The sequence below is a fragment of the Erythranthe guttata genome, chromosome 10 (assembly GCF_056151865.1).
Source record: "Erythranthe guttata isolate IM_541 chromosome 10, IM_541, whole genome shotgun sequence".
Taxonomy (NCBI): domain Eukaryota; kingdom Viridiplantae; phylum Streptophyta; class Magnoliopsida; order Lamiales; family Phrymaceae; genus Erythranthe; species Erythranthe guttata.
The window spans coordinates 8179866-8324044 of record NC_142542.1 but is presented as its reverse complement, the minus strand read 5'-3'; the positions used below and the strand labels follow the sequence as shown (position 1 = coordinate 8324044).

General features: G+C 35.1%; 11 protein-coding genes and 1 pseudogene across 11 annotated transcripts; 7 read left to right on the top strand and 5 right to left on the bottom strand.

The window, feature by feature from the left end:
* Positions 1-12329: 12329 nt before the first annotated feature.
* LOC148767432 (secreted RxLR effector protein 161 pseudogene) lies at positions 12330-13055 on the top strand (annotated as a pseudogene).
* A 9005-nt stretch (positions 13056-22060) lies between these two features.
* On the top strand, positions 22061-25247 carry LOC105969259 (ribulose bisphosphate carboxylase/oxygenase activase, chloroplastic-like). Its single transcript, XM_012994007.2, has 6 exons — positions 22061-22389; positions 23439-23549; positions 23676-23774; positions 23876-24173; positions 24268-24407; positions 24487-25247. Exons 1-6 carry the CDS (start codon positions 22240-22242, stop codon positions 25036-25038), a joined length of 1350 nt encoding a protein of 449 aa, XP_012849461.2. The 5' UTR covers positions 22061-22239; the 3' UTR covers positions 25039-25247.
* Positions 25248-30718: 5471 nt separating this feature from the next.
* On the top strand, positions 30719-31821 carry LOC105969277 (ethylene-responsive transcription factor ERF043). The gene has a single exon (XM_012994027.2). The coding sequence runs from the start codon at positions 30995-30997 to the stop codon at positions 31730-31732; it is 738 nt and encodes a 245-aa protein (XP_012849481.2). The 5' UTR covers positions 30719-30994; the 3' UTR covers positions 31733-31821.
* A 4529-nt stretch (positions 31822-36350) lies between these two features.
* LOC148767431 (uncharacterized) lies at positions 36351-38534 on the bottom strand. Its single transcript, XM_088823853.1, has one exon. It carries the CDS (start codon positions 38532-38534, stop codon positions 36351-36353), a length of 2184 nt encoding a protein of 727 aa, XP_088679979.1.
* A 5367-nt stretch (positions 38535-43901) lies between these two features.
* Positions 43902-44645, bottom strand: LOC105969258 (uncharacterized). The gene is made up of 2 exons (XM_088824618.1): positions 44279-44645; positions 43902-44026 (listed from the first exon to the last, which is right to left on the bottom strand). Exons 1-2 carry the CDS (start codon positions 44643-44645, stop codon positions 43902-43904), a joined length of 492 nt encoding a protein of 163 aa, XP_088680744.1.
* Positions 44646-47538: 2893 nt separating this feature from the next.
* LOC148767430 (uncharacterized) lies at positions 47539-51888 on the bottom strand. The gene is made up of 4 exons (XM_088824617.1): positions 51473-51888; positions 49664-49864; positions 49018-49310; positions 47539-48740 (listed from the first exon to the last, which is right to left on the bottom strand). The coding sequence occupies exons 1-4, from the start codon at positions 51886-51888 to the stop codon at positions 47539-47541; spliced, it is 2112 nt and encodes a 703-aa protein (XP_088680743.1).
* Positions 51889-52204: 316 nt separating this feature from the next.
* On the top strand, positions 52205-77146 carry LOC105969285 (Zinc finger, C3HC4 type (RING finger) family protein). Its single transcript, XM_012994031.2, has 14 exons — positions 52205-52719; positions 54652-55378; positions 56105-62088; positions 62978-64449; positions 64685-64948; positions 66594-66814; positions 67473-67744; positions 68695-71743; positions 71821-71953; positions 72844-73358; positions 73452-74336; positions 75093-75275; positions 76490-76711; positions 76837-77146. The coding sequence occupies exons 1-13, from the start codon at positions 52388-52390 to the stop codon at positions 76685-76687; spliced, it is 14235 nt and encodes a 4744-aa protein (XP_012849485.2). The 5' UTR covers positions 52205-52387; the 3' UTR covers positions 76688-76711; positions 76837-77146.
* Positions 77147-100365: 23219 nt separating this feature from the next.
* Positions 100366-106917, top strand: LOC105966272 (protein MAINTENANCE OF MERISTEMS-like). The gene is made up of 6 exons (XM_088824616.1): positions 100366-100406; positions 100947-102061; positions 102138-102715; positions 105451-105502; positions 106333-106452; positions 106753-106917. Coding segments are annotated over exons 1-6 (2031 nt in total). The 5' UTR covers positions 100366-100405.
* Positions 106918-107580: 663 nt separating this feature from the next.
* LOC148767429 (protein FAR1-RELATED SEQUENCE 5-like) lies at positions 107581-111059 on the bottom strand. The gene is made up of 3 exons (XM_088824615.1): positions 110760-111059; positions 108475-110394; positions 107581-108393 (listed from the first exon to the last, which is right to left on the bottom strand). The coding sequence occupies exons 1-3, from the start codon at positions 110811-110813 to the stop codon at positions 107581-107583; spliced, it is 2787 nt and encodes a 928-aa protein (XP_088680741.1). The 5' UTR covers positions 110814-111059.
* A 738-nt stretch (positions 111060-111797) lies between these two features.
* On the bottom strand, positions 111798-117217 carry LOC105969310 (Leucine-rich repeat (LRR) family protein). Its single transcript, XM_012994063.2, has 6 exons — positions 116740-117217; positions 113199-113429; positions 112655-112801; positions 112397-112539; positions 112185-112299; positions 111798-112074 (listed from the first exon to the last, which is right to left on the bottom strand). The coding sequence occupies exons 1-6, from the start codon at positions 117016-117018 to the stop codon at positions 111994-111996; spliced, it is 996 nt and encodes a 331-aa protein (XP_012849517.2). The 5' UTR covers positions 117019-117217; the 3' UTR covers positions 111798-111993.
* Positions 117218-129518: 12301 nt separating this feature from the next.
* Positions 129519-134606, top strand: LOC105969295 (NADP-dependent malic enzyme). Its single transcript, XM_012994039.2, has 18 exons — positions 129519-130540; positions 131059-131179; positions 131314-131388; positions 131481-131632; positions 131740-131845; positions 131980-132045; positions 132166-132261; positions 132356-132511; positions 132602-132700; positions 132834-132881; positions 132983-133036; positions 133138-133236; positions 133372-133461; positions 133538-133615; positions 133727-133801; positions 133902-133992; positions 134105-134233; positions 134333-134606. The coding sequence occupies exons 1-18, from the start codon at positions 130389-130391 to the stop codon at positions 134419-134421; spliced, it is 1776 nt and encodes a 591-aa protein (XP_012849493.2). The 5' UTR covers positions 129519-130388; the 3' UTR covers positions 134422-134606.
* A 5882-nt stretch (positions 134607-140488) lies between these two features.
* LOC105969275 (protein CfxQ homolog) lies at positions 140489-142683 on the top strand. Its single transcript, XM_012994023.2, has 7 exons — positions 140489-140605; positions 140694-140789; positions 140882-140980; positions 141055-141165; positions 141269-141635; positions 141717-141856; positions 141947-142683. Exons 1-7 carry the CDS (start codon positions 140558-140560, stop codon positions 142499-142501), a joined length of 1416 nt encoding a protein of 471 aa, XP_012849477.2. The 5' UTR covers positions 140489-140557; the 3' UTR covers positions 142502-142683.
* Positions 142684-144179: the final 1496 nt, after the last annotated feature.

Below are 144179 nucleotides of genomic sequence, written 5' to 3'. Positions count from 1 at the left end.
ATAATGCTGAATTGCATTTAGCATTTTAGGCCTGCATTTATCATTTTTATAGATTATTTTAATAAAAATACAAATTCTTATTTTATTATTATTTTTTTATATATATATCGTATTTTTAATTTTTTAATTTTTTTATTATTTTTAAATTTTAATTTTTTTTAAGTTTTTTAATTTTTTTAATTTTTTTAATTTTTTTAATTTTTTTAATTTTTTTAATTTTTTTAATTTTTTTAATTTTTTAATTTTTTAATTTTTTTTAATTTTTTAATTTTTTTTAATTTTTTTAATTTTTTTTGGATAAATTTACTGTACTTAATTGACTATATATTACTACAGTATATCACAGTCATGTATAGTTATATGTAATCATGTTCTGTCTTTTTACCCCAAAATTAATCTACACCAACAACAAAATTCACAATTTAATCTTGATATTATAAATCAACTAACCCAAAAAAATTGAAAAAAACACAATCACATGCATATAATCTTTAAAACATGAACACGCATTACTATACATTAAAAAACACATAACATACATATAAATATATGTTACTACACGTGACTATAGTTATATACAATTATCTATAGTTATATAAGTGGCATAAGTCCGGAGTACTGTAGCATGAATCCAACTTCACAAAGGCACTTCATCGAATTTTATTCTCTCCATGTCATAAAATTATAATAAAAGTAAAACCTGCGACAAAAAAATACGAGTTAAATAGCAAAATGGAACATGCGAGTTAGGTTACATGAAAAATACAAAAAAAAACATGATTTTTTTTGTTGATAAATTTACTGAACTAAAATCGACTACAAATGACTATAGTATACTACAAGTCCTATATATAGTCATGTATAGTTACAAGTAGTCATGACTGTACATGACTACATGTGACTGACTATATGTGACTGTATATGACTAAATATAACTGTATATTCACCTGACGCAAATCACCCATGTAAGTAACCATATTACAGACAAACAAAGCTCTCACACATTAGGTATTTCAAATCATCTTCAAAAAAATACAAAAAAAAAAATACATATATATGATTTATAATAAAAAATCAAATTACATGAAAAATACAAAAAAAATATGAATTTTTTTGTTGATAAATTTACTGAACTAAAATCGACTACAAATAACTATATTATACTACAAGTTCTATATATAGCCATGTATAGTTACATGTAGTCATGACTATACATGACTACATGTGACTGACTATACATGACTACATGTGACTGACTATACATGACTGTATATGACTAAATATAATTGTATATTCACCTGACTCAAATCACTCATGTAAGTAACCACTACTGGTTAAATTTCCATTACAGACAAACAAAACTCTCACACTTTAGGCATTTCGAATCATCTTCAAATAAATTATAATATGATTTATAATAAAAAATCAAAATAATCCAAAGAAAAATATTTTAATATTAATTGTTCACAGATCTTCAAAAACATAGTAGATCAGTGTTTTTTTTTATATATAAATGCAGTAAATATATACAAATCGAACACCACCAATTCCAGATCTGAAATTTTAGATCTGACTACACATCGTCGAATCACAATTTAAAATTTTTGAATTTAGTTGATTTTCATAAAAAAAAAACAATAAAATAAGGTGAAATAGTTAAGAGAATTCAGATCTTAAAAAATAAATTAAAAATGGATGGACATTCATAAATTAAAAAAATAACTTAAAAAAGTGAAGTGAATGGTTTAGTACCGAGTTCAAGGCGGTGGGAGGAGTAACGACGGCCGGCACAAGGCCGTGGCGGAGCAGCGACGCAAGGCGGCGGCGGAGCAGCGACGGCGGCAGCGCAAGGAGGTGAGGGGAGCGACGGCGACGGCGGCGCAAGGAGGTGGGGGAGCAGCGGCGACGGCGCAAGGAGGTGAGGGGAGCAACGGCGGCGGAGAGCTGTGGGTAGAGAGAAAGTTAGAGAGAAAGAGATGAAGAGAGAGAAAGAAAGAAAGAGTTAGAGAGAGAAAGAAAGAGAGAGAGTGGGGGAGTGGGGAGGGGACGGCTGATAGAAGTTGTTGGGGGGAAAGAAAAAAAAGCTAGGGTTTAGGGTTTTAAATTGTAATTAAAAGGGCAAAATGGGTATTTCGATTTGTCTAGGGTGGTCTATCAAATTAAGATTAGAATTTGGGTTTTTGACTAGGAAAGAAAAATCCATAGGACTTATCCATATATATTTTCAAAACTAGGGGGTTATCCCACATTTCCCCTTATTTTATTTATACATAAATTGGACTTACAACACACACAACGCACGCACACAAAGGAATTTGAACCCTATCATCTCACCAAACACCAATATGGAAGATGTCTTTGTATTACTTAGCTAATGTTTAGATGGTTCTCCTATCCAAACACCTTAAAATTAATTTTTAAAATAAAGTCTAACAGGTTATCAGTTACAAAACTAACTTATCTAACATAAGAGCTTAGAATCTATATAAAACAAGTTAAGTGAAATTGGAGCTTTTTAAAGTTGTTTAAGTCCTCGGTTGAACAGGTTGGTTAATGGTTTTCAACATAACCACATAATTTCTTTTTATATATACTAGTAATCGCTCCGTGCGATGCACACAATGATATATAATTGGTCTTTGTACACTTGCCTTGGAAGCAATATTTTTTAAGGCAAATGACAAATAACTCCATGACGATGGCACTTAATTAAAAAATGGATATCCAACTTGTTTGTCTTCAAAATAAATCGAGTTCATTCAAACTTATTTGCAAATAAGGAAAACATTTTTATATATACAAAAATTACTCCAAATTCCTTGAAACTCTAATTCGACTTCAATTTCATGATTTATACCCCAATTTAGTTCAATTTCACCAATTAACCAATTTTGACCCTTATCCCAATTTTTACCGCCACCGCCAGAGACCGTTGGACAGCCGTCGTTGACCGCCGGTCTCCAGCGTTGACTTTTTTTTTTTATTATTTTTTTTGAATTTATTTTTTATGAATTTTTTTTTTCCAGCAGGTCAACCTCCGGTCTCAGGCGTTGACTTTTTTTTTTTTTGAAACCTTGTTTTTTCATAAAAAAAATATTTTAATTAATATTACTGCCTTGACCTGCGATATTACTGTCTTGGCCTGCTATATATTACCTCAGTCAGAGAAGAAAAGCACTTACTATGACCTCAGACCGCGGTATGAGTTTCCAGTACAAATCTCATATTGCAGTCCGACAGAAGAAATTAGAAAAATTTGGAATCTCGGACCGCAGTTGAAAACAAGCTAGAAATCTCATACCGCGGTCAAAGAGATGAAAGAGGCGTAATTCGACCTAAACTTGGAAACATGGGGCATAAGTTTTAGTATAAATAGGAGGTTTTCAAGAGAAGAAAAGAGGAGTTTTTTTCAAGCACGAAAATTAGATCTAGCTTAGAGCAAGAAGAGCGAGATAATGGAGAAGACGAAGACATTGACAAATCTTCATCATAGTTCGTCTTTTATCTATCTTTTCTGAATTTATGTACTTTAATAATTGTAAGATGTTTTTCGTAGAGAACATGAGTAGCTAAACTTTTTAATCTAGGATTTTGTTGGAGCCCTATGTAGTGATTTGAACCCAGTTTTCTAATATTATGCAAGTTTAATTATCTAGTTATTTCTTCTATTTGGTTTTATGTAGTGCATGAATCTGGCCAATTTATGTTGCTATGCGTTATTGCTGAAATTGAATTAACAGATCATTTTAATAATTAGAACAGGGATAGAAGATCCTTCGAGTAGTTTTCACCGGATTAGTGTGTTAATTGAATGTGGTGTCGTAGACATACATATATCACCTTAGGTAACCGCTTGCGAGACTTGTTAGTTAATGCTTTGTTTATTATTGGTTTACATAGACATATAGTGAGTTGATTATGAATAATAGACTTATAATACACCGGACAGCGGGTTATAAGTAATTTATCGTCTTGGGTTAATAATCAGGAGTTTAATTTGCATAATAGAGGTTTAATTGGGTTAATAATTCTAGGTCTTTTTAATTGATATTTTCTAGTGTTTATTTGCTCTCGTATTTAGTTTAATAATTTAGATCGTAAAATCTTGACAAACTTGCGTAGGCTGAATAAAAATCATAGTTGTTAGAATACGGTACTTAGGATTTTACATAATTTAAGTATTCCCTGTGGGATTGACATCCGACTATTACGAGTCGACTTTTACTACTTCAGCAACCATGACACGTGCAAATTCCTCTTCTACCAAGTCTCCAACCAAGAAGAAACCACGCACCACGATGAATCCTTCCACTTCCAAATCTAAAGGGAAACGCGTCTCGGTGGTTGAGCTGAACGAGCATCTAATGACGAGATTTTCTTTATCGAAGATGCAGAGGAGAATTATGAAACTATACAACACAAGAAGAAACCTTGTCCGGAGCGAGGGATTGAATTGGAAGCTCCGTGTTTTGAGGGAATTCGAGAACAAATAAAAAGACGAGGATGGTTCGAATTGTGTACTCATCTGGGGCTAGCAAATATGTCTATGGTGAAGGAATACGAACAGGGTTTTAGGATCTCGTGAAAGTATCATATGGAGCGTAACAGTTTCGGGGACCATCACGGCCATCCACCGATTATACAAACTTCCAAGGAACCCCTTGTTAGTATCCGAAGCACAACCGTGGGATAAATTGCAAAAAAAAAGTCACATTCCCTCAAGTTGCCGAGTATTTATGTGACGGAAAACCTCTTTGGGAGGGGTACAACCATGACAAAGAATATTGCTTAGCCACGCGGAGTGTGACACTCAAAGCCAAAGCATGGCTCTACTTCATATGTGCTCGACTTATACCTACATCCACAATGAGCTGGATGAACTTCGAGCGATGTGCATTGGCCTACTACATTATGAAAGGCGAAAAATTGGATACACCGACGATCATTAGAAACCAACTTCACATTTCCATGCAAGACTACACGAAGGGTTTCTATTTCTCGCATGTGATAACAGAGTTATGCAAGAAAGCTGGGATTCCCGAGAAGCCAACCGATGCAACAGTCAAGATCAATGGACCAATCAATGACAGGTCCATGAAACAATATGTGAGTATTGGTGAGCGAGACGAGGAACTCGATGGGGAAGTAGAAGCAAATAATCCGTAGACTTCATCGGCATCCACAAGTAAAGAGCTTACACGTCGGGTCAAGAGTATCGAGCGAGGATTGGTGATGTGCCGAAACGACATAGCCGAGGTTAAACATGAAGTGGAAGGAATTAAAGGATTTATGGCGCTCACCGTCAAGATGATGAAGGCGATGAGTTGTGACTTTTCCGATTGCATTGAGCATATCCCCTTCCGAAACCCATGCTCGAACCAATTATAGAGTTGTCGGACAACGAGGAAGCTACCGTAGCGGGAGGAGAAGCACAACCCGTTCCCGACCATCACAAATGACAAACAAGTGTTTTCTATCCTTGAACTTCATGCAAATTACATTGAGGGCAATGTAAATTTTAAGTTTGGGGGTGGGAGTGTTAAAGTAGGTGACCAACAAGCCAACTTGTGGTTGTGGTCTTTCCATTTATTCTTCTAATAAATAATCCTTTTTCGTATTAATGATAAAACACCTTGGCATTCTATATCTTTGTCCCTTGTTCAAACATAGATATAGTCCTTACAGTTATTACAAGTACTTGTAATTGATCTTTTAGGATCGTGAGATATTTACTTAAGTACTATAACTGTTAAACCTGTTCCTAGTCGAAGGGTTACGCCACCAATGAGGATATCGGCCTTTCCCATTAAGAGACTAGCACTTAGTATATGTGTACTGCGTCTCATCAGTAAATGGTATTGTGATATTGGCATGCATAAGTGGGTGCTCGTAAGTTGACGAGTTCACTGAACTCCCTCACCCTAGAAATCTCTAAGTGATTCTCAATAATCGAGTAGAGATCTCTATGGTATAGTTGTACACCATTAGTCCTTCAGACCTAGACATCACCGTGACTTCACTAGAGGACCGGCTGTATCGTGACATGTCCCTGAGTTCCACCGAGGACGGCCCCAAGGGCCAGTGTTCGTGCAGTCCGAAATATAGTGAGAGGTTTGTGCATTGTAGTCGGTGATTCGATCACTATAATTGTCTTGGATGTCCTGTGTGTTCTCATAGTTTGTAATCTTTAAGTCTCTGGCCAGAGCTGACTAAGTGATGATTAGAGGCTTTGATTCTCTGAGTCATGCAAGTACCGATTACAACACTTAGAACGATCGCACATTTATTGAACTACAAAGGAGGTCTCGATGAACCAATGTCTCTAGTTCAATCGGGACATATGAATCAAAGGGATCGTACTGTACGTTAACTATATCAAAAGGTTCTTGCAGGCACTTCATTTGTATCTAGGGAATCATGACGCGTAGTTGCTAGACGCCAATCATGATTCGTTGGGTGATTAAGTTGAAACGAGCTTCATCTTAATTGTAACTCTAGGGACGAGTTTAAACCATAAAGAGTTGTGGACCCATGCCTAGCTTACACCTGAACCATCGAGGGTCACACTGCTCGTACACTCTAGTTCTTTCAATAAACGGTTAAAGATAAAAATGTTAAATCTTTGCGTAATTGGAAGTTAATATGATTGAGTCCAACATTCGTAATTTGGAATTATGAATGAGAATAAGAAAAAGGAAAATAACTAGGCGAACATCTTAGTGAACTTTCTAAATTGGGAAGCTTCCAAGTTTAGAAGATCCACTGAATCAGGGTTTCCACTTTTAGAAATTAGAAATCGAGAATTGGCATTCGTAATGACGAGGACGTTTCAATGATTCCGAAAATATAATCGTTATAATTTTCCGATCATTGAGTTGTGAGAAACGAGCGAAGAAAGACTAACGAACTTAAGCTGTTGGGCCCGGTCAAACTTAAGCCCGTTAGGTGTTTTATACAAGACACTATAAATACTAGATTTATAGGTCTTGCACAAAAATAACACACAATTGAAAACCCTAGCCGCTCGAATCTCAAGTCCACGGCAACTCTCCACCGCCGCCGTCGCCCGTCGCCGGAATCGGCCCCACGCGCCGATCGTATTCGGTAGCACTTTTCTTTTTTGTCCTTTTCTTACTTCTATTCTTACTTCTGTGTGTCTAGTGCCAAGTATTTAATAGAACTCAGTATACGAGGTGAAATCCGAGAGGAGGAAGACAAAGGATTCAAATCGCCGAGAAGCCGCCGCCGAATCACCGATGCACGCGCCCTCACGCGCCGCCCGAAGACAGCGCGTGAATATCACGCGCAGCCGCTGATCCACGCGTCCGCCGTCGCTGCTTTGCCGCTGCTCCTCCCGACTGCACGGATTGGTTTCCGTGGCAGTTTGCTTCAATCCGAGAGTTCGCCTCACGCTTCAAGAGGTAATCTTTCGGATCCGTTAGGTTTAAGGTTGTATGTTTTCATGAAATTAGATTAAATTGAACGTTGTATGTTTTCATGAAATTGATTTTGTATATTTTTACTTGATTGTTTTTCATGAAAATATTTGTATGAATAAATATTCTGATTCGTTGCGAGCATGCTATATGTTTTAATTATCGAATTAATATGCATGTTGTTTTTAAATTCGCTGGAAGCGTTAAGGTACGTAATTAATTGCTTACTTTCGGGTATGTGTTTATATGAATAAAATCGTTTTTCATATAAATTTTTTGTTTTCCGCTGCGTACACGTGCTTGATTCCCAACAGTGGTATTAGAGCTCGTTGCGCAATTAATTGCGTTTTAATATGCTATGATTAATTTTGATGCATGTTCGATTTATTAAAATTGTAATTGTTGTATTATTTAATTGGGTGTTTTTGAAGGTTTAAAATATTTTGGAAATATTGTTTAGAATTTTTTCCAGCTTTAAAATTGTTTTAAATTGGAAAATCGGATCTGAAATTTAATTAAAATTACCGTTTTTAATTTTGTTCGGATCGAACATGTTGGACCGGCCGGTTCGATGGTTCTGTTCGATCCAACAAACTGAATCGACGTGGATTCGAGTCGGTCAGACTGGTTCTCGGTCTGACTGACCTGACCCACTGAGTCGGCCAGCTAGACCGGTCTGAACCGGACCGTTTCGGTCAGAACCGGTCAGACCGGTCGGCCGAACCTGTTCACTGAAAAAAAAAATATATTTCAGATTTCTAAAATTTAACTTAAAACAAATTGATTTTAATTTTTGGAAAATTATTTTCAATTAAACCCAATTAGATAATCGATTCAACAATCATCTATTTTAGAAAATAGTTGTTAGATTAATTAATTAATTTAAATTGTTAAATTGATCTTAATTAATAGAACACACCTATAATATTGTTTATACTTCAACTTAATTATTAGTACCTCAACATTATTTGATTGATTTATGTTAGTTGAGGTCCTATAATTATTTTGAAAAACCTGATAATTAATAATATAGTTAGGCCGTATGTTCCTCCCAGGACAATATGCGTCTCCATATACATTTAGAGAACATAGATGTAGGAACCATTGACCAATCCAAACCTTCTGATGAGATAAATTTTTTTTCTAAAAATCCCTCATTCTTAATTTAATTAAGAATCATTTCAAGCTATAAAGAAAAACCAATCTGTTGAATTTTTCTTTCCTTCTGCCACGGGTTGAATTATGTGTAGCCCCTTGCAATAGTGCAGTAAGCCGTGTTAGCGGTAGTAAGGTAAGTTGTAATTGAATTGACATAACGATGAAGGTAGCCATAGAAAAGGTTATGCTAGATTAACGTGGTCGGCTAGATTAACTAGGGACTGCATTAGTTTGGTATAATTAAGTTCTATGAGCATCTTTGATTGGTAGGTTAGACTTGACACACGAAGATTTTGAATTCGCGAGATTAACTTAGGTCATTATCAAGTGTGAGGAAAATTACTTTAGGGTCATATAAATGATATGATTGATTGTGATCTACCTTTGGGCAAATATAATCGGGCTAGATTAACTACGAGTTATATTTGTCTATTGGACCTAAAGCCCATTATTGAAAAATCGGTTTTCTCGTTTGTCTACTAGAGGGAAGTGGAACTCGATAAAATTAGTGAGAGACCAATTAAATAACAAAAATCCAAATATTTAATTGTAAAATCATTTAATACGAATCTCTAATAATCCTCTTCTCTAACCTCTCAGATAATCATGTCTAAGAATCCCATAATGCCAATCCTCGACCAAAAACTCAATGGCCCTAATTACCTAGATTGGTTACGTGGTCTAAAACGTGTGCTCACCATTGAGGGGCGTCTCTATGTCCTTAACGATAGACTTCCTGCCACTATACCCGACACTGCGACTGATGCTGAAAAGGAAACTTATGAAGCATGGGAAAAGGACGACACTCATGCTAGGTGCTACATGATAGCCGCCATGGAGCCCGCGCTTGCGAGGAAATATGAGTCTCACAAACATGCTTTCGACATCAAGGCTCATCTCGATAGCATGTATAGCGAGGTATGCTGCTACCAAGGAGTTGACCACTGCGAGACAACGCGAAGGGGCTTTGGTCCACGAGCACTGTCTCAAGATGATCACTCTCCTTGAGAAGCTAGTGAACCTTGAGGTCACCCTCCCTGCCGAGCTCTCGTTGAATTTGATCATGTTGTCCCTTCCTAGTTCCTATGAATCGTTCATAGTGAACTTCAACATGAACAAACTTGATCCTCCCTTGGATGAGTTAATGAACATGTTAGTCAGTTTCGAGTCCACCATCAAGAAAGAGAAATATGTTCTCGTTGTTGCTACTTCTGGAAAGAAGAGTTCTTCCCAAAAGAAGAGAAATGAAAGAGTTCCCTTCCCAAACATCAAGTTCGAAGTGGGTGAAGGTAGTGGGGGCCCTAAAGCGAAAGTCAGCAAGCAGGCTGATGATGCTTGCCATCACTGTGGAAAGAAAGGGCATTGGCGCCGCAACTGCAAGGCTTACCTAAAGCAGAAACGTTGTGAAAAGGGTACGTATTTCATTGACGTAAATTTGTATGTCAATTCTTCTTCTTGGGTATTAGATATGGGCTGTGGCTCACACCTATGTAATGATTTGCAGCTAATGACAAGAAGTAGAAATCTTAGAGCGGGTGAGACCTACCTAAGGATGGAGAATGGAGCAAGAGTTGCTGCTGAAGCCATGGGGACTATTTACTTAAATGTTTTGGATTCAAGTTTTCCTATTGTTTTGAACGATTGTTTATTTGTTCCGTCTCTCATTATAAACCTTATTTATATTCATGTTTTGGATATTAAAGGTTTTCCTTTTGTTTTTGGAAATTCGATTTGCATTATACAAAAGAATGAAAATATGATTTGCAATGGACGACTATTAAACAACTTATATGAACTAAATCCAAGTGAAATGCGTATTAATGTTATATCAGCAAAACGTAAGGAGATAGATCAAAACCCCGCCCAACTTTGGCACGCTAGATTCGGTCATGTCTCTTTAAGAAGGATGAACGATTTTGTTAGTGAAGGATTGTTCACTTTGGACGACGTGAAATCACTACAAACTTGTGAATCCTGCCTTAAAAGGAAAATGACCAAATCACCCTACAAAGGGAAAATGGAGTGGGGTGAAGGTCTTTTGAATTTGATCCATACAGACGTATGTGATCCACTAAGTGTTAGTGCGAAGGGTGGTTAAACTACTTCGCTACATTTACCGACGATTACTCTAGGTATGAGTACGTGTACTTGATGAAGTACAAGTCTGTAACATTTGAAAAGTTCAAAGATTTAGACACGGAGTAGAGAAACAACTCGGATGAACCATTAAGAAACTACGATCCGATCATGGTGGAGAATACTTGAGCATCGAGTTCATTGACTATCGAAAAGAGAATGGAATACAATCTCAATGGACTCCACCTGGAATTCCTCAACTAAATGGAGTTTCCGAACGTCGGAATAGAACCTTGTTAGACATGGTTCGATCTATGATGGGGTTCACCAACTTACCGGCATACTTGTGGGGTCACGCACTTCGCACTGCCGCGTATTTGCTGAATAGAGTTAACACCAAAGCAGTTAAATCCAAACCTTACGAACTTTGGCATTCCCGGAATCCCAACATCAAACATATTAGGATATGGGGTTGTCCCGCTTATGTGAAGTGACTAGTGGGAGATAAATTGGATAGTAAATCCAACTTATGCTACTTTATGGGTTATCCCGAGGACTCAATGGGATACAAATTCTATTATGTCAAGGAAGCAACAACGTTTGTTTCGAGAAATGCCACCTTTCTAGAAAATGAGCAGCATGATGGAACTTAAAGTAGTTCAAGAACCGCAAAGTGAAGTTCAAGCACAAGAATAAGTAATTGAGCCAATACAACAATCCACTAATATACCTCATGAACCTTTAGTACGCAGATGAGAAAGAGTTCGGAAAATGCCTGATAGGTTATTCCTCCTCGAAAGTGATGAAGATCATGTTGAACTTGGACAAGATCCAAGAGCATACAATGAGGCCGTATTGGATGCGGACATGAGACATTGGCTAAATGCCATGAAATTCGAAATTCACTCCATGACTCCAACAAGGTATGGACCTTGGTAGACCAACCCAAGGGAATAGTTCCCATAGGCTACAAGTGGATCTATAAGAAGAAAATTGGAGTGGATGGAAAGGTATCGACCTGTAAAGCTAGATTGGTAGCAAACGGATATACTCAAAGGCAAGGTGTTGACTATGAGGAAACTTTTTCACCAGTTGCAATGCTGAAGTCCATTAGGATTTTGCTGGCCATAGCTCCGTTGTACGACTACGAGATATGGCAAATGGATGTGAAGACCGCTTTCCTTAATGGAGACATTGAGGAAGAGATTTACATGGCGCAGCCGGAAGGCTTCATATCTTCTGGAAGTGAGCAAAATGTTTGCAAACTCCAGCGATCCATTTATGGATTGAAACAAGCATCATGTAGTTGGAACATAAGGTTCGACTCAACTATCAAAGAGTTTGATTTTGAGAAGAACCCGTAGGAACCTTGTGTATACAAGAAGGTTAGTGGGAGGGAAGTGATATTTTTGTGCTTTATGTCGATGACATTCTACTCATTGGGAATGACATAGGAATGTTGCAACAGACAAAACCTCAATGAGGGATTTGGGAGAAGCATCTTACGTATTGGGAATACATATATATAGAGCTAGAGCAAGGAAGATGCTTGTCTTGTCCCAAACCCTGTACATAGACACCGTTATGAAACGGTTTAGCATGGAAGAATCCAAGAAGGGATTCTTGCCAATGTCCCACGGGGTACGTCTCTCCAAATCCATGTGTCCTCAGACACCTAGTGAAATTGAGGAGATGAAAAGGACGCCTTATGCTTCTGCCATAGGAAGCATAATGTATGGCAGGCTATGTACTAGACCCGAGATTGCGTATGCTATGAGTGTCACAAGAAGATATCAGTCTAACCCCGGTCCAGCTCACTGGAAGGCTGTGAAAGATATCCTCAAGTACTTACGAAGGACTAAGGATATATTTTTTGTCTATGGGGGTGCCGAGTTGAAATTAGAGGGCTTTACCGACTCTAATTTTCAATCGGATGTGGATGACTCAAAGTCGAACTCGGGATTTATATTCACGCTTAATGGTGGTGCCGTGTGTTGGAAGAGTTCCAAGCAAAGCACGACGGCCGATTCCACTACCGAAGCTGAGCATATTGCAGCATCCGAAACTGCAAAAGAAGGGACTTAGATAAGGAAAATCATCCAAGAGTTGGGTGTCATTCCTAATGCTAATGATCCAGTACCGTTGTACTGTGATAACACCGGAGCCGTGGCGCAAGCTAAGGAGCCGAGATCTCATCAGAAGTCCAAACATATTCTGAGGAAGTATCATGTGATCCGAGAGATCATTGATAGAGGTGGAGTCAAAGTAGAATGGGTCACCTCGGAAGAGAACGTTGCAGACCCATTCACGAAGCCTTTACCAAGGTCGGTCCATGAGAAACATCGAGAGTTGATGGGATTACGATTTATGGGTAGTTGGCTTTAGGTCAAGTGGGAGATTGTTAGAGTAGGTGAGCAACAAGCCAACTTGTGGCTGTGGTCTTTCCATTTATTCTTGTAATAAATAATCCTTTTTCGTATTAATGTTAAAACACATTGGCATTCTATATATTTGTCCTTGTTCAAACATAGATATAGTCCTTACCGTTATTACAGGTACATGTAATTGATCTTTTAGGATCGTGAGATATTCACTTAAGTATTATAACTGTTAAACGTGTTCCTAGTCGAAGGGTTACGCCACCAATGAGGATATCGGCCTTTCCCATTAACAGACTAGCACTTAGTATATGTGTACTGCGTCTCATCAGTAAATGGTATTGTGATATTGGCATGCATAAGTGGGTGCTCGTAAGTTGACGAGTTCACTGAACTCCCTCACCCTAGAAATCTCTAAGTGATTCTCAATAATCGAGTAGAGATCTCTATGGTATAGTTGTACACCATTAGTCCTTCAGACCTAGACATCACCGTGACTTCACTAGAGGACCGGCTGTATCGTGACATGTCCCTGAGTTCCACCGAGGACGGCCCCAAGGGCCAGTGTTCGTGCAGTCCGAAATATAGTGAGAGGTTTGTGCATTGTAGTTGGTGATTCGATCACTATAATAGTCTTGGATGTCCTGTGTGTTCTCATAGTTTGTAATCTTTAAGTCTCTGGCCAGAGCTGACTAAGTGATGATTAGAGGCTTTGATTCTCTGAGTCATGCAAGTACCGATTACAACACTTAGAACGATCGCACATTTATTGAACTACAAAGGAGGTCTCGATGAACCAATGTCTCTAGTTCAATCGGGACATATGAATCAAAGGGATCGTACTGTACGTTAACTATATCAAAAGGTTCTTGCAGGCACTTCATTTGTATCTAGGGAATCATGACGCGTAGTTGCTAGACGCCAATCATGATTCGTTGGGTGATTAAGTTGAAACGAGTTTCATCTTAATTGTAACTCTAGGGACGAGTTTAAACCATAAAGAGTTGTGGACCCACGCCTAGCTTACACCTGAACCATCGAGGGTCACACTGCTCGTGCACTCGAGTTCTTTCAATAAACGGTTAAAGATAAAAATGTTTAATCTTTGCGTAATTGGAAGTTAATATGATTGAGTCCAACATTCGTAATTTAGAATTATGAATGAGAATAAGAAAAAGGAAAATAACTAGGCGAACATCTTAGTGAACTTTCTAAATTGGGAAGCTTCCAAGTTTAGAAAGTCCACTGAATTAGGGTTTCCACTTTTAGAAATTAGAAATCGAGAATTGGCATTCGTAATGACGAGGACGTTTCAATGATTTTGAAAATATAATCGTTATAATTTTCCGATCATTGAGTTGTGAGAAACTAGCGAAGAAAGACTAACGAACTTAAGTTGTTGGGCCCGGTCCAACTTAAGCCCGTTAGGTCTTTTATACAAGACACTATAAATACTAGATTTATAGGTCTTGCACAAAAATAACACACAATTGAAAACCCTAGCCGCTCGAATCTCAAGTCCACGGCAACTCTCCACCGCCGCCGTCGCCCGTCGCCGGAATCGGCCCTACGCGCCGATCGTATTCGGTAGCGCTTTTCTTTTTTGTCCTTTTCTTATGTTTATTCTTACTTCTGTGTGTCTAGTGCCACATATTTAGTAGAACTCAGTATACGAGGTGAAATCCGAGAGGAGGAAGACAAAGGATTCAAATCGCCGAGAAGCCGCCGCCGAATCACCGATGCACGCGCCCTCACGCGCCGCTCGAAGACAGCGCGTGAATATCATGCGCAGCCGCTGATCAGCGCGTCATCCGTCGCTGCTTCGCCGCTGCTCCTCCCGACTGTACGGATTGGTTTCCGTGGCATTTTGCTTCAATCCGAGAGTTCGCCTCACGCTTCAAGAGGTAATCTTTCGGATCCGTTAGGTTTAAGGTTTAAATTTAATTAGATTAAATTGAACATTGTATGTTTTCATGAAATTGATTTTGTATGTTTTTACTTGATCGTTTTTCATGAAAATATTTGTATGAATATTACGATTCGTTGCGAGCATGCTATATGTTTTAATTATCGAATTAATATGCATGTTGTTTTTAAATTTCGCTGGAAGCGTTAAGGTATGTAATTAATCGCTTACTTTCGGGTATGTGTTTATATGAATAAAATCGTTTTTCATATAATTTTTTTGTTTTCCGCTGCGTACACGTGCTTGATTCCCAACAGGGAGATTACTTGCTTTTATGTGCTTTAATTGTTTTTGGTATGCATGCCTTAGGCTTTTTATATTTAGTTTAGTTGTTTTTTTTTTTGTTTTTTTATTTCTTTCGGAAAAAAAATTCATAAAAATGGTGAAGATGAATCTTTAATGAATCATGATGATAAAAGATGGATGATGTTTAATGATGAAATTGCTTGCTTTATCTTGATTATGATCGAATTTTGATGAGTTTTCGATTCAAAGTGTCTCAGGAATGAGTCACAGTTAGGAATCACGAATTATGCCTTACTTTGGTTGAAATTTTTGTGTTTTAAAATTTGAGTTAATTTATGCTATATCATATGATGTTCGGTTTTAGAACTTACCTTATGAATTCGCAAAGTGAAATATTGAATCGTTGAGTAAATTGGGAAGTGATTTCGGCCTTCTTTGAATCGTTTGAGCCTTTCAAGCCGACCTTTAATTTTTTTATTCTTGGAACCTTGATTGAGCCTTGGAGAACCGGTGTTCTTTATTTTAGCAATGGTTAAACGGATAGAATAGGTGGAGATTTCTTTAATATATCCCTTGGAGTATGGTAGGGGAGTGCAACTCTTGAGAAAATTTTCAAAATAAAAACTCGAACCATCACTTCAAAACTAAAAGTGGAAACTTCTGAACTCTTGAAAATCGAGTTAGGTAATAAGTCAATAGAGGTGAACAATAATTCCAAAAGTAAAAATTCGGTGAAAGCACCTTGAGTCAAGAAAGAGTGTTAAAAATTCCTTCAGTGCAACTATTAGTCACTAAATGTAGATCAAAAGGAGAAGAGTAACCACTTTTACACCCATATTTTCTACTTTGTACCAAAAGCCCAACATTTGAAAGCCAAAAATTCCCAGTGATCCCAATAACTCAATTATTTGACCTTAGCCGAGTAAATAAATTTGGCGAGTCTTTAGAGTCGAACACTATTATGTAAGCATAAATTTTCTCAATTTTTATAATACAAATATTGTATACTTGAAGCGATATCATGGTTTGTGGTTATTAGCAATGGTAAGTGAATAAATATCCTTGAATTGCGAGCTTGTAAATTTTTGAGAATTATAATTATAATTGCAAACTTTGAAGTTGACCGTTGATTTATGTGATGAGGCGCATTTGCTGATTATGTTGTTTTGAAAGTTACTAGTTTTTGCTTGAGGACAAGAAAAAGTCCAAGTTTGGGGGGGGGGGGGTGGAGTGTATGTTTTACACTCAATTTAAACTTTTTTACGAGGTATTTTTGAAGAATTCAATCGATATAATTGTGCTTAATGATTTGGTTATTGTATTTTAGGTACAAATTGAAGAATTGAGCTTTTGAGGAGGAATCCGGCAATTACAAGCAATAATTGGACTTAAAGTAGTTGCTACCACATGGGACCCCAGTCTCAAAATCATGAAGAAATCTCAGACCTCAGTCTAAGAAGAAAAGCACTTACAGTAACCTCAGACCGCGGTATGAGTTTCTAGTAAAAATCTCATAATGCATTCCGACTGAAAAAATTAGAGCAAATTTGGAATCTCGGGCCGCGGTCCAAAACCAAACTAGAAATATCATACCGCGGTCAGGGAGATGAAGGAGACGTAATTCGACCTAAACTTGAAAACTTGGGGTATAAGTTTTAGTATAAATATGAGGTTTCCAAAGGGTAGTTTTTTTTTTAAGCACGAAAATTAGATTTAGCTTAGAGAAAGAAGAGCGAGAGAACGGAGAAGACGAGGACGAACACTTGACAAATTTTCATCATAATTCTTCTTTTATCTATCTTTTCTGAATCTATGTATTTTAATATTTTTATGATGTTTTTCGTATAGAACATGAGTAGCTTAATTTGTTAATCTAGGATTTTGTTGGAGCCCTATGCGGTGATTTGAACCAATTTTTCTAATATTATTCAAGTTTAATTCTTTGATTATTTCTTCTATTCGGTCTTATGTGGTACATGAATCTGGCCAATTTGTATTGCTATGTGTTTTTGTTGAAATTGAATTGACATATCGTTTTAATAATTAGAACATGGATAGGTGAGCCTTCGAGTAGTTTTCACCGGATTAGTGTGTTAATTGCATGTGGTGTCGTAGACATACATATATCACCTTAGGTAGCCGTTTGCAAGACTTCTTAGTTAATGCTTTGTTCATAATTGGTTTGCATAGACATATAGTGAGTTGATTATGAATAATAAACTTATAATACACGCTAGACACGGCCACGGGCCGGGTTTCACCCGGACCAGGCCCTGATCCGACCCGAAGACCGCCCTTGCTCGGCCCCGCCCCATTGACCATTGACCCGGACCCGGACCCGACAAAGTATGGGTCGGTTTTGGGTCCTGATTTTTGGACCCGAGACCCGACGGGTCTACCTGGCGGGGGGAACCGAGGACCCGGACCCGACCCGAGTACCCGTCAGTTCCACCCGAATAAAAAAAATGTTTTTTTTTTTATTTTGAAAATGCAACGGCTATAAACCTGATCCGATCCGGACCCGGTCCGAAAATTCAAATTTTGCTTTTCAACGGCTAGAAACTTGGGTCCACCTGGACCCGACCCAGACCTGAACTTGACCCGGTCTAACTTATTTCAGATTTGGCTTTTTATTTTTTGTTTTTCTTTTTCAACGGTCACGATCATCTAACTCTTTCAGATGAAGGGCCAGGATTGTTCGACCATTTAACCCGACCCAGACCTGACCTAGACCCGACCGGTCGAATTAAATATATAATTTTTTTTCACATTTTTTACCTATAAATACCCCCCCCCCCTCCCAATTTTCTCACCAATTCACTCACAATTCTCTCTACTCTCTCAATTCTCAAATCTCAAGTGTTTTCTATTTTTAGTTAAATTTTGCAAGCATTCTCTACTCTCTTTCCGATTTTCAATTTTCGTTTCTGTTTTCGTTACTCTAAAGAAAAATGTCTTCAAGCGGTAAGTGGAAAGGGAAAAGGCACAATCCCTCCCGAATTGGAGTGGGATTGTTCCGATGATTGGCAACACCAATCAATTCCCGAACTCGAATCTCACACTATCGATTATCGAAATGTACTAGTTAGTAGTGATGATGAGCTGACCGAGGTACCGCCTCCTAGCCGACCGACCAGAGTGCTACCTAGGCCAAGGCGATCAAGGGCCTCTAGGCCATCTCCTACGCCATCTTCTACGCCATCTCAATCATCACTCGGTGGAGGATCCCAAATGAATGATACAGAAGTAAAATTCGAAATGTTTCGTGTCCATTTTACTAGAGCAGTTATGGGGGACGGGAGCATTCAAGCGTTTTGAAATTATTGGAAGGTATGTGCCTACTTTTTGCAAGCTTTTTAGTTTTTTATTATTTGTCTATTTAATTTAGCATGTGTATAAATAGTTTTTTAATTTAATATATAGGGTGCACCTAAATCATACGCGTGGAAAAAGGGTGATGGGCATGAGACCTTTCGTCAGCACTTGATTAGCAAACATCCGACGGAATTCGGTCACGACCAAACTCAAACACAACTTCGATTTAATTCTTCACAGGAAGGTATCGATTATCAACTTTTTAAATTTTTAAAAACTGTAGAAAGAGAAGAATTGGCTAGAGTTATTTCAGTAGCATCACTTTCATTTAGTTCTGCTAATAATGATTTTCTTATAGATCGTTTTAAAAAAATGCATGGGCCTATCTCGCTTTAAACTTGAATTAGTACAGGAATTTCTTATGCCATACAACAAATTTTCTATTTGTTCTGATATTTTGAGTGATCATTGGGGTCATAATGACTATATGGGTGTAACATGTCATTGGATTAATCGTGCATGGAAACTTAAAAAAAAATGGTTTTCCTGTTAAGAATACTGGTCATTCTGCATCTGAAATTGCACAATCACTTCGCTATGTGTTAGATTCATATTTATTAACTGAAAGAGTTTTTTCAATTTCATTCGATAACGCAAGTGCCAATACGGCTTCTATCCCTGATCTTGTAGTTGCATGTAAGCCAACATGTGGGGGAATTTTTTTGATATTGGGTGCATATGTCATATTTTGAATTTATGTGTGCAAGATGGTTTACGAATGTTAGCAACGCATATTACTAAAATTAGAGCATGTATTCAATACATATGGCGACACAAGTCGGTTACCAGACAATGCTGGGAGTTTTGTCAAACCAACCACATGCATCAAGTTAGATTTAACCGAGATACTCCAACTCGTTGGAACTCAACATATAAACTTTTAATAAAAACTTTTTGCATATAAAGAATTCATATGTCAATTTTTTCAAACATAATTTCCTCGGGCTGGAATTTATATTTTACCCTCTAAATGGGATACATGCTAGAAAATTTGTAATGTTTTAAGCATTTTTCTCCGAAAGTTCTGATTTATTATCTAGTACTTATTATCCTACTACTCATTTAGTTGTTTATCAGTTATGCAATATGGCCGGTGTTATTAACGACGCTATGCAAATTGAAATTTTAGTTTTGTGTCTGAATGGAATTAAGAAAAAATTCTGCAAATATTATATGAATATTCCTGAGCTATATTTGGTTGCTACAATTTTAGATCCTAGACTTAGGCTTGATCTATTACCTGATATGCTACAAATATATTAGGATAATTTGTCTAAGAATATACCATTGATTGATTGCCCTTCAGTTTCTAACGTACCTATTCTTGTTAGCACTTTGACTGCATTATTAAATGAACTTTATGATGAATATGCTACTATGTCTGGAACATCTAATGTTCCAAATAGCGATCATGCTTCAACATTGGATACATCTACTATGTTGGCGGCCCAACATTTATTGCATGAGCGATTTAAGCGTCCAAGGTCCTCATCCTCAAGTTACAATCAACGATTGGAACTTGAGAGTTATTTAACCGTTAGATTTGATTCCACAGAAAGTACATATTTTGACATACTGGCGTGGTGGAAGTCAAAGAGTTCATCGTTTCCAATTTTGGCACATATTGCGGTCGAATCCGCCTTTAGTGTAGCCGGCAGAGTATTGGATCAAACAAGAAGCAATCTCGGTGCCGACAATTTCGAAAATCAAATGCTTTTGGGAGATTGGACGAAAACCGACCACAGACACAAAGATGACCACATCTACAAAGACGACGCAGATGATGATAAATATGTTCCTACAGAAGGTGGGGATACAACTTCACCCGGCGGCAGCGACGACTAAAAAGGTAAGTGAAGGTAAGAGAACTACGTGGACTTTGATTTTGTACCGGATACTAGGCAACTTAGTTTTAAATTTAAAATTATAAATTTTGAATTTAAGACTAAGCTCAAGTCCTTTAAATTTAGCTTCTTCTTTTTTTCCTTTTTTTGATATATATGAAAATAATAAAATAAAATTCAAAACAAAATTCAAAAACTGGTTTTGGATCCAAACCCGCCCCGGACCCGGAAGGACCCGAGTGGACCCGGACCCGGACCCGGACTCGACCCGCCCCGTGGCCGTGTCTAATGCACGCGACAGAGGGTTATAAGTAATTTAGTGTCTCGGGTTAATAACCAGGAGTTTAATTTGCATAATAGAGGTTCAATTGGGTGAAGAATTATCGCATTGATGGAAGATTAAATCCTAGGTCTTTTAACACTAGTAGAAAATTTGCTTTTTACTACTAATTTTTTTGCTACGGTCAAAAGCCGTAACAAAAGGGACTTTTTACTACGAGACAATTTTGAAGTAGTAGTAAATATTAGGATTTACCGTAGCAAAAAAGTATTTGGTACGGCCATTTACCGTAGAAAAGTTTTTGTCACGCCCGTATATACTACGGAGCAAATTCGTAGCAAAAGCCTTTTACTACGAATTTGATACCTTTTTGTACGGTTAATGGTCGTAGTAAAAAGCCATTTTTCTACTAGTGTAAATTGATATTTTCCTGTGTTTATTTGCTCTCGTATTTAGTTTAATAATTTAGATCGTAAAATCTTGATAAACTTGCGTAGGCAGAACAAAAATCATAATTGTTAGAATTCGTTACTTAGAATTAGATAATTTAAGTATTCCATGTGGGAACATCCGACTATCACGAATCCACTCTTACTACTTGTTAGCGATACGTGCACTTGCGTGTTAGGTATTTAGTCCAACATGCCTGCATTATTGTCAAATATGTTTTGGGGATCTCCCTTATTAACCCTATCCAGAGAATTTTATAGCAAAGTAGCAATTCTCCCGTGGATGCACGGCTAGCATTGTAAAAAAATAAAAAATAAAAGTTAAATATACGATAATTAAATTGTATAAAAAAAATTACATTGTAGTAAAATATTTAGTTGTGAAATTTAAATTACCAAAGTAAGTCATTTGACGTCCATTCAGTTGCTGAAATATTAACCATAAAATAATTTGTTTACTTGAAAAAAGAAAAAAAATTATATGCAAGTGGTTAGGATTTTGCTAAACGATTTGCAATGAAAGTCATTAGAGAAAAAAATGCCGAAAAATAAGAGATGTAATTATTTTAAAATTTTTACAAATATATCATTAAGGGTGCATAGGCTACTTTTATACATAAGATTACCCCATTAATTAATGTCATAATTTAGTTATAGAAATATGAAGAATAAACTAAGGCATGAACACCCAAGTCCGAGAATCATGCATAGCATGCTTCTCGGCAGTTTCTCCAAAGCCAAAAAAATTGAAAGAAGAAATATTAAAAGTCAACGGTAACTGCCAGATTGGGCTTTGCACAAAGTCAAGGTCTTAACTCTTATAGCTGGCAATCAAGTGGACTTTTTCATTTCACTTACACAGCTGAGAGAACAACGCAATATATAATAGATCGATCAAGAATATATAACCACAACGATTTCTCCATATATACAAAAAAGTTCATATATCTTTGATCGGTTTTCTTCATATTTCTTTAACGAGAGCATATATATATACATACATATAATTAAGTTAATTAGATTGGGAAGAGATGAAGACTGATCGAGGCAAGAACTTAGGTCAGTTGTCTGAAAGAAATACATCCATCACCATTCATGAATGCGCAAAGTCCGGAGATCTCGTTGCCTTGCAGACATTACTTCAACACAATCCTTCTCTTCTTAATCAAACAAACCGTCCTGTAAGATTTTCTTTGTTTACTGATCACATGATATATATCTATATATATATACATATATTGTTGTTATTCTTGAGCGACTACAAATTTCATTGAGGCCCATAATCGGATCAAATGCATGCCATGTATTTTCAATATTACTATAAATCTTAATTTGTTTTCTGAACATAGAAGAATTATATATTAAAAAAAAAAGGTAGTGCGTACATTGAACCAGATGATCATCTTTCGATCTCTTCGAGCACGTGATACGGATTTCTATTGATTATTCTAGATATGACATTGTTACATTGATAATATATAGTTTTACGTGAAATTAAACATTTCCGAAAGTTGAGATTTTTGGATGTGATCATGCGTTCAGAATCGGCGGATGGTACGTAGTTGCAGTACGAACTTGATTATAAAATTTAATTTTGTTCAATGAGTTTGAGATTAATCTATCGTTTTAAACTTGATTATAAAATTTAGCATCATAAAAAGTATAATTACACAAAAATACTCCATTTGTTCTACAATATTTGTCTCTTTTGAGAGTTTCTTTTGTTCCATATTATTTGTCGCTTTACAATTTCAATGATGCATTAATTACATATTTTTTTTAATTATACATTTATTAACTCTCCAACACTATTTTTTCATTAATTAGTGAAAACCTATTTAGGAACGGAGGGAGTACAATTTTTATTCCCTCATTTACGACTAAGATATTTTTGGTCTCATGTTACAAAAAAATACCTTTGATATCCCTCAATTTACAAATTAAAGCCTACATAAGTTTCTGGGGAATTTTTGGTATATCGAATATTACTTCCTTAATCTTTTTTTTTTTTTTTCGATTGTAGAAAAATATTAGCCATTCGACTTCTCAGTACTCCCTAAACTAGTGTGATTCTAATGCCCTTGAGCCTTAATTCGTTTATAGCGAAAATATAATTATGTAAATGCCTTAGCTAGCTTGCAGTTACAATATGCTGTTTAGTGGTTCATCAAATAAATCCTTCGTTTTCACTAGCTAGGTTGCTATTATAGACTTGTGTTTTTGGGTGCAGATGTTACAAACACCATTACATATGGCTGCTAGTTTCAATAGAGTCGAGATAATAGAGTATTTGCTCGACTGGGAAGGACAAGGAATAGCGGAGATGGAAGCTAAGAATGTCGTACGTACCCCGAAAATATTTAATTGCAATTGTTTCAAAAGATAACCATATCATATATATTAATTTTTCATGCTATATATATATATATATATATGTTGCTTCATTTAATTTAATTGGCTATTGCAGAATGGTGAGACCCCGTTGCACGTAGCAGCTAAGAATGGATATAACGAGGCAGTCACGATGCTTCTTAATCGTGGTGCCTATTCTAAAGCTACAACAAATGTACTACTATCTTCTACTTGTGTATCCAATTTTTTTAAATTTAGCTATGTACAAGTAACTTATTTTTCTATCGAGTTTTTCATTTTTGCACCTTCTCGCAGAACCTCATGACTCCATTACAACTTGCTACTTGTTATGCACTGCGATCGAAAAACTACTTGACAGTGAAAACATTGTCAGAGAGCAATGCTAATTGCTTGGTGAAACGTGATGGAATAAATGGAAAGATGGATGAGTTTGAACGTGAACTATCCAAGATAGTCGGACTTCGTGAGCTTAAACGACAGCTCAAGACATGGGCAAAAGGAATGCTCATGGATGAGAAGCGTCGTGCCATGGGAGTAAATCTTGGACCAAGAAAAGCACCTCATATGGCATTCCTTGGAAATCCCGGGACAGGTATTTTCGATGAATTTTCCTTATATATCTTTCAGTGTTTTTATTTATAAGGATTGTTTTTTTCTAATTGGATCTTTGAGTATTTATTGTGCAGGTAAGACAACCGTAGCACGAATCCTAGGCAAACTACTTCAATCTGTTGGTGTACTTTCTTCTGATAGTGTAACCGAAGTGCAAAGATCGGATTTGGTAGGAGAATATATTGGACAAACCGGACCAAAGACTAGAAAGAAAGTATGAAAATTTTTAATGTTCCGTAATGTTCTTAAAGCTTCTTCGATGTTTTAATAATTTTGGATTGATGCTTTTGCAGATCGAAGAGGCAATGGGGGGGACTTTGTTCGTGGATGAAGCATACCGTTTAGCACCCGAGCGGAGCGCTGGTCATACCCAAGACTATGGTGTGGAGGCATTGGAAGAGATAATGTCTGTTTTGGAAGATGGAAATATTGTGGTCATTTTTGCTGGCTATACCGAGCCGATGAAGCGTGTTTTCTCTTCGAACGAGGGATTTTGCCGAAGAGTTTCTCACTTTTTCACATTTGATGATTTTACATGCAAAGATCTTGCGCAGATGCTGAAGATAAAGATGAGCAAGCAAGATGAGAAGAGTCGACTGTTCGGATTTAAGTTGCATCCCTCGTGTACTTCTGGTGCTATTCTTGAATTGATAGAGAAGAACTCTACTGAGAAGCTGCGGAACAAACTGAATGGAGGTTTGGTTGATCATATGCTGAACAATGCTAGAGAGAATCTTGATTCGAGGCTGAATTTGGATTCGACAGGTGATGAACTATTGACAATCACTCTAAGCGATTTGGAGGCTGGACTTAAAATGTTATCGCGACGAATGAATGTGGAGTGAAAGAGAGGATAAATGGAGATGAGAAGTTGGTTTAATATAATTTGTGTGTGAATGAAAATGTGTGTTGTGCAAAGATCATTGTACAAGTCCAACATCTATACTTCCTTTGAGATGAGTGTCTAGTTTCAATTTACTTATGTTTGTATTAAATTGAATTCATTTAATCAGTTATTAAGGAAATAAGTACCAACGGAACAGAAGATTTCTCACTCAGTGCAGTCATTTATTTGAGATTGAGATATTTATTAAACCAACTTTTGGGCAGATTTGTTAGGACATGAGTATTTGATTAGTAAAATATAGAAAGTTTGTTGGCAGTACGTTTTGCTTTAGAGTCCATTTAATTGAAAGGGGTTTTTGTGCATAAGTCTCCAATCAAATATTTTTATTATTCTATTATTCTAGGTTTAGGGACTATATTTCTTTCATCAATAAGTTCATCCATTTAATATTTATTATAAAAAAAGGAAATATTCATGTATATGCCAATATTACCACAATCCTTTATATCCAATTCTTAATTGTAATTTGTAACCCCAATTTAATCAATTTTGTCCACAAAAATCCAATTTTGACCACAACAATTTAATTTTGACTTTTTTTTTTCAAAAACTTTTTGTTTTGCAGCCGGATTCCGGCATTGACCGGCGTTGACTTTTTTTAGTATTTTTTTTTAGTTTTCTTTTTTTTTTTTCTTTTTTTTACGTCCGCCGCTAAACGTTGACCATAATTGTGCTGTCACTGACAGTAAATTAACGTAATTATATTGTCAATTGCAATTAGTTAATGTAATTGTACTGCAGTTGACAATACATTTATGTAATTGTTTTGCCGTTGACAGTAAATTAACGTAATTTTTTTTTTTTTTTGTTATTTTTTTTATTTTTTTTTTATTTGTTGACAAGTCAACGTAATTATATTACTGTCGTTGACAGTAAAATAACTGTAAACACAATAATATTACTGTCAACAACATCAATATTATTATTTTTTTGGATTTTTTGTTTTGTTTGAGTTATTCACGGAGTAACGTAATAATATTACTGTCTATTATTGTAATATTACTGTAAACACAATAATATTACTATGGTTGACGGTAATATTACTGTTGTTATAGTAATATTGATGTCAACCACATCAATGTTATTATTTTGTTTGGATTTGTTTGTTTGTTTGAGTTATTCACGGAGTAACGTAATAATATTACTGTCTATTATTGTAATATTATTGTGGTTGACGGTAATATTACTGTTGTTATAGTAATATTACTGTCACTCACAGTAATATTAATTCTTTTGGCTTTTTATTATGTTTACATTTGTTGAACAGTCAACATATTAATATTACTACTCTATTACACAATAATAATGAGTTTTGTTGTGTTAATATTACTATGCTAGAGATTAATATAGTAATATTACTGTGTTAAACTGTAATTTAGTTAACTTTACTGTGTTTAACAGTAATATAGTTAATATTATTGTCAATCACAGCAATATTGTTGTTTAAACGAAAAATAAAATGTTACATAAGAGAGAAAAAAAAATAAAAAAAAAGGTGAACGCTGGAGACTGGCGAAAAAATCCGAAAGAAAAAAAAAATCGAAAAGTCAACGCCGGAAACCGGCGGCAAAAAAAATTTTTTGAAAAAAAAAAATTTTGGTCAAAATTGAATAATTTGTGAAATTTGAGGTCCAATTGAGGTTAAATTAAATTAAAGATGAAATTGGAGCATATTAAAGTATGAGGGGCTATTTTAGTCTTTTACAAAAATGTGGACCATGTGTGGACTTATTTGTAAAGAAGTTTTTTGTCTGGATCTCTTTATGAATAAGTACCCATTGATGCGCTTATTTGTAATGACCCCTAATTGAAAAGTTTAATAGCATCCCAATTTACCGACACATTACACAAATCTGTTTTATGTTTTGTTAATATATACTCTCTCCGTCCCATATTTTATGTTGTTTTGGGTAGTTGTGCGTATATTACGTTAATCAATAAATATGAAATAAATTAAACAAAAACAAAATATTAAAATACCCTTGTCATTAATTGTTTTTTAATTAACTAATTAGGGATTATTTCACGAAACCCTCTCATCACAAAAGTCCAATTACAATGAGCGCAAATTTATTTCTTATTTTTAAGATAAATCCAAAACATTTTATTAATAAAAATTAATTAATTTATCACAATTATACCCTTACCTTATTATAACGTATGTTAGGGTTGAATATAAATATACCTAATATATGTTCCCTTAATATCACGTTCTCAATCTCACCCACAAATCTCACTTCACAAATCTCGCCCTTGAATATAACATCCATCACTTTTTTTTTCTCTCTAGATTTTATTTTCTTCTTTCTTCTTTTCTATTCACCGTTGCAGATCTCCTTCCGTTCACCTCTTCTTCTCTCCCACCGGCGATGCCCCAACCCCCATCCGGCACCGCCCCAGCCGCCGCCCAGCCCCGCCCGGCACCGCTCCAGCACTCGCCCGGCGCCGCCTCAGTCCCCGCCCGGCGCCGCCCCAACCTCCACCCCTATTTCCTCTCTCTTCACCGTCGCCGAACGATATCTATGGGTGGTACAAAAAGGTACATATTTTTTTTCTCGCTTCAATCATCTTTCAATGGTTTTAGGGTTTGTGGGGAAGGTTCCTATTTGATAACGATATTGTGAAAAAGACTATTAATTCTTATCAATTAATTTTTTTTCTTGATCAGATTGATACAGTGACCCTCGTCGACCCTGTTGGTGGTGGTGTACTGATCTTGCACTTTTTCCTGGATATAGTAGTGACTTACGTTTTAAATAGCGGATTTTTGAATAGTGAATTTATGTTTTTTTTAAGATGTGTTAGTAGTGGATTTCGATAAATTTGTTGTTGATTATGTTATTATTAAAGTGGATTACGTTAATTTTTCGTAATTGGTCTTGCACTTTTTTCTTGGACATAGTAGTGGTTTACGTTTCTAATAGTGGCTTGCGTTTCAAATAACGAGAAGAAGATGATTACACGGACTATGCTCTAGGGTTCATTGGAGAGAAGATGGTGTCTTATATAGTGGGTTTCGATGTTTATATAATTTTGTATCAATAGTGGTTTTCATATTTATATAATTGTTTTATGCAGAGTGGTTTTCATTTTATATAGATGTTTTCATAGAGTGGTTTTCAAAGTTATAGCGGATTTCGAAGTTTATAGTGGATTCCACACTTTGATAAATCTGCTCGATGTTTTTTTATATATTAAAATAATAAAAATTAATCGAATTAAAAAACAATTAATAAAAAAATAATTAAACAAAATATTTTTTATTTAAGAAAAGTGGGAAAAAAACATTTAAAAAAACCGAAATTAAGAAAAACAAAACTATTAAAAATGAAATTAAAAATAAAACTATTTTTTAAAAATTCAAAATGAAAAAAATGAAATATAAATAAGGAAAAAAAATTAAAAAGAAAAAACCAAAAATAAAAAAATTACAAAATAAAAGAAAACCATTAAAAAGAAAAGAAAAAATAGAATTTGAAATGGCGTAATATGGGAGATATTAAGGGGATTAGTATATTTAAAAAATTAATTAATTTTCCTTAATAATAAATGGGGGTATTTTGGATAATTCATGTCAATTGGGTTTATAACAAATATCAATTAATAAAAATGGATTTATTATTAAGTAGAAATTGAATTAGGGGTGTTTGTCATATAGCCCCAACTAATTAAGATTTAAGAGTGACAATTAATGTTTTATTGAATCTCTAAAATGATAAATAATTTAGGGAAAAAAAATAATCCAAAAAGACATCGAATATGGGACATATGAAGTATATTTTAGAGGTTCTTCAATAAAAAAAACCCCAAGACTTTCATTAATAAGGAGATGTCCAACTCATATGTTAGTCTTTAATATAAAAGCATGCTCATTTCCCATCCTTAATAATCCCAAAATTATCGTTCCACTATCTTTTTCCCACCATTTTTCACTCAACACTATGTCCTGGAAAATTTATATTTGCTTTCGATCATCTTCTCGGTATTGTGTCCATTGGTTATTCGTCACCAACTGGTGTAAAGCACGTCTGATAAGTTTATTTAATCATGACAACAATAAACACAAAATGAGTGTTGAAAACTAAAAGAAACTTTGAAGAGATCAATCGATTGTACATAGCCAACCTAATCGAATTATTCATGATAAATAAATTTTACTTGCACAGCATCCCATGAACAATGATGATTCAACTACACAAATCGTATGTATGTAGAGACGGGTTCCACATTTCTAGGTGAACATCTATTATTAAACGCTAGATTCAGAGTGTGAACAACACAAGGTACCCAATAAACATGAGGATACCAACCTTCGATGAGTTCACCAGCCACCTTAGATTTGCTCCCATTATCAGTAATGATTTGGACCACTTTTTGATGTTCCACCTCAACGATAACTTATTTTAGTAAACCTGCGATGAAGTGTTTATCTTTTAGTTCAGCAGAACAACTAACATAGTTGATAAACATCGGCCTAGAGTCACAACAACCATAATATTGATCAACGGACTTCTTTGTGGGTCACTCCAACCATCACTCACGATGTTAACATCCTATTCAGACCATGTGCTCTTGATCGGCTCTAAAAACCTCTCCGCATGCGTCTTTTCTTGTTCTAGTAATATGGTTATGAATTTGTTATAACCAGGAGGAGGATAACACGGTATCAAGTTATTACAAGCAAATAAAAAAATAGTCACATAGTAAGGATTCCTAGCAAAATTAAAAAGGCGAACCCGCAGTATAAAATATTCTAGCATCTCTCAATCCAATTGATTTCTAGCATTAGCAGGAGGAGGATAACACGGTATCAAAAAAGATAACATAGAGTTATGGGGAGTTAATGGATGACATGGCTCCCCCAATATTTCTTAAATCACCCATAACTCTTTGTTGTCTCCACCACTTCCTGAAACCAATAGTCCGTTAGAACTCTATCGTAATAATGTATCCAATGCATTATCCCATTAGAGTTTATAACTACGCTTCAAGGGGGTGAGTGTAATTATCGATACCACAGGGACCCTAAAGTTATTTAAGCATATCTCAGGAGTGTGGATGTAATTTACCCTATTTTTTTACTTGAATGAATTTCATTGATTTTTGGGCCTGTTTTGGGCCTACATTTGGGCTTGTTTTTTATTGATTTTTTTTATTTCTGAATTTTGAGTTGATTTATTGATGTTTTTGGGCTGATTTTCGGGCCCAAATGAGCCACAACAAAACCGAAAATCGAACCATTATTGAAACCGGACCGATAATTTTATGAACCGAGAAGGAACCGAAACTGAACCGAAACCGATCGGAACCGATCGGTTTGGTTTTTGGTTCTTTAGGAACCGAACACTTCGGTTCTGGTTCAGGTTTGTGCCTAAAACCGAAGCGAACCGACCCGTTCTCACCCCTAACTGGTCATATCTTGGACTCTTTATTTATTTAATGACTGTTGAGAGGTTGATGGTTTGAATATCTTTGGTTATTTGTGTTGCAAGACTATGTTATAAACTTAATTTAAAAAAAAAAAAAAGAATTATTAGAAATAAAAACAACAAAAATTGAAAAACAATAAACACGGATCGGTACAGATAGGTCTCATCTCTTTTTGTCTGTCTCTGATTTAATTTTATTTTGATAAAAAATAAAGAAAATGAAATGAAAAGTAAAGTTGAAAAAAGAAAAAGGAAATCTGGTGGCAGCCGCATTCTTTTTTTCTCTACAAAAACCAATATATACAATATACATACACACACGCAAACACACACATAAATACCACCCCGTCATGTAGTGAGGCACCAATAATCATCCCTTTCTTCTTCTTCTTCTTCTTTCTCACCATTAATTTCATATTTATATTTTTTTTCCTAACTCGTATTCTTTCTTCAGCAAAATCATCTATGGCTGAGCCACCTAATTATGCAGAGCACGAGTCCGGCGGCAAGTCGTCCACCATGGCCACCACGACGGGCTCGAAACACCAGTTGAAGAGAACCAGACTAATTAATAGTGATGATGATGATCATCCAGAGGTGATTAATGAAGTTAACAAGAAGAGTAATACAGGTAATATTATTAATAATATTAATGATAATAATAATATGAGCTGCAAGCATCCCGTGTACAGAGGTGTGAGAATGCGGGCATGGGGTAAATGGGTTTCTGAAATCCGTGAGCCCAAGAAGAAGTCTCGTATCTGGCTTGGCACCTTCGCCACGCCGGAGATGGCCGCCCGGGCCCACGACGTCGCCGCACTCGCCATCAAGGGCGGCGATTCCGCCATCCTCAACTTCCCCGAGTTATCTCACCTTCTCCCCCGCCCCGCCACGTGCTCCCCGCGCGACGTTCGGGATGCCGCCAACAAGGCTGCCCTAATGGACCACCTCCACCACCGTGATTCGTCGTCGGAGGAGGACGTTTCGACGGTGGCGCCGGAGGAGCTGGGGGAGATAGTGCGGCTGCCGAGTCTGCTGGGAACGAGTTGTTATGAGTCGGCCGAGGATTTGGTGTTCTCGGACGACGTCGGAATCGGAATCGGAATCGGAATCGGAATCGGATGGGATTACTACTACATTAATCGGCCGTTGTTGGAGATGAGTTTAGATGATGATTATAATAATGTTTTTTTCTTCCAATAAATTAAAAATGTACACTAGTAGTTGAGGATATATGATGTCTGCCAATTTCGAAGGTCATAATTACTCATGAAAGTTGACCTCAATGTCAATGGTGTGTGTATGTGTTTGTGTGGTGTTTTATGTGTTTGACCATTTCATTTTTTTTATTTTTTTTCTTTCCTTTGTGCTCTTTTTAATGCAATATATTGGATGGATCCCTTTATTAACATTTTCATAAAGAAAAAGTAATACAATTACTTAGCACTTCCAAATACTTGCCTTCTCATCAATTCTTCTACTTTTCCATTTTCTACTTCTGACAAAGTGAAGGTGTATGTAAACAATAATTAATCATTTAATTGTATAACATAAATATTTATTATTTTTAGTGTCTATTTATAATGTGTAACATAAAATAAAAGGTTTTATTTGACATACAATTGTGTACTGGCACTTTTTTTTTTTTTTTTTTTGAGTAAATTCAAGTCCATTACAAGGGGAAGTAGGGGAGGGGGGGACTCGAACCCTAGACCGTTACCCTATTGGTAACTGCTAGGTACCAACTCTCCTAATGAGGGTTGGTGTACTGGCACTTTAATTATACGGGATTATAAATTAGGGTTGTCTAGGGTGAATATTCCAGCAACACCGCTCATGTTTGCGCTATACCATGAGAATTACATTGGATGATTATTAACCGTTGATCTGCACACAATCACACACACTTATGTATATGTGTGTAATTTAGTGAGAAATTATTTCACCACATTAACAATTAATAATTACCTGGTGTATTTCACCAGGTGTAGCGTCTCAAAGACCCACAGCTGATCATATGAGTTGTGCCTCTCAAATTGCGCTATGTGTCCCATCAACACAATTGCATTTTTAATGATTTGCGTATTGCTTGAAACACCCTTATTACAAATATTTAATATTTAAAATGCATGTTAGCATTCAAACTTATAACCCCTTCAAGTATACATGAATACTTACCATTAGGACACAACATATTATCGAAAATAATCTAACAATAAGCATATATATATCACAACGCTACAATCTATAATGATTATAAAACTTATATAAATATTGTTAAATAAATTACTAATTCTCATATACTTATTATTATATATTAAAATATCCAATATTAACAAATCTATATATACTAAATTTCAAAAATCTTACGAAATGCGGATCAACTCGTGTAATTTAAAAATGGATTTCGAAAGAATTACGTCTGAATTGAATCGTAAATCGTAATATTTGAATCAATTAAGCTCATGTGTTTTCAATTCGAAAACAATATTCAAAGATTTGAAACGATTAAGCTCAAGTCATTTCATTTCGTAGACAATATTCAAATATTTGAATCGGTTAAACTCAACAATTTACAATAATGTATTAATCGAAGTAACTAAGTATAGTTAAAGTTTAGTAATTTTTTTTTATTGAATTTTATCATAAAAAATAATAAAGTTTAATTTGTAAGATCGTAAGATTTAATCGATTCAAATATTATGGTTGGATTAAATTTTACGATTTACGATTTCATTCTTACAATTTTTACGAAATATATTTTTTTTTATTTTTTTTGTTAAAATTGAATTAAAAGGATGTTAGGTTTTAGTTATAAATAGTTAACTTGGTTAATACGTTATTATTGTCAATGGTTGAACTTAATCGATTTAAATCTTTGAAAAACATTTAGAAATTGAACAGACTTGAGCTTAATGGATTCAAATCTTACGATTTGATTCTTACGTATGTTAGTAAAAATTTATTATTTTTTATGATAAATTTAAATTAAAAAGATATTAAACTTTAATTATAAATAGTTACTTCAATTAATACGTTCTTGTCAATTATTAAGCTTAATTGATTCAAATCTTTGATTAACGTTTACTAACTGAAAGGATTTGAGTTTAAATAATTCGAATCATACTATTTGATTAAATCATATATTAAAAGAAAAATCACAATATAATATTTTGAGTATATAGTTTTTATTTTAATGTAAGAAAACTAATTGGAATGAGTTATAATCTTTTTCTTTTTCTAATTAAATAAACATCTTATTTTATTTTTTATTCGATTTGTAACACTAACAGTTTAATAACCTAAGTGAGCTTGTATTAAATCATGCATTTGTTTATATTTAATTGAGTATCCTTTATGTTTTTCTATAGTGGAGTTTATTAATTTATAATTAATAATAGATGTTTGGGGATATTGAACCGCATTTCTTTATGTTTTGTAAACTTTATTACATCAAATTTGTTAATAATTTATTTAACATTATTTAATGATAATATATGTCGCATTTAATAATCTATTTAACATTATTTAAATACTTATATTTATTTTCACTTTACATTGTGTCTTACCAATATATAAAATAATTATTAGAAATATTTTTATAAATAATGTGGCCTTATGGTCAGCAACATTGAATGTATTAAAATGTCCCAAGTCCAATTCTGAACTATGCAATTTTGGACAATTATTCATATAATTGCTTAAGTCGGATTTCTAATACCGCTTGACTTATCCAATTGGATACCGCATGCAAGTGCTATGATATTAAAACCGTGGACACTGCCAATGTCGTTGCTTGATTTTTTGTGAACTTGATTTTCCTTTTAAATTCCTAACATTTACCCAATAATCATATGTTTAACTATATTCACCTAAAACATAAAATAACAATACTAAAATAACATCAAGCCAATAAAAATACCAAAGGAACGAGTTGTAATTTAAGTGTGAAAGCTATGAAATATGGTGCAAATCATGCAATCAAAGTATATAATATGAAGCAGAAGCTCAAACCCGATACATAAAAAAACTCAAAGTATACGTATATATATCTTCTCGTGTACTCTCATCTCTCATACTCTTACAAAGCCACAATGCCCCATTTCTATAGTATATAATATGACCCCCATAAAACCTCCATTTAATATAAAATTAAAGAAATTTATGGTGTTTTATATAGGAGAATAATGATTTTGAAGGTTTCAAACTAGTGATCTAAATAAGCTCATCAAACTAAAAGTGGTCAAAATTAATATTATATTTTTATAATAAAATATATTATTTTTTATTAAAATAGCCCAACAATTTATATGTACAAGGCTTGCGCGGGTCTACTTGGTAAAATCACACTACAAGAAAACAGGGCTTCACCGACGGAAAATGTTTTGTTCATTGAAAGAAAGCCACTGTTAGACTTTCTTGTGGAAATGTCAAATGAATTGAAGTTCAAGAACATGGTTCTTTGTTGTCGGATGTATGTTCACAACATAGAGAAGGTAAATAAATTAAGAATAAGCATTCTTGGAATCATTTACTCCATTTTATAGTGTAAAATATTAATTGTATTGTAATACATATCTGATCATGTATACTTATGGACTAAGTATTGATGTGGCATATACTATTGATACGTGTACTAATTTAGTCATAGATGACTAAGGACTTGCATGACTAAGCATGCAATTCCTTCTGTATAAATTCGTGGCTTTTGGCTACTGTAATTTCCACTTCTCACGCAAGCATCATTACTCTCTTATACTTATTAATAATATAAGTATTTATATGTATTATCTTGAGAGCTAATAGGGTTTATTCTATAACACGTTATCAGCACGAGTTTTTGCTCGATAGGGATTTGTTATTTTCGTATTTTTCTTTATGTTTTATTTTACGAAAATCCAGATCCTCGATCTATTGTCGAAAAGACAAACGAGAATGATTAGCGAATACTTCGGTATTTTTTACGCTATCATTTCTCAAAGGATATGATGGATTCGTGTATATTAATCTATTGCTTATCTGTTGATTGAATTGCTGCTGAAATTATATTTGCAAGCTTGTGGATCCCAAGCAGTGTTATAAGCACGTGCTAATTTTAACAGATCTGTGGGTCGATTTAGAGGCCAAGATATTAACTCTGAGCATGATGCTCGTTGAGTAAAAGATATAATAATCTCAGTTGAAAGTCGATTTAGAGACTATGAGATTAACTCCGAGCATAAGCTCGTGGAGTTGGAGAAATAATAATCTCCCTTTAAAGCCGATATAGAGGCTATCCTTTTAACTCCGGGCATAGTACCCGTAGAGCTTAACAGAGGCCGTATAGAGGTCTACTATAACTCCGAGTGAAAAACTCGTTGAGTCAAGACGTTGGAATTCCCGTCAAATAAATAAAATACAGCTCCGAGTCTAAACTAGTTGAAGCAAGAAAGCCGTTTAGAGGCTAAATATTTAATATAACTCCGAGCAGGGCCGGCCCTGACCTTTTTAATGCCCGGGGCGAAAAAGATAAATTGTGCCCTCGATTTTATTTTTCTATAAATCTTTTTATAAAATAATAATAAATTATAACAAAAAGAAATTTAAATATCAATAAAATGCTGTTTAAAAATATTCAACAGTAGAAAAAACCCACATATTAAAAAGAAATTGTCATAACATTTCAATTTTAACACAACACAATGAAATAAAAAAATGTTTGAACTTCCATCCCAGCAAAAAATTGTTTTTTCTCCCAATCTTCCATCATCAGCTTTCAAAGAAATTATCACCTCATGGTATAGCTAAACACCTGCATATCAAACAAAATAAGTGAAATAATTCATTGAAAATGTTTTCGAGTTGCACTTTTAGAGGCAAAGTCATCAATGATATCGTCGTACTCAATATTTTCCAACATATCTTTTTCAATAGTTAAAAGTGCTAACCCATTCAACCTTTCTTGAGACATTGTCGTCCGTAAATAATTTTTTAATAATTTTAATTTTGAAAAGCTTCTCTCTGCTGATGCCACAGTGACAGGTATTGTCAACAAAATTCTATAAGCAATCATCGCATTTGGAAACATATCAATTGTTTTTACAAACTCTAAAATTTGAAAAGATGTCCATGGCTTATTTGCATTACATGCTTCATTCGGTAACATCACTTGCAACACCTCTAGTTCAGAGCATAAATATTTTGCATCAATATCGGAACTCTCACCATGTCTTAAAGCATTTTCAAGATTCACACAAGAACTCATCAACTCATTACCATCCAATGAAATCAACTTTGCAACATCAAATAAAAAACCAAATATTGATTCAAAACACTGCATTTGTTCAAACCTGCTTCTCAATTGACCAATAGCAATATCCACTACTAGAAGAAAATAATCAATTCTAAAAGATTCTTCCGCAGATTGATTTTCCCTTTCGGTATTAGAAATCTCATCAAAATGTCTCTTTCTAGCAATTCTACGTTTCTCGAAAAAAATTGGTTCAATTTCCATTTGAGATGCTATTTTTTTAGCGTCAATCATAGCAGAAGAAAATCCATTTTCTCTATACATTTCAAAAAAAGAAACAAGCCCAGTTAATTGTTTTATAGCAATATCAAGACGCATATCCTCGTATTGTAACTTTTTGCTAACTAAATTAATTTTATGCAATATATCATGCCAAATAACCAAGCTCAAAATAAACTCAAAACTTGAAAGTTCACCGGAGGCCAAAGTGTAAGCATCCCTACTTAATTTCGCATCTTCACTAATTTCTGCTAATTTAAATAAAGCTTCTCTTATTTGGGAGACTTGGGACAATATTGCCTTAACAGATTCAATATGACTTTCCCATCTTGTCATGGACAATGATTTCAAAGTTAATTTATCAATATAATCAAGCAAAACATTCCATCTCTTTGTTGAATTAGCAAACACATTATATATACATTGACATGCTCCAAAAAATGATTTTGCTCGAGTACAAGAATTTGCCATATCACAAATAACTAAATTAAGACAATGAGAACCACATGGCATGTAAAATGCTCTAGGATTAATATCAAGCAATCTTCTTTGCACACCTTGATTTTTACCTTTCATATTAGATCCATTATCGTACCCTTGCCCCCTCAAATTATCAATATCAAGTCCTAAAGATTGTAAGACAACTTGTAATTCATTAAAAAGTCCTAATCCCGTTGTATCGTCAACATTTAAAAATTCTAGAAAGTACTCTTCTATTGTAATTGGAGAAGATGAGACAACTACGCATCTCAATATCAGAGTCATTTGTTCTTTATGACTTGCATCTGGTGTACAATCAAGAATCACTGAAAAATACTTTGCTTCTTTGATCTTTCTAATTATTGCAGTTTTCACCTTAGAAGATAAGATAGATATCAACTCATCTTGAATTTTGTGACTGAGATAGTGATAATGTATCTTTTTATTACGAATTAGGCGAAAATGCTCTTGCATTATTGGATCAAAATCCGCAATCATTTCAAGCATGCCTAAAAAATTACCATTACTATCTTCATAAATTTTTTCATGTGTACCACGAAATGCCAAATTATGTGTAGCAAGACATTTAACAACGGCAATTATTCTCAACATTACATGTTTCCAATGTTTTGTGTCTTTTCTAATCTGTTCTTGCAAATCTTTATCAATTGTCTTATTTTTATTTAATCGCATTTCTAATTCAACACAAGCTCTCAAATTAGTAAGGTGTTCAACACTATGTTCATGTTGCTTCAACTTATCACCCAAATGTTTCCAATCGTTAACCCCCTCGCTTGCTAAATTACTTCTAGTGTGCATTACTTTGAACAACTTGCAACAAAAACAAAATACTTTATCTAACTCCTTTGAGTAAACCAACCATTTTCTATCCCGAGTTTCACCGTTTGGTAGCATCTGCACATAATATGTATATGAAAAATGTCTAGATTCTTTATCCAAAGGAAACTTGAGATCGTATTCTTTTTTGGGACCCTTTTCAACAAGTAAATCTTTCATTTTTGTATCCAAACCATCCCAAACTCTTGGGTCAAAAATGTCTAACACATAGCTTGTTTTCAAATGGTCATTTTCATTCCCATCATTCTCATCAATATGTTTATTTTCTTCATTTTCATTCACATCATTCTCATTTTCTACTAATTCCGCATTCACAGCATTCTCATTTTCAACAAATTCAGCATTCACAACATTTTCATTTTCTACAAATTCAACATTTATGGCATCTTCATTATTTAATAATTCTTCATTTGCATCAAAATTATTTTGTTGACCACGAACTAAATTTGCAGGACCAAAATATCTATTCAAAGAATACTCTAAACTTTTTGCAATCTTTTCTTGTTTTTTTTTTCTTTGCCTTTTTTGAGCTCCAGATAATTGTTTCATGCTTATAGAAGTAAATTAAACAGTACAACTCAATCAAAAGAAGCACACAGAAAAAAAAAAGCACACAGAAAGAAAGATGAAAAAAAGACACCACCAAAAAATTATTAATAAAAAAATAAAAGAACAATAAAACCTGATGTACGCAGCCTTCTTGTATTTAACCAGTGAATTGTGATAGAGTCAACTTCTTACACTTTCAATTGTTGAATATGTTAATCTGCAAAATACAACAAATAATCAAAATTACATAAATGATATTAAGAACAAAAGAAAATATAAATTAAGTAGTGTATTTTATTAATAAAAACAGTGAGGGTATTGGTTACCTTTCCCCAATTGATTGATGAAATCACAATTTACACAAGCTTTAGAATTGAGCACTTTGAACACACAGAATAATCTCCCTGGGTTTGAAAATAAATAATATAAAATCAATATTACAGTCACCCAATTTCAAAGATCTCGATTTTGAGAAAGATGTGGAAAACTTGAGAATGGCTTGGAACGGGAGAAAATCAGAGAAGATGGAGAAAAGTTTAGCTAAAACGATAAAAAAATAAGTGAGTAAAAATTGAAATTGAGTTCATTTAAATTGACAAATGGGTGCAAAAATATCGGTAATTTAAAAGATGCACGTTGGAATTGAACAAAATTAAAGAGATACATGGAGAGATTTATGGATTTAGTTGGAGAGATTTATGGGCAGAAGATTAAGAGTTATTGTATGTTTGGGGTTGCAGCCGTTTAATGTGGTTGAGAAGTTTAGGGAAAAAATATAAATAAATATAAATATTTATACGTATATATAAATAGATATATAGGAAAATTACATAAAAATTTGGGCCCCCTAGCACTAATGGGCCCTGGGCGGTTGCCCAGTTTGCACCGGCCCAGGGCCGGCCCTGACTCCGAGTCTAAACTCGTTGAAGCAAGAAAGCCGAGTTAGAGGCTAAATATTTAATATAGCTCCGAGTCTAAACTCGTTGAAGCAAGAAAGCCGATTTAGAGGCTAAATATTTAATATAGCTCCGAGTCTAAACTCGTTGAAGCAAGAAAGTCGATTTAGAGGCTAAATATTTAATATAGCTCCGAGTCTAAACTCGTTGAAGCAAGAAAGCCGATTTAGAGGCTAAATATTTAATATAGCTCCGAGTCTAAACTCGTTGAAGCAAGAAAGCCGATTTAGAGGCTAAATATTTAATATAGCTCCGAGTCTAAACTCGTTGAAGCAAGAAAGCCGATTTAGAGGCTAAATATTTAATACAACTCTGAGTCTAAACTCGTTGAGACAAGAAAGCCGATTTAGAGGCTAAATCACAAATATAACTCCGAGCCTGAAGCTTGTTGAGTCAAGACGTGATAATATCCGTCAAAAGCAAGACCAAATATCTTAATATATCTCCGAGCCTAAAGCTCGTTGAGTCAAGATGTGATAATATCCGTCAAAAGCCGATTTAAAGACCAAATATCTGAAGATATCTCCGAGCCTGAAGCTCGTTGAGTTAAGACGTGATAATATCCGTCAAAAGCCGATTCAAAAGGCCAAATATCTGAAAATATCTCAGAGCCTGAAGCTCGTTGAGTTAAGACGTGATAATATCCGTCAAAAGCCGATTTGAAGGCCAAATATCTGAATATATCTCCGAGCCTGAAGCTCGTAGAGTCATTAGACGAGGTAAAACCCGTCAAGAGCCAACTTAGAGGCTATTAATCACAAGCCCAAATTTAAAGGGTTTTGGGTTATCTTGTATCCAGTGTATATATATCTCTCTCGGAATATGTGATTCCCGAGATTGAGTTATTTTGTGTGTATCCATGTTTAACCTCTCTTGGAATGTGTGATTCCCAAGATTGAGTTGTTTTGAATAAACCCACATGTACATATCTCCCTTGGAGGATAAATACCCGAGGTCGAGCTGATTTTGATACACGTACATGAACAACATGGATGACTATTGCCTACTGAGATAGTGCAATTACACACTCAATATTCAATAATAAATATATTTCTCGAGTGTGACATTGTGCAAGGCACAAGTTAAAATCATATCAAATCCCGTGGAGATAATAGATGAATCCGGGAATGCAACAATTATGTTGCCTAATGATACTACGTATGCTTATTATATACGCGAAATATAGCATTTGCGCGTTTGCTGGCACATATTATTGTGCAGCTCTGGGAATGAATTTCGAGCACCCATTAGTATACGTTCACACTCAAAATGGACTGGCGGAATCTTTACGCGTCCAAATAATTGCTCATACTTTGCTGATGAGATCTAAACTCACTAGTGCAGCATGGGGCCATGCAGTATTGCATGCATCAGCACGGACTAAATTACGCCCCACTGCTTATCATATGCATTCCCCAATGCAATTGACATTAGGCTTTGAGCCCGATATTTCGCACCTTCGCACATTTGGTTGCGCTGTGCAAGTGCCAATTCCTCTTCCTCAGAGGCCTAAAATGGGTCCCCAACGCCGACTTGGCATATACGTTGGGTTTGATTTACCGTCGATTATTTGGTTCTTGGAACCAATGACGGGTGATTTATTTACCGCTAGATTTGCGGATTGTCATTTTGATGAAATATTATTTATACCGATTGGTAAGGATATTTAGAATATCCGTGATAATGATAAACAAAAATCAATCGAGAATCTCACATGGTGTGAGCAACGCTTAACTCATCTCGACCCACGTACCTCTGAATGTGAAAATGAGATCCATAGAATTATTCATTTACAAAATATTGCCAATAGACTTCCTGATGCATTTAATGATGCCAGTAAAGTTACGAAGTCTTATATTCCAGCTGTGAATGTTCCAGCTAGGATCGTTGTTCCTGAAGAACATGCGAAAATGAATGATGATCCCCCACGACAAAAACGGGGTAGACCAATTGGATCAAAGGACGTTGTTCCTAGAAAAAGAAAGGGGAAAATTGATGAACCCTCGAACCAAGTGGTTCCTAGTGAGAATGCTCCAGATGAATCTGTTGAGCCTGATATCGAAAAAGCGATATCAAATCTCGGGAATACCGAGAATCCCATAAGTTATTTCAATGAAATATGTGATATAAATGAGATAATCATCGCTTATATTTTTACATTCTCACTTTCTCAATAGATTGTTTACGATGATTATAATAATGAACAACGTTTTGTAATATTGCAGATTATATAATGCAGAGAAGAGTCAAATAAATAAATGGCGGTATACGCTATTGGAATGAGATGAGCCGATATGAAGTACGATTGACGGGCCATCTCAGAAGCTATATATTACTCAATTTCAAGGGGAGCAATAGTGCGCTGCATTCTTTTTCCCTTATGACTGGTTTTGGTCCCACTGGGTTTTCCAGCAAAGGTTTTTAACGAGGCAGCTTATGCACACGGCTTGGATTGAGTTATGCACTCTTTTTCCCTTCTGACCGGTTTTGTCCCACTGGGTTTTCCGGCTTGAGGTTTTTAACGAGGCATACGTACATTTCACTCATCCAATTTTACAGCCAACACGACAACAACAATACTAAGTCCAAGGGGGAGTATTGTAATACATATCTGATCATGTATACTTATGGACTAAGTATTGATGTGGCATATACTATTGATACGTGTACTAATTTAGTCATAGATGACTAAGGACTTGCATGACTAAGCATGCAATTCCTTCTGTATAAATTCGTGGCTTTTGGCTACTGTAATTTCCACTTCTCACGCAAGCATCATTACTCTCTTATACTTATTAATAATATAAGTATTTATATGTATTATCTTGAGAGCTAATAGGGTTTATTCTATAACAAATTGTAGTTTTTACGGTGCCAATTCTAATTTCTAGGAGAATGACGACATCGTGACTGCTTCATCTGAGAGCTTTGTGTAAAAATTTCTAAACATGATTCATGTGGAGAACGAATGAAATTTTATTGTCCTAGTTGATGTACACAGATATTTACCGAGTTGAGTTTTTTATGTAAATGGCTGTAGCATTTGTTTATCACCATTTATGAGTGATTTATATTTCTGATATTTATGCTAGTTTAATGCACACGAGTGTAAATTAGGTGATATTGATTACAAGTAATCAATAATAAATTAAAATAATTTTTTCACCAATGAAAATTCCGATTGGCAGAATTAGTTAATGAATCACTAACAGAATTAGGTAATATACATATAAATTAAACAAACAGTTTAAAAAAAGAAAAAAAAACTAATACATAAATAAATCAGCGAAAATGCTAAATGAAGGACCAGAAATGCTGAACGCAATTTGACCGAAAATTGCATATAAGGGCAGTATAGTACTTTCGCCTCTCCAAGGTGTATGTATGCCAAATGATGATTTTGGTTTGGGTTTATCCCTAGTTATTTTGGTACCTAGGGGTGTATATAAAATAAGCTCGATAGCGATCGACGATACTTTTTTGGTATTCTAAGCATACGGTTGTGTTGAATGTATAATACGACGCTTTTCAATATTTAAATTTAAAGATTTTTTTTTTAATTTATATAGCCATTACATGGCTCTAAAACATGTTTTAAAACATGATGTAACGAAAAGGTATCGCCGCTAAATGTCGTTATTTTAATTGCTATTGAATTTCTAATAATGTTTAATAAGTTACTAATACTAAATGTTAATTTTGTTTTCTTATATAATTTAAAATATTGAGTTTATAAACAATCAAGACAAAATTTAATGTGGTTGACATAAGTATCACTTAAAATTCAAGGAACAAAATAAAGAAATAAAACAATGAATAACCATCTTACAATATGATTACAACAATAAAATTTAAACATTCAAGTTTCCATCTCTATATCTTTCCAGACATGCTCGACAAGGTCATTTTTGGAGCATAAAAAAGCAAGTTATATCTCTAAGCCTCGCATAGTTGCTTAATATTCTGCAATGGTTATTGTGTCTCGACTAAGCGTAACAGGTTGCTGCACCGCCTGGACCATTCATGGATCCTCGACAAAATCATCACCTTCTTGATTGTTGTTGTCTTCTACGATCATATTATAAAGAATTATACAACATTTCATAATATCACCAGTTTGTGCACTATGCCATAATCGACAAGGTCCTGTAATGAACTCAAATCGAGATCATTAATGCCAAAAGTTCTTTCAACATCCTTTCGATATGCCTCTTGCAACCTCGTAAATAATTGTCTATCACGTTCTTGTGGACCAACGTGGATAAATACCATCTGCTAGATGATATCGTTACTTGTATACTCTACCATTTATAGTAAATCGAATATTTGTGGCTAGACCTTCGACAACATCATTGAAAATAGGTGAGTTATATAATACATTAACATCTTTACACGCACCTGGTGGTCCAAAGTATGAATGTCGAATCCAAGTATCATATGATGCTACGACTTCTAGTATTATTGTAGGTTTGCCATATCGCCTAAAATATGTACCAGCCCACGCGGTTGGAGAATTTTTCCATTCCCAATGCATACAGTCCACACTTCCTAGCATTCTAGGAAATCCTCCTTGCTCTGCTTTTCTAAATAGTCTAACCATATCTGCATTGTTAGGTCGTCGAAGATACTCCTCTCCATACGATGCAATGACAACACGAAAAAAATGCTTCAAAGCATTTGAAGATGTGGTAGCTGTTATTTTTAAATACTCGTCAGTTGCATGTGCAGGATATCTGTAAGCCAATATACGAAGTGCAGCTGTCATCTTGACATGGGGTAAAAAACCTTACTTTCCCAGCATCCGGCATTTGCTTAAAGTAATCATCAAAATGTACGATATCATTCATAACTCGGAAAATAATTCACGCCTCATACGATTTCTAGTTCGAAAATCTTCAGGAGGATATAAAGGACGATCTACAAAATAATCATTCATAAGTCCGTCATGCGCAACTATTCGGTCCCTTCTTATGGAATTCCGGCGTGATGATGTTCCTCCATGTTGTGTTTTGCACTTTCCCTGTGAAGCCAACACGAGTATTTGGTAGGGCTGGGACTTTGGGATCGGGATTCGGGATCCCGTCCCGTCCCGAATGGAATTTTACTATTTGGGACTAAAACTTCGGGAATTCGGGATTACGGGATTCGGGATCGGGATTAGGAACAAATACGGGATCGGGATCGGGAATTGGTTGAATCCCGATTGGGATATTTTAATCCCGAATTAGGAATTAAGAAAAAAAAAACTAATAAAACCACACACACACACACACACACACACACAAATATATATATATATATATATATATATATATATATATATATATATATATATATATATATATATATATATATATATATATATATGAGAAATACAATATAATATATCGTTTCAACTTATATTTAAAATTTTTAAATTTTATTTGTTCCAAGTTTTGTGGTAAAACTAAACAGTGCAAGAACAATAGTATGTATATAATATATTCAAATTGGTTTAGTGTATAAAATAATACTAATGGAAAAAAAAAAACAATATTTCTTAGTGTTTTAGGCAAAATATGGGATTCCCGATCCCAATCCCGAATTCCCGAAATATTTAGGGATACCGATATTATCGGGATTTAATAGTATGGGACGGGATTGGGATTTAAAATTTCTATCCCGAATCCCGAAATCCCGATCCCGAAAATCCCGAATTCCCGAAATCCCGTCCCGAACTCACCCCTAGTATTTGGTATTCCACTTACATCATTGTCGTCATTGTGTGGCCTTTATTGTCTTCGTTGTCGTCGGAGTTACCGTTTCCTTGTTGTTTCATTTTCTTTTTATAAATAGTTAACTAGATTGTATATAGAATGTGTGGTGATTGTGAATGTGTGGTGATTGTGTAACGGGTGAGGAGTAACATTATATAATAAAATGAATAGATAATAGATAATAATTAGATGGCCGAGATTGAACATGAAAATTCAATTTAATGGATTATAGTTGGATAAGATGATGAAAATCTGAATAAGATAATCAAGTTGTGGATAAGATGATTATATAAAAATTTAATGGATGAGATCAATTGAAATCATATCCAATGGTTGTAGTTCAATATTTCATATATTTTCAGATCTTTTCATGGACGAGATGTGGATAAGATAATTAGATAAAAAATTAATGGGCGAGATCAATTGAAATCATATCCAACGATTGTAGTTCAATATTTCATATCTTTTCAGATTTTTTCATTCGATCAAAATGTGTATAAAAATAATTAAGATTGTTCAAATAAAATTTAATTGTCCACAATCTCTTATACAAATAAAATTTGAGCCCCTAATCAAATTACTACATAAAATAATCCGTAACATGATTTAGAGACTCAAAATTATAGAACCCTCCATTGTGGAATTATTTTTTCAGTGACAGCATAATTCTATCAAATTTCCAAATCAGAATTTAGATACCTGATTTGGAGACTTCATTGGAGATGCACTTAAAGAGCAGTGGTACCGCAAATTATCGCTCCCTATATGATTCAAAGGTTATCACGATTCTTATTTTTAATTAATCACGACTCTTCGTTAAGTTCACAATCTTGGCCCATGGACTGAAAAATTTATACGCTTCCTTTTTATTTTTATTAATAATAACTAGTAATACACCCGTGCGATGCACGGTGAATATTATGATAATTGTTTCGTCATATTGTAACACATAATCGAATACATAGAGAAAAAATAATTCTAACAAATTTAGAAAAAAGTATGGTTTTTTTATTGTGAATATATATATATATATATATATATATATATATATATATATATATGTATATATATATATATATGGAGTGAATATTAGTAGTGGTCGTTAAAATAAATATGATGAACATTTTTCAATGATATTAGAAAGTTATATGAAATAATATAAATACTTATATGTTACACTTAAAATACATATATTGTTCTAACCAAATGATACAACACTTCTTCAATGCACCTACATCATCAATAAAAATAACATCACAATGATAATAAATTGTGGGTTCAAATCAACCATTACTATTAAAGTAACATCCACCAAAAAATATTTTTATTAAATTACCTTGGGAGAAAGTATGTTGGAGAGTACTTATTGCCAATAGACCTGTACGTGCATGAAATGTATTAATAAAAATAATAAAAAATATACCATATTGTTTGAAAATGTGATGTTAATAAATATGTACCTCAAATTCGTTGAAACACTTCTTTGTACACAACATTATTAGTGAAATTGCACAGTTTTCCCGATTCAGAGGAGATGAGTATTTTTATGCCAGACCTACTTTTTACTCTAGACAATGCCACATATTATTGTCCGTGGCTGAAAACAGGGCGTGGAAGGTATAGTCCGACATGTGAAAGTGTTTGTCCTTGACTTTTGTTAATCGTCATGCCAAATGAAACAATCACCGGAAATTGTCGCCGTTGAAATTTGATTGGCAATGTGCAATTTGATGGTATCAAAGTCATTCGAGGAATGAATACCATATCACCAACATGTTTACCAGAAAGAATCTTACAGTTAATAATGTGGGTTCCCATTTGAGTAACTTGAAGCCTAGTTCCATTGCACAATCCTCTAGCTTGATCAATATTTCTTATGAGCATAACCGGAACCCCAATTTTTTATCTCAACTTATGTGAAGGAAGTCCGGAGCATTTTATGGTATTGAGGAATTCTGCTGAATAAATTTCCGCGTTAACTTCAGAAGTTGCCTCATCTTTGCAAATATTATCTGAGCTTAAATATTCCTTCTCTTCTCCAGGGATGAGTGACGACAAATAATCATTAATAAAATCCACACTTTCATTAGTCGGTCCAAGAATTGCCCTACCTTGAAAGTAATCTGGAGTAAAAATATTACTTAAGAAATCTGGATAAACAAACTGCAACAACTCTGAAAAGGGGTCGTCCGAATCATGAATTAACATATCATGTGGAATTTCAATTGAAACTTCACCACCGTTTTCCTCTCCAACCTCACCATTACCAATTTTTAGTATCCGATCTGCAAATTCCTTTATTTCCTCTACAGTAGAGGAAGAAGTAGAAGATTGAAGTCTCATATTCTTGTGTAACGTTAGGACTTTACAATTTTTCCACAAAGGTGATGAATTGATCGTGGCATGAACAATATCTTGTCTGGATGCTTTTAAAATAACCGGCAAAACTTGCCTAAAATCCCCTCCAAGAACGACCACCTTACCACCAAAAGGTTCGTCCGACTGTAAGATAGATCTCATGGTGCTATCTAGTGCTTCGAAACAATATCTATGCATCATTGGCGCTTCATCCCATATAATAAGATTTGCTTTCATCAATAACTCTGCATGTGGACTTTGTTGACTGATGCTGCAAGTGGAACCCTCATGCACAATTATTGGGAGTCCAAATCTAGAATGAGCTGTTCTACCGCCGGGAAGTAGTAGGGATGCAATACCACTTGATGCAACATTAATAACAATTTCTCCTCTGGAACGAATCGCAGCAGATAATGTTTTCCATATAAATGCCTTTCCTGTCCCACCATGACCATACAAAAAGTACATTCCACCACTCTTGTTTGTTACAGCAGACATGATTGTATCATAAACTTTCTTCTGCTCTGTGGTGATAGTAGAGAGATACTTTGCAAGTTCGTCACGCATTGCAAACACATCATACTCAAGTTCATCGAGTACTAACCTATTTCCACTTTCATTTAACAACGATTCAATTGGAAGCGGCATAAAGTCATAATTACGTAAACTCTTACTGTTGCTTTGCATGATTTTCTCAATATCAAGTAAATCATAATTTTTCAAGCTGTCGTCTGATAAAGTCAAATCTGCGTTTATGAAGAGATGATAATATTTTATCAAGGTTGTTTGCTTGAAAAAAAAATAGAAGTTAAAATTAAATTACTAAACAAATGAAAATATTATACATAGGACATTTAAAAAATGAGATACCTGGATTATTATGACGTTGTTGGTGTTTGTATGCAATATCATCCGACAAATCTGACCAACAGCTTTCCTAAACATGTTCTGGTCTGGTTAAACTATTTGAAATCAACAGGACAACAAATAACCTTCGGATGTAAGCACCGTTTGCCCATATACTTGCTTCTTTGATAGCATCTATGTACTCTTTATCATCATCTAATAATCCCAATACATAGCATGCATCTCTAAATGTTGGGTAAATGTTGTTATTCACAGTTCTGATATCTTCAAAGCTTGTGCAACCTTTTTGAATATTAAGTAGCAGTCTTAGGTAGTAGTCTTCTCCCTTTCCCGGGGGAACACTTCTAATTCTTCCAATTGCAAACCCTCTTTTTCTAGGCTGCCACCTCAAGGAGTTTTCATTGTACACGAATTGTTGTGGAAAATTTGCATACTTAGAGGGTGTTTGGCTAAGCTTATAAGATGTTAAAAAGAGCTTATAAGATGTTTTAGAGCTTATAAGCTCTTCCAAAGTGTTTGGTAATTTTTTAGAAAAAGATCTTAATTTTTTTTTAAAATAAGCTGTTAGAGAGCAAATAAGATCTTTTTAAATAAGTACATATACCCCACCTTTTTATTTAAGATTTTTTAATGAGTAAAAATAGGAAATAAGCTCATTATCCAAACACTCTAAAAATTAATCCTAAAAATAAGATGTAACAGCTTATCAGCTCTTAAAACATCTTATCAGACGTAAGAGCTTATCAGCTGTTTAAAATAAGCTTAGCCAAACACCCTCTTAATATCTCTAGCTTCTGAATACCTCTTATTTGCTTCAAACCAAGCTAAGAACATTGTTTGTTTAGCAGACGGTTTGTTCAGCACATTATGTAAAGGTTGGTTATCATTGAAGACAACTGTTTGACAGTCAGGCAGATGAAAACTCAATCGCACTACAGCTGGGTCTCTATAGTGAATATCAAATCCAGATAACCTCCAACTGGCCTCGCAAGCCGATAGGTACCTACACCAATAATAGTTTAGAATAGTGTACTCGATGTTAATTAATAATAATAATAATAGTAATAATAATAATAATAATAATAATAATAATAATAATAATAATAATAAAAATAATAATAATAATAATAATAATAATAATAATAATAATAATAATAATAATAATAATAATAATAATAATAATAATAATAATAATAATAATAATAATAATAATAATAATAATAATAATAATAATAATAATAATAATAATAATAATAATAATAATAATAATAATAATAATAATAATAATAATAATAATAATAATATTATTATTATTATTAATATTATTATTATTATACACACCCATGTAAACACCCATTATTATTATTATTATTATTATTATTATTATTATTATTATTATTATTATTATTATTATTATTATTATTATTATTATTATTATTATTATTATTATTATTATTATTATTATTATTATTATTATTATTATTATTATTATTATTATTATTATTATTATTATTATTATTATTATTATTATTATTATTATTATTATTATTATTATTATTATTATTATTATTATTATTATTATTATTATTATTATTATTATTATTATTATTATTATTATTATTATTATTATTATTATTATTATTATTATTATTATTATTATTATTATTATTATTATTATTATTATTATTATTATTATTATTATTATTATTATTATTATTATTATTATTATTATTATTATTATTATTATTATTATTATTATTATTATTATTATTATTATTATTATTATTATTATTATTATTATTATTATTATTATTATTATTATTATTATTATTATTATTATTATTATTATTATTATTATTATTATTATTATTATTATTATTATTATTATTATTATTATTATTATTATTATTATTATTATCATTATTATTATTATCATTATTATTATTATCATTATTATTATTATTATTATTATTATTATTATTATTATTATTATTATTATTATTATTATTATTATTATTATTATTATTATTATTATTATTATTATTATTATTATTATTATTATTATTATTATTATTATTATTATTATTATTATTATTATTATTATTATTATTATTATTATTATTATTATTATTATTATTATTATTATTATTATTATTATTATTATTATTATTATTATTATTATTATTATTATTATTATTATTATTATTATTATTATTATTATTATTATTATTATTATTATTATTATTATTATTATTATTATTATTATTATTATTATTATTATTATTATTATTATTATTATTATTATTATTATTATTATTATTATTATTATTATTATTATTATTATTATTATTATTACTATTATTATTATTATTATTACTATTATTATTCCTATTATTACTATTATTATTATTATTATTATTATTATTATTATTATTATTATTATTATTATTATTATTATTATTATTATTATTATTATTATTATTATTATTATTATTATTATTATTATTATTATTATTATTATTATTATTATTATTATTATTATTATTATTATTATTATTATTATTATTATTATTATTATTATTATTATTATTATTATTATTATTATTATTACCTGCAGTCATAATACATCTTTATCTCATCATGAATATCTGGACCACCATGTGTGTTTTGAGACTTGTGAAATGCAACTGTAACCCTATCATGCCCCTTATTGACGTACTTGAACATATATTTGATGGACTTATTCTGGTTGCACAACTCAATGTTGATGTGAGCTCTGTATTTCAGCAATAGATCACGGTTATACGGGACCACAAAACCGTTGTCTAGTACAACATTCTTCTTCGTAACAGTCCTCCCATTGTCCTTTCTCTTGTATGAATGATAACCATCTTCACCAGCCTCCGTACGTTGAACAAACCTCTTCGGAAATTGTTTTGAGCAAACACCATTATTCATGCATGGAGACTTCATATTAGCTTGACCACACGGACCGTGAATCATGTATTTTTTGACCAATTTATACATTTTTCTATCAGAAATTTTGTCAGGAATTTCTGCACTAATAATTCGATCAATATCTTCGGAGCAATTGGGTTTGTCGTCATTATGCAACCAAAGTAGTATATGCGCATGTGGCAGTCCGCACTTTTGAAATTCAATTGTACAAACGTCTGCATTTAACATTTATAAAGAAATTAATATCAGTTTTGTAACATGTAATTATGATGTGGCATACTGAACCATAAGTAAATAAAAGATAACATTATATTATCTGGAAAATATTTGAATGTGTGAAATCAATATTATTTTGGTATGATTCAAAGGTTATCACGATTCTTATTTAAGTTGACAATCTTGGCCCATGGACTGAAAAATTTATACGCTTCCCTTTTATTTTTATTAATAATAATAAGAAACAACTCTTCCTTCAGTTCACAATATTGGCCCCTTTGACTAACCGCCGTCGTTTGGGTAAAATAATGCCTGACTGAGAGAGAACCTAGACTCTGATCGCCGGCGTAAAATGGAAGCGCCGATTCTTCTCGAAGATTTCGGTCAGAAGGTCGATTTAACTCGTAGGATCAGAGAGATTCTGTTGAATTACCCGGAGGGCACTACCGTTCTCAAGGAGCTCATCCAGAACGCCGACGATGCCGGTGCCACCACCGTCCGCCTCTGCCTTGATCGGAGGACTCACGGCGTCGACTCTCTCCTCTCCGATAGCCTCGCCTCGTGGCAGGGACCTGCCCTACTTGCCTATAACGACGCCGTTTTCTCTGAACAGGATTTCGTCAGTATTTCTCGGATTGGTGGCAGCTCTAAACATGCCGATGCTTGGAAAACTGGCCGCTTTGGGTAACTAATACCTCTTTCTTTGTTTTTTTTGAAATTTGTTAGAAGCTGTTAATGTGTATGTGGTGTGGTGCCTTGATAAATTCATCAATATGTGAAAGCATTCATTTGCACCAACCGTTTGTGCGGTTTCTAATTGCTAACCCTGATTGCTTTGCTATGAATCATAAGATAATTCAAAATATTGGTGCTTCGTTGCTTAGAGAACGTCGATCAATCACTAGAGGGATTGAAAGGCAGAACATGGAAATATGAGCTAAACAACGAGCTAAATTAACGTAACAACTACAAGTATTATTCTGAATTTTGCTTGCCCTTTGACATAAAATCTGCCCCTAAACTTGATCAATTTTGCATGTGAACTTGGGTTTATCATAAATGTTTTTCCTATATATATGTATATCATTTTGTCTGGTTCATTTGCTCAATTATTTTCTTTAATTCAATATGAAATTTCTTTCTCAAGGGAGATAAAGAGAAACAGCTATAATCAATCAATTTAGTCATGCATTTAATGAATGAAACAGAGACTTAGTAGACTGAAGTTTCGATAAATATTTCGGGTAAATCTTAGGCTTTGATTCGATCGTGGATTCTAAGATTCCAAGTATGTTTGGATTCTGAGAAAATTTGTGATGAAAATGATTCTTTGGTGAACCACTTTCTCTAATTTTGTTTGCTAATGAGAACAAAAGAATAAAATAAACAAAATAAATGAAATTTTGCTCGGCAATGACAACAAAAGAAAAAAAATGATAAAGACCTGCTAGACTTTTTTCCTTGTCTAAAAGGCAAAATTATTTTCCATTTCGATTTCAAATTACTTTAATTATCACTTTATTTCTTAACCAGAAAAGAAAGATATTTTACATGGCACGACAAGTTTGCTAGTAATCACAATAAACAAATATATGATTGAAAAACACAATGAAACTATACCTTATATGAGTTTTAAGTCTGTTATACACTAGGAAGGTGAAAAATTCTACATATCAAGTTACTGTTGCCTCTGTCCAACCAAATCTATCATTAATACAGTTTGATGTAATATTCTACTATATTAAGTGCATAGTTATAATCCCATGCAACCTCTTTGAACCTCGCAATTCACATCTGTTGGATAGAAGAACCCTGAAGCAAGTCTCAATGACAGTCATCACTCCGTGATTATAAAAGATGCCATTGTGATGAAATCTCAATTTCCCTTTTACATTTTTCTCATTCTTCAGTCAGATAAATTTTGCATAGTATGTCCTCCTTCCCTCACATTTGAATGTTGAATACCTAACAAAATTGTGAGGCTAATGTTTAATACTAGAATAATTGTTAGCCAGTCTTACTTTACTCTGTAAAGCCTTTAAAGTTGGCTCCGCATATACTATACATATTAAATTGTAGTCCATCTGTGATTCAGGTTCATTTCTTATCTCTCTGTGCAAGTAGAATTAAAGATACTGAGCTTGAAAATAGGGAAGAGTTGCACCAAGCTGCATTTTAAACCTTTATATAGCTGAAAGTTGCCAAATTCACCTTTTTTATAGCTGGATATAACTTTATAATTTGTTTTCGTTTCATTGCCATATGATTGTGGTCAATTCCAATGTTTTGAAGTAAAAAATGTTAATGAATTATTTAGTTACATTTGTTGGTTACCGTGTGCATGTCATGAATCGATGTTGCTATTGCCTTTCCCATATTTTAATTTAGGCATTCAATTTCTGTGTTAAAAGATTGGCGGTGTAATTTGTCAAGTTGCATGAGCGTATTCATGATTTGGTGCAATAGGCAATACATGGAAGTCCTACTTTGAGTTATGCTGATCCTTGATGTGTGAATAATATGCTTTTTAAAAGTTGTGTGGTATCTTTGGAGCTTCAGTTTGTTACTTATGTTTCTCCTGTGAAATGGATATATCTCTAATTCTCATTTTTCTAGGGTGGGCTTCAACTCGGTATACCATTTAACCGACTTGCCTTCTTTTGTGAGCGGCAAACATGCTGTTATATTTGATCCACAGGGTGTTTATCTTCCCAATGTCTCCACTACTAATCCTGGAAAGCGGATAGAGTACGTTAGTTCCTCTGCCATCTCACTGTATAAAGATCAATTTTTACCATATTGTGCCTTCGGTTGTGACATGAAAAGTCCTTTCCAAGGAACTTTATTTCGTTTTCCTTTGAGGAATACAGATCAGGCTGCAAATAGTAAACTCTCAAAGCAAGCTTACCTTGAAGATGATATATCCTCCATGTTTGTTCAGCTTTATGAGGAAGGAATTCTATTGCTGCTTTTTCTTAAAAGCGTGTTATCTATAGAAATGTATATCTGGGATTTAGGGATGTCTGAGCCAAGGAAGATGTACGCCTGCTCTATTAATTCGTCAAGTAGCGATGTATTGTGGCATCGCCAGGCAGTTCATAGACTCGCGAAGTTGAAATCTTCTTCTGATTGTGAGATGGACTCATTTTCACTGGATTTCTTGAGTGAGGCTGCAATAGGGAATGTTTCACAAATAAGAAAGCATAAGTTCCATGTGGTGCAAATGATGGCTTCACCATCCAGTAGAATTGGTGCTTTTGCAGCAATGGCAACAAAGGATTATGACATGCATCTGTTGCCCTGGGCATCCGTTGCAGCGTGCATATCAGATGATTCAGTTAATGTAATTCCCTTCACTTACAGTAGTTGTAGGGTGCTATTTTTCTAGTCCGCATGCCTTCATTCTCTCCTGCTATTTATATTTATCTTTCCATTTGAACATTTACAGTATGCATATGTGTGTGTAATCTTGCATTTGGGATTCATATACATTTTTGTATACTAGTAGCACTCAACTTCTAGTAATAACATATATCGCTAATGGTGTTACTTGTTTTGAGCAGTGTCAACATTTGCTGGATATCTTGAATTTATTTCGTCATGTATGCGGGGATTTTAATGCTTCTTTCTTCGTCCGAGTCCCAAAGTGTAAAATTTTAGATTTTAGTTCTGTGAAGTGTCTTATATTTTTCTGAAGTGGTGATATGTGGTGGGGGTGCATTTTTATCATCACCTACTAATTCTATGTTGCTGCCTACAAAAATAAAGTTCCTATAGATAATTTGTATTATTTAGATGGTTGTGCATAGTGGGTCCGGTAGTAGTGCATCTACTCATCCTTCAATGTCAAAGACACATAATTTTGGTATTGCTCCACTCTAGTCGTATTTGTGATAGGTTTAGCAGATGAAAAAGTACCATAGTTGAAATTTGCTTTCTTTTCTTTGTAATCTAACAACTTCACTAGTTGCAGTTGATTACTGCATATAATAAAAGTGAAAGCTCTCATCTTAACTGTTGCACTCTTTTGTATACTTATGCAATACAATTTTCATGTGAATCACAACAGGACGAAGATCTGAAGATTGGAAGGGCATTCTGTTTTCTCCCGTTGCCTGTGAAAACTGGGTTGCGTGTTCAAATTAATGGATTCTTTGAGGTTTCTTCAAATCGTCGTGGGATTTGGTATGGTGATGACATGGACAGATCCGGAAAGATTCGTTCTCTCTGGAACAGTCTTCTATTGGAATATGTTGTTGCACCTAGTTTTGTCAAGTTACTGCTCGACATGCGGCAACTCCAATGTTCCACAAAAAACTATTATTCTTTGTGGCCTGTCGGTTCATTTGAAGAACCTTGGAATTTGTTAGTTGGGCATTTTTACAGAAACATCTGGGAGTCTCCTGTTTTATATTCGGATGTTGATGGTGGAAAGTGGGTTTCACCTAAGGAAGCGTTTCTTCATCCCACGGAGATTTCCGGAAGCAAGGAAATCGGCAATGTTCTTGTCAAGTTGGGAATGCCTATTGTTTCTTTGCCAGGCGACTTATATGATATGATCTTAAGCTGCAAATTTATCGGGCATCAAAAAGTTGTTACTCCTGATTCAGTACGTCATTATTTGAGGGGTTGCAAAGATTTAAGTGCAATTAGCAGATCCCACAAGTTTATGCTGTTGGAGTATTGCATTGAGGACTTGATTGATACAGAGGTTGGTATTCATGCATCACACCTTCCATTGCTTCCATTAGCAAATGGTAATTTTGGATCGTTATCCAAATCATCTGAAGGGACCGCTTATTTTATTTGCAATGAGTTGGAATATATGTTGGTTCAACAAATTGTTGATAGACTAATTGATAGGAGCATTCCTGCGGAGCTCCTCTGCAGACTAACATCCATAGCAAATGTCTCGGGGGCAAACCTGGTTGTATTTAGTGTAAATGAGTTCCTTCAATCATTTTCAGAATTTTTTCCTGCAGATTGGAAATATAAGACGAAGGTGTCGTGGAATCCAGATTCCAATTCTGCTCATCCTACTTCTTCTTGGTTTTCTCTTTTTTGGCGTTACCTTGGGGAGCAATGTCAAGATTTATCTCTCTTTGGAGATTGGCCTATAATACCATCGGTAACTGGGCATCTGTACAAGCCTTGTATGCAGAAAAAGTTTCTGAATATGGAAAAATTGTCTGAGAAAATGCAACATGTCCTTGTTAAGATAGGATGCAAGATACTGAACACCAATTATTGCATCGAACACCCTCATCTGATTAATTATGTGCATGATGCTGATGCTGCAGGCGTTCTATATTCAATCTATGATGTATTTTCTAATGATACTATTACTCAGCTTCTTCAGTGTCTGGAAGCAAATGAGAGAGATGAGCTTCGTCAATTTCTTCTGAATCCTACATGGTTTGTTGGAAAGAAAACGGATGATCCTCTCATACAGAATAGCAAGTGGCTTCCAATTTATAGAGTGTATGGTGGAGAATCTGTTGCAAATCTCAACTATTCTGATTTAGTAAACCCCCGTAAGTTCTTACCCCCATTTGACTGCCCAGAATGCTTGTTTTCTGGTGAATTCATATGTAATTTGTCAAACACTGAAGAAGAGTTGCTAATGAGATACTATGGTATCGAACGGATGAGAAAGCCACAGTTTTATAAGTTGCATGTCTTGAATAGGCTAAAGCAGCTGGAAAGTGATGTTCGCAACAGGGTCATGCTTTCTGTTCTTCAAGAGCTACCACAGTTATGTGTAGAGGATGCATCCTTCAGGGAAAGCTTAAGAAATTTGGAATTTGTCCCCACTGTTAGTGGCAATCTGAAAAGCCCTGCAGTGTTATTTGATCCAAGAAATGAAGAATTGTATGCTTTACTGGAAGATTGTGATAGTTTTCCTTCTGGGATTTTCCAAGAATCAGGTGTCTTAGACATGTTACAAGGGCTGGGTCTCAAAACAACTGCCTCTGTTGATGCAGTCATTCAAAGTGCTCGTTCTGTGGAACTCTTAATGCATAAAAATCCGGAAAAAGCTCATTCAAGAGGGAAGGTACTTCTTTCATATCTTGAAGTGAATGCATTAAAGTGGCTACCTGATCCTCCAGTGGATGATCAAAGAACAGTGAATAGGTTGTTCTTCAGAGCTACAAATGCATTTAAATCCCGTCATACCAAATCAGACATAGAGAAGTTCTGGAATGAGCTCAGGCTGATTTCATGGTGCCCTGTCCTTATATATCCGCCACACACATCATTACCATGGCCCACAGTCTCGTCGTTGGTTGCTCCTCCTAAGCTTGTGAGGCTATACTCAGACATGTGGCTTGTCTCTGCGAGTATGCGGATACTGGATGGAGAGTGCTCCTCATCATCATTGTCCTATCAGCTTGGTTGGTCTAACCCTCCAGGAGGAAGTGTAATTGCTGCTCAGCTGCTTGAGCTTGGGAAAAATAATGAGATCATATCCGATCCCATTCTGCGACAGGAACTGGCTTTGGCAATGCCAAGGATATATTCCATCTTGATGACCTTGCTTGGTTCGGATGAAATTGAAATTGTAAAGGCTGTTCTAGAAGGTTCTCGGTGGATATGGGTCGGAGATGGATTTGCCACCTCAAATGAGGTTGTCCTTACTGGTCCTCTTCACTTGGCTCCCTATATTCGTGTCATACCTGTTGATTTAGCTGCTTTCAGTGACTTATTTTTGGAGCTAGGTATTCAGGAATATTTGCGGCCTTCTGATTATGCTAATATATTACGTAAAATGGCCCATAAGAAGGGTAATGTTCCATTAGATTCTCATGAAATCAATGCTGCTACATTTATTGCTCAACACCTCGCAGATGCTCACTTTTCTGAAGATCAAACTAAGATATATCTTCCAGATGTAGCAGGCAGACTACATAACGCCACAAGTTTAGTCTATAATGATGCTCCCTGGTTGCTTGAGTCTGAAGGTTCTAACAACTTATTTGGCAATGCTGCTATTTCATTGGGTGCTAAACAAGCTATTCACAAATTTGTTCATGGTAATATTTCTCATGATATAGCTGAAAAGCTTGGGGTACGTTCCTTTCGGAGAATTTTGCTTGCAGAGAGTGCTGATTCCATGAATTTGAGTTTGTCTGGAGCTGCTGAAGCATTTGGACAGCATGAAGCTTTGACAACCAGACTTAGGCATATACTTGAAATGTATGCTGATGGACCGTCAGTTCTCTTTGAGATGGTACAAAATGCTGAGGATGCAGGAGCCTCGAATGTTACCTTTTTACTGGATAAATCTAATTATGGGACTTCATCTCTTCTGTCACCTGAAATGGGAGATTGGCAAGGCCCGGCTTTGTATTGTTTCAATGACTCTGTTTTCAGTTCACAAGATCTTTATGCTATTTCCCGCATAGGCCAGGAAAGTAAACTAGAGAAACCGTTTGCAATTGGAAGATTCGGGCTTGGCTTTAATTGTGTTTATCACTTTACCGATGTCCCAACTTTTGTTTCTGGAGAAAATATTGTCATGTTTGATCCTCATGCCTGCCATTTGCCTGGAACTTCTCCAACTCACCCCGGGCTACGAATCAAATTTGTGGGCAGAAACATTTTGGAACAATTTCCTGATCAGTTTTCTCCATTTCTACACTTTGGATGTGATCTGCAACATCCATTTCCTGGTACTCTTTTCCGTTTTGCCCTTAGAACAGCCAATGGTGCCTCTAGAAGCCAAATAAAAAAAGAAGTGTATCCACCTACTGATGTCCTGTCACTGTTTTCTTCCTTTTCTGAGGTTGTTTCTACTACACTACTCTTTCTGCGCAATGTAAAGACTATATCCATTTTTGTCAAAGAAGGGCTTAACAGCGAAATGCAGTTGCTACACCGTGTTCGCAAGGATTGTGTTAGTGAGCCTGAAGCTGGAAAAGGTCCACTTCATCAAATTTTTAGCTCTATGCATGGGAATGAGCTAGATAGTTTGAGCAAAGATCAGTTCCTTCAAAGGTTGAGCAAGTCGATCAGTGTTGATGTTCCATGGAGGTCTCAGAAGCTTTTGGTGTCTGAGCAGAACCCCTCTGGTTGTAGGTCAAGCTTGTGGTTAACTACTGAATGCTTAGGTAGTCTCAACAGGAAAAAAATCACAACGTTTGACAAGAAATTTCACAAGTTTGTTCCTTGGGCTTGCGTAGCTACACCTATAAACTCTTTGGATATTGAGAAAAAAATGGGTGGGATTCAGGAAAATTTGAGTGAAACTTTCCCTAATACTGCTGAAATTCTGCAGATTCTTCAGACATCTTCTCGAGCCACACTTACTTTTGAGGGTCGGGCTTTTTGCTTCTTACCTCTCCCAATTAGTACTGGTCTTCCTGTTCATATAAATGGCTATTTTGAGTTGTCATCAAACCGGAGGGATATATGGTTTGGTGATGACATGGCAGGGGATGGGAAGATGCGTTCAGACTGGAACATGTACCTCCTTGAAGATGTCGTTGCCCCAGCTTACGCTCGTCTTATTGAGACAGTTGCACGGGAATTCGGTCCAAGTGATTTGTTCTTTTCCTTTTGGCCTATAACAGGAGGTTTTGAACCTTGGACCTCACTGGTAAGAAAGCTTTACCAGTTTATCTCTGAGAATGGTCTTCCTGTACTCTACACAGAAGCCCGAGGTGGCCAGTGGATTTCAACCAAGCAAGCCATTTTTCCTGATCACAATTTTGATAAGTCATCAGAGCTTTTAAAAGCATTGTCCGATGCTGGCTTACCTGTGGCTAGCGTTCCAAAGGAGATTGTTAACAAATTTATGGAAATTTGCCCATCCCTGCATTTTCTCACACCTCAGTTACTACGAACACTTCTAATTCGGAGGAGACGTGAATATACAGATAGAAATGCAATGATCTTAACCCTTGAATACTGCTTGCTTGATCTTACATGTCCAGTCATATCGAAAAGTTTCTACGGGTTACCCTTGTTACCACTTTCAAGTGGTGTGTTTGCAAAACTAGACAAAAGGGGGCTGACTGAACAAATTTATGTTACAAGGGGGGATGGCTACAGCCTTCTAAAGGATTCTATTCCACATCAACTGGTGGACTGCACTATTTCTGACTATCTTTACGATAAGTTGTGTGTTCTAGCTGAAAGCGAAGATTTTAATATCTCTTTTTTGACATGTCAACTTCTTGAAAATATACTTGCCACACTGATTCCACCAGAATGGCATAATGCAAAGCAGGTTACATGGATTCCTGATAATCAAGGCCATCCAAGTTTGGAATGGATGAAACTTCTATGGAGCTATCTGCGATCATCTTGTGAAGATCTTTCATTGTTTTGTAACTGGCCAATTTTGCCAGTTGAAAATAACCAGCTTATACAGCTTGTTGAAAACTCTAATGTCGTCATAGATGGTGGGTGGAGTGAAAACATGTTGGCATTGTTGCAGAGAGCTGGGTGCCTAATACTGAGGCGTGACATCTCAATTGAACATGCTCAGCTGAAACTTTTTGTTCAGCCTTCAACTGCAATTGGTGTTCTAAATGCACTGCTAGCAGTCACTGGTAAGGTAGATGACATCGAGGTGCTCTTTGGTGATGCTACGGATGGAGGACTGCATGAACTTAGAAGTTTTATTCTTCAAATGAAATGGTTCTCTGATGGTTTAATGGACGACACTCATGTCAATGTTATTAAGCACATTCCGATGTTTGAATCATACAAGAGTAGAAAACTTGTGTCTTTAAGTAGATCTCTCAAATGGCTTAAACCGGAGTATACACGTGATGATCTTTTAAATGATGACTTTGTCAAATTGGACTCTGATAAAGAAAGAATAATACTGGAGAAATATTTAGGTATCAGAGAACCTTCAAGGGTGGATTTCTACAAAGATTATGTACTCTCGCGCATGTCAGAGTTCATTTTCCAGGAGGGTTATCTCTTGGACCTTTTGCGTGATATTAGATTTTTGATTGAGGAGGATAACACTTGCAAAGAAGTGTTCTCTGCAACACCTTTTGTTCAGTCATCAGATGGAGCATGGACAGAGCCATTGAGGTTTGTTTCCTAAATGCATTGCTAATGGTCAATTTTTTATTTAAAGCATGATAAGTGGTTTGCAAGGAGTTTGTTTTCTGCTTGTTTCAAATCAATTTGTAAATGTCCACGGTGTGGTTATGAATTGTGGAAGATATGGAGTATTTTTTGTATATTCATTCATTAGGAAAAATGATACATATATATGATACAATCACTGAAAGAGAACATCTCTCTTATAGTTATGGGCTACTATCACTCCTAATATAACATTTAACTAAGATTCTAAGTGCTAATAGAGCTATTAACACAATAAATATTCCACCTGACTAAAATATTTGTCCAGATAAATCATTATCAATTGCGATGCAAATGCAAAATGCACTTAGTTCTGTAGACAGATTTCATGAGAGGTCTGCACATTATATTGCTGGAAGTGCATGTTTTTATGTTGTTTACGATTGAACTTTCCGATTATCTAAGTAATGGGCAAATAACCACGTCATGAAAGATTTTTGAGGAAGAAAGAGGTATGCAGCGTAGACAATAGAAGCGAAACAAGCATGAATTATCTTTTTATTGGAAATGGTAAAGCTAAAATGGTGGCTTGGTAGCCATCTGTGATTTTGAATTGTGGATTTATGAGTTATAGAACTTCCTTTTTTGACACCTACTGTGAGTCTTTATACAGCTTTATGAATTTACCAAGGGGTTCCGTATAGAAAGTAATCTGGAACAGGAGAAAACTTGTTACATATTGTAAAATCACGACCTAGATTGTTGACAGAGGGGGGAGGGCACTGCACTACTTGCAGCTTATACACTGTCGTTATATGTAGATCCAGTTACAAAGTTTGAAACATGCTGTTATTGGTAAGCACCTAACGACTTCTAATATGCTCATTCACAGGCTTTATGATCCCCGTGTTTCTGAACTGAAAATGCTTTTCCACCAAGGAGCATTTTTCCCCTCTGAGAACTTCTCTGCCCCTGAAATTCTGGAAACTTTAGTTACCCTTGGTCTCAAACAAACCCTGGGTTTTTCGAGTTTACTCGATTGTGCCAGGTCAGTTTCGATGTTATATGAATCAAGAGACTCTGAAGCATTAATACTTGCAAAGAGACTGCTTTCATGTTTAAATGCACTATCAGTGAAGCTGCTTCATGCTGAAGAGAGGGAAGAGTCTGCGGACACTACAGAATCTCCAGAGAGTTCTCTTCGTGGAGATGAAGAGAAGTTGTCTGTTTATGGTTCTGCGGACCTCTCAAATGTTTTGGACGTTCATTCAGTAGTCAATAACTTGGTAGATGATATGAAGAGAGAAGACTTTTGGTCAGGTCTGCGTTCTATCAGCTGGTGTCCTGTGTATTCTGATCCTCCAGTTCAGGGGCTTCCATGGTTAGCCTCAGCTCATAACATAGCAGCACCAGTTACAACCAGGCCCAAATCACAGATGTGGATGATTTCATCCAAGTTGCATGTACTGGATGGTGATTGTTCCGAGTACCTACAACATAAGCTCGGCTGGATGGATCCTCCAGATGTGGATACCTTGTCTTCTCAATTACTGGGACTATGCAACAGCTATAATGATATCAGGTTTAATGATGATGCTATACTGAAAAAGCAAATACCGTTAATCTATTCACAGTTGCAAAATTATGTTAAAACTGATGATTTGCCGTATCTTAAATCTTCTTTGGACGGCGTTAAATGGGTGTGGATTGGAGATGAATTTGTCTCTCCAGATGTGCTTGCGTTTGATTCACCTGTGAAATTTAGTCCCTACATGTATGTGGTACCATCTGAGCTATCAATATTCCAGGATTTGCTTTTGGCATTGGGCGTTAGACATAATTTTGATATTTCCGACTATTGTGATGTTTTAAAACGGTTGCAAAATGATGTAAAAGGTGGCACCCTCTCAAGTGATCAGTTGAATTTTGTCCAGTGTGTCCTAGAAGCCATCGTAGATAATTACTTGGATAGGTCAGAACTAGAACTTCCCACCACACTTTTGATTCCAGATTCTACTGGAATGCTCATAGGTGCAGCGAATCTTGTGTATAATGATGCACCATGGATGGAGCCCAATTCCCTTGGTGGCAAACGTTTCGTGCATTCCTCGATCAGCTATGACCTGGCTAGCCGATTGGGCATCCAATCACTTCGATCCCTTTCTTTTGTCAGTAAAGAATTGACTAAAGATTTTCCATGCATGGACTATAACAAAATACGCGAGCTACTGGAATCATATGGCAACTATGAGTTTCTTCTCTTTGACTTGCTTGAATTGGCTGATTGCTGCAAAGCCAAAAAGCTTCACCTCATCTTTGACAAGAGGGAACACCCCAGGCAGTCTCTCCTGCAGCACAATCTTGGTAATCAATTGTGGGTTGTTTGGCACAACTATATTATATATATTAATAGAATTATACTTTGTGTAATATAGTTTCTCAAGTTTCTGGCAAGCTACTGAGGTTCTATGATAATCCAGTTTATGGCTGTTCTCGTATTTTTGACCTATGGTTTTCTCGTTATGAGCTCTAGCAATCATTGGTACAGGGTTTAACCTAACTTGTGCCGACGTCTATAACTGATTTTCACTCTATGCAGCTGAATTTCAAGGGCCTGCCCTGGTGGTAATCCTGGAGGGAGCCAGCTTAAATGGAGATGAAGTCGGTAGTCTCCAGTTTCTTCCACCATGGAGTCTGAGGGGCCGTACTCTAAGCTATGGCTTGGGATTGCTAAGCTGTTTCTCTATCAGTGATCTGCCATCAATGATATCTGATGGCTGTTTGTATATTTTTGATCCTCGGGGGTTAGCAATTGCCACGCCGTCAGCGCGCTCACCGTCTGCTAAAGTTTTTCAACTGAAAGGTATGCCTGGATAGACATCATATCCTATCATGCATGGTTTTCTTGCATCAAAATTATCTATTGTTTCATCTATTTGATTAGGTTGGGGGTTTGCCTAACCCCCCACCCGTTTGGGTGTTTTAAATTGTTTTTTTTTGTTCAGATGACTTTTTTGGCAAGTCCAATGAATATTACAATGTTGGCAAATAAATAGTTGTGTGGTGCTTCCCAATTGCTTTATTTGTTGTTTTTCTATTATTTTTCTTGTATTTTGTTGATAACTTCTGAGTTCAGTTTTAGGCAGTAACAAGATCCTTTCGCTCTCTACCCATTCCTGTAAAAGTTAAAAGTGGTCATATGCACAAGTCAATTTAAATTACTGATGAATAAACAACATCACTTTGTTCACATTGCTGCTTCCCTTTCTGTTGTACTCTAGGGAGAGGGTATAATGATGACAGTAATTACTTCAAAGATTCTTTTAAATGTGATAAAGATGGCTCTTCAAAATTTATATTCTTACATCAAATACCTGAGCAAAAATATATATAGTTTGATTAGTATTTGCAAAGGCCAGGACTTTTGGAAACCTCGTATTCTTATTTGTGACGATATGCCACCTTTTATGATATCATAGGTCTTAAAATCACTTCCTGATTGTCACGTCATTCTATCGAATTCCTTAAGCAACTTCAATTTGCGGTCAGGACCATACATTGTTACATTAGCTGTTATAGTCATATTACGCAGATAAACTGCAATGCATCACTAGGAGGTTTCTGATTTCTATTGATACAACTGGGACAGAATACAGATAGAATACTAGTTGGACACTGGAAGGCTTTTTTGTAGCTTCCTCTTTTAACTGTGTATCTTGTATATTGCAAATTTTAGAGTGCTTAATTTTTAAAATTTTCATCCTGTTCAACATTTAAAAAAAAATTCATATCAATATTGAAGTTGTCCTGCCCGTCATTTCTGTTCTGTTTTAGTTGAGTTCTTGATGGTTTCGTTCTCATACTTCATATGGGCTGCTAAATTCATATTTGAGAATTTGTTCTTGTGGAAATGATGCTCTATGATTTTATTGATTTTTTCTATGTTTCCTTTTAGTAGTAGTAACTTGTTGGTTGTCTGGTACAACTAAATATATTAGTTTGTTTGTTTTGCTAAATCAATATGCACTTTTCCTTTTGATGGTATGTGTACGAGCTAATATTACCAATATACAGTTATCTGATTGCTCTGATTTAGATTATATGCATCTTTCTCCAGCATCCTTTTTTGTTATCACTAATATAAAAGTTTCATTATCTGCCATGCTATTATTATGTTTTGAAGGAAGGGAAACACAAAGGGCATAGTATAGTTCCATTAAATAAACAATTTATATCACTTATAGATGAAAAAGAAAGCTCGCCCTATGTGGACTTATGGAATGCTGAGTAACCAGCACAAGAAACCTCACCTTTTCACAACCAAGGTTCTCTAGAACAACTATTGGTGCTTGTTATGGTGTTAACCATTCTATCACGATTAAGATATGCTAGTGAAAAAATAGGCGGAAAGCCTGTGGAAAAGAACCTACATCTTTACTGTCTTATTCTCTATTTATGTTTGTGTTGTCCAATAGAGAGTACCCATTCTTAACTTCATCTATTCTCAGGTACCAATTTGACAGAGCGATTCCATGATCAGTTTAGCCCAATGCTGATTTATGATAATATGCCATGGTCATCAGCTGATTCCACGGTCATACGCCTGCCTCTTTCATCAGAATTCATTGGGGATGGAGCTGAATTTGGTTTGGCAAGGATGATGTTGATGTTTAACAAGTTCATGGATCATGGTTCTGAAAAGATACTATTTTTGAAGTCAGTGTTGCAGGTAATTTCACAGTTGCATGTAAAAAGTAAAGATTGTAGTAATAATTATGGTAAGAGAGTGTTTCAAATAATATGCTGACGATTTAAAAATCTGAAGTCTAACAGAAAATGTGTCTGAGAAACCAAACTAATTGGATCATTTTCTGTAGAAGCATTCATATTTTTGATGTGGTCAAGAATTTTCTGTAACTATATCCTCCTAGAAATCTTTCAAATTCCTGTACTGTCTTATATGATCTTCTTAGAGTTGCTCTTGTGAATTTATTTTCTTTCTATTGCACGAGATCTCACATTTGAATTTACTAAGACCCTTCTTTGGAATGGCAACTGCACATAGGAAACTTGATTCAAAGACTTGATATTTGTCTATAGTAAAATATGACGTAAGGAAATTTGGAATTTCTTAATTAATGAGAACTTGCCTTTCATGGATTTTTTTATTGGAAATAAAGAATTTTTATTTCATCAAAAAATCATTTAAGTATGATTTCTATGTAATGATTAGAGTACAATTTATCAGTAATTTCACTTGTACCTAGTAACCAGATTACATCTATTCAAACTATGAATCGTAACTTACTCTAAGGAACTTCATTTTACTGAACGAGAATAAAAATATAAGTCTTATGATGGTTGCTAATTAATGCTCTCATACACAGGTATCTTTGTCAACATGGGAGAATGAAATTCCACAACCATCCCTTGATTATTCAGTTGATATTGATCCTCTGTCCGCAGCTCTTAGAAATCCTTTTTCAGAAAATAAGTGGAAGAAATTCAAACTATCAAGTATATTTGGCAGCTCTACTGCTGCAGTCAAATTGCATGTTTTGGATTTGAACATGAATAAGAGGGGAGCTAGATTCATTGATCGGTGGCTCATTGTGCTCAGCATGGGTTCTGGTCAGACAAGAAATATGGCACTTGATAGGTATGTCAAGAAATAAGACCAAAAAAATGTGTATGTAACAGCAAAATATGAGGTTTTATGAGCGTGGGGAGAAACTGAGGAAGTAAATTAGTCATTTGCTATTCGATATGATTGCTTCCGTGTGTATGTTTAACCATCTGCTTAAGTTAAGAGTCTTGGACCTCAATTCCTTTTACTGATACTATTCCTCTGAGTTATGCTGAACTGAGAAAATCATACTTTTTACGTGATCACGAGCTTTAAAACCTATTAACAACTGACTTTCATGGGATATATGGTCTAACTGTCTATGGAAGAAAGAGGATACCTTTTAACATTATTTGTTGGTTATAACCTTCAGTCTGCCGTAGAGATGTTTGTGCAACTCAATACATCTGTTATCACTGTGTGGGTTTATTTTGATGAAATACGAGAGTGCCATTGCCTGCATGTGAAGAGTCATTATCCTATTGTCATATTCATATGCGTTGATTGCTAATTTTCTGTTATTCTTTAAAGAATCAAATGTGATGTTTTGGATTTCTCTGGTTACCGACTAAGTAGTGGTATGTCTGAGTCTAATAAGCCTTGGGTTCTGAACTCTTGTGTCTTAGTATGATTAATTCAAGTAAATGTATATATATTATATCTGGGAATAGGAATATTGTAAAAATTGGCTGGGAGTGTTGATCACTAAGTAGATGTTACCCCATCAAGATCAATTAGTTGTCTTTGACCTAAAATAGTTTAGTCAATCATCAAACTTGGTGAAGCATAACAGTAGCCAGAAGCTTAGGGATCCAAGTGCATTGATTACCTGGATTATGAATCCGTGTCTGCCAATCTCATGTACGTAGACTACAGAAGTATACCGAGCTAGATGATTTCTAATGTCATGGATGCGTCCTTAGATTTAATCTTCTCTAATGGTATACTTGTGCTATTAAACTAATAACATTTCATTTAATCAGGCGGTATCTTGCATACAACCTGACACCTGTTGCTGGAGTTGCTGCACATATATCGAGAAATGGCCATCCTGCTGATAATCATCCATCAAACTCCATCATTTCCCCTCTTCCTCTATCAAGCAGTATAAATATACCAATTACAGTGATGGGATCCTTCCTTGTGCGCCATAATCAGGGTCGCTACCTTTTCAGATGCCAAGACAGCGAAGCTGCATTTGAGCTACAATCTGATGCTGGAAGTCAATTGATTGAAGCTTGGAACAGAGAGCTGATGTCTTGTGTTCGAGACTCTTATACTAAATTGGTACTTGAGATGCAAAAGTTACGGAGTGACCCACTGACTTCTGTTCTTGAACCAAAATTTAGCCGTTCTGTTGGTGCAATTTTGAGTGCTTATGGGGATGAAATTTACACATTTTGGCCAAGGTCAGGCAAGAATGCCTTGGTCAAGCAACCAATAGATGGAAACGATACAGCTTCCATGACTACTTTTAAGGCAGATTGGGAATGTCTAATCGAACTAGTTATTAGGCCACTCTATGCTTCCCTTGTCGAGCTTCCTGTTTGGCGTCTACATTCTGGAAGCTTGGTTAAGGCTGCAGATGGTATGTTTCTTTCACAGCCTGGATCCGGAGTCGGTCAGAACTTGCTACCTGCCACTGTTTGTGCTTTTGTCAAGGAACATTATCCTGTTTTTTCGGTTCCATGGGAATTGGTGACTGAAATTCAGGCTGTGGGTGTTGCAGTAAAGGAAATCAAACCTAAGATGGTCAGAGACCTTCTTCGGTCTACTTCACCATCTGTAGGTAGTTGGTCAATTCATACCTATGTAGATGTTCTTGAATACTGCTTATCTGATATTCAACTTCAAGAGTCATCTAGTTCCAGTGAAATTGGTACACCAAGGGACTTGAATAATCGTGATATTGGCTCTTCAAGCAAAGAAGAAGATAGTCGTTCCTTTACTGTATCGGGCACCAATTCCCTTAGGCATGGTATTATTCCACCTAGTTCAGTCAACTCTGGAGGAGATGCAGTTGAGATGATGACAACCTTAGGGAAAGCTCTATTTGATTTTGGTCGTGGAGTTGTTGAAGATATAGGGAGGGCAGGAGGTTCTTCGGGTCATAGGAACTCGTTGACAGGAAGTAGCAGTTATGGGCCTTATAGTTTCAGTACGGGTGAGGAACAGAAGCTTTTTCATTTATCTACTGAAATCAAAGGCTTACCCTGTCCAACTGCAAAAAATAGTCTGGTCAAATTGGGCTTCACTGAAGTGTGGGTGGGAAACAGAGAGGAGCAGTCTCTTATTACTTCTTTAGCAGGAAAGTTCATTCATCCAGAAGTGCTGGAGAGACCAGTCCTGCAAAATATTTTTTCCAACCACTCTATTCAATCATTCTTGAAATTCCAAGCTTTTTCTCTTCGCTTGCTTGCTAGCCACATGAGATTTGCTTTTCACGAACACTGGTCAAATCATGTGATTGAGTCCAAAAATGTTCCTTGGTTTTCATGGGAGAAATCTTCAAGTTCTGATAGTGAAACAGGTCCTTCTCCTGAGTGGATTAGACTTTTCTGGAAGACCTTCAGTGGCTCATCAGAAGACACCAGTCTGTTTTCTGATTGGCCCCTCATTCCTGCTCTTCTTGGTCGTCCGATCTTATGTCGTGTAAGAGAAAGTCATCTTGTATTTATCCCACCCCTCGTTACTGATTTGGGTTCTTTTAATGCTACTTCCGGAGTAGGTACATCTGAAGTTGGTCAATCTGAATTGTCTTCTGAGGCCCATGAGTTGCAAGCATACTTCTTGTCATTTAAATTTACCGAAGCAAAATATCCTTGGTTATTTTCATTGCTTAATCAATACAATATTCCTATTTTTGATTTTGATTACATGGATTGTGCTCCTCCATCAAAGTGTTTGCCAGCCGATGGACAATCATTAGGGCAAATTGTAGCATCCAAGCTTGTAGCAGCTAAACAAGCTGGATATTTTCATCAACTTACAGTCTTTCCAGATTCAGACCGAAATGAGTTATTCAGTTTATTTGCTTCTGATTTCTCATCTAGTTCCGGTTATGGAAGGGAAGAGCTTGAAGTGCTACGTAGTCTTCCTATTTATAGAACAGTTCTTGGAACATATACCCAATTGGATGGCCAGGATCTGTGCATTATCTCTTCAAAGACATTTCTCAAGCCATCTGATGATCAGTGTCTTTCTTATTCTGCCGAATCTACCGAAAGTTCTTTACTTCGAGCACTTGGAATCTGTGAATTGAATGATCAGCAGATCCTTGTAAAATATGGATTGCCTAGATTTGAAGATAAACCTCAGCTTGAGCAGGAGGATATCTTGATATACCTGTACACAAACTGGAAAGATCTTCAATTAGTTTCATCTATAGTTGAGGCACTTAAAGATACTAGTTTTGTGAAAACGTCTGATGAACAGTCTGAGAACCTGTCCAAACCAAAAGATCTATTTGATCCCAGTGATGCATTATTGGCCTCCGTGTTTTCTGGTGTGAGGAAGAATTTCCCCGGAGAGAGATTCATTTCTGATGGATGGCTTCAGATTTTACGAAAAACAGGTCTCCGTACGTCAGCTGAAGCAGATGTTATTCTGGAATGCGCTAAGCGAGTGGAGTATCTTGGAGGTGAATGTACTAAGCATGTAGAAGTTCTTGATGAAATAAACATTTGGAGTTCCCAGAATGAAGTATCTTATGAGATTTGGGTATTGGCTGAAACTTTAGTCAAATCAATTTTCTCAAACTTTGCTGTACTTTATGGAAACAATTTCTGCAACCTCCTTGGCAAGATTGCTTGTGTTCCAGCTGAAAAGGGATTTCCAAACATAGGTGGCAAAAGAAGTGGGAATAGAGTTCTCTGTTCTTACTCTGAAGCTATAACTATAAAGGATTGGCCTCTTGCTTGGAGTTGTGCACCAATTCTTTCGAAACAGAGTGTTGTACCCCCTGATTATGCTTGGGGACCACTCTATTTGTCAAGTCCTCCAGCTTTCTCCACTGTACTCAAGCACCTTCAGGTATGACAGCTACATTGTGATATTGCTGTGAATATTGTAACGCACTTTAATTGGCACGTGTGACACATATTCCACAGGTTATTGGAAGAAATGGTGGCGAGGACGCTCTTGCACACTGGCCTGCTGTATCAGGTGTCAAGACGGTTGATGAAGCTTCCCTTGAGGTGTTGAAGTATCTCGACAAACTCTGGCCCTCCCTCTCTTCTTCAGGTACTAGTTTTTGTGCCTTCTAGGTAGATGTTTATGAATATTACTGTACGTACAACTCTAGGTTATTAAAGTAAAAGGATCACAATCATCAGCAAATCCTAACCCCTGATTAAAAGTACCCTAGAATAGAATATAGACTAAATCTTCGTTAATGTAGCATAGAATCAAACATATTTGATCCTATCATAAATAAGAATGTTTTGTTGAGACCACTCGGACAATATCTTTGCCAACGTTTTAGGTGAAGTGTGCTACCTGTTCTGATATGACTAATAACTCCCACTTAGTCTCTAGAAAATAATGTTCATTACCAGCTTGTGCTCCTTGAACAGTTTCGTGCCAAGGTTTTGTATAATTTTCTAAATAGGCCACAATTAGGAAACCTGATTTGATGGAGCCTGAAGCTCTGTTATGATAAAAGAATTTATGGAGGAAAATAGGATCCCCAAATTTGATTAATTCACAAAAAAAAAAAGAAATACAAGATTCACATAGTCAGATTTAAAATTGTTCTCAGCATTCAGAACATAAAAGAACACTACCTACGGTTTTAATTTGAATGTTAGACCTGATTTTATTGAGTTTTGTATAACTAAACTACTATACATAACGTTTCCACATATGATACACCGATACTTGTTGGTTTTTTCCCCGACTTGAATTAGTTTATTAAAGAGAGAAGCTCAAACACATAGTGTTGTTACATCACTGATATCAGTCCGGATAAGTGATACCAGTTGATTACACAATTTCTAAGATGTCACCATGTTCTGCTAAGCATTATTCACTTGAATTTGAGTAAAAAACATATTGTTTTTATAAACTTCATGTCCTTTTCTGCATTTTGATTTTTAATTGAGTTCAGTTAATCATTGTTGTTGCATTGACAGACATCGCAAAGCTGCAACAAGTGGCCTTCTTGCCAGCTGCAAATGGCACTCGTTTGGTGACAGCAAGCTCTCTTTTTGCTCGTTTAACAATAAATCTATCTCCATTTGCATTTGAACTCCCTTCGGCATATCTCCCTTTTGTGAAGATTCTTGGAGCCTTGGGACTTCAGGATTCACTATCTGTTGCTTATGCAAGGAATCTTCTTTCAGATCTTCAAAGAGTTTGTGGTTATCAGCGTTTAAATCCGAATGAGTTCCGTGCTGTAGTTGAAATCTTACATTTCATTTGTGATGAGAACAACACTTCAGATGATTCCAACTGGGATTCTGAAGCAGTTGTTCCTGATGACGGCTGCAGGCTCGTCCATGCAAAATCATGTGTATACATTGATGCTCGTGGTTCACATTTAGTCAAGCATATTGATACTTCCAGGCTAAGATTTGTTCACAAAGATCTTCCACAGAGAGTGTGCGAGGCCCTTGGTATCAGAAAGCTTTCTGATGTCGTGAAAGAGGTATCAACATATGGAAGTATTGTAACTATCTATGTAACTTAATATAAAATGCATTTCTCTCGTCTTATGATGTGGATATTTACCTATCTGTAGGAACTGGAAAACATTGAAGAGTTATGCAATTTGGAATGTATTGGTTCTCTTTCACTTGCTGTCATCAGACAAAAGTTAATGAGTGAATCATTTCAAGTGGCAGTGTGGAGAGTACTAACTAGCACCAATCTTGGTTTTGGTACTCAAGTCCTGGAGAAGGTCAAGAAATCATTGGAATCTATTGCAGAAAGATTGAATTTTGTAAAAAAAATATACACTCGTTTCTTGTTGCTTCCAAAGTCAATTAACATTACCCTCATTTCCAATAATTCCATTCTCCCAGAGTGGGAGGAAAAATCCAGCCATAGGGCCCTTTACTTCATAGATGAGTTAAGAACTTGTGTCTTAATCGCTGAGCCACCACAATACATAGCAGTTACTGATGTAATTGCTGCTGTGATAAGTGAGATTCTGGACTCACCGATTCCATTAGCAATTGGATCTTTGTTTCTTTGTCCTGAGTACACTGAGACTGCACTCCTTGATGTCCTAAAACTTTGTTCTCACACAAGAGACACTGTTGGAACTGACTCTTTTCTAGGCAAAGAGATACTGTCACAAGATGCTAACCGAGTGCAGTTCCATCCTCTAAGACCATTCTTCAAGGGAGAGATAGTAGCTTGGAGAGCTTCAAATGGTGAAAGGTTGAAGTATGGTAGACTTCCAGAAAATGTTAAGCCATCAGCTGGACAAGCACTCTACAGACTTATGTTGGAAACTTCGCCTGGGATTACTGAGTCCCTTCTTTCTTCTAATATTTTCTCATTCAAGAATATTTCATATAGCACTTCAGAGTCATCAGATGCGGTACAAGAGGGAGGTAGCATGGTGCATGAAAATAGAACACCAGAAACTTCTCAAGCAGTAAGGTCAAGACCCTCTCAGGTATTATTCTTGTTAACTTGCAAAGTACTTGACAGTTCAACTTCTTTAGCTGTGTAATTTGATGTGTGAACTGTACTCGATAAACTTTGAAAGTTGTGAGGTGAACTATGTGAGATAAATTAATAAAAATAGTATCATTGCCGTATTAGAAAATCTTTCTTGGTTGGTTCACTCTTGGTTAACTTACTGGAGATAAGTGTTATGAAAAAATTGAATCTTGCGCATATCTCTGAACATTGGATCATTAGGCTTCTAACTGTTTTTTAGTCGTTCACTGCTGAAGCCTTTATTGCCACATCTTCCCAAATTGTTGTACTTAGTTTTTTTTTTAAATATAGTATTTTTATTTCTTTAAATGTCTACTTGCATTTTACTGTAGTTGGTTAGTAAATACAAACCGTGTAAGCTTTGGCTTGTCTTGCGGACTACAAGCAACTTCAGGAAAGGCGATAGTGAATGCTGTAAACATGGGTTCATTTGATAATAGTTGAGAACCTAAGAAAAGATATAAACGATGTTAGGATGGGATATAAATTGATATTTTCTGTGAACAAACATATTTGACGAATCGAACTCTATATCTGTCCAACGAATATGAAAATTTTGTGAAAATACTCAGATTTCCTTCAAATCAAGCATCCTGTTCAAATTCATGTACAAATTCCTGTTTAATTATTGTGAAATCAACCCTGATTGTGTCCTTCATTTCTATATATTTGCCTATATCTGTTGTAACTTTTTTCTCTTGACCGGCAGCCACAGCCAGTGCAAGACCTTCACCACGGCAGAGTATCACCTGCGGAATTGGTCCAAGCAGTTCATGAAATGCTTTCTTCAGCTGGCATCAATCTCGACGTAGAAAAACAGTCTCTATTGCAGACAGCATTAACACTGGAAGAACAACTGAAGGAATCTCAGGCTTCACTTTTACTGGAACAGGTATTTATCTTTAAATTGGAAGATATCATATGTGTTTAGAAATGTTTGAGTATTCCCAAAGGGAATTAATTTTTCATGTATTTTGGAATGCTTTAACTATATACAAGTTGAGTAGGTGATGAAGTTACACTTGTGGTGTTAAAATTGAATAAGGTCATATTGCTTTTGATCGTGTGCAGAATAATACTATTATCCGTATTATTTTTAGCATTCATCTGGGGTTCATATGTGACGTATGTGAATGAGATTATACATTTATTAGATTCTGGAATAGTTAGTTAGATTACTTAGATTTTACGAGAACAACACTTGATTCTCACTTTATGTGGTTTGCAATATTTTACATCTTCGAATCCCACAAAATCTAACATATTACAAACCCGTCCGTTTATAAATATCTAACTTAATGACCTGGTCTACTGTTTCATGTCATAAGTATGTAATAAAACTAGTAAATTTTTTTTTTTAGTCCGGGGTCACATTCACTGTTTTTCTTTCTGACCTGTCTCATTTCTAAAATTTAAGTGTGTTCTAATGTATATCTTCCACTCAAAACGAAATAAATCAAAAGCATTGTTCTTTATCAAGAAAATTTTACTTATATATTATTTTTTCCTTCGTAAGCCTTCTATACTTTAGATCTGACACAAGTCCTTATTTAAAATCATGTCATGTTTCAGAATATTGGAGTAAACAAGGTGTCGTAGAGTTTCATTTCAGTGAGATATTATCATATCTAACATAGCTGATGAACTTCAATAGATGTGCATAATTTATATTTTAACATAATAGTTAACAAAACATTATGTACATATAGAGTTACTTAAAATAATATTTTGAAAATTTATTTTTTCTTATGAAATTTTGTGTATTGTACCTTAAATTATAATATTACGATCAGTTATGAAATCGATGTATAATTCAAAAAATTCATTTGAAGTTGACCGGATTTTTACAACTTCAAAATAAAGATGTATGCATCATTCAATCAAAACCGTCGTCCATATTTTGTTGTCTTAACATGTTATACATTATTGTATTATTATGCATAGATAGATATGAACAACGTTGTGACTTTTCACAAGTAAATTTTTATGTTATAAATTTGGATTACTTCTATTCAGTATTTGTAAATTTTTGCTACATTGTGAGTAGATGAGAAGTGACGGAAACAGTTTAATTAATGTTGATTGAAATGCACCGTAACATAACAGGAAAAGTCTGACATGGCTGCGAAAGAAGCTGATACGGCAAAAGTAGCATGGTCTTGCAGAGTCTGTTTAAATAATGAAGTTGATGTCACATTAATTCCATGTGGTCATGTATTGTGTCGAACATGCTCATCAGCAGTTTCAAGGTGCCCATTCTGTCGAATCCAAGTATCTAAAGCAATGAGAATCTTTCGCCCTTGATCTAGAGCTGCTCCCTTAATTGAGGTTACCCTTTTTTCTTTTTTCTTTTTTCTTTTTTCTTTTTTCTTTTTTCTTTTTTCTTTCTTCTATCTTTTTCTCGTTCAGAAGTTTTTAGATATTTTACTGTTTTAACTTGGCTTTAATTGCAGAAATGGAGGTGGGCACACCAACAATGGAGTTTTAACAAGTTTGTGAAACTATGGTTTACCGATTTCTGATCTTTTTGTTTGCAAGTTGCCTGTTTCTGTACAGTAGGCCTGCTGGTTTTTGTAAGCATCTCATTGGTTTTTGTCGGTAAATAATTGTTAACATCATATTCATTTTAATCGGTAAATAATTGTTCATATATTCTAGTATAAATTGCAAATAATCCCTGAGGTATATGCCTGAATTACGAAGATATCCTCCTTTGTAAAATCTGGATCTCTTGAGGTATGTCATTGTATATAATTTCTGAAATGCTAAATGTCGTTTCAATTTTATTAGTCCCGTTTATAATATTCTACTATTTCTATTTCTAAAGTTCTCTGTTTCTCATTTCTCTACAAAATTAATTTAAGGGCGCCAATAAAATTAAATCTATGTATTTTTCTTTTTCCTCTTTTGTCAAAAAAAAAACATTTTTTTTAATTGACCGGGATGAGTTATAGGTTGACAAATATTATGTTTTTCGAAAAATAAATTTTTTTTTCACGCCCAATGAGCATACACGTTAAGTCGACTTCAAATGCACACGTTAAGTCGACTTCAAATGCAATTTGGACCCTCTTTCAATCAAGATTTGAGAAAATGTAAAATGTCAAATTTGTAACACCTCAAGTTGGTTTTCTGATCCAATTTGAATTTGATAGATTCGATGTCTGGTGACAGAGTTTTGAGTGATTTGAACGAAACATTGTCATAAAGCACAATAAGTGGACTTTAAACGAGATTTTGGCAATCTAAACGTTTGAATATGAAAAATACTTAAACATTAATATTGAAGCCTTTAGATTTGGCTTTCAAACCCAACTTGAATCATCTAAATCAAATGTTGGTTTATAGATTTATGGATAATTCAATAAGCACCATCAAAACTCACACCCAAAATGGGCGTGAAACGATTACTTTCGCACCTCATATGGGCATGGATTTGCTTTACTCGCGTCCAAAATGAGCGGTTTATGCGTGAATGCATGTTCACCCACTCTCGGTTTAGGCGTGACTCCATGTTCACCCACGCTCTTTTTGGGCGTATTGGACGAGATTATAACGGATCCCCGCCCGTTGGACACGAAAGGAGCCAATTCACGCCCATTTTGGGCGTGTGGGTGGCCGTGCTCATGAAATTATCGTCAACTCTCTCATCCGGCCTCCGAATTCTGTAATTCAAGTTGGGCTTGAAAGCCAACAAAAAGGGCTACGATGTTGATGTTTAATACGTTTCCCAGGTTCCAAACTCAAGATAGTTTGAATTACGGTTGAAGCCGACTTATTGTGTGTTGCGACAGAGCTCACTAAATAATCCATAACTCTCTCACCAATATTGAATCTAACTAATTCAAGTTGGATTAGAAGTCAACCCAAAGGATTACAAATTGGTTGTTTTAATTTTTGTCATATGGATCAGTTGAGGATCCAAAATGCGTTTGAAATTGTCTTATCGGGTGTGCTCATTTTGGGGGCGGACAACAATTATTTTTTTGAAAAAAAATAATTTTTTCTATCTCCATTTATTCCTTATCGAATGAAAACATATGTTTACTGATAAAAAAGAGAAAATACATAAGATTAATTTTTAATAAAGCTCTTGAATTGATTTTGGGAGAGGGATGGGAGTGGGAGAGGTTTGAGAGACGAACATAAATGATATTATGAATGATATTCCTAAAAACGGAACAACGTTTTTCTAGTCCCATCACCGATGTCATTTTTCCCATTATGGCAACACGAGCCGTAACAAAATATTTTAGATTCTAACGGGGTTTTGTGCATAAGTTTCTGACCAACCATCTTTATTATTCTAGGTTCAGGGGTAGGGGTGTGAACGAGCCGAGCTCGGCTGTTTTGGCCAGCTCGAGCTCGAGCTCGAGTCCATGTTGCCGAGCTCGAGCTCATCATAAAATGGGGTGGCGTTGTACCAGATTGGCGTAATTTCATAAAATAAAATAAAATGGGGTGGGTTTGGTGGCTTATGATTTGGGAATTTTCATATTGGTAATATTGTATTTTCATGAGTATCGTTATAATTCTTATGTTGTAGCAGATTTGGGAATTCAGAAAATCATGTGAATCCACTATTTTTTTTAGTTGTTTTTTCAACAATGTAGTTTTTTTTTTTGTTACTTTTCTATTTATTATTTTAGTTGTTTTGGTACTTTTGTATTTGTTTCTTTGACTTTATAGATTTGTTACCATTTTATTTGTTTTTTGTTACTTTTACAATTGATTTGTGTGTTTTGTATTTCTTTTTAAGGGTTTAAAGTACTGGATACAAAGAAGAGTTAAAGAAGAAAGAAACAAATTTGTAGTAGTTTTCATTGTACTTGAGATATTTTTTTTAGTTGATTTCGACAATTTGTAGTTGATTTTTATATTTTGATTGTTGATTGAAGGCTAATTTTGTGTTCAATCAATAGTATAATGGATATTATTTACAGATTTATAGATATTTTCGTACAACAATATAGTTGTTTTCGTACAGCAATATAATTGTTTTCGTACGGCAATATAGTTGTTTTTATTACTTTTTAGTTGATTGTAATAGTTGATTTAATCATAATTATTTTAATAACAGTTGTTTTAATAATAGTCGTTTTATTGAAATATAGTTGTTTTAACTGAAAACAAAAAGTATAGTAAAAAAATATTTTTTAAAAATGTAATAAAAAGTTTTAAAAAAAATTAAATATTTTTTTCTTAAATAAGAAATAAATAAAAAAACGAAAACTAAGATTAAAATACAAAAAAAAAAGTGCATCAAAATAGTGTATAATAGTGAATAGAGAAATGGTAAATTTGAGAATAAAAAAAGAATGGGTCTCTCACTAATAAAGGAAAAGGAGCTGGATCAAATAATGCTAGAGGGGGTTCTCACTAATAGTCCCTATAAATAAATTAAAAAAAAAAAAAGGCAACTCGCGAGCTGTCGAACAACTAAATTTGGGCTCGAGTTCGAGCCTTTGTCGAGCCGACTCATCGAGTTCGCAAGCCGGCTCGGCTCTTTTACCACCCCTATTCAGGGGCTATATCTCTTTCGTCAATAAGTCCATCCCTTTAACGTGTATTACAAATCAAGAAAAAATTAATGTATATGACAAAATTACCCCCAACCATTTACACCAATTCTTAATTGTAACCCCATTTAATCAATTTTGACCATAAAAATCCAATTTTGACTTTATTTTTTAAAAACCTTTTTTTTTTTCAGAAATTATTTTTTTGCCGCCAGTTTCCGGTGTTGACTTTTCGAATTTTTTTATGGTTTGTTTTTTCCGCCACCGGTTTCAAGCGCTGACTTTTTCGATTTTTTTCCTCGTCTGTTTTTTTCCGGCGTTGATTTTTTATCGGTGGTTTTTTTTTATTTTTTTATTTTTTTTATACGTCTACTGCTAAACGTTGTTGACTTTTCAATTTTTTTATGGTTTGTCTTTTCCGCCTCTGGTTTCCCGCGTTGACTTTTTCGATTTTTTTTATGGTTTGTTTTTTCCGCTGCTGGTTTCCGGCGTTGATTTTTTCGATTTTTTTCCTCGTCTGTTTTTTCCCCCGCCGGTCTCCGGCGTTGATTTTTTTAGTGTTTTTTTATTTTATTTTTACGCTTGCCGCTAAACGTTAACCGTAATTATGTTGTCATTAACAGTAATTATACTGTCACTAACAGTAAATTAACGTAATTATACTGTCACTGACAGTACATTAATGTAATTGTACTGGCGTTGACAGTACATTTTATGTCATTGTACTACCGCTGACAATACAATTAGAGTCAACGACAATAATATTATTTTTTTGGTTATTTTTTTTTTGTCTGATTTGTTGACAAGTTAACGTAATTATAATACTGTCGTTGACAGTAAAATAAATGTAAACACAATAATATTACTATCAACCACATTAATATTGTTATTTTTTTGGGTTTTTTGTTTTGTTTGAGTTATTGACGGAGTAACGTAATAATATAACTGTCTACTATTGTAATATTAATGTAAACTCAATAATATTACTGTGGTTAACAGTAATATTACTCTTATTACTGTCAACGGCGGTGGCAGACGAAATTGTCCATAAAATTGAGTTTTGGGTCAAAATTTAATAATTTGTGAAATTTTGGGGTATGTTGAGGTTAGATTAAATTAAATGATAAAATTGGAGCATATTAAACTGTGGGGGCTATTTTAGTCTTTTACAAACATTTGAACCATGTGTGGACTTTTTCGTAAAATAGTTTATTCTCTGGACCCCTTTATGAATAAGTACTCATTAATGAGCTTATTTGTAAAGTGCCCTTCAAAAATCTAAATTTACCCCTTTAACTCTTTCGGGTGTAATTCAAGGGTAAGAGACTTAGGGTGTGTTTGAAAAAATTAAGCACTGAATGCTGAACGCTGAATAAATATCTGAATGATTAAGAATAGTATCTGAATGTTGAATGCTGAACGAGTAAGTTTATTTGATAACTGAACATCTTTGGCGTCTGAAAGATATAATATTACTATATTAGCCCTATCCATAAATTTATTTACAAGCTGAATTATTAGTAATTCTAATTTTACAATAAAAAAAATATAAAACTAATTACAATATTAAAAGCTTTCGTCGAACGTCTTTTATTTGGAGAACCATTTATTTATGCAATATAAAATAATTTAATTAAAATCATTTTTTTATGAAAAGTCAAAATTGAAAGCTATCATTTAATTTATTGTGCCACAACAGTCTTCTTCCTCCTTGAGTGTTGCCCCTTTCTGCCATCTTCAATTTGCCGAAAGAATTATAACGTCATCGGCCAACCAACTATCGATTCAGTTCTATCTCCGGCGAGCTCCCTCGTCTAATGTCAATGGAGACTGACATCGATTCTCATCTGTGATAATTTGAAGCCTATTATTTAAATATAAAGGTGCGTATATATAAAATTACTTAAAGCTTTTTCATGGTTGCTCAAGTTTCAATAAAATTGGTTAATAGAGGAAGAAGAGACGATGGTGTTGAAGATACTAATTACTTATTTGTGTTCAAACATTTTACATAAAGGAAGAGAGAGACAACGGGTCAAAGAATGCTCAAAAATTTTTGGTGATAAATTTGTCTAAAACCCATTCAGATGTATCTCTTAATCAATAAGTCAGATTTTCTAAACTGAATCGCTCAGCGAAAATTGGTTTCATTCAGATCTATTTATCAAACGCACTAAATGGCTTATTGCTGACCGAATAAGAGATGAGGCGTGTTCAGAGCTCATTAAGAGCTCAACAAACAGGGCCTTAAATGCACATAGCCCGGACAAAAAAACAGTCTCGCAAATAAATCCATCCAGTATTTTGTCTAAAATACCTCTCATAATATAATTTTCATAAATTTCATCCATTGCACATTGACCCCAAATTTGAACAAATATATCATATTAAACTCCATTTTCATAAAAAAGATTAAAGTATTTCTTTCTTAGAAATTCTTTTTTCCTGCCAGATTCTGGTGTTGACTTTATTTTTATTTATTTAAAAAAATAAAACTTTTTTTCTCTCTCTAAATTACTGTGATAACAACAAAATTATTGTTTGAGACGGTAATATTAAATGCTAAAACAGTAATATTACTATTATTACTATCTCAAACTGTAATATTAGTAATATTATATTATTGCGTGAGACAGTAATATTACGATCGGAGACAGCAAAATTGCAGGCCAAGACGATCAAATTAATTAATATGGAAAATTACTATCTCTACCAATAGTATTATTGTCAGAGACAGTAAAATTGCATCCAAGACAGTAATATTAATGAAAATAATTATTTTTTTATGTTTTCAAACAAAAAAAAAAGTCACCGCCGGAAACTAGAGAGTTACCTGCCTAAAAAAAAATCAGAAAAAAAAAAATTAAGTCATAAATTAAAAGGCCAATGCCGGAGACCGGCAGTCAACGATGGCTGGCCGACGGTCTCCGGCGATGGCAGTCAAAATTCGTTAATTGGTGAAATTATGCTAAACTGGAGTGTAAATCATAAAATTGGAGTTGACTTAGGGTTTCAAGGAATTGCAAATGATTTTGGTATTTATAAAATAGTTTTCCTTATTTGTAAATAAGTTTGCAGGTAATTTTGGTATTTATAAAAGAGTTTTCCTTATTTATAAATAAGCTTGAATGAGGGCGGATTATTTGCATGACAAAAAAATTGAATATCCTTTTTTAAATGAAGTGTTCTTGTCATGAACCTATTTGTCATTTATCAATAATTCGAAGGTTTTCATTTATCATTTTCATACTATATAAGATATATTTTTTCTAGGCAATTTATAAAGTTGCATTAAAAATTTTTTTTTCTTTTTTTTTAGCTCACTTCAATTGCTTACTATGTATCACATTTATTTGACATTCTTTAGTGGCACTTCTCAAATTTGTAATATAAATTTTGAAGGAAAAAACGAGAATTGGGTCGAAGTCCATGATCATAATTGCGCGTGATGAATTCATCTTTTTATATTGAATTTGGTATGTCTATCCTATTATAATATTACAAATGTAAAATATTTAAATAAATATCTTAGTAAATTGTATAAATTCAACTGGAATTTTTAGTTTCAAGTTTCAGTTATTCGCAACACTACATAGCAGCTCTAGATTTCACGCTGCGGTCATAAATGATCATATGGCAAATGAAATGAATCGGTGATGTCACTTTAAATCTCATGCAAACGAAATTTTCGGAACATATTATCTTGCAATTCAGAATTTTCTAAAAACTTGTAATAAATTTTATGATTTATATCTAATACAAATCAAAGATATGAACAGAACAATTCTTGATTAGATTAAAAAGATAAGCACGCTTATTGCTCTTTGTCCCAACATTCAGCCAAGGTAGGCTACTGACTTGCTCGTTAGAAGTAGTTAACGAACGGAAAGAAGGCCATTAGCATTAGATGTCTATCTGACAAGATGGATGCCCGCTCCTTGGTTTTTATGGTCTGTTGGTTTCACTCCATTTTTTCGGTGGGAGCTCTAGACCGATCTTCCTCGTATGATGGCTCTGACTAAAAGAGGCCGCTTCTGTTTCAGATTCGATCCTGTCTTTCGTGCCTTAAACCGAGTGTCAGTTCTATAACTTGGGTAAGGATTTGTTCCTACATCTCCTCAAGGCGACATACCGAGGATGACATTACTGGAACCTTCCATTCAAGTCAAGGTAAGACAGTGACTTCTTTACCTAATAAGAACCTATGTAATAATAATGTTACATTCTCCACACAGATCAAAAGACCCTGCCGAAGCTTTCAAAGGAATCTTTTCTAGAAGGTAGTTTACTTGCTTACTTTGTAAGAGTAAGGAAGGCTAGAATCTTCTTTCACAATCGCTTTCAAATGTGTCAAAGTCCTATCATCTACCGATTTGGGATGGGATAAATAAAAAAAAAACCCTATGTTTACCGATCTCTCTCCGTCGACTTTAGCTACCCGTCCGATCACTTTAAGAGAATCTATTCAGCTTGAGGAACAGATAAGGGAACTTGAGAAGACTTAATTGTCACCCTTCCAATTAGGATTGATATTATTACTAAAATACCATTTTCTTTGTCGCATTTGCAAAACAGACAAGTATGAATCAAGTACCAATAAAAAAAGAGTGAGCATGAATTAGCATATTTGTAAATCTACTGGTTTTGGCAGTTTTTAGTTAACATGTTTGTGTATGACAGTAAATTTGTGTAAAATGTGTGGGCTCATTTGTGTAATGGATGGTCCGGTCCCTCTTTCAGCAATGTTATTATGTCGTTCATCTCGACAAGATCATACACACTCCCTCTTGGATTGTTCCAAATTGATAATTGACCCTTCGGTAATGAGTGAATGTGTTAGATTGATTAATAAGATCTATACAAAAAAATAATTTTATTCTTATACATACTTATGGTCTTCCTCTGCTATTTCTACAGTCATATTTTCAACAATAATTAGTTCTTTTTCAGATAGCAGTTTGAAGATGCCCTTTTGTTTGTACGTAAAGTATTTTAGTCTTTCTTTTCAATCGGCACTGGTTGCTTGTTATCGACCTCAATATCTATACGCTTTCTCGTGTCTCTATCGGCGATAACTGCTTTACGAGCCTTCTCCGCCACCTTATCTCTGAGTTTATCATTCTTTTCAGTTTGATTCAGTTTTGAGCCTTCTCCGCCACCTTATTGTTTCTCGTGTCCTTATGTTCACATCACTTGATTTAGGTGTATTTTGGTTTACGAGGATTCGCATTGTCTCAGGTTGATCCTCAAGTCTGAATCAACATCATCTAGCATGTGCTCTTCTTTCTGAGTCGTCTCTTCACTAGCCTCAATCACAATTTTAGATTCTACTCCATATCCTTTTCGTCTTCAATTGCTTATTTTTGCCCCACGAATTTTTATTTTCCTCATTCAATTCAACAACATGGAAGTGCAATTCTTGTTGACGATATCATCCGGTTCTTCAGTTTGACAAACAAATGCATCATTCTCTTTGTTTAGGGCCTCGTTATGTGCCCGAAGAGTGAAAAGGTCATTCTCATTCAATGTGTTTTTATTAATTGCAACATCAATTTTTGTTTGTAGTTCTTGTACTTGTCTCTTCAATCTTGTAATAGACATTTCCTCAATTCGACTGTTAGTTGGTATATCTATTAACCTCCCCTAGTCTTGTTCTTGTATTTTGTTCCTCTCTTCGAGATTTTAATCTCGTTTTCCAAAATTGCTTCTTTCTCTCTCGACAATCTTTCCTCAACATCAACTTTGAGAATGTTTATTTGGCTAATGAGAGTAAAATTTTCACCTTAAAGTGTCTAAATGGAACTTTGCTTCTCTTGAACTTTTTTTTTTTCAACTTTTGGTTCTCAGATTCAAGCCCCTCAATTTTGTTGTTCAGATTGGGCACTTGTTATGTTCTTGTGTTTTCGAACTGCGAGCAGCACCAAAATCAACTTCTAGTGCATCCAATTCATCCGCTTCTCTGTTAATTTTATCAGACTCATCACCTAACATATATCTCCCCATCATCTCCTTGAGTATCACTAAAATCAAACGAACAGCTCTCCTGCTCATCCACTAAATTCAGTTTCCCCTTAGATTTTGTTTCAACTGGTTTTTCCTTTGAACTGTTTTTTTCTTATGCTCTTCGCCAGCTTCATTGTCACCCAAATCATCTTCCTCGTGTTAAAATTGTACCAGCAATTGAATTTTATAACATTTTGGATCCAACGATTTAGCCGACATCTCTAAAGGGACAATATTATAGTAATTCAGCTAGCAAGGACATACAATATTGTCATTGACAGTGAAGTAGTATTGTACTTCATGTATTCATATAGTAATTTATTATGTTACTGTTTATGACATCATAATTGGGTAGGAGGGTATGTATAACCGTATGATCATCAACAATAAAGAAACATAAAAGCGATATTATTGTCCACGGCAGAAAAGTTCTCTTGAATAATCAATGTATGAATATTATCATGCATTTCTTGACAGTATAATATCGTTTAAATAAATTCTCACTTTTCATGGCAGCAAAATCATAAAGTTTGCAAAAAACATAGAGTTTTGACCTGATCCGGTGCTATATATATCATTGAAAGCACATGAACTTGTTGGCATACTGCAAGTTCCATTTTCTGAATCTTTGAAACTTTGTCTTTTCTTAAGGTTGAATCAAGGAGCAACATTCAAGGAACCAATACTCGAAACATGAAGAAAAAAATGAGTAATAGAAAAAATAACTATCTATCAAAATTTAGATTTGTCATTTACTTACCACTAACAGGGAAACACATCCATGTACATAGTCCGCAACATTTTCAGAAGATTGATTCTCTGTCAAGGCTTTGTGGTTATTTTGTGTGTGGAGTTCATGAAGAAATTGACTACCTCTTCTGCCAAGTTGTAGTCGTTAATCCTCTCCAGATCATCCACATACAAAAAGTACGACCAATTAAAAGTTTGACTTATAGTGAAGAAGTTCGACATGAGGCTGAGGGCTAGCATCCTTGTAATATCATCACGTGCTTCTTAAGTATTTAAACCTTGCAGTTTCACCATTGCCGCTTTCAAGTCGCTATAAGTGACTTTTTCGAGACCACCAAAATTTTGTTGCACAAAGCGGAAGCGAAAACATAAACGAGAACTCTCTCACACAAATATGAAATTAAACGAGACACAAAATTTACGTGGTTTAGAGAAATAAACTCCTACTCCAAGGGTGGCAACCAAGTATTTCACTCAAATACTACAAGAGGATCACAAAGTGTTTCTCTCAAGAGTTCCTCACAAGTGTCTCTCAATTTTCTCTCTAATTTTCTGCACACTCTTACAAACACTATACAAGTCTATTGTTACAATAATGGATGAATCTAGATGAAGTTGGAACACTAACCATCAATCTTGGGAGCATCAACTATCACTTTGACTAGGTATTTGAATGGGAGAGAAATAGACACATTGTAGAAAACTTTAGCCAATTCCAATAATCTCCACCTTGGAGAAAGTTCTCAAATCCTCATAACCGGCTTTGGCTACCACCAAGTGCACCGGCTATCCAATGTTGATCAAGTCCAAGCAATGAATCAACTTATCTCGAGTAACCACTTTTGTTAACATGTCGGCGGAATTTTCAGCGGTTCCAATCTTCAACAATCGAACACCACCTTCATCAATAGTTTCTCGAATAAAGTGAAAATGAATGGCAATGTGCTTGGTTCGGGCATCATTAACTTGATTCTTCGACAAACAAATAGTTCTTCACAAAACACTTCAATGTTTTTTTGAGCGATTACCAAATCATTCACCAAACCATGCATCCAAATAGCTTCATTGAAAGCTTCGGTGACCTGCCATAGTGAACACATATCCAGTAGTGGATCGTCGTTTGTCTAAATCACCTGCATAATCCAAATCTACATAACCGACCACGAGTTTATCAAGCTCGAGATTTTCTTTTCTTTGGAATTTTAGATCAACATCAATGGTTCCAGGGAGATATCGAAGTATCCACTTCATAGTTTGCCAATGTCCTTTTCCCGGATCGTCCATGTACAGACTAACCATACTAACCGCATGCGAAAGATCGGGCCTTGTACAAACCATCGCGTACATCAAAGCTCCAACAACATTAGCATAAGTGACATTTTTCATGTATCTTCATTCTTCATTAGAATTAGGGCATAAAGAGCACTTAACTTGAAATGAGAAGCAAGTGGAGTACATACAGGTTTAGTCGAACCATTGTTATCAAATCGCTGCAAAATTTTCCTCAAATATTCAGATTGAGATAACCAAATTGTACTTTTGCTTCGATCCCTCGTGATTTCCATTCCAAGTATTCGTCGAGCTTCGCCCAAGTCTTTCATTTCGAATTCCTTTTTGAGCTGGTCTTTCAATTTATCTATCTCCACCTTGGATGCAATTAGCATGTCATCCACATACAAGAGCAAATAAATGAATGAACCATTTTGGATTTTCCGAAAGTACACACAATGATCAAATTGGCTGCGAGTGTACTTGTGCTTCAATATAAACTGGTCAAATCGCTTATACCACTGTCGAGGACACTCATTGAGGCCGTACAAGGATTTTCGAAGTTTACAAGCCCAATTTTCTTTCCCTGCAACTCGAAATCCATCAGGTTGAGACATGTATATCTCTTCGTCCAAGTCTCCATGTAAAAAAGTTGTTTCGACGTCAAGTTGGTAAAGCTCGAGGTCGAATTGAGCTACCAACGCCAACAATATTCGAATAGACGAATGCTTCACAACGGGAGAAAAGATCTCGTTGTAGTCAATCCCTTCCTTTTGAGCGTATCCTTTGGCCACCAAGCGAGCTTTGAATCAAATTACGGGTGTGTCGTCTCTCTTTGCATACACCCATTTGCAGCCAATAGCTCTCTTTCCCTTAGGAAGTTGTACCAACTCCCAAGTTTGATTCTTTTTCAAAGACTGCATTTCTTCGTTCATGGCCTCCTTCCATTTCGAGCTTTCGGAACCTTGAATAGCATCTTTGTAGCTATTTGGAAGAACGTCAACTACCGGAAGAGCAAATGCAACCATATCATCAAATCGAGCTGGCTTTCGAATTTCTTTCCGAGGTCTATTCTTTGCAACAGATTCAGCTACTTCGGGCTCTTGAATCTCTTCCTCGGGCCTTTCCTCCACCTGCTCGAAATTCTCCTCCACTTGTTTGGAGTTTTCTTCATCTTCGGTTTCGTTTTGGCAAGATTCCTCTACAGGAATAACAGGCACATGAGCAATGGTGACCTTTTTCAATAGCATGGATGATTGTCTCTGCTTTTGACGATCTTCTTTGACTCAGGGCACCATAGCCTATATGCTTTAACTCTTGTACTGAAACCCATGAAAATTCCTTTCTTGGCTATAGAGTCAAGTTTAGATTCAGAAACATGATAATAAGTCGGGCAACCGAAAATATGCAATTGATCATAATCATTAATAGGTTCACCTGACCAAACTTCAAGTGGAGCTCTACCTCCGTTTGAAACTGTAGGTAACCGATTCACAAGGTGAACTGCGTAGTTGATTGCCTCCGCCCAAAATGCTTTGCTCAAGTCTGCTTGGGACAACATGCAACGAGCCTTTTGGATTAAAGTTTGATTCATTCTTTCAGCGATGCCGTTTTGCTGTGGATTTCCTGGAACTGTAAAGTGCCGAACAATTCCTTCTTCTCGACATACTTCAAGAAATCGATCATACTTGTACTCTCCACGGTTATCCGATATCAATTTCTTGATTCTCCGTCCAATGTGATTCTCCACCATTTTCTTTCACTCAAAGATTTTCATGACTTCGTCCTTGTGGCTCATTGGGTCCATCCAAACTCGTCTTAAGTAGTCGTCGATAAAGGTGACAAACCACCTTTTTCCTCCAAGAGAAGCATTTTTCGTCGGGCCCCATACATCGGTGTGAACGTAGTCAAGGATGCCTTTAGTTCGGTGTATTGATGTGCCAAACTTCACCCTTCTTTGTTTACCAAAATCACAATGTTCACAAAAGCTGATTTTACCGGACTTGACCCCTTTAAGAACTCCTTGTTTGACCAAGGTTTGAAGCGGCTTCTCACCGACATGTCGAAGTCGCATGTGCCAAAGTTTCGAGGTGTCGGGCTCATTTGAATTTGCCACAGCTGCTTGTCCGACAATTGTCCTTCCCTTAAGGAAGTATAGGTTTCCTTTCTTGGTCGCTTTGAGCACCACAAAATGCACCTCGGGCAACTTTGAGAATACCATTGTGCACAGAGATGTGATAGCCTTTTGAATCCAAGACTCCGACAGAGATTAGGTTCTTTTTCAAGCCAGGCACATAGCGAACGTCCTCGAGCTTTCGGACAGTTCCATCGAACATTTTTAACTGAACTGAGCCGATACCGCGGTTTGACAAGTGTCTTTGTTGCCCATGTAAACAACACCGCCGTCGATCTTTTGGAAATCCGAGAACATATCTTTATTCGGGCACATGTGATGTGAGCACCCCGAATCTAAGATCCACTCGTCAAGATTGCTAGCCGAAAGGGACACCGTTAAGGCCTCGTCTGTGTCACTATCTTCTTTTCAAATCAAATTTACTTTGGACTCCTTCTTTTTCATTCGGGCAGTCCTTCTTCCAATGTCCCTTTTGTCGGCAATAAGCACACTCATCTTTGCCAATCTTTTTTCGGTCTACGGATTTGCCCCTTGACTTCGATCGGAACTTCTCTCGGCCATCATTTTTTCGAAAAGTAGACCTTCCTCTAACTGTGAGAGCATCGGAGCCGGAATCACGATGAGATTGCTTGTCTTTTTTCCGTACATCGTTATTCATCAAAGAATTACAAACATCATTAAAATTTATCTCAGTTTTGCCATGCAACAAAGTTGTTGTCAAATGTTCGTAAGACTCGGGTAAAGAACATAACAAAAGTAAGGCTTTATCCTCATCGACTAATTCAACATCGAGAATTTTCAAATCCGTGATAATTTTATTAAAACTATCAAGATGCTCAACCATGGTCGTAGCTTTGCCAGAATCGAAGCGAAAGAGTTTCTTCTTCAAGTGGAGCTGATTTTCCACGCTCTTTTACATGTATTTGGCTTCGAGTTTATCACATAGATCCTTTGCTGAGGTCTCTTTCATAAATGGGTATTTTTGGTCCGTTCCAAGACACGGTCGAATGATCCCACAAGCTTGTCGGTTAAGCTTTTTCCTAGCCGAGTCGGACATATCACCGGGCTTCTCTTCGAGTGTGAGATCCAAGTCTTGCAATATCAAAAGGTCTAGGACTTCTCCTTGCCAAATCCCAAAATTGTTTGTTCCGTCAAATTTCCAAACTTCAAGGCCGGAACTGAAAATTTTCGAACCACGAACGGATATGGAAGTCTCTCCAGTTTCACTTTTGTCTTCTGCCATTTCAGCAAATTCGACCCAAACAATGCTCCAATGGTTTGTCCAAACGCTTCAATCAAATACCCACCCCACGTGGATAATTATGGGAATAAGTGAATTGATGATAGTAAAAAAACAATCATAATTACTTCAAAAAATTCTTTCCCCAGTAGCTTGTGGTAGTGATAAAAAAAAAACTCTTCTACGTTGACTGTGTAAGTGAGTTACTCCAGTGATGATTGATCGAAAAAATATTTCAACAATATTTTCGATTCGTCGAGACAAATGCAACTCCAATCTTGGAAATAATTCCAAGCAAATAGAATACCCCAATATATTCAAAACATTGGAGCTCTGGTACCAATTGTTGCACAAAGCGGAAGAGAAAACATAAACGAGAACTCTCTCACACAAATACGAAATCAAACGAGATACAAAATTTACGTGGTTCGGAGAAATAAACTCCTAGTCCACGGGTGGCAGCCAAGTATTTCACTCAAATACTACAAGAGGATTACAAAATGTTTCTCTCAAGAGTTCCTCACAAGTGTCTAATTTTCTCTCTAATTTTATGCACACTCTTACAAACACTAGACAAGTCTATTTGTAGTTACAACAATGGATGAATCTAGATGAAGTTGGAACACCAACCATCAATCTTGGGAGCATCAACCATCACTTTGACTAGGGTGTTTGAATGGGAGAGAAATAGACACATTCTAGAAAACTTTAGCCAATTCCAACAAATTTCTGGTATAAAACTCCGTTTGTGGCTTGCTGCTTCTTTACCATCTGCAATTGTCATTTTAGTTTGTCCAACGTTGAGCTGAAGATAAGTTGACATTCTGTGGTTTCGAATGTCAACCTTCTTTTCATAATAATAATTAAAAGCTTCATTTTTGGGGTCATATGTCGACCAAATCTTATGTATTAGGCGACCTGACTTTTTAACAGCAGAAAAGGTGATTCTTGGACAAAGAATGAATATGTAAAATTCACCAAATGGTGTTCGCCTTAAAGAGGTAAGATGATCATCGGTTAGCTCAAGACCTTGACTAAAGTGAAAAGGTCTAGTGATGTTTGGAAGTACATGTTCTTCTAGAAAAGAAAAAAGAAAACGACATTGTAAGCATACTGTTAATGATAGTATTATCATAGTATGTTATAATATGTCATGTGTACCAGAGTATCATTATCAACAAAATACACGTAGATCCAATATTTGTCTTTCAATGAAAGTATAGTAGATCATATTTTATGTTTTTAAATAGCATACACGACGCTTTCTTTTTTGGTTTTCTTGATTTGGATTGCGATCACCTGATGGGGATTAACAAAGTATAATAATAAATGGGGTAATTTGCTATAGGTCCTCCTATAAGAGATTTTATATGTATAAATCCAACTACTAATTCCTCATTTTTATTATATTTATTATTTTTATAGTGTCTAAAATACCCCTAATAAAATATGGAAATTTTTTTTTCCAAATAATAGTCCATTTTATAGAGGTTTTAATCCCATTTTTTTCTCCCGAGAAAACATCGTTGCAAATCTTCAAATCCCAAAATACGATTTTATATTTCTTTCATCTTCTTCTACGCAAAAGTAGAAAACAACAAAAAATTGTGTTCGTTTGCTGTTTGTTTATCGTTCCTTCGATGTTTTGTCGTTTTTTAATTGAAATAAAAAAACCTAGATTTGTTTGTTTGTTGTTCGTCATCCTCGTAACGCTAAATCGAAGAACTTCAATATCAAACAACATGGTGCGGAAACGTAAAAGTCCGGATAATTAATTTCTTTTCATTTCTCCAATTTTTTTAGATGTTTCTATGATGATTTAATGACCCATTGTTGGTATTTTTATCTCAGGGAAAAAAATGTTGATATTGGAGCATCGATCTGAAGTAATTATTCACACATTTTAAAGGTTTTGATTTATTCTTTGTATGATTGTTTACCATATTTTTTACATTCTTGTTTGCATTTTTTTCTGTCGGTTGTTGATGTTTATTGTTGTCGTTTGTGTTGTTATTTGAAATTTGCATTTTATTGTGCTTTATTGAACCATCGTGTGTGTGTTTTTTTTTTTTTTTTTTTTTTTTTTGTTCTTGTGGTATGCATGTTGTTGTTCTTGTTTTCTATATTTTGTGGATGTTCATGTGGCCTGCTTTTGTTTGCAGTTTGTTACTTGTTTGCAATCGAACCATCATTTTCTTGTTTGCAGTTGCTAGTTACACTTTGAATTTCTTATTTGTAATTTTCTATTTGAAATTTTCTTGTTTGGAGTTACTTGTTTACACTTTGAATTCCTTGTTTGTAATTGCAGTTATTGTTTTTAATTTGCTATTTTTTGTTCATTTTTGCAATTTATTGTTTGCAATTGAAAATCTTATTTAGTTTTATTTTATGTGTGCTAAAACAATTACGTCAAAGAAAAAAATGAAACAAGGCATTAAATGACTCTTCGACGTCTTCCAAAGGAGAAAAAACAAGAGCAAATTAGATTGCAAACAAAGTCCTCACAGAACAAGTTGTTACAGAAGATCCATGAATCCCACAATATTCACGTAAACCTCGTTTCACTTGTTCACATCTTCAACCGACATAAATTCAAAGAACACCGGATTAAATGTGTTCAAAAAAGTTATATCTTGAAGTATTTTATACTTAACGAACTAATTTGCTTATATACAAAAATTAGCTTTTTGGTGTTTGTTATAACATCTTTTATTTTGTATTTCGTGTCTTGAAACTATTTCATATTGCTCGAGTAAAAATGCAGTAGGGGCAGTGTTGTTTATTGTTTCTGTCTACTATGTTTGTTCTTTATTGTTTGTGTTTTTCGTTTACTGTTTATTATTTGCGTTGTTATTTATTGTTTATGTTATTTTAAGTTATAAATTGCAATTTGCAGTTTTCTATTATATATTGCAAATTTATTTTGATTGTTATTTTTTTTTTTTTTTTTGGTTTGTTGAAGTAAAAATAGTTAGAAAATGCAAACATAAAAACAAAAATGCAATCTCGTCCAAAAATAAAAAATAACAATTAATATATGTTTTCAAGAAAGTTGATTAGTGAAGATTGCTATAAAATATTTATGGAAATAAAATAAATTTTTTTTTTAACAAGAATTGAAAACTAAATTTCACAATAACTAGTGGCTTAAGAGAGAGAAAGAGGTATGTGAGAGAGAGAAAGAGAAGAAGAGGCGTGGGGTGTGGTGGAGAGTGGGGGTTGGGGGGCGTTCAAACATCCCATGGGCGCCCATCTTGGGCGTTCACCACATATTATCCGAAAAACAAAGCCCCTACAATTCGATTTGTAGGAGCTTTTAACATGAAATTGGTTCCGTAATCGACATGGGCAATGCATATTAGTCATAAAATAGTCGAAATTACCTCAAAAAATCGAAGCCCAACCTTTATTCGAGCTTGAATTCGAAATTTCATTTTTTTTTTTTTTTTTTGCTATTTGCGGTTTTGGGCCTTTTGGGAGGTTTTTGTAGGATTTTCGGTTTTAGAGAGATAAACAATTTTTTTATGAACCGCAAATAGCAATTTCTTAACCGTAAATAACATTTCATTTTTACATTGTTATGTTTCGGTCATTCCGTTGATTGTGAAGTTCTACGGCGTTCAAAGCTATTGTCAGAGCCTAAAAAATACGGCCAGACATAGCAAAAGCTAATCGAAAAAAGTTTGTGATTCTAACCCTAATCGAAAATTTGATTCTATTTGACGTATTAAATCTTCATTTTGTTACATAAATACGGGGATTCTATATTTTTTCTTTTGTTATTAGGGTTTTCTTATTCAATTTTGGGGTAAATGATTTTCTGTAGCTTTTAAAGAGTTTTTATGGTAATTATACTGCAATTACATACGTATAATATTGATAAAACTACTAATGTACTCTCATCTAGAGTAACCTCATCTATTGTGTACTGTGAGTGCTCTATATTGTGCTGCCATTCACAACAATATTGTGATACACACGCTTAGAGGTGGAAAAAAAATACCAATTGCCATATACAACGGTAAACCAACCGAAACATTACCAAAAGAATGGTTACCAATGTGCCCGGTCCGGTTTTAGTATCGTACCACTATATAGTGGTACAATAGCGGTATTGAATTTCTAATACCACAGTAATACTACACCGTACCATACATTATATTTTATAAGTTTATTATTTTATATTTGATAAGACTTGATAACCAAAAATATATATAAATGACTACTTAATGTTATTACATAAGTTAAAACCTATGAGTAAGGATTTTACCATCAGTAATGAATGGTAATTATATCATAATAAAGAGAAATCGACAGTGCAATACTTTTTCGTGAAGGTATGAAACACTTGTTCAATGTTCTTATTTGCCTCGTACGAGTTATTTTTTCTTATACAAAAATAAATTGAGGAAGTCCTTAAATGTCACAAAAAAAAATTATGTTTTTGTATAGCACCATTCAAGTTTACTTCTACAAAATTGGTGGTAGAATACCACGTACCAACCATACCGTATCAAACGTAACAGTATACCGAACATTGGTATACTGCAATTTTTGGTACGTTAACGGTACATGTAATACTAATACCAAAGAATACGGTTTGGCAACAGTACCGAGTCCACCCCTACACTGGCTTATCCCCTTTGCAAAAATTGTTTCTATGTACTATTGTTCTCTCATTTAGAGTAATTTTGAGCTTATGTGCTTCTCCATACTGTTATTTGATAAAGAAAGTTGCCGAATAAAGAAAGTTGCCCAGTGTAGGGGTGGACTCGGTACTGTTGCCAAACCGTATTCTTCGGTATTAGTATTACATGTACCATTAACGTACCAAAAATTGCGGTATACCAATGTTCGGTATACCGTTACGTTTGATACGGTATGGTTGGTACGTGGTATTCTACCACCAATTTTGTAGAAGTAAACTTGAATGGTGCTATACAAAAACATAAATTTTTTTTTTTTGTGATATTTAAGGACTTCCTCAATTTATTTTTGTACAAGAAAAAATAACTCGTACGAGGCAAATAAGACCATTGAACAAGTGTTTCATACCTTCACGAAAAAGTATTGCACTGTCGATTTCGCTTTGTTATGATATAATTACCATTCATTACTGATGGTAAACTCCTTACTCATAGGTTTTAACTTATGTAATAACATTAAGTAGTCATTTATATTTTTGGTTATTAAGTCTTATCAAGTAGAAATCATATAAAATAATAAACTTATAAAATATAATGTATGGTACGGTGTAGTATTACTGTGGTATTAGAAATTCAATACCGCTATTGTACCACTATATAGTGGTACGGTACTAAAACCGGACTGGGCACATTGGTAACCATTCTTTTGGTAATGTTTCGGTAATTTTCGGTTGGTTTACCGTTGTATATGGCAATTGGTATTTTTTTTCCACCTCTAAGCGTGTGTATGACAATATTGTTGTGAATGGCAGCACAATATAGAGCACTCACAGTACACAATAGATGAGGTTACTCTAGATGAGAGTACATTAGTAGTTTTATCAATATTATACGTATGTAATTGCAGTATGAATGATTTTTAAGCAAATTCCCTTCAAAAACTTCTTTTTCTAGAGAGAGTGTATATTTTAATATTAAACCGCAAATAGCAATTTCGCAACCGCAAAAAGCAACTCCCATGTAAAATCGCTGAGGTAACAGTAACTTCTCGGAACACTAGAGTGATTTTGCTTTAGAATGGCGGTGGAGATAACAAGAAATTTACTGTCCAAAACTACGGCGGAGATGACAGTAATTTTTTATACCCAGAGTGATTTTGCTTCCGTTTCTAGTGAGGATAGTGATTTTGTGAAGAAAAACCAACAAAATTTTTGAGAGAGATGGGGAGCAGTTGGTAGTTTTGGGAGATAAACTAAATGGAGAGGTAAAGCAGTTAGGAAAGAGTGGAAGAGATCTGCATAATTTTAGTATTTAACTGAGGATATTTTCAAAAAATCACAAATAGCAGGATTTTTTGTACGATTGAATTTGATCTAAATAGAAGTGCAAATTAGTTTTCCTCTGTCGTCGTATATGCAATTCGCCAGATAACTAAGGCCCCGTTTGGTTGGGGAGATTATCCATGATTAACTAAATAGTTGGACTTTGTTGGATGTTTGGTATCCCCAATAACTTACCGGGTCGAGCCGCAAATATTATCTTATCATGGCTTATCTTGCCTTTTAAGCATATTTTTTGTTGAACCTTCCAAAGTGCAATAAAACAATTGAGTTTCATTAGACTATTTGATCTTATCTTGGCTAATCTTATCTTGGCAATCAAACAAGGCCTAAATCTCAAATTTTATTTATTACTTAAAATAGTAGGAACCACAACCGTCGTCGTATATGTAATTCTCCCTATAACTAAATCTCAAATTTTATTTATCACTTAAAATGGTAGGAACCACAAAAGACACATGTATTGCTTGCTAGTAAATTAGAAATAAGAAAATATGTTTAGGCTGCTACCTCCCAGCGTTGAAGTCCTGGAAACAAATCTTATATATAAGAGAAAGAAACGCTATGGCAACCCTAAGAAACCCTAATGTCATATTTGTAATTTTTTTTTCAATTTTTATCAAATTTTTATCTCCTTAATATTATTTTAAATATTATTTTTGAATTTTATCATATTTGTATCCCCTAAATATTATTTTAAATATTATTTTTTATTTTTATCAGATTTTTGTCTCCTAAATATTATTTTTTATTTTTATCAAATTTTTATCTCCTAAATATTATTATAAATAATATTTTTTTAATTTTATCAAATTTATATCTCCTAAGTCCTAACTATAATTTTAAATATAATTTTCAACTTTTAGCAGATTTTTATCTCCTAAATATTATTTTCGAATTTTATCAAATTTATATCTCCTAAATAATATTTTAAATATTTTTTTCGAGTTTTATCATGTTTTTATTAGTTTTTTATCTCCTAAATATTATTTTCGTTTTTTATCAGATTATTGTCTCCTAAATATTATTTTCGATTTTTATCAAATTTTTATCTCCTAAATATTATTTTAAATAATAATTTTAATTTTAATCATATTTTATCTCCTAAATATTATTCTAATTATTATTTTCATATTTTATCAACTTTTATCTCATTAACAATATTTGAAATATTATTTTCGATTTTTTATCAAATTTTTATCTCCTAACTATTATTTTAAATTTTATTTTCGATTTTTATCTCCTAAATATTATTTTTGGATTTTTTTATCAAAATTTTTCCTCCTAAATATTATTTTATATATTATTATCGATTTTCATCAAATTCTCCTAGATATCTTATATCTTATATATAAAAGAAAGAAACTTAAGAAACCCTAATGTCATATTTGTAATTTGTTTTCAATTTTTATCAAATTTTTATCTCCTTAATATTTTTTAAATATTATTTTTGAATTTTATCATATTTGTATCCCCTAAATATTATTTTAAATATTATTTTTTATTTTTGTCAGATTTTTGTCTCCTAAATATTATTTTTTATTTTTATCAAATTTTTATCTCTTAAATATTATTATAAATAATATTTTTTTAATTTTATCAAATTTAAAGAAAGAAACGCTAGGGCAACCAAACCCTAATGTCATATTTGTAAATTTTTTTCAATTTTTATCAAATTTTTATCTCCTTAATATTATTTTAAATATTATTTTTGAATTTTATCATATTTGTATCCCCTAAATATTATTTTAAATATTATTTTTTATTTTTATCAGATTTTTGTCTCCTAAATATTATTTTTTATTTTTATCAAATTTTTAACTCCTAAATATTATTATAAATAATATTTTTTAAATTTTATCAAATTTATATCTCCTAAGTCCTAACTATAATTTTAAATATAATTTTCAACTTTTAGCAGATTTTTATCTCCTAAATATTATTTTCGAATTTTATCAAATTTATATCTCCTAAATAATATTTTAAATATTTTTTTTTCGAGTTTTATCATGTTTTTATTAGTTTTTTATCTCCTAAATATTATTTTCGTTTTTTATCAGATTATTGTCACCTAAATATTATTTTCGATTTTTATCAAATTTTTATCTCCTAAATATTTTTTTAAATAATAATTTTGATTTTAATCATATTTTATCTCCTAAATATTATTCTAATTATTATTTTCATATTTTATCAATTTTTATCTCATTAACATTATTTGAAATATTATTTTCGATTTTTTATCAAATTTTTATCTCCTAACTATTATTTTAAATTTTATTTTTGATTTTTATCTCCTAAATATTATTTTTTGATTTTTTATCAAATTTTTATCTCCGAAATATAAAATTATTATCGATTTTCATCAAATTCTCCTAGATATTATTTCTAATAATCTGATTTTCAATTTTTACACAAAAGGGTAAATAAATCTGATTTTCATCCCTAGCGGATTTTGTGACATCGTTTTACAGAATGTCTGCAACATTTGAATTTTATTTCTTCCCTACCTAAGGCTTCTTCTTTTGGTAACCCGACTTTAGATTTTGTTTCTTATCTTCTTCTTCATCCTATTGCATGTGTGGCAATTAGTTTACATCTTTTTCCATCATGGCTTATAGGTAGGGGGCAACTATTTTGAATACTAGTTTTTGCTTAGTTGAATACTACCTAGTTGAAAACCACAATTGAGTACATATTTTTAAGTTTTTTCTTACTTTAATACCAAAATAAAAATAAAAGTACAAAAATACCCTTTCATACAAAATACTAATTACATCAATTTTTCTTTGAAATTACCTATTTGAAAACCAAAACCAACCCTCATTAGGAGAGTTGGTACCTAGCCTTACCAATAGGGTAAAAGGTCTAGGGTTCGAGTCCCCCCTCCCCTACTTTCCCTTGTAATGACTTGAATTACTCAAAAAAAAAGAAAACCAAATAAAAAAAAAGAAAAAAAAAATTCAAACACAAAAAACCTCCCTCCGTCCACCTCCCTCCGTCCACGCCGCCCGACGCCGCCGCCGCCGCTCCAACCATCGCCGCCGTCTGACGCCGACGCCAAACACCGCCGAACGCCGCCCAACGTCGCCCAAAGCCGCCGCCGTCGTCGTCTTCGAATAGTAAGTTATAGTTGTTTCGATTTTTTTTCTTTAATATTTATTTAAGATTTGATTGTTTGATATGGGTAATTAGGATTTGGTTGTTTTAGGTTAGAATGATCGTTAATTAGTAATGGGTGCATCTGATTTCAGTCGATTTGAGCATTGATTTGAGATTCGTGGGTCGGTTCTTCGTTCACCATTTTCGACCTGTATATGTCGATTTTCGATGAATTTTCGACAGGTTGATGTCGAAAATTCATCCAAAATCGACATGTAGATGTCGAAAATGGTGAAATGTTGAATTTGGATTTTGGTAATTTCGACAGCTACCTGTCGAAAATGGGTTGCATTTTCGACAGCAACTTGTCGAAAATGGGTTGAATATTCGACAGGTACCTGTCGAAAATGCAACCCATTTTCGACAGGTACCTGTCGAAAATTAAACCCATTTTCGACAGGTAGCTGTCGAATTTGAACTGTGAATATTTTTTTTTTTTTTTTTTATTTGCTTGTGTTTATATTATGTATATTAATTTTTATTTGTGTGTTATTTTGCAGTGGAAGAACCACGTGAACCTCGTATACCTCCGACTGTCTCGAACCGTAAGAAGAGGAAGGAATTATCCGATAGAGGCAAGGGCATAGCAGTCACGACCAAGAAAAAGACCACGACCAAGAAGAAGTCTGGAGAGGGTTCTTCGTCAACGAATCCGGTGTCGGCTCTACCTTCGACTGTAGAAGTTGGTGATTCGAGCAACGAACCGGTCCTAGGTCCCGAGATACCGGAATTGTACACAAAATTTGATAAGCACATTGCTTATCATATTGTGAACGGAGGGCCAGATCGTTCGGAGCGCGGCTCAGAATTTCGAATACGAAATCACACAGGAACCTTGAAAGGTTGGGAGCCGGCGCCGTTTATTACAGAGGTAGTACAAAGATGTGGTTTAATGTCAGTTGTACAGGCATCGTACAACACTGTGGACGGCCATCTACTTAGAGCCTTCGTAGAGAGATGGCAGCCAGCTACCAACACATTTCACTTACCTGTTGGAGAGATGACCATCACACTTGACGATGTGAGTACGTTGGTCGGTTTGCCAGTTGTTGGGCGTACCGTATCTTGCGAGCGTTTGGTCCGTGATTCCAAAACCATTCCCAGTTCTTTGATGTTCGAGTTGCTAGGTGAGTACCCGGACGATGTAAACAAGAAGAAAGCGGTCAAGTTGGAATGGTTGAAGGCTAAATTTAGCAAAGTGACCATGAGAGATAGTGCGGAGAAGAGGACATACGCCATTCGGGCGTATTTGTTATTTTTGCTCGGGTGTACTATACTGTGCGACAAGACAGGCAACATGGTAAGCGTTGAGTACCTAAATCTTGTATCTGATTTGGATCGGATCGGCGAGTATGCTTGGGGCACTGCATGTCTTTGCCGGTTGTACGATGAGCTTTCCTCAGCCTCACAAAAATCAACGAACTCGATGGCTGGCTGGCTGACGCTCTTTCAGTCATGGATTTACGAGCACTTTCCTTATTTGGGGGGTGGCACATTGAAGACGGAATTCGAGGGGCCATTAGCGAGCCGATGGGAGCCTCAGTCAAAGACTACTTCAACGCCTGAACGAGCGTCGTACCTGCGATCTCGATTAGATGATTTGATCCCCGATCAGGTAACATACCAGTTTAATAATTTGTTATTACTACTTAAGTAGGTTTTTACATCTAATTTTTTATTTATTTTACTAGGTTTTATGGTCACCGTATACGGCTATTCGTGATCGTTTCCCGATGCCAGATTCTGCTTGGTTTAGTGGGATGATATGTTGCATGGACCACTTCGAGGCATATCATCCGGACAGAGTGTTGAGGCAGTTCAACCGGGTGCAAATCATTCCAGGTCGTGCATACATGTCAAAAGATATGTACAAAGCTCTAGCTAGCAAAGGTCGACCGGTCCAGAACTCAATTTTCGTTGCGTACGGCGAACGATTCTCTGATCGGTGGGAGGAGAATTGTCTGGACGAGGAGTCGAGGTCCGTTGAAATTGAACTCGGGGAGGCGGACACTTCGCCGGACTACATGAATTGGTTCCGACCCAGATGCATGTTACAACTAAGTAGGCATGGAGCCCATCCACCTCGACCCCAGGCGGATCGACCTCGACCCCATGAAGCTCGTCCAGAGGGTGGTACCGATAAGGAGGTCCAACTTTCACAAATTTTGGAGTTGGTGAAGGGTACACTTAGCGAGGTGCGGGGACTTGCGCCATCCGACGCTCATACGGTCATGTGGGGGACCCTAAATGATATTGTCAGATTGATCGTGTAACATCCCGCATTTTCATAAGCATTTATATATGAATATATTCAATATATAGTAAATACGAATATACGTGCATTTCATGAATCGAGTAGTGATTTATACTTTCTTTACGTGTTTATGTGATTTAGATACATTATAGTATTTTTAGAAGTAGACATGTTATTAATTGAGTAGTTGATTCTAATTATGTGATTTAATGAATTTAGTGACCATCTATGTAACTCATGCTAATTGGGATTGTATATGTGCATATATATTTTATGCTAATATATAATATATGATGTGGACTTAATTATGTATGTTATATGTGCATATTTAATTGATGTATATGTATGTGACATACATGACATAGAACCCCTCTCTCTCTCTCGGTTTGAGCATAGGAAATGCCACACCATTTATCTTTTATTATTTTAATATTATTTATGTATATATATATATGTATGTATAGGTGTTGTGTGTGCATGTGCTTTATGTTATGTGAAAGTGCCGTGTGTATAAGTTGAGTGTGTTGGGTTGATGGTGAGTTTCCAAGTGTCCAAGTCTTCCTAATTGCTACCTACACCCTCTTGTTTGTAATATTGCAAGTAAGTACCTCTTCTCTCCTATAAATAGCCTCTTCATCTTCAATTTTCAGCACACAAACATCAGCCAAAATCCCTCATTCTCTCCCCTCCATCTCGTCCAAACACTCCCCAAATAGAAGAATTGCTCTTCAACTTCAAAAGCCTTGAAGATCCTCCATAAAAGTCTCTATTTTTCTCTTCTAAAATCACCCCAAAATGCCTCTTTCTCCCTAATTTCGGGATTCTCCTAATACCTTCAAATAAATAGTCATATAATCTCTCAAACTCAGCCCCAAAGCCATCCAAGAACATCCAAGCCAAACCCCGCCGAAAATCCACCGAGCCTTTGGTTTTCTTACTCCTTCATCTTTGATTTCTTGCTATTGGGTAAGGACCTCTTGGTCTTTACTGAAATAATAACCTAATTAATATGAATTATATGTGTCTTAATGAATTATATGTTTGTGGTTTTAATTTTGGGCTTTAGAAGATAAAGTTCTTGATGAGTACTAATTGAATTTCAGTTTCGTAGCCTCTGTTTGTATTGCATGTCTGATCGGGTAATCCTTGAGATAAAATTATGAAATTTCATGGTATTCTAGATCTTTTTGTTAGCTTCATGCTGATATAAATTATGCATAAATCGGATTTATATTGAGTAAGTTATGAACCTCTTTCTAAAACTGCACAGTTTCTGAGTCATTTATGAACTATGTGTTTAATACGACTTTATACTAATTTTATTTACGTTATTTACTTGGATATGATTATAGACTTATTAAACTTCTTCTTTGCAAAATTTCATAGTGTTTGGGTAAAGGTATGAATTATTTGGTAATTTTAAAGTTGATTGCTCTGTTCTGGAAATTTGACTGTGTGACTGCACTAAATTAATTATTTCTCTTAAACGGTTAAGTCTATTGCTAAACTGTTTTAACAAGGTATAATATACTTATAGATGAACATCGTGTGAAATTTTCAGGTGTTTTGGATATAGGTTCTAAGAGATATGAATTTTCAAAGTTGAAATACCAAAACTGTCCGATTTTCTAAAATAAACTATTTTGAACTAGAAAGTATGTTTAGAAGTATGGTTTTAAATTCTTGATCCTTAGTTAATAGAAGAATTAAAATTATATTAAGATAATAAAATATGAGAAGTTGAATTTAATTATAGTTATGGTCATGAATTATTCATTTAAGTCATTATGTGTGTTTCGATTGATTTGGTATGTTGGTTTGAGATTCATTATGTGTGTGCCGTATGTGTGTAAGTATTGAAGATTGTTGGGATTACTTGTGGGATTATTGGTCAATTAAACTCGTTAATGTTATATAGTATATGTTATATTTCATACTTTATATATATGTTAAATAAACGACTATATATTTATATATCCTAGCCTGCGTGGTCGTAGGAATAATTCCCGATCCATGGCTTATATATGTATATTATCTCTATAGCAACCTACGTGGTCGTTGAGTGAAAACTCCGATCCATGGTTTATGTAAATATAAAATATACTATTATAAATATATGTGGGGGTGTGTACAGCTATATGTGTGTGTGTGTGGATGAACAATAATCTTTACGTGATTCGTATTTATTGTGCTACGCTTGATTGGATATCATTGCCGTGTGTGTGTGTGTGTGTACAACCGTGTATATATTTGTGCCATATGTGTGATTTAATTAGTCTATGTGATAGTATGTGGTTAGTAAATCTTTGTGTTATTTTATTGTGGCATATTTGTGTGTTATTTGTGGTGTTTAAACGGTAATAGCATTTTGGTCTTAGCATTCATTCATGTCCATGCATATCACGTATTTTTTGAAAGTTTGGAAAATTAATGGAATGCTTGAGTGAATAAACGGGATACGGTGGGCCGGTATCCAGATATTGTTAAAGAGTGGTTTGATCCCACTAAAGAAACGGGCTCGTAACAGTTTATTGGCCAAGTATGGAAATTAATTTTTCACGGATCCGGTTACTGAAAATGGATTTGTTTTTTTACGATTTTTAGGGAAAACGAAAATGTGTTTTACACGATTTTTATGGTAAACGGGAAAGGGATTTTTTCATGATTTTATGGTAAACGAAAACAAGTTTTTACACACGTGTATCACGTATTCTCTTGAAAGTTTGAAAAATTAACGAAATACTTGGCAGAATAAACATCGGATACGGTGGGCCGGTATCCAATAAAAGTTCAAAAGGAGTGGTTTGTTCCACAATAGAAACGGGCTCGAAACGCTTTATAGTTTATTGCTAGGCACAAAAGTTAGTGCTTAGTGAATAAACGGGATACGGTGGGCCGGTATCCAACTAGGATGAAATACGTGGTTTAAACAGAACGGGCTCGAAACGCTTTATAGTTTATTGCTTGAGTACAGAAATTAATTTTTCGCGGATCCGATAAAGTGAAAATATTTTTCCATGCATTGCATTCACACGCATTTTGGTTGTTTTGCATAATAAAGTGAATTATGTGGGTATAGTGTGCTTTTATGAATTATGTGTAATTATGTGCTTTTGTGACCCATGTTGTCGTATTTGGGGTTCTGATAAGGATCATGTTGCATTGCATTTACATGCGTAAAGTGTTAAATTGATACTAAAGGGACTTTATGTCCGCGAGTAATATGAGGATTTTATATCTGTATAATATGAAAGAGGACTATGTGTCCAATATACCAAGATTGAGGTAAACAGTATTATATGTTTATATGTAGAGCGATATGTTCGACTATGTTTTATATTCATGCTTCGTGGTTCTTAATTTTGAAGAATAGAAGTACTGTATTTGTATGTGATGTTATGTGCTTTTACTTATGTGATCGAATGTCTTGGTCTAAACGAATAAATTGAATATAGAGGACATAGTTGAAGCTTTAGGATTATCCCTACACGAAAAAAAAACATAGAGACGAGGACTTTAGGGCTCCTATAGGACGTGAGTGACACGTTGAGATAGGCGTGAGTATCGTCAGACCAATGTTCTTACTGAGCCAGTGGTTGGGCTCACGCTTTATGCGATTTTCCCCTTTTCAGGTTCTCGAAGTAATCAGAGTGCGCAGCGGAGCGGAGTTCGAGGAATCACGAACCTTGAGGCCTTGCACGTCTTACCCGGATTTCGTAAAAGATCATGTTTTCACTTTCGTCTATAAAAAGGTCTTATGTACAAAATGGAGATTTTCATGATTATATTTTACTCTGATTTAGGAATCCAGTCTATTAAACGGGGGTATTTAAATCAAGTTTATTTTCCTTCCGCTGTCTTACAAGTGTTTTCTAAACCCTGATGATGTTTAAGTAGCACTCTTTATGAAAATCGTAACTTTGAGTTGTGGGTATATTTAAAGTAAAGAAAAATGATTTGATAAGGTTTTCTCAAAGTTCAAATTGATCCGAAATTTTTAAAGTCCACTAAAATATTTCTTCTTTAACTAAAATTCATGGAGGGTGTTACAGATCGAGCCGGATGCCCCACTTCCACCTCCTTCGAGGTCATCGGATGCCCCACCACCACCTCCAGGTAGCTCGATAGGGCCAATTCCACCGCCATCGAGCTCGTCCGATGCCCCACAGGCGGTTGTGAAACGCGTGTTTAGTAGGAAGAAAAAAACACAGGATTAGTCTTGTATTTTTTTAGATGGATGTTGTTTGATGGATTTTATTTGTTTTACTTGTTTTTTAATTTAGTTTTATATGGATCTTGGTTGTTTTAAATGAAAATATTTTTGATAATTTGAATTTTTTTTTTTGTCCAAAGAACACTTAGAATATGTTTTTTATCTTACATTGCAATATATTTGGGGTTAATTTCACAAAAAAAAAAATTTGCAAAAAAAAAAAAATTGCATACAGCTCCAATTCGACAGCTAGCTGTCGAATTACTGTGTGTAATTCGACAGCTAGCTGTCGAATTTGAGCTGTATGCAATTTTTTTTTTTTTGAAAAAATTGCATTTTTTTTTTTTTGTCCAAAAACACTTAGAATATGTTTTTTTATCTTACATTGCAATATATTTGGGGTTAATTTCACAAAAAAAAAAATTTGCAATTTTTTCAAAAAAAAAAAAATTGCATACAGCTCCAATTCGACAGCTAGCTGTCGAATTTGAGCTGTATGCAATTTTTTTTTTTTTTGAAAAAATTGCATTTTTTTTTTTGGTCCAAAAACACTTAGAATATGTTTTTTATCTTACATTGCAATATATTTGGGGTTAATTTCACAAAAAAAAATAAATTTGCAATAAAAACCCAACACTTAATAACATTGAAAGTAGCACCAGTAACTTTACATATTTTTGTTGGGAGAACTATCACCATTGTCTGATATAGTAATAATCTCGAAACTCTCTCGCGTGGCAACATTTTCACCTATTAATTCTCTAAATGCTGTAATCCGACCATCCATTTCTGCAGGCTTCCAACCATAAGCTTTAGGATCATGACATCGGTACCAATAATCGGCGATAGGAGGTATTGGACAATTCTTGTTCAAGACAACATGCACGAAGTGACAGTTGTCGACGAATGCCATACCGTGCTCTTGTCTCTCGCTGAAAAGCTTTGGATCGCTCAATAGGGGAAGGAACGTGAGACACTGATACTTGGATAAGTAGACAAGCACAATATTGTATGTTGAAGCAATTACATGACCCATATTTGGAAAAGACATCCAATGATCACGAGTTGCAGGAACATCCCAGTTACTCACAATAGCTTGCATGCTTCTAACGGTTTCTTCGCCACGGTGCATGGTCGTGTAAGTGGAAAAATTAGAAGTCAACTCCCGTAGCATGTCATCTCGCACTCGACCCCATTCATCTTCTCCAAATCCCATCATAGAGGCAACTGCCCGAAATCCACAGTGTCCATCTGAACCGACATTGATGATTTCTCGAACGTGCATACGAAATCGTGGATGGATCGTGTCAATGTACTTATTCTTGCCGATCAAACCTGGTGGCAATCCCACATCTGCATCTTCAAATAATGGTTTGACCGACTCTTGTGTCGGTATAGTGCTTTTTCCTGACTCTTGAGTTGGTATAGTGTTGAAAGAATCATTCGAATGCCCTCGTAATCTCATCAGTACAGGTATAAGCTGCAGTATATTACACTTCATTACTCAGCACAATTATAAAATACAACTTCAATGAAATGAGACGATAGTAGCGACATTTACCTTTGGAGAACAACTAGCTTGCTTCGATTTTTTTTTCTTTGGCTCCACATACTCAAAATGTGATTTGTCCCGAGTGCTTGATTTGTCTTTCCTACTTTTTGCCGGTCGACCTTTGCTAACAACTTTTTCACTTGGCTCCGTAAGGTTAGTCTTCTCTGGGTGGGTAAAATGTCTCAAATGGTTGCGCAATCGAGTTTTTGCATCGAGATCGGCACATTCAAAGAGCTTCTGGTATTCCGATAATTCTTCGTCGATGGTTGGTAGGATGACTTGGCCTGTGGTCGCGACGGGCTCCATACTCATGTGTTTCCAATACGAGCCTATTAACTCAACTGGGATAGGACATTTGTTCACAACAACATACTCATGAAGTTCATGGCGACATGGTAGACTGTGGGTTGTTCGGATGGCGCAACTACAACCCATATCGCTCGGTTGCAATAGTTTCGCATTGTCCACCTCAACTTTGAGTAGTTGCCGAGCGTATTTTGAGATACTTCCACGAAGCTCATTGTATATCAACGTTTTGAAAGTGTGCTCGTAAGTATTTTTACTTACTTCAAAGGAAGCCTTGATGTCATTGTGTTGTTCGACAATTTGATTGTGGACTTTCGTATACAAATCCACAAATGTGCCAGTTGAATTACGCACATCCCTTTTCATTCGTCCGTGTGCCCCCTCCACCCTATTAGAAGTGTACGTTCCAAAATGAGTATACTTATTTGTCCACACCGATACAAGTCTCTCCTTGTACGGATCCAACCATGAATTAGCTACATACTCTATAGCCGGGAGATAACCCATAAATGTTCTTTTCAAATCCTCCCAATCCTCATTGAACTCCTCTATGGTATTTCTTTCAATAAGAGCCGAAAAACTCGACTGAAATTGCTTCCATTTGGTGATGTCCTTTGGGAACAATTTCTTACAATTGGCCACTATATTCTTGTTCACATGCCACCGACACAGCAAGTGATGACTCGATGGATACACATTGGCCACTGCTTTCATTAAACCCAAATCTCGATCTGTTACAATGCAATTAGGCCGAGGAAAACTGGTCATGGCCTCCTTCAAACAACGCAACGCCCATTCAAAATTTTCCGTCTTTTCGTGGTCCAAGTAAGCAAAGGCAATTGAGAACGTCTTGTTGGTACAAGTAAAACCCACAATCTCAAGAAATGGGAGTCCGTAACGATTGGTCTTGTACGTGCAATCGATGACGAATCCGTACGGATACGACTGTGCCAACTTAATGCATTTCGGGTGGATCCAAAACAAGTCGGTAATCGCATTCAACTCGTTCGATCTATGGTACGAGAGGTATTCATCTTCTTTCAACTTGACAAACAATGATTGCAATTGAGATCTCCCATCCAATTCACTGAAATTTAACTTAGAGATAGTATTGTAAACTGTCTTCATACCAGTTACATTAGACGGGTCATTTTGCTTCAATGCTCTTAGAATTGCCCTTGGTTTCACCATTGCTTTCTTCATAGTGTGAACAAAGGAAACATCCTCCTTTGATAATCTTCCGGCATAAGAGTGTCCGTGCAAGTTTTCGAATAAGTTGTGGTTGTGAATACCACAACTAACATCCAATTTCCACTCAGCCTTTTCATCATCCTTGTGTTCTCTTGTCCCCTTCAATTTAAACGGACAATTGCATTTCTTTGAACCGGTGCTCCTTTTTCCCGGTCTTTGATCATCTTCACCTGGTACCTTCTTGCCAACATAATGGCCCCCACGCTCACAACGAACAATCACATACGGTGTCCTACGTCCTCTATCCCCGTCACTCGAACCCCCAATCATTAACACCATTCCAATTCTTTTACATACTTCACGAACCCATGCCATTAAAGCTTCTTTTGTTGGGAATTTTTCTGACGTGGTAAATGAATGGGTGCAATCGATCTACACAAAAGTGTCGAAAATATAAGACAAGTAAATTTGCAACAGGAACAAAATCGACACTAAAGTGTCGAAAATTACCCATATTTTCGACACTTAAGTGTCGAAAATACCCTTTACTTTCGACACCTAAGTGTCGAATTATGATGCAATTTTCGACACTTAAGTGTCGAAAATATGGGTAATTTTCGACACTTAAGTGTCGAAAATGGCATCACAATTCGACACTTAGGTGTCGAAAGTAAAGGGTATTTTCGACACATACATGTCGAAAAATAAGGGTATTTTCGACCTGTATGTGTCGAAAATACATGGCGAGTTTTAAAAAAAAAAAAATTTCAAAATCGATGTTTTAGCTCAAAAAATACCTGAATGGGTTCTCCTTGCTCGTAAACTACCATTCTATTGTCATTTGAGGCCATTTTGCAAGTTGTGTAAGGTTTTGATTTCTTTTGTTTTGGGGTTTTTTAGGAGGGTTTTTGGGGAGGGAGAAGAAGGAGGTGGAGGAGGTGAGGGGTTTGTGAGTGAGGAGGGAAATGTTTTTTTTAGGTTTTTGATTATTTGGTTTTTAAGAAAGAAAAATAGTATTTGTAATATTTTTTGGTTTTAATTTTCATTAAGGGTATTAAAGTAATTTACAATTAATTATTTATTTTTTATTTTTTTGGTATTCAACAAAGCAAAAACTAGTATTCAAAATAGTTGTCCCCTTATAGGTAATTTCATTTTGTTAAATTATGTGTTTCATTAATTTATACCAAAGTTTTCAAATTTTATGTATAACAATTATTTCATTTTATATGTTATTGGACATGTTATTGAAAGGGATGATTTGAGAAAATTAACCAAAAATGGGCGGAGCCACAAGCTATTGGAAGTCGACCTTCAAGACTTATTGTTTGTATGCGATATTTAATTTATTGTTTATATTTATTTTTGTTTCTTAATTTTCCAATTGTTAATTCCAGTGGCAAAACAACCTTAAAATGAGGCAGTGGAGAAGGGCTTAGTTCCGATGCAAGATGTATAGATGGCCTTTTACGATGGTATGTTGTCGATAGTTTAGTTTTGATTATGTTAACTTAGTTATTAAATCTAATTACTTTTAAGCTCAACATGGAAGACATAATTGATAATTTTTTTCCTGGTTCAAATTTTCAATCTACTGGTATTAGCTGATTCAATTCATTTGGAAAATTATTCAACAGTAAAGTTATGTCCTTTTTTTTTGTGTGTAGTATACTTAATAATGTTCCAGTATAATAGAATTTTGATCATACGATATATCAAACGTTTGTTTATATTCTTACAACATCAAAATAATGCAATTTGTTGTCCCGTGCATCGCACGGGTACAATTACTAGTTATGTTAAAACAAAGACAATTCCAGATAGCATAAAGAAAGTTGGGAAGAAAACCGGACACACTCTTTAAATACCCATTAAAAAATTTATGACAACCAGTAAAATTTATGGACTACCAATTTATAAGAATAAATATTCAACAACAACCAATTTGAGATGATTAATTATAATCAATTCAATCACTCTTATGTATTTAAGTTAGAAGATAGAGCGGAAATCTGGAAAAAACGGGGAGCTCTATGCAAACATTTCAGAGTCAACTTGCTGAACGTTTGGGAATATTTGCCTCAAAGCAGAAATATACGTAGGAGAACTTGCCTGCCAAATAGTGTCATTATAAACACTTAGTTAATAAAGAGATGGTGAGAGAATTAGTATACGTGAATAACAGAAGAAAATGAATGTTCGCTCACAAAGCAAAAACTTACACACGGATTGCGCTCAAGATAGATGGTAGTGAGATTCTCTTTAGAACCCGCAACAGCTTCGGCAATGTTATCCAGTGATGTTATTTGGTTGTCGTTAAGCCACAAATCTTCTAACCTGTAGGTAGCCAAATACGCAGAATAAGAAAAAGGGAACAAAATTCACATCCAAAAAGAAAAGATGAATAATTAGCTGATGATACTAATTTTCATACTTTGCCAAGTTTTCGATGTCATTTACTTCCGTGAGCTTATTGGACGACACATCCAACACCCGGAGATTGATGAGAGTTGACAATCCTTCCATTTTCGCAATACCATTATGGCTCAAGTACAATTCTTCCAGCGCAACACATTCCTGAATATCATGCAAATAAAAAATATATATTCTGAATTAAACGTTTCACGTGAAAGTTGAATATGAAGAAAGTATTTATTGGACAATTACAGCATATGAAGTTTGTGGTAGCTACCTCAAGTCCGGCCATAGAAGTTAATCGATTACTTTGAAGGCTGAGCTTTTTAATTCCCTTTAGCCCACAAAGGTTAATGGCACGGATACGGTTGCGCCCGAGCCACAGCTCTTGTAATAATGATAAGTTTTGTAGGTTCTCCATTACCTGATAATCAGACTCGGTTCATAAATAGCTAATCAAACACACCCAACAATTTTGTGTTTTTTTTCAAATTTCAAGCTATCGTTTCTTACGCATGAGCAACAAATGATCTATCGAATACTGTAGGAAAGAAATCAGGATTAAACATTTTGCAAGAATATCCAAATTCAGAAATTTAAATTATTAGACATCGGTCGCCCTTTACGGGTCCAAATCAGTTAACTTGCTGGTCTATATGAAGTGCGAATTATCTGATTCATGATGGTGAACGAACCTCTAAGAACGCATAACCCCAATAATTCAAGAAAATATGTATTTTAGGTCACAGATTTTTTGAATTCGTATATACTACTGCATTAAAAGAGATAATACAAATTATTGTTTAAGAAATGGACCGAACCCGTAATTTGTTGGATCCAAGCTCAAGAATTTGCAGCTCATGGAAGTGCTCAATTTCTTCCATCTTCGTCACTTCATTCTTAGATACATAAAGTTCTTTGAGTGTGTTTGAGACCTTGGATAAACCATCAAGTGAAGAAATCTCGTTAAATGAAACATCGAAGACCAGAAGCATTTTGAATATGCTAACATCTGGAATTGTCTTCAGCTGATTATCCCTCAGCACAAGCTCCTGGATAAAAAACAAAAAGACGTCAGTATTTTGACACTAAGTAACAAGTTAAGAGCTTATTCGAAACCCTTCACGATATTCCGAAAGCAGAATATCATAGTAATAGAAAGGAGACGAAAAAGCTACAAAAGTAAATCCTGCTAAACTTTGTATATTATTTCTAGAAAGTAAATATTAAGCAGCAACAGATGGACAAGGCAGCACAACAATCATAATATTCGACTGTTCTGATCATCAAGAAAACATGCTTGTAAGAATCCACGTGCTTAGCTGAACACACCACACCGCACATGCACGCACAGACTTAGAGACGAACTATACATAATTCTTATCTTAGTTTCAAGGTTTTCATTTGTAAAATTAACAAAAAGATAAAGGTCAATCACAATTGAGGGTTTTTTTTTTTTTTTTCCTTGTAACTCAGCATGGTTATATCTAGGAAATAAAAAATAAAAATAAAAAAAATAAAAAAAAAAAGAAAAGAAAAAAGGTGTGATCTACACAGCCACTATTGGGGAAGTGCACCTTCTCACCAGCCTATCGATTTTTATTCGGATATAAATTCCCAAACTATTTAAAATATTCCCAGACAATCTTTGACCATAATGTTCCACATAGATTCTGACATACTTAATCATATTACACTTCGCCCCTAACTTTGAAAATAACAAGTGTAATCACCTAGATCAATTAAAATGTTCTACTTCCTCGAAGCTTCTCGTGGCTGCATAAATTGGACTATTTCACCAAGAATTATTGTCATGTCCTACCAGTTGCCTAATACGAGGAAACTTTAGCGAATTCCGTCATCTTATAATTTTAGACAGTGTTTAATTTATATATCCTTGAGTCTGAACTATGTGCATGAAATAACTAATTATTCATTTTATTATTCATTTTATGGTTATTAATCCGATCATTTTTACAATATATGTGTGTGTACATACATATATATATATATATATATATATATATATATATATATATATATATATATATATATATATATATATATTGCACGCCTTTAAAGTCATTTCATCTTCGAGTTCATCTTGCTCAACACCACAATCTAACTAAACATTTGCATGAGTAAAATGTAGAATCAGTTTTCTTTGACACCAGTGTCATAGCTTGGCATGGTACAGCATATTTAGAAAAAGGATATATCATATAAATACATGCAAACGAATAAATATATATGCACGTATACTTTCTTGGTTCATCTAACAATCATGGTAAATCTAAATATAGAAACTCAAAATTCAAAACTGTGAGATTCTAATTCAATATATTTTTCCTCGTGTCCTTTTTCTTTATTTAAGTTTGCGATAATTCATACTCATACACGCAAAGACCAGTATACTAGGATCACAGATACTAAGTAAAAGCAGGTTATCCTCAAGACTGAAATCGAAGACTTGTTAACAAGACAGCTTTATGACCATGGCACTTCATGATAATACTAATAACTATCCCTGCCATTCTGCTTCCATCTCTAGATTTTAGCTTGTGCAATTTAAATTGATGAAGAATCTAGAATTGAACGATAGCTACTATGAATTTTAAGGCAGTTCAAGTGGCTGACACAGTTAACCTGAGAATTACTTTAACATTAAGCAGAACAGAAATCATGATTATTTTATAGTATTAAACCTTGTATATATGATTACGAATCTTCAAGTAAAACAAGTGGTAGGTAGAAATAATTTTTCTAACGGATAATATGTTAATGATTTTATTTATCATCCCTCTACTTGGTATCAAGCATATTTTTTAGGAGTATCATTTATCTACTAAATTATGCATATAGATAACATTGATAAGGTGCCAAAATTCGGTACTCAATCTGAAACATTTGAGATGGACTGGTTATATTTAGAATAAGAATCGTCTAACATTGTTGAAGAAGCATCTGTTCATGCTACCATATTTGGTTCTTAAGATCATGCTAGGTATACAATTCGGGCACACAAAATAACTTTTATTTTTCCCAAGACTTATTATCACTTGAGGTAAAAGAAGTTGTGGAACAGCAGCAACCGTACCTAAGAACTGTTCTTTCATATGATAAATTAACCATTGAAGAAAATTACATTTTTTAATTCATATACTTTACTACTAAAAATGTTTTCTTCCATATACTATCATCAATTATACTTCCGTTGCCCCTATTGTCAAGTTGAACATTAGTTCTGATGGATCTGGTCAAATATGTTGCATAAGATAAACAAAGAAGCCCATAATGAAGGGTCTTCGACTCAAATTTGTTTTTTAATAGGTGAAAGTGTCCCAAGGACATGTCGCCACCAAATTCAAATGCAATTATCTGGCATATTATGCAATACTGAGCAACACTAATAACTGGTAAAAGAAGAAGCCAAGAGATGATTTTAATTGGCTAGTTCAAAAGCTATAACCAAGAAGCACAATAATTGCTATTCCGATTTTTCAGTGGACTGACAGAGAAGTTTATGCTATGAAGAGTGACATAAAAGATTTCATCACCACTGCCTCAACTCAAGCACTGTTTCGAAAGAAGAAAAAAAAGAAAAAAAGAAAAAGGAAAACTCGAGAAAGCCTTCATATCTCGATTGTTCCAAAAACTCAACGACGAAAATATAGAATAAAATAAGGTTTGATCAGGTCCATCTGCCCCACTTATTTAAACGGCAGTCATAAAACATTGTATGGAAATCAATTGAAAGTTTTTTTCGCAATAAAACCCCATCAGTCGCTATATTCACAGGAAAGTAGGAAACCACGACATGAGAAACGCGTATTCTACTAAGAAGCATTAAATATTTCTACATGAAAATGACGATGTAATTCTGAACTAATTCGCCATTTATTTCTTGTCAGTCTTCTATGAAATCCCAACTAAACTCCAAATCCAGCTTCAAGTAGTGAAGCAAGTTAATTTATGGAGTTTCGCAGTAATTAAAGGAACTCAAGTAAGAGACTGAAAATGTCTGCAATTAATTGGAAAATATTGAAAATAAAATTGAGAAATCGCAGTTTTGCTTAGAGGATATGATCATAACACTAACATAAGAAATGTACTCACAATATATGATACCTTGTAATTGGTAGAAATTAAGCAAAAATCAGGCAGCTTGTCAGATTTAATTTGGCATTTAGGGCTCGAAACACTGGTTTCGGGGTGAATTCGTGATTTGAACATTGGAGTATGCAAGGGAAGTTTGATTGCAAGGATTAATAATAAAAAAAACAAGGCTAATAAAATGATAACTGAAATTAGACCTAGAAAATAAAATTAGAGAAATTAATTCAATAGAAGAAAAGCAGTTACTTGGAGGGACGAGATGGAATGCCAGGCGGAGAGCGGCAGCACGCCGTCATCGTTGAAGAGGTTCTGGCGCAAAGAGAGCTTTTTGAGATTAGAGAGGTGAGAAATACGGGGGTCTAACGCCGTCAAACGGTTCGCCGTTAGGTCTAGTTCTGTGAGATTGGGCGGCAGCTCCACCGAGGCAAGATCGCGTAGCTGACAGCTCGTGAGGTCGAGGAACGTCGATTCGGCATCGTTTTCTCCCGCCGGATCTTGATCGTCGGGTCGGGTCGAGGGTTCCATGTAAAAGAGACGACGATTGGTCGGAACAACAACGATTTTGCTCGTTGGTTTTTGTTATGCAAGGGAAATGGTGAATGGCAAATTGGCAACAAATTGTGCCGAAAAAAATTTAGGCCTCGATACGCGGATTAATTTGGATTCGAGGAGATTGGATTATTGAATTAATTTGAATTTAATGGGATGGGATTAATTTCTAAATGAAATGCTATTTGCGGTCACAAAATTGCTATTCGAGGTTTATAACAAAATTCCCCAAAACTTTTAAAAATATCAAAAAACTCCCCAAAACTGCAAATAGCAAAAATAAAAAAAAAATTCGAAAATTCGAAATCAAGCTTGAAGAAGGGTTGGGTTTCGATTTTTTGATGTAATATCGACCCTTTTATGTGTAATATGCATTGGGTAGATCGATTACGGAACCAATTTCATGTTAAAAAGCCCTACAAATCGATTTGTAGGGCTTTTTTTTCGCAAAAAAATGTTTGAACGCCCATCTTGGGCGTTCAAACATTTAAACAAAAAAAAAAAAAAATATATATATATATATATATATATATATATATATATATATATATATATATATATATATATATATATATATTAATTTTTGCACTGGACGCCCAACTCGGGCGCCCAAATGCAGCTTGCACGCCCAACTTGGGCGTGCACTGCATGAATGGGCGCCCAAGTTGGGATTTTACGCGTTTTGGGGGTGTTTTTGGATTTTTTTGGGAAGTTTTGGGGTTTTAGTGAAATAAAATGTTTTTTGGGGTGTTTTGTTATAAACCGCGAATAGCAATTTTCAAGCCGCAAAAAGCAATTCTCATTTTCTAAATTAGTATTATCTTCTCTTTTTTTTTTTGGGAGTTAAACTAGTATTATCTTATGAGCGGGATAATTACAGTTTGTGTCCCTATATTATACACAAAAATCAAGTCCTTATAGTTTCTTTGTCACGATTTTAGCCTTCAAACTAACTATATTTTACAATTTTGGTTTGTTGTTTGATATATGTGCTAATTTGGACGGAATAAGTCACGTGTCGAGCACGTAAGCATGCTGAAATAACCCCATCGACCCTCTTTTTCCTATATTTTCGATTTAGCCCCAATTTCGCTTTAATTCTACAATTTTATCCTAGAAATATAAATCCCAACAAATATTAATCCCAATAAAACCCCAATTTCTGCAGCTCCGCCATTAATACCTTTGGCTTGATTGTTTTATTAAAAATAGCAAAGAATTACAAACTAAAACTGAGCCACAAGATACGGAGAAAATAATATGAAAAATTCTTAATTCTTTGAATATTAAACATTTTTAGCCTTTTCATAATTGGACAACACAGGGTCGGTCCGAGATATTTTGAGGCTTAGGGCGAACAAAAAAAGCGGCCCCTTCCAAAAAAACTTTTGAAATATACAAGTAATTAAAATATGAACATACAAGAAATCCGATTATGATTTTATGGGCCAAAATAAATAAAAAATAGGGTAAATTACACACACCCCCCTGAGGTAAGCTTAAATAACTGTAAGGTCCATGTGGTATCGATAATTACACTTAGCCCCCTGAAACGTAGTCAGAAACTCTAATGGGATAATGAATTGGATACGTTATTCCGATAGGGTTCTAACGGACTATTGGTTTCAGAAAGTGGTGAAGACAACAAAGAGCTATGGGGTGACATGGCTCCCCGAACATTCCCGAACATTTCTTAAATCACCCATAGCTATTTGTTGTCTCCACCACTTTCTGAAACCAGTAGTCCGTTAGAACCCTATCGGAATAACGTATCCAATTCATTATCCCATTAGAGTTTCTGACTACGTTTCAGGGGGCTAAGTGTAATTATCGATACCACAGGGATCTTACAGTTATTTAAGCTTACCTCAGGGGGCGTGTGTGTAATTTACCCTAAAAAATATATATGTTTCGGAATTAAAAAACATATTTTTATCTACATTTCAAAATTCCTCAACAATAATGAAACAACAAGAACACGGTGATAATAAATTAGAGAGAAAAGGTGAACATTGGGAATAATGCAAACGGTAAATTGGATGAAGAAAAATTGTAAAATGTAAAAATTAAAACTGAAAAGGCGTGAAGGAGTAAAAAAGACAATGAATTCAGACGTGAAAAAATAGATAAACATATAAATATAAAGGGTAAATTACAACCACCCCTGAGGTATGGCCAAATTACGAAAACCCCCTCTTGTTTGGATAATTACAACCACCCCTCAACTCATCAAATTTAGTGGAATCTTCGAGATTATATGGAATATTATTACTTTTGTACCCGCTTTATCCCATTCGAACTCTACATTTTGAAGCAAGATGATCATAATATGTGTTTTTTTGCTTGTATATATAAGATTGTGGTGCATTGGAAACTGTATTTTTACACAAAACGAGTACAAATTAGAGCACATTCCACAAAATCTACATGATTATGTTGAATTTGACACCATAAGGGTGGAGGTGTAAGAAAAAAAACATAGTTGAGGGGTAGATGTAATTATCCAAACAAGAGGGGTTTTTTTGTAAATTGACCATTCCTCAGAGGGTGTTTGTAATTTACCCAAATATAAAAGAGAATTGAAATTTTGGGCCCCACCATGAAATGGGCCCTGGCCCTGCTCGCCCTGGGTCAGGTCAGGGCCGGCCCTAGAACAACATCAACCATATCTCCAAATCTGCAACAACCATCTATGCATATGTCTGTGGGGTGTTAAGAAACACAAGAACATGACTTACACCAATATAAAGAAGATCGATCACAAGAACAAATGGGGAATGTAAGAAAAGATGCAGAATCTAGATGTAGTAGACACTTAATTTCTAGTAGCACTTTAGGAATTAATATGTTTAAATGCGGAGTCATCTTCGGCATTTGATGTTGGTTTTTCTTCTCTCTCTAAATCAAATTAGTGTTAATTGAGAAGGTTTCGGGCGATTTTCAACAGCAATCGTCCCCGATCCAATCCGAGTCTTCTTCTATTAAAAATGGTCGCTTACACTCTTCTTCCTTATCTCAAGTCGCCATCGCCGCAACTACGGCGGCGCTAATTCTTGCCCTCGTTTTATTGTACTTGAATTTGGTGGAGGAGAAGGAAAATAGAGGAAGAAGAAGACGGCGTGATCGAGGATTGGCATATAGTCTTTTAATACTATACAAGTTTTTTTAGGATGAAACTGAAAAATAAAATAAAATTGCGGCTAAATAGAAAATGAAGGTAATAGGGGGATTATTTCAGCGTTCTCACGTGCAAAACACGCGAACTAACACCCAAATCAAACGGCTTACCAAAATTTTAAAAACATGGTTAGTTTGAGGACTAAAATCGTGGCAAAAAATATAGGGACTAAAATCGATTTTCGTGTATAATAGGGGGACGAAAATTGTAATTATTCCTCTTAAGAGCTATTTTAGTTTTAGGATGGGGGCGAGCTGGAACAAATATTTTTTCTCACTTCATTGCCATAAAAAAAGAAGATAATAAATAAATAATAAATAGGTAATGGCATAAATATACTTAATAAAAATCAATATCACACAAACATAAAAAATTTAATTCTCTTTCTTCAATATCAAACACACAAAACCTATCACAACCCTCGGCTTCTTCACAAGTCCCTCCCTCCTCCTCCTCATACTCCTCCTCATTCACAACAAACCCTCCAAACATTATCTCAAAATCCAGAAAAATCAAAACCTTACAAAACTTACAAAATTGAGTCACAAGATAACAAAATGGTAGTTTACATGGAAGGAGAACACATTAAAATATGTATCCATGTATTTTTTTGAACTTGAAAATCGATGTTGAATTTTTTTTTTTGAAACTTGTCCCCTGTTTTTGACACACACAGGTTGATTTTTCTCTCATTTTTTGACATGCATGTGTCGAAAAACGGGGAAAATATATTAACTTCTTTCGACACAGGTGTGTCGAAAAATATTATAACCTAATTTTGTACATAACTCAAATTCGACACAATGGTGTCGATTTTGGTGCACATTTTCGACACAGGTGTGTCAAAATGCACAAATAATTCAACACCATTGTGTCGAAATATGTTTGCTGCGTATTTAATAAGTCCTCCACTTCTGTGTATGTAAATTTCTCAAATGAATTTATCATGTTGGACCTATTTGCAACAAAAGAAGTTTTATTGGAATGGGTTCGTGTAGTATGTAAACGATTGGAATGAATGGTAGTGATGACCGCGGTTTCAAACTGGAGGGGGGTGGCGTAGGAGACCGTATGCGGTTCTTCGTTGTGTGGGGGCATTTATGTTGGGAAGAAGGTGGCAGGTGAAGATGACCAAATACCAGGACAAAGGAGTACCGGTTCTAAAATATGCAATTATCCATTTAAATTGAAGAGTACAAAGTCAAGCAAGAAAGATAAAAAGGTTGTGTGGGGATTGAGTGTTACCGATAGTATTCACAACCACAACTTGTTTGAATACTTGCAAGAACACTCTTATGCCGGAATATTAAAAAAAAAAAGAGATTGTACTTGTTTAAAATTTGAAGAAAACAATGGTGAAACCAAGGGCAATTCTAAGACTACTAAAGCAAAATGGCGCGACAAATGTAACTATCCATAAGATAAATTTCGAAGAGTTATCTGGCAGATCTCAATTGCAATTATTGTTCGCGAAGTTGAAAGAAGATGAGTACTTCTCATACCATAGATCGAACGAGCTTAATGAGGTTACCGACTTGTTGTGGATTATTCACCCTAACTGCATTAAGTTGGCATAGATGCATCTGTACGTATTCATCTTGGATTGCACGTACAAAACCAATCGTTACGGACTCCCATTTTTTGGAGATAGTATTTGGTGTTACATGTACCCACAAGATGTTCTCCATCGCTTTTGCATACTTGGATCATATGAAAATAAAGAAAAATTCGAATGGGCGTTGCGTAGTTTGGTGGAGGGCGTGGGAAAGTGTCATCGGCCTAATTGCATTGTAACATGTCAAGATTTAGCTTTGATGAAAGCAATAGCCAATTTGTATCCATCGAGTCATCACTTATTGTGTCGGTGGCATGTGAACAATAATATATTGGCTAATTCTAAGAAAATGTTCACAGACGTCAATAACAAGTGAAAGTTGTTTCAGGCGTCTCGTTCGTCTCTTATTGAACGAGATACCATGGATGAGTTGAACGGGGATTGGGAGGCAATGAAGAAATCATTTTTTGGCTATTCGGTGGCTATAGCTTACGTAGTTAATACATGATTGGATCCGTACAAGGAGAAACTTGTACTGGTGTGGACAAATAAGTGTACTCATTTTGGAATGTACCCTTCTAGCTAGTAGGGCGGAGGGGGCACACGGACGACTGAAACGCGACATGTTGACTTCAACTGGCACCTTTGTGGATTTGCATACGAAAGTCCACAACCAAGTTCTCGAACAACATGACCAAATCAAAGAATCTTTTGAAGAAAGTAACAATACATACCAACACACTTTCAAGTTGTTGATATATATAACCTTCGCGAAAATATCTCTAAGTGTGCTCTTAAACAACTGAAAGTTGAGGTTGACAAGGCGAAGGGCTTGCTTTCGTGTGATATGTCTTGTAGTTGCACCATCCAGACAACCTACATTCTAGCTTATTGTCATGAGCTTCACGAGTATGTTATTGTTAAGAAATTTCCTATTCCACTTGAGTTGATAGTCTCGTGGAAGCACATGAGTACGGAACCCGTCGCGACCACAGACGAAGTTATTTTCCCACCATCGATGATGAAATATGAGAATTGTAGAAGCTCTTCCAATCTGGCGATGTCGATGAAAAACATTAATTACGTAACCATTTGAGAAGGATTACTCACCCTAACAGAACCACCATTACGGAGCCAAGCGAAAAGGTTGTCACCAAAGATCGACCATCAAGAAAAAAGGTTGACAAATCAAGCAGTCGTCGTGACGAATCCCATTTTCAGTATTGCGAGCAAAAGAAGAAAAAAAAAATCGAAGCAAGCTAGTTGCTCTCCAAAGGTAAATTTCCCAATATTCTCCTTATTATTGTTGTTGCATTTTACAATTGTGCTAATTAATACCGGTTAATAAACTGCAGGTTGTTTTTGAGAAAAATATGGTAATAGACCCACTTCTCGCGTTGATTTCAGAGCAGATGAACACAACGAAGTCGTTCATGAAACCCGGGTTGAAGAAATTTAAAGTGCTATCAAATGAGTCTAAGAGCACTATACCGACGCAAGAGTCGTTCAAACCATTGGTTGAAGAATTGCCCGTAGGTTTTGTTGGGAATCAGGCACGTGTACGCAGCGGAAAACAAAAATTTTATACGAAAAAAAAAAAGTTTAATCATATAAACACGTACTCAATAATAACAACTAATTGCGTACCTTAATGCTTCCAGCGAAAATTAAAGTACAACATGCATATAATTAATTCGATAATTAAATCAAGTAGCATGTTCACAGTAAATCCCGAATCATACATCAACAATCACATATATAGAAATTCATGAAAAATCATACTGCGAATATCAACGTTTAATTTAATCTTATTAAATTGAAACCTAATTAAAAACGGATCCGAAAATTACCTCTCGAAGCGTGAGGCGAGTTCTCGGATTGAAGCTAACTGCCACGGAAACCAATCCGTGCAGTCGGGAGCAGCAGCGGCGACGGACGCGTGACATTCACGCGTTGTGGGCGGCGCGTGAGGGCACGTGCGGCGGCGGTTTGGTAATTCGACTCATTTGTCTTCATCCTCTGAGATTTCACATCGTATGCCGAATTCAACTAATACGTGGCACTAGACACTCAAAAGTCAGAATAAAAACGGAAGAATAATTAAAAGGAAAACTACTGAAAAACAAGACGGCGCGTGGGCGCCGATTTCCGGCAACAGGCGACGACGACGGCGGGGTGGAGGATGGCCGCGGACATGAGCGTGTGAGCGGCTAGGGTTTGTTGTGCGTGTTCTTTATTTTGTACAAGACCTATAAATCTTGTATTTATAGTGTCTTGTATAAAAGCCCTAACGGACTTAAGTTGGACCGGACCCAACAGCTTAAGTTCGTTAGTCTTTATTCGCTCGTTTCTCACAACTCAGTGATCGGAAAATTATAACGATTATACTTTCGGAATCATTGAAACGTCCTCGTCATTACGAATGGCAATTCTCGATTTTCAATTTCTAAAAGTGGAAACCCTAATTCAGTGGACCTTCTAAATTTGGAAACTTCCCAATTTAGAAAGTTCACTAAGATGTTCGCCTAGTTCTTTCCTTTTCTTATTCTCATTCATAATTCCCAATTACGAATGTTGGACTCAATCATATTGACTTCCAAGTATGCAAAGATCAAACATTTTTATCTTTGACCGTTTATTCAAAGAACTCGAGTGCACGAGCAGTGTGACCCTCGATGGTTCAGGTGTAAGCTAACTGTGGGTCCAAAAATCTTTGTGATTTAAACTCGTCCCTAGAGTTATAATTAAGATGAAGCTTGTTTCAACTTAATCACCCAACGAATCAAGATTGACGTCTAGCAACTACGCGTCATGATTCCCTAGATACAAATGAAGTGCCTGCAAGAACCGTGTGATATAGTTAACGTACATTACGATTCCTTCGATTCATATGTCCCGATTCAACTAGAGGCATTGGTTCATCGAGACCTCCTTTGTAGTTCAATAACTGTGCGATCGTTCTAAGTGTTGTAATCGCTACGTGCATGACTTAGAGAATCAAATTCTCTAATCATCACTTAGTCAGCTATGGCCAGAGACTTAAAGATTACAAACTATGAGAACATCCAGGATATCAAAAACTATTCTAGCGATCGAATCCCCGACTACAATGAACAGACCTCCCACTGGATTTCAGACTGCACGAACACTGGCCCTTGGGGCGGTCCTCGGTGGAACTCAGGGACATGTCACGATACAGCTGGTCCTCTAGTGAAGTCACTGTGATGTCTAGGTCTTAAGGACTAATGGTGTACAACTATATCATAGAGATCTCTACTCGATTATTGAGAACCACTTAGAGATTTCTAGGATGATGGAGTTTAGTGAACTCGTCAACTTACGAGCACCCACTTATGCAGGCCGATATCACAATACCGTTTACTGATGAGACGCAGTACACATACACTAAGTGCTAGTCTCTTAATGGGAAAGGCCTATATCCTCATTGGTGGCGTAACCCTTCGACTAGGAACACGGTTTAACAGTTATAATACTTAAGTAAATATCTCACGATCCTAAAAGATCAATTATAAGTAATTGTAATAATTGTAAGGACTATATCTATGTATGTACAAGGGACAAAGATATAGAATACCAAGGTATTTTATCATTAATACGAAAAATGATTATTTATTACAAGAATAAATGAAAAGACCACAGCCACAAGTTGGCTTGTTGGTCACCTACTCTAACAGGTTTGATCGGTAAAGATACATATGTTGAGCATGTTAGAGTAGGTGACCAACAAGACAACTTGTGGCTATGGTTTTTCATTTATTATTGCAATAAATGTTTTTTGTATTAATGATAAAACATCTTTTGACATTCTATATCTTTGTCCCTTGCACAAGCATAGATATAGTCCTTACAGTTATTACAATTACTTATATTTGATCTAGTAGGATCATGGGATATTTAGTTAAGTAATATAATTGTTAAACCATGTTACTAGTCAATGGTTACGCCACCAATGAGGATATCGGTTTTTCCCATTCGAGACTAGCACTTTGTATATGTGTATTGCGTCTCATCAGTAAACGATATTGTGATATCGGCATCCATAAGTGGGTGCTCATAAGTTGATGAGTTCACTGACTCCCTCATCCTAGAGATCTTTAAGTGGTTCTCAATAATCGAGTAGAGGTTTTTATGATATAGTTGTACACCATTAGTCCTTACGACCCAAACATCAGAGTGACTTCACTAAAGGACAAACTCACACTAGCGGTCTTGAAGTAGGAGAAAAAAATTGTTTGATGAGGGGTATTTTAGAACTTTGCTATTAAATTTTATTTTTCTAGTATTGATTGATCTAAGAAAAAATTGTAAAAACTTTGATAAAATATGGTATTAAACTTGGTGGTATTGAAGTGAGAAAAAACATGTATTTGTTTTAGCTGCCCTCTTTCAAATGTGTTCAGATGAGATTTGATTAAAAAACTTGGATTGCATTGTTCAGGTAGTCGAAAAACCAATCCAGCTAATTTTTGGTACGTCGGACTTATAACCTCAAATTTGGGGAGCATGTATCAATCACGTCTTAGGTTTAAGATATTGTTTTGAATTGGTGTGTGAATTTATAAAATTGTCATTTGCAATATACTCCCTCCGTTGTTAAATAGTTGTTTTTTTTCACATTGGCACAAGTTTTAAATTCCTTCATAAGGACTTCATCATTAATAAGTCGAAGTCTCAGCGCGCGATACTAGACACCACTCATGTGACGATTTCTACATCTTCGTAGAACTACCAACTCTCTACCAACCCTCGCAGTGAGACTACTCTCGTGGCGAGACCAACCCTCACGATGAGATTACCACCTCTCGGCGAGTCCAACCACGCTGGCACCTACCCCATTTTACAATTGCAACGCCATCACCTTTCCCATAGTCACCTTGCATGTGCAGCTGGCCAAATCTAACCCATTGATTATCGACCTCAAGAACTGGCGCCAAGCCTATCCTCGCATCGTATGACTCGTATAATGGCTCCACACACGTCGCAAGGTACACGACCATCTAACGCATCGTCAACCCTACCGCGCCACTAGTGCCACCAACCCGACAATGTGAGCGATGTCTGCGTCGCACGCCTCTACATCTAGCACCGCACCACAATCATCTTCGCTACACACCGCTTCGCCTCGCGTCACCAAGACCACCCTCTTCAGTTGCATCGCCTGTCAATCTTTTCTCTACGCCGCAAATTGAATTTTCCTAGCTGCTATGGGGGCATGAGCCTCCTCTCTCGTGGCCTGTTGAACCCATACGTTGCCTAAGAGATCAATTGAGTCCTTAAACTCCAAATGAATCCTTGAAAGTGCCATTTCAACCTCACAAACTATAACTGAGTCCCTCAAGATCTTAAAAATCGTAAAAAGGGCAATAAACTCCATTTGACCCGGCGAACAAGTTCAAAGAATCTACTCTTAAACGACTCTTGTTACTTGATACTCAATCGAGATTGGGTGCTTAATGATATGCCTTATTGGGCCATCTCAGTAAACTTAGAGTATTTGGGTAATCTTAAAAGGCTCAATTTGTTACCCACTTACAAAATCATTAATTAATGTCCTAATTCTTTTAATAAGAGGTTATAAGCCCATTAGGGTTTACACATAGATTTCTATTCTAATAAGGTATGTACTAATCCCACTATAAATAAACCCCATGACTCACTTTACAAGGTACGTGTTATTATTTACTAGGGTTATTCATGGGTCGGTTTTACCCGACAACCGACCCACTATCGGCCCGACTTTTGTGGCCGATAATTACCCACCAACCGACCCGCTCTGGTCGGGCCGATAATTTTAACCGACCCATGTTTAGATGGGTCGGGTATAGTTTCTAATATGATGAAAAGTCGGTTGGCCGATATTACCCGACCAACCGACTTTTTATTTTTATTGCTGGATTTTTTTTATATTTTTGTATTTTGTATTGTTTTTTGAATTTGAAGTCTGTAATTTGAGATACATGTTGAAACTTGATTTTGGGATGTAGTTTTATAATTGTTACGGGATGAATTTTAATTAGGCTAAGCAAAAAATCTTTTTTTTTTTTTTTTCTCTTTTTTTTCTTTTTTTTTTTTTTTTAATTTACTGTGGCCGATAATTTGGAACCGAACTATTTCGGCAACCGACAAAGTCGGTTGCCAACCGTTACCCGACCCGTAATAGTCGGGCCGATAATGGTTTTACATTTTTGCAATAGTCGGTTGGTCGGGTCGGGCCGATAATCGGCCGATATTCAACCGACCCGACCCATGAACAACCCTATTATTTACCCCTAAGTTACCTAGAACTTTTATTGTTCTACTTATGCACATGCTTGCCTAGGAAACTACTGACTTGAGCGTCAGAGGGGCTTCCATCAGATCAACCCAGGCTTTGTTTACATGTGTTTATCCTTCAAGGTTCAAGACTGAGGCGTTTTCAGCTCTCCGCTTGGCAGTGGCTTCGCCTAGATCATCTACTCGCGTGCAATGACCTACCCTCTCTTTCCCGTTTTATTTACCCAAGTAAGTGATACAACATCACCACCCTCTCAATATCTTTTGGTAGGTTGATGAAGAGCAGAAAAGTAAAAATAAAAAAAATCGGCAAATTTAAATTTTCATGAACCAAAAACATCCGCATCGCATCTCCATCAACCACCACCATCCATCTCCAATTTTGCAACGAATTCACTCTAAAAAAAAAACCATTTCTAGTAGTATGAAAATACATTTCAAGTAGTATGAAAAAACCATTTGAAATTGTAATTTGGTCCCAACACTTTGGATTGTTTGTGATCAAACAAGAGTGAGAGTTTATCTTGTTTTATATGAGGGTTTTATGACATTTTACTAGCAAAATGGAAGAAATACAAGAAATACTCATAAGGGTCTAGCTGGCTTTAACTAAAAAACATGGGGGACTAATGCTAATATTTTTAAAACAGGGACATTTTTGACAATATTAATTAGAGTTATCACATAGGTGTCGCATGAAGAAAAAAAAAAACCCTATATAAATGAAATTCTCCTCCCCAAAACACCAATTTTACATATGTGTTGTCTTATTTTCTCTGTCTCTCTATTCTTGTATATTATCTTATTACATGATTATGAAAACCAAAGCACTAGATAAAAAAAATTCAATTTTACAACACAATCCATATTTTTTTTTTTTTTTTTGTCAATTTTACCCGTGAACATCAGTTTAAGGGAGGGAATAATACACACAAAATTATTGGAGTGAATAAAACGTTGCTCATTAACAAACATTATTAAGACAAAAAAAGATAAATATCTTGAATTCGAATCCTAACAAAAAAATAAAAATAAATTGAAATCTTACTCCATTATTGAAGATTAAAATTTAAAACTATCATTGGATTGCGACATTTGACAAAGCAGATCCCATGTATATGGCCCGGATTGATCATAACCGATAACATATTTGTTTCTTTGATTAGTCTTATTTAATTTTACTGTTTTTGAATACCCCTTTTCTTGTTTTTTTTCCTTCTTATAATTATCAAAAAAAGTACCCTTTTTGTGGTTTTTTATTAGGGGTGATGTGAAAGATGTCACCACGTCTTTCCATTATTAAAGTTTTGATTATTATTTGATGTACTCCACTTTCATGCCATTATCAAATTTTGGGCCTACATGATAATAATGGGAATACTATGCATAATTGTGTTTCCTTTTACCAACTTATTTATAGGGTAAATTGCACTTCACCCCCTAAATAAAATGCCAACTTTTATACTCACCCCAAATAGAAAAATGAGGCTGCCCCCTTCGAGATATATAATTCCGTGCACTTTGCCCCAAATGTGTATTTTTGAACTAATTCTCACCGGATTTCAGTAATTGGGAGGGGTTCGTCTCTTAAGGCTATAAATATCATTTAAACACCTTCCACCCCAAATTACCGTTGAGTCTCTCTTTTCTCTATATGAAATAACCCAAAAAACATAGGTTTCGTCTTTTCTCCCAAAATCAATTGAATCGGCGAGCAACAACCAGGTGTTCGTTCAAACGACTCCTCAAACGTGACAATTTCGTCCATAATTTTATACATTCCTTTGATATTTTTTGTTATGAATATTGGGGGAATTAGTGTCGCGAAGAATTGGGGGTAGCTCTTCTCCATCGATCTTTTCGTCAATTTGGGAAGTGAATATTGTAGCTTTAAAAACCCTAAGTAACTCAGTAGTGAAAACGAGATTTTAAAGCGAAAAAGGGTAAAATGACATGTACACCCTTAATCGGGCAAGAATTAGCTCGAAAATACACATTTGGGGCAAAGTGCACCGAGTTATATATTTCGAAAGGGGAGAGTCTCATTTTTCAAATTTGAGTGGGAGAAGTGCAAAAATGACATTTTTAAAGGGGGCGAAGTGCAATTTGCCGTTATTTATATAATAATTGGAATGGTGGTCTTTGAGCCCGCCATATATGACTTTGACTTTGAGACATATAACAATTATAAGTAACAATACAATGCAAAGAGATATTCATATATGCTTGCATAAAACATTCCAGGAAATTAACACACCCACTGAGTTTGCGTTTTGTGTGTGTGTGTGTGTGTGAGAGAGAGAGAGAGAGAGAGAGAGGATGGAGAGTTTTCTGAAGATGCAAAGGGGAGGGGAGTGCGTGTTGGATTTGAGCCCAAGATCGACGGTCGGTGGAGGAGTTGAAGATGTGTACGGCGAGGATCGCGCCTCCGAAGATCAACTCGTCACCCCCTGGACCGTCTCCGTTGCTAGGTACCTACAATATAATATATGATGCTACACTTTATAATTACCGGTGTTGACCTTTTCTGTTTCTTGCAATAATACAGCATGAAATCAATCAAGTTTTTTTTTTCAATGCTGTAACAGTCTAATTGATTGTTTTGGTTATTTTTTAGTAATGTTTATTTGGTAATTTGTCAGCATTTAATTTTGAAGCTACAACTATTGGGTTGTTTTTAAGTACTGATGATTTTGAGATATTACCCGAGCCAGGATTTTAAGTCCGGGGACCGAACGCATTAAAAGAATTATGAGAGGGGGCCGTTAATGCTACTGTACACACAAAAAAAAGTAAAAAAAAATTGTAATTTAAGAAATGTTAGGGGGGCCATGGCCCCCGGCTCTATGCTGGCTCCTCCACTATTGAACCATTGATCTAAGTTATGTTAGATTTGGATTTGAGATAGATGAACAATTAATTGCTTAACTACTTTGAGGTTAAAACGATCATCTTTTTAAGTTTGCCGATTTTTGTTAATATAAAATAGCGGTTATACTATGCTGAGAGACCCCCACCATAACAAGGGGCTTGCGTTTACCGAGAAAGAGAGAGATGCTCATTACTTGCGCGGTCTTCTCCCACCGGCCGTTCTTACTCAAGAGCTTCAGGTTCTTTCGCGCTTTAGTTCATCAATAGTTATTACATCAATTTAAATCATGTACTAATTAATTTCCTATATTATTTTTATCATACAAACTAATTATTATTATTACTTTCATGATCCGACAAATAATAATAATAGGAGAAAAAGCTGATGAATAACATTCGCCAGTACGAAGTTCCCTTGCACAAATACATGGCCATGATGGAACTCGAGGTACGTACTTTATATCAAAACTTACATTTTGTTTTTATGTATTTCTCTAATTTTTTATTTATTTTTTCAACGGGGTTTTAATTAAAACACAGGAGAGAAATGAGAGGTTGTTTTACAAGCTACTGATTGATAATGTAGAGGAGCTCCTCCCAATAGTGTACACTCCGGTTGTCGGAGAGGCTTGCCAAAAATACGGAAGCATCTTCAGACGCCCTCAGGGTTTGTACATTAGTTTGAAAGAAAAGTACGTTTGTTTGTACCGTCGAATTATTTATATAAATGTGAATTAATTAATTAGTTTGAATTGGCAAAAAAAATTGATCAATTTTTATTTGGGTACATTACTTAAAGGGGCAAGATTCTAGAGGTATTGAGGAACTGGCCCGAGAGAGGAATTCAAGTCATTGTTGTCACCGATGGCGAGAGGATTTTGGGTCTCGGTGATCTTGGCTGCCAGGTCATCTTCTTCATTAATTTGTTATTTCGACATACACATTACAATTGAATTTCGTTTATTTACGAAAACATTTAATTATTGTGTCAAGAGAATTTTTTTTCTGACATTTAATAAGGTTATTATGATACAAACAGGGAATGGGAATACCGGTTGGGAAATTGGCTTTGTACACTGCTCTGGGAGGCGTCAGACCTTCCGCGGTAAGCACAATAAATAAATAAATTAATTAATAGCAAAAACCGTATGCCCAAACATGTAATAATTGCTCCATCAGCTTTGTTTATGTTTCTAAAATTAATTCAATTGTAATTAATGTGTAGTGTTTGCCGATAACGATCGATGTTGGAACGAACAACGAGCAGCTACTAAATGACGAGTTCTACATTGGGCTCAAGCAAAAGCGTGCAACTGGAAAGGTTTCATGCTATATCTCTGTTTTTTTCTCGAATATTTGTCCGATAGATATTTTGTTCGTCTCACTAATGCGACTTTAATATTTATGCTTTCCAGGAATATTACGACTTCTTACACGAGTTCATGACTGCTGTCAAACAAAATTACGGTGAAAAAGTTCTCGTACAGTTTGAGGATTTTGCCAACCACAATGCTTTTGAGCTCTTGGCTAAATACGGAACCACCCACCTCGTATTTAACGATGATATACAGGTGCGTCTCTAGTTTTTAGCTGACTGTGTTTTTCCGTTATTATACATGGCGCTATATACATAAATAATAATCATTGTTGTCGTGGTGCAGGGGACAGCATCTGTGGTCCTGGCTGGACTTGTTGCATCGCTTAAGCTGCTTGGTGGTTCCTTGGGCGATCATACATTTTTGTTCCTCGGAGCTGGAGAAGTATATATATAAATATATATATTATTCTATTTCTTTTTGTTTACTAGCTCGTGAATATTACTCTTATCTTCATATGATTTAAAAAGAAAGATAGAAAATAGAATAACCAGTTGATATTTTCTTGCAACTGCAGGCTGGAACTGGTATAGCTGAACTTATAGCCCTTGAAATGTCGAAGCAGGTTATTATTTTTATTTTTTTTTATTTTTTGCTATGATTACATATGCATTTGATCACAAGCAATTCTCTGATACTTGATGTTCGGATATTTGTAATAAATAGACTAAAATTCCATTGGAAGAAACAAGGAAAAAGATTTGGCTCGTAGACTCAAAGGTAACTATCACTTATCTAAATTAATTAGTGATTATGATCTGCTTCAGTCATTTGTATATTGTTCTGATCGATGCAACCATGCATGCGTGTCTCGTTTACAGGGATTAATTGTTAAGTCCCGTAAGGAATCTCTTCAACACTTTAAGCAACCGTGGGCTCATGATCACGAACCTGTTAACAGTCTCTTGGATGCCGTCAATGTAATTACTTAGTTGATTTTTTCTTTTATATATATATATATATATATATATATATATATATATATATATATATATATCCTATTTTTATTTTAACCACCGCCTACTAAATTCCATTACTGTTGGAACTTTTATTAGGCTATAAAACCAACAGCTTTGATAGGGACATCTGGTGTTGGAAAACAATTCACAAAAGAGGTGGTCGAAGCTATGGCCGCCTTCAATCAGGTAATCTCTCTCTCTCTCTCTCTCTCTCTCTCTCTCTCTCTCAGATTTGTCTAATCTTTGAGATTAAATGGTACAGACACCTCTCATCATGGCTCTCTCCAATCCAACCTCACAAGCTGAGTGCACAGCTGAAGAAGCTTACACGTGGACCGAGGTCAGTTACACGTGTCTTCTTATTTTTGGTTTGTCGGGATATCTCTAGTAGATTTATTTTTTTCTTGAAGTTGACTTTTTTTTTTTTGTTCCTCGTTTTAATTTGCTCAAGGGTCGTGCTATTTTTTCAAGTGGAAGTCCATTTGACCCTGTAGAGTACAATGGGAAATTGTTTGTGCCTGGCCAGGTTCATCTTTCTCCGTTTTATTTGAATTCCATATAACTTAAATAAACTGTGAGGGCAATCAATATTGATTAAGCTTTTTATCGCTTCACGTATATATCAGGCAAACAATGCATATATATTTCCAGGCCTCGGTTTTGGGTTGGTCATATCCGGTGCCATTCGTGTGCACGATGACATGCTTCTTGCAGCTTGTAAGTATATTTTTATGTATATATATATATAAAGAAAGAAAAAATGCGTAAATTTTCTTTAGTAGCTTTTTGAGCACTAATTAATCATTTCGTCATTTTATTCGTAAAACAGCGGAAGCTTTGGCTGGTCAAGTAACACAGGAGCATTACGATAAGGGAATGATTTATCCTCCGCTTTCCAACATACGAACAATCTCAGCTCACATTGCTGCAAATGTAGCTGCTAAAGCATATGACCTTGGTTCGTATAATTAACATTTTCTTTCTTGCATTATTTTACACGTAAGATGAAATATATTTCTAATTGACAAATATTTAAATTGTATGTATGCATACTTAGGTTTGGCAACACGGCTTCCTCGACCTGCAGATTTGGTGAAGTATGCCGAGAGCTGCATGTACACTCCGAACTACAGAAACTACCGTTGATCTGAGATCGATCGACGTGCGTAATCGTTTTCCGTATTTTGTTTTCGAGCATATTCCATGTTTGTATTTGTTGCGTGTCTTAATTCTGCTATTACATATATGTTCAAGTTTCATGATCGAGTGTTGTACGTTGAACGGAATATATCTCATGCACTTTGTATTTATGAATTATATTAATAATCCTTGAGGGAATATATCTCACGTGAAAAGACAGAAATACCCTGAGGGATTTTTTGCAAAAAACACAAGTTACATCTCCATGGCCATGAGCGAATGATTTAGAGAGGCCTTCGTATTACATTTGAAGAAATTTGTTCATCCCCAATGTCATATATATGAAATGATCATCAGCGGATTTTTTTCGATTTAGAAAAAAATAAATGGCAAGCTTTTCCGGGACCCAATGACCAAACCCCTCTTTTCTCACCATCTCTAAAACATGATGAGGCAATTCCAGATAAACCTTCGCCCACAAATAATGAAGAAGTTGAGGAGTCTATTAGGCGAACAAAAATTCACGTGTAACATAATCACCCATTTTTCAAATTTCCCAATGAGATAAACGGTGCCGTTTTTGCCTAAGGAAGAAGTGTTGAGCGCTTTTATAAGTTATTATGCATTCATGGCTTAAATATAGAGGAGGTTGTGCAATGTTGTTTTGGCAGCTGCGCGGAGAGGTTTATGTGCACGTGACCGCTGTTTCAAAGTTGCATAAAAGGCGTGTTCGCTCAGCTATACCGGCAACCGGTTTCTGAGTAATTTGTAGTGTAGATAGTTTTAGATTAAAGTATCTTAACTTTACTTGTCTTGCAGCTCAAGTTTGTCTGTATCCATTCTTGAATTTGTTTGAACTATTCATCAATATAATTCCATTGTTAATCGCTTTTAACTCATTTTCAGAATTTTGTACAAGTTTCTTCTATGCAATGTATCCAAATTTATAACACTTGGTAATCAAAGCGGCATTCTTTGAGAAATGTATGATGACAAAGAAGCCATCCCCGCACCACCAGAAGGTAAGAGACAACAAGAGAAGAAGCAGAGTCAATTATGGAGGATCTACTAGCTTGGAATGATGACAAGAAGCATCACTGTGCTAGAGATTAATATAACAATATTACTATGTTAAACTGTAGTATAGTTAATATGACTGTGTTTAATAGTAATATAGTTAATATTACTGTCAACCACAACAATATTACAATTTAAATGGGGCAAAAAGATGTTAAAGAAAAAAAAATTCAAAAAAAAAAAAGTCATCGCCTCAACGCCGATCAATGCCGGAAAGTAGGGGTGAGTTCGGGACAGGATTTTGGAAATTCGGAATTTTCGAGATTGGAATTTTGGGATTCAGGATAGAAATTTTAAATCTCAATCCCTGCCCATACTATAAAATCCCCATATATCCGTATCCCTAAATATTTCGGAAATTTGGAATTGGGATCGGGAAATCCCATATTTTGCCTAAAAAGTAAGAAATATTGGATTTTTTTTCCATTAGTATTATTTTATACACTAAACCAACTTGAATATATTATATACACACTATTGTTCTTGCACTATTTATTTTTAGAACGAAACTCGAAACAAATAAAATTTAAAAAATTTAAATAAGTTGAAACGATATATTATATTATATTGTATTCCTCATCTCCTTGACACTATATATTTATATAGATGCAATCTACCATAGAAAAAAAGTTAAACAACCATTTTTTTTCTTTCCCAACCAAAAGTTAGAATACTCACGGGCACACACCACACACCAAAAGAAAAAAAAAAAAAAAAAAAGGAAAATGATTGTCTAAATTATAGAAATTATATATATATATATATATATATATATATATATATATATATATATATATATATATATATATATATATATATATAGAGAGAGAGAGAGAGAGACACACACACATATATATGTGTGTGTGTGTTTATTAGTTTATTTTTTCTTTTTTTTCTAGTTCGGGATTGAACCAATTCCCAAATCCCGATCCCGTATTTGTTCCTAATCCCGACCCTGAATCCCGTAATCCCGAATTCCCGAAGTTTTAGTCCTAAATAGTAAAATTCTGATCGGGACGGGACGAGATCACGATCCCAAATGCCCATAGCCCTACCGGAAAGCGGCCGAAAAATCAGGAAAAAAATAATAAAAGAAAGTCAACGGCGGCGATGGGCGAAATTGTACTCAAAATTGAGTTTTGGTTCAAAATTGAATAATTTGTGAGGGTCAAATTGAGGTTAAATTTAATTAAACGATGAAATTGGAGCATATTAAAATTTGAGGGACTATTTTAGTCTTTTACACACCTTTGGACAATATGTGGACTATTTTTGTAAAAAAAAAAGAAATTTGGTCTGGACCCTTTTATGAATAAATATTCATTGATGACTTATTTGTAATATGGCCAATTACTAATTAAATAACTTTTTTTATATATCATACAGTTACACATGGAAGGTGGGATCTTCTAGTAAATATTAAGAATCCTTAAAGATGGAAAATACGTATGCGCAAAAAGAAAATCAACCTATTGTAGAGAGTTGTACGTAATCGAAATAAGTTTATTTGCAAATCCTAATTGGAAAGAGTAATTAATCTACGACTCCCCTATATAAAGGAGTCTTACATAATTTTTTGAGTAGTACGTTGCCATAGTTAATTAGACATCTTGCAGAGAATACTTTATTTCCTCTCACAAAGGGCAGCTGTCCGAACATCTGTACTGTCCAAGTCATGGCGCTATATTTGGTGCACTCGTTCCAATCTTGCTTTCTCACAATGCAACTTCAAAGCTAACAAACAAGAATTTCTAACCGTTGTTGACAAGACTTTACGGCGATACTGTGATCAAAGGTTGTGCTTAGATGAAATCCTCCTTTGCATGTTTTCGTATCACGAATCGGTTTCCCTTCTCGATAAATGGATCCCGTTGCTCGCAAGTACTATTGGCGTGAAGGAGTTTAGTCTTTTTATTCTTTCGAAAGATCTTAATCGGGATCTGAGCGTAGTCTTTAAAGTCGAATCTCTCAAGCTTTTGTGTCTGCAAAATTGCAATTTGGGCCAAAGCACTCCCAAGAATATAACCTTTGTGCGTCTACGAGCGCTTCACCTCTCCCGCGTCTTGATCAAGAATGAGATCTCCGACAAGATAATCTCGAGCTGCCCTTTGCTTACTAGTGTGTGCTTCGACGAGTGTGAAGGGTTGAAAAGTCTCAAGTTGAAGAAGCTTCACAAATATCTCACGCGATTCGGTTTTATTAAGCACACGGCATACACAGTAGAAGAATGCAGCATCGAATTCGATGCCCCGGCTCTTGAAATAATCGACGTTTATGGCAGTAAGATTCAATTTCACAGCCATAATAAGTTGTGTAATCTCAAGTCTTTGTCTCTAACTAATGTGGAAATCTGCAGCATTTCGTCGGCCGACGAACAATCTCAGCTACTAGTTATTGATGCCCCAAACATGACGTCTTTTGAATATTTGGGTGTCGTTGTACCATCCATCTCTTTTGCACCAACTTCCGGGAGTTCAAAATTAGTGCTGTATATGCGGGATGATGATGTAAACGATGCTCAGTCGTGGTTCCTCAGACTAAGTAAACTTCTACATGCTTTACGTAAATCTGAAATCCACCTCGATATTGCTCAACTTGGCAGGAACTATGTGCACATCCAAGAAGACATTATTATTAATGGTTGTAATAATAAACCTGTTGTGGTGGAGCATTTGCAATTCAGTATCGGTAATATATTTTCGTTTCCATCTGTTTTAAATGGTTTGTTTTGTATTTGTCATCCGAGAAACATAACTCCGAGCTGGTTCTCGCACGAAGATAATTGGAACAAAATAAAGGAACTGAAGAGACTCGGCCAGTTTTTCCACGATATCGAAAAGATGAGAGAGAGTGGAAACCAAGAAATCTGGCGTGATTTGAAAGATTTAACCCTTGAAGGATTTGACGAGAGCCGACAACAATGGCAGGTTTTACAGGTGACGAGGTTGTCGGAATCTCCACTGCCGGAGTTTGATCGTTTTCGGGTTCGATTGCATTGGAGTGATCGTATTCAAGATTGTGAGTCGGTCCACTTGTAAAATTTTAGAATCATAGGCCACAAATCAGTCTTTTTGTTTCTCTGTCTACTTATACAATTTCTGTTGGTTTGTTGTCTCAGTTCCTATTTTTTGTTATGTGTTCTATTAATTTAACCTTGATTTAATGAACTTTGATCTTTTCGAATTGGTGTAACGGTATGGTTAGACTTTTATTGAACTTGTTACATGAAACTTGTAACTAACACATTAAAGGCCCGTTTGGTTTGCAAGATAAAATTAGCCAAGATAAGATTAAATAATCTAATTAAATCCAATTATTTTATTGGAGCTTGAAACGTCTAACAAAAAAACTCATTATAAGCCAAGATAAGTCAAGATAAGCCATGATTATATAATTTTGGTGGGTCGACCCCGGCAATTTATTGAGGATATCAAACATCAAATTAAGTCCAATTATTTAGTTAATCATGGTTTTATCTTGGCAACCAAACGGTAAAATTTATTAATTTATCTTGGTAACTATCTCATGGACTTTCGCTTTTTATAAACAAATTAGATCAATTTACACAGTTGCGGTTGGTTTCGAGATTTTGGAGGAAGTGTGCTTGCAGTTGTGTTGTTATTGATTTATTGCTTTTGCTATTGCTAATACTTATGGAAACGTTAGAGCTAATATGTTAATGTTAATACCAATACTAATAATAATGTTGAAACTTATATCAATACTTATGTACTGATACTTATAAGATTTAGATGTTCTATTGCAAGGTCTTCTCAAATGCAACACTCAAGACTCAAAAAAAATCTTAAGTGTAATATATTATTAAGTTTTAAAATTAAAATTAAAACTATAAATTTATTTAAAAAAAAACTTATTCCACCAAAAAAACAAAAAAAAAAAATCATTCTCATTTTTGTTCATAGTTTAATACTAGTAGGGTTTATTCAGATTTATTCCCGGATAGAGAAAAAGAAGCAGATAGGATTTTTTGTGAACATTCATTAATTAAATATTTTAACGAATAAATGTTAAATTGACATTTCACATTCATTAAACTGTGAACATATATTGCATATAAATTAGCAATTTCTATAGATCACGCGTATGGTTCATTTATTTTAGGTCAAAGGAATCACATGAGTTCAATTAATTAAAGTTTGAGAAAATTATTGTTAAAATAAATTAAGTAATTCATTAGTGTTTTTACGTAGAAAGTCGAATCTTCAAAGAAAATAAAAGAAAAAGTGAAGAGTTTATCTTAATTTTTTTTAATAGAAAGTAAAAGAAAATTTGTATTAACTGATGAGTTGGCACTTTAGAGATTCTCAAGATGACATTCCAAATTTAGAGTGTCATTTTAATAATCTCTAAAATCACAAGTATCACCTCAGTGTCACATCATTTAGAGATTTTTCTTAAAATTTGCATTGGAGATGAGATTGAGTTTTAACGTTGGAGTCTTGGAGATGCTCTTATATTCCTACTTATCCAGACTATTTTGCCCAAGCCCGTCTTGACAAAAGCTTAACAAGATGAGCCCTCTTTCTCTCTGCTAGACATAGCCCAATAAGAGAAAAAGGATAAGAAAAGGGAGGCTAGGGCTGCTCTAAAAAAATACACAAAAAAACAGAGAAAAACACACAACACACCAAGAACACACACTCCATAAGAATACACACAAATATACAGAAATACAGGTTAATATGTTGAGGAGGTCCAAATGGACTTTATCACCGACATTGTGAGTTTCTTGTTGAAAGTAAAGACAAAGCCCAATTTTCAAAACATTTCAAATCACATTCGAGAATATATCTAGAGATATAGAAAATCTCTAATTTCTTTATCAAATAGTAAATCCCATATCTACTAAAACTCTAGCCATATTTATGACCAAATAATTAAAAGTCCTATAATAAAATATTTATTCATTTGTAGCACGGTTCCAAGACTTGTGAACCAAGTCACCTAGTATTTTAATTATTAGAAATCTAATAGGATTCAAAAGAGATATCTGTAACCAAAAGATAAACCTTAACAAGAGAGACACCGGCGGCTGAAAATTGTTATGAATTCCAATGTTATTTCACTGGAGAAGAAATTAAAGAGAATAAAGGTTTATTCATATATATACAAATTGTGTGTGTTAGTGTAAAATTGTACTCTCTGTGCTATTAAATTAAATTCTTGCTTATATGTTACAGATGACGTTGCACCATATTTATGCTAGAAACAACAGCGTTGATGATTTGAAGAATTTGATCGATTCGTGGAAAGCCGCTTTGGAAGCTACGAATGCTGTACGCTACAAGAAATCAATAAAAATCAATTGTTTATTTTTGCTTTGTTTCAACTAATTAAGTGATTTTCATCTTACATTGTGCACGTGCAGAAAGGTGAGACCCCATTGCACGTTGCAGCTAAGAATGGATGTAACGAGGCAGCCAAGATGCTTCTCGACTACGGTGCCTGTGTCGATGCAACAACAGATGTGCTGCACTATTTTATTTTCATCTTTTTTTTTTTAATTTTGTAAAATCAATATTTGACGGTTAATTTCTGCAGAAGTCGGAGACTCCGTTACATTTTGCTGCTGATTATGCACAAATTTCTGGCAAAATCTCGATCGTGAATACGTTGTTAAAGTACAAAGCTGATCGCTCCGCAAAAGACAGTGTATTTTTAATGTTTTCAGTTCATGATGTTTGGTTTTGATAACATTTCAATTGTTTATTTATAGTACTGAACTTATGATTATTATTATTATTATCGCGTGCAGAATGGGAGGACTGCCCTACACTCTCTTCGAGTTGGAAATCAAGAACTAAAAAAACTCCTTGATCAAGATAATGTTGCTATAAAACAGATTGCCTTAGCAAATAATAGTAACCCAGTAATTGATAATGTCGAAGCCTTGAAACAGCGGGTTACTAATAATGGCAGAGGAATAAAGGGAACGACGTACGATGAGAAGATGGATGTGTTTGAAGATGAACTATCGAAGATAGTGGGATTGGATAAGCTGAAATTACGGTTGAGGACATGGGCAAAGGGTATGCTCATGGACGAGATGCGTCGAGCCGCGGGGATCAACCTCGGACCAAGAAAACCACCTCACATGGTATTTCTAGGAAATCCCGGGACAGGTAATTTAGTTATTTTCGTTAATTCCCCTGTTTTTACGAGACTTATTGTTTAGCATGCATATTCAACTATTTCTTGTTCAGGCAAGACAACCGTAGCACGAAGCTTAGGCAAAATACTCCAATCTGTCGGTGTGCTTTCTTCTGATAAAGTGACAGAAGTTCAAAGAACCGATTTGGTAGGAAAGTACATTGGTCAAACGGGACCCACGACTAGAAAAAAAGTATGGAGCCATTTACGATGATTCATGAAATTTCGTTTTGTTATGTACGTTGTTAGTGTTCTTCTTATACCGATTGATGTTTGATGACAGATTGAAGAGGCTATGGGTGGTATTTTATTAGTGGATGAAGCATACCGTTTAGCACCGGTTCGGTCGTCGGGTAATTCCCAAGATTTTGGTATGGAAGCATTGGAAGAGATTATGTCCGCTTTGGAAGATGGGAATATTGTGGTCATTTTTGCGGGCTATACCGAGCCGATGAAGCGTGTGTTCTCTTCGAACGAGGGTTTCTGCAGAAGAGTGACTCACTTCTTCCACTTTGACGATTTTTCATGCAAGGATCTTGCGGAGATGGTGATGATAAAGATGAATAAGCAAGAAAAGAAGAAGAGCCGATTGTACGGATTTAAGCTCCATTCTTCGTGTACTTTTGATGCTGTTCTACAAGTGATAGAGAATAACTCCACTGAGAAGATTCGGAATAAAATGAATGGAGGTTTGGTAGATCATATGCTGAACAACGCTAGAGAGAATCTTGATTTGAGGCTGACCTTCGATTCAAAAGGCGACGAACTATCCACAATCACATTAAGTGATTTGGAGGCTGGACTAAAAATGTTATCAGATGGAGTCAATGTTGACTGAAAGATAGACGAAACTGATGTTATCCTATTTTTTTTATAGGACAATTTGCCTTTTATGTTCATGAGAAATTAGAGAAACTCGGGAAAGGAAAAAAAAAATAGAAGCATTGAAATCAATTTTTTATTGAGCAATCGGATGTAGTGGTTTTCTCATCTATCAATATTGTCCAGTATTATACAGTATTGTATCTTGGGAGCCGATTGTCGAATAACCGTAAGCACCGTAGCTGGTCTTCACGAAAGAGTTTGTTATCCTCGGCTAATCTCTTTGCATTTTCACCAAATAATTTGTTTGACCATTTTACTAAATTCACTGCCTGTTTTTTATACATCAGGCACAACATCATTGTCTTATGTGTGGTTCTATAGATACACATAAGACCAACTGTCTTACCTATTCGGTTCGTCCAATAACTGTATTGTCGGGTCCCATGTAACCGCTCTCGCTATTGCTATTCTCTGTTTCCGACCCCCCGACAACTGCACCCCCTCTCTCCGCAATCGGTTTCGTATCCATTCTTCAATCCATTGCAAAACACCAAAAAAAAAAAAAAAAAACATTATAAGATAGTCTATTTAGTGCATTTTGGATGTTTTGATAACTCTCTTTTTACCGGGCTTTTATTGCATTCGGCCCCCTGTGTTTTTACTAATTGTTAAAAAAGAAAAAGCATATTATTTTATTGGCGAAAACCCTTAGTGAAATTGGAATTCACTATGTTTGTATCTAGATATATTCATGAATACCAATGGATTACACCTACATAAATATATATATATATATATATATATATATATATATATATATATATATATATATATATATATATATATATATATATATATATATATATATATATATATATATTTATATATATATTCTGATCATATTTAATAGGGGAAATATGCAATAACCCCCTCATTTAAAAAATATTTTGATATAAACCCAATTGACTTTAAATACTTTTTTCAAAATCCAAATCCCAATTTAAATTAGTGAGACCCCCCTCACCAGACATGATAAAACTAAAGTGCCCAAGTGTTAGGTTTTTAACGTGATATAATTTTATTTCTCATTCTTGTATATCTCTCCCTCTTTCTTTCTCTCTCTCTCTATCTTCTCACTCACTCTCGTTCTCAATTGCGATCTCTCTCTCTCTCTCTCTTTCTTTTTTTTTTCTCCCCTGCAGATCTGCAACTGCCATCGCCGCCATCCTTCCCCTTCTCCGCACCACCGTCGTAGTCCGCTCACCCTGGCTACCGATCACAGCCGCTCACCGCACTACACCTAGCCGTCCGCCTCGGAGATGCCACCGTTGTTCGCGTCCTCGTCACCGCCGGCCGGCCGAAATTCAATTTCTCTTCTTCTTCTCAATTAAAAAATTATAAATTCACCCCACTCTCTCTCTTTCATTCACCGTTGTTGTCCTCGCCTCACCCTCCATCCCTTTCATTATTTTCGATTTTTTTCGTTTTTTTTTTCTCTCCAAATCTGAAACAGCAGCATCAACGTGACTACTCTGGTTCGAATGTGACTATTGTTGATTCACTCGATTAGTTAAACTGTGTTTGAAGGTCAGAGGTTCTGCTTTAATTTTGTTGGTTTCGTAATTGGGGCTGGGTTGTAGTGTGTGTATTCAGATATGTGTGTATGTGTATTTAGAACCGAATTTTCATTG

Coding starts and splice junctions, on each gene's coding strand:
- LOC105969259 (XM_012994007.2), top strand. CDS start 22,240: ATGAAGACTGATCGAGGCAAGAACTTAGGTCAGTTGTCTGAAAGAAAT. Junction 22,390..23,438: donor TTAATCAAACAAACCGTCCT/GTAAGATTTTCT, acceptor TTTTGGGTGCAG/ATGTTACAAACACCATTACA. Junction 24,174..24,267: donor CCTTGGAAATCCCGGGACAG/GTATTTTCGATG, acceptor TTTATTGTGCAG/GTAAGACAACCGTAGCACGA.
- LOC105969277 (XM_012994027.2), top strand. CDS start 30,995: ATGGCTGAGCCACCTAATTATGCAGAGCACGAGTCCGGCGGCAAGTCG.
- LOC148767431 (XM_088823853.1), bottom strand. CDS start 38,534: ATGAAAGATTTACTTGTTGAAAAGGGTCCCAAAAAAGAATACGATCTC.
- LOC105969258 (XM_088824618.1), bottom strand. CDS start 44,645: ATGACAGCTGCACTTCGTATATTGGCTTACAGATATCCTGCACATGCA. Junction 44,027..44,278: donor TTCATACTTTGGACCACCAG/GTGCGTGTAAAG, acceptor AGTTCATTACAG/GACCTTGTCGATTATGGCAT.
- LOC148767430 (XM_088824617.1), bottom strand. CDS start 51,888: ATGTATAAATTGGTCAAAAAATACATGATTCACGGTCCGTGTGGTCAA. Junction 49,865..51,472: donor AAGATGTATTATGACTGCAG/GTAATAATAATA, acceptor TTATTGGTGTAG/GTACCTATCGGCTTGCGAGG. Junction 48,741..49,017: donor AGATGCTATCAAAGAAGCAA/GTATATGGGCAA, acceptor TCATAAACGCAG/ATTTGACTTTATCAGACGAC.
- LOC105969285 (XM_012994031.2), top strand. CDS start 52,388: ATGGAAGCGCCGATTCTTCTCGAAGATTTCGGTCAGAAGGTCGATTTA. Junction 66,815..67,472: donor TTTTGAAGTCAGTGTTGCAG/GTAATTTCACAG, acceptor TCTCATACACAG/GTATCTTTGTCAACATGGGA. Junction 71,954..72,843: donor GCCCTCCCTCTCTTCTTCAG/GTACTAGTTTTT, acceptor TTGCATTGACAG/ACATCGCAAAGCTGCAACAA.
- LOC105966272 (XM_088824616.1), top strand. Junction 102,062..102,137: donor ATGATTTGATCCCCGATCAG/GTAACATACCAG, acceptor TTATTTTACTAG/GTTTTATGGTCACCGTATAC. Junction 105,503..106,332: donor ATAAAAGTTCAAAAGGAGTG/GTTTGTTCCACA, acceptor TCCCCTTTTCAG/GTTCTCGAAGTAATCAGAGT.
- LOC148767429 (XM_088824615.1), bottom strand. CDS start 110,813: ATGGCCTCAAATGACAATAGAATGGTAGTTTACGAGCAAGGAGAACCC. Junction 110,395..110,759: donor AGCAAGGAGAACCCATTCAG/GTATTTTTTGAG, acceptor ACTTTTGTGTAG/ATCGATTGCACCCATTCATT. Junction 108,394..108,474: donor AAGCTAGTTGTTCTCCAAAG/GTAAATGTCGCT, acceptor AATATACTGCAG/CTTATACCTGTACTGATGAG.
- LOC105969310 (XM_012994063.2), bottom strand. CDS start 117,018: ATGGAACCCTCGACCCGACCCGACGATCAAGATCCGGCGGGAGAAAAC. Junction 113,430..116,739: donor ATTCCATCTCGTCCCTCCAA/GTAACTGCTTTT, acceptor TTTTTTATCCAG/GAGCTTGTGCTGAGGGATAA. Junction 112,075..112,184: donor ATCTTGAGCGCAATCCGTGT/GTAAGTTTTTGC, acceptor ACTATTTGGCAG/GCAAGTTCTCCTACGTATAT.
- LOC105969295 (XM_012994039.2), top strand. CDS start 130,389: ATGGAGAGTTTTCTGAAGATGCAAAGGGGAGGGGAGTGCGTGTTGGAT. Junction 131,389..131,480: donor TGGCCATGATGGAACTCGAG/GTACGTACTTTA, acceptor ATTAAAACACAG/GAGAGAAATGAGAGGTTGTT. Junction 132,701..132,833: donor TGTTCCTCGGAGCTGGAGAA/GTATATATATAA, acceptor TTGCAACTGCAG/GCTGGAACTGGTATAGCTGA.
- LOC105969275 (XM_012994023.2), top strand. CDS start 140,558: ATGAATTCCAATGTTATTTCACTGGAGAAGAAATTAAAGAGAATAAAG. Junction 140,981..141,054: donor GTGTCGATGCAACAACAGAT/GTGCTGCACTAT, acceptor TAATTTCTGCAG/AAGTCGGAGACTCCGTTACA. Junction 141,166..141,268: donor ATCGCTCCGCAAAAGACAGT/GTATTTTTAATG, acceptor TATCGCGTGCAG/AATGGGAGGACTGCCCTACA.